This window comes from Perna viridis, chromosome 9 (assembly GCF_037379345.1).
Source record: "Perna viridis isolate PV_CMFRI_1.1 ecotype Kerala chromosome 9, ASM3737934v1, whole genome shotgun sequence".
NCBI classification, from domain to species: domain Eukaryota; kingdom Metazoa; phylum Mollusca; class Bivalvia; order Mytilida; family Mytilidae; genus Perna; species Perna viridis.
Window position 1 is genome coordinate 14,891,318 of NC_142453.1, and position 114,022 is coordinate 15,005,339.

The following is a 114,022-nucleotide window of genomic DNA, read 5'->3' on the forward strand; positions in this document are numbered from 1 at the left end:
CTACTAGGAGGTGAGTTTGAATAATACGTGAATCATAATGGGAAAAATGTTTTTTTATTAGATATTACTTCAAATTATTATGGATGAATATTGGTAACGTGGCATATCAGTCTAATTTTAATATAAATGTATATGTGTCATGTGTAGTCTTGTTTTGATTTCAACTAGAACGCATACGCGGTAAATGGGTATTATCTACTTATGGAATATTTAAGAGGTGCCTTGTATCTTTATTTGAAAAGCTAGTTACTTCAATGTCTCATATCTAGGTTTCTTCACGTTAAAATAACAATATATTTTCTTTATAAAACATAACAAAACCTAATGGTACATGTATGTAAGTGTTGCCATTGCAACTTTATTTAACCTGGAGAATGTGAACGTAATAAGAAAACTTAGACTTACTCACAGGAAGACGTTCACAAAAAAAAACAAACTTGCTTCTATCAAGGACTTAGTATCACCTGTGCAATTAAGTTGACAATTTCATCTACTATTTTGCATTCAAAGGAGTGGTGGATCCATAGTTTTTGTTCTTTGTTATAGGGAGTCCGATCCAAAAACTTGTAACAGAGGGTTCTAGGCCATAATATACCCATTTTACCCAAATTTTGATTGTCCATATAAAGGTGGTCCAACTTATGCCATAAATTCGGTTATTACTGGAATGTTTTACCAAATAGTTACAAACTTAGATTATTTTAAAATTTCATAATTAACAAACGAAATATTTAATTTTCATTTATTTTCAGGGAAAATGATGGAAGTTGGAGTAAATGAAACATCTGTTCATCCTGGTTTCCGTTCAGCATTACTCTCTGTAACCATAGGCGCAAGTTGGGATGGTGATGGGTCAACTGACGAAGTTTTCTCAAATTTTATGATTGCTAAAAACGCGCAGCTTCGACAGTTTGGAAATGGAAGCTATCCTAACGAATCCACAGGAAAAAGCTCCACCTGGAAGACTGATTTCTGGGGAGACAACTATGCCAAACTAGAGAAAATAAAACGAGAATTGGACCCAAATAATGTCTTTATGTGCAACCAATGTGTCGGCTGGGACCAATGGAAAAATTGAAAAGGTCTGGAATTGATATAAGCAGTAATTCTCATAATAAATATTGAATCGGGTTTCCGACTATTCTTTTTCTTATTAAAACCAACCGAATAATGTCAGGGCTTGTGTTGATTCTACCGACACAAATGGACACAGTAGACTCACGAAGGGTGAATTCAGGATGTTTATCGTTTTTTTTCCGTCAGATATTCGGAATCCCCTTGTTTTGTCCATTTCATAGCATTAATATGTTTGTCCCTGCAGTGTCCTCCAATTTTCTTTTAAAAATTTCATTAAACACACATTAAAATGTTATTTGGAAAGTTTATGTGAAATCCTTGTTATATCTTCAGTGTTTTAATAGATAAATCCTTTTCCCACAAAAAATTTTAAATTCCTATATCTACAAAAACGAGCACAATAACCCATTCATTTTTATACGCCCGTCTACGACGGAACGTATCATGGTATAAGGTTGTCCGTCCGTCCGTCCGTCGTCAACACTTCGGACAATAACTCAAAAACGCTTTCACCAATTTTTATGAAACTTTGGTGAATTGTTCATATCTACTGACGTAAGCTCCCATTGGATTTTTATAAATTTCAGATTTTTCATGTCCGTGTTATGAATTTTTATACTTAAGTTTTCGCACAATAACACTTTCACTTCATTTTTTTTTTTTTTTTTGAAACTTTGGTGAATTATCTATATTTATTGAAGTAAGCTCCATTCCGATTTGTATAAATGTCAAATTTTATAAAGTTTTACTCTTAAAAAAGGCGGAAACGGTCAATTAAATTTATTCGTTGAAAAACGTTGAAGAATGACCATTTGTTATGATGGCAAAATTTTTTGTGCATTTTTTATTTACTTTCTGGGGGTGGGGGTATTTGAGAGGGCTCACAGTAATTTTAGTTGATCTTATAAATTCATTAAAAGCGTAAGGACAAGTTAAAAGGGCAACGGGCGTATCAAGTGCTTAAAACGCAGCTCTTTATTTCTTCTTATTTTGTTCTAGCATTAAAGATTTTAAAAGATTTCACAACCTTTTGAAATCCTTGTTATTCTGTAATAGAGCAGCGAACATCCTAAAACAAACAAAGGCCTTGCACATCGTTGTTCATTGGGTGAAAGGAAAGCGACATCATGATTGTTGTAAAATATGTTTTATATGCAATACGGTAATTATTTAAACAACAACGATTTTTTTGGTAGAAAAGTTACGTGTAAAAAAGTGTAATTGAAAATATAACCACTCGTGAGACATTTTCCCTCACTTTACAATAGTGTAAGTGTGTCTGATTCCTGGTATAGCTTTATTTTAGCATATTCATGTGCGAATTCCGAATAAAATTATCTAAAATTTAACCATGAGTGTTTGATAAAAAAAAACATTCATCAATGTTGCAAAGTTCGGTTTCTGTTGGTAAGACTAGTATTAAATTTGTTGAGATATTGGCCACAATGTTTTTCTTACTAGTACAAGGGATTAGATCGAAACTTTGAGTGCCTGTAGCAATCCGCTTATCGAGCCACATGAAAAGTACGTCGTTTGTAGAGGGCATTTAGATCAACAAATGCATTATGGTTGGGAAAAAAATATTAGTTTCAGAGGAAGTGTTCTTGCATGCACGTTAATTGTCAACAAATGGTCCGTTATTCAGGAACGGGACTCGTCAAAATTGAAATAGTTAAGTCTAATATTTTTTTTCTCAAGGCCTAAGCCAGCACTCCACAGTTTAGTTTAGTTTCGCACTTTTGGCTAGGGATGAAAAATGACATGAATGGAAACCGGTAGTTGCTATAGTGATTAAAAATGAAGAATCTATTGTTGATAAAACATTTTCTGAAAAAAGGGGACTTTTAAAAGTATTTTGCAATGTTTTATATATATTCAATGTTGAAGGGGCTTTTTTTCAATGACAATTTGACTTCATTGTGAAAGTGAAAGTAAGTCAATTTTTTACCATGCTAAATTTAATAAGTGGATTACAAAGTGAAATAGCTCAAAATCTAACCGGCGATGCCCATATGAGGAAGGGGTTTTTGAAGGGAAAAGTTTGAACAGTTTCAGGGATTGAAATAAAAATTTCAGATATTTTTCGGGAAATTTGATATTTTTAAACCTGATTTTATGAACTTTTTTGCAAATTTTCGCATATTTTTGCATGGTTTCTATGGTAACCCTATATGCTGTGGGTAATTTTTTTCCAGAAAATTTTTACTGCATCCTGAAGGCCTTGGCTTGAGCTATTTCTAGATATATAGATTTACAGATGCTTGACAATTTTTTAAAGTGATAAATGTTACAAAGCATCAGATTACAAGACCAAAATCAGGCAGTTCTACAATACTGTGGAGTGCTGGCTTACCTTGCAACCTCTTGTTCGTTGTCATGAGACGTCACGGCACGTCACTGACGCATTTCCGTCAAATCGTTGCATCTTCGACCGAGTCCGTATCCTCCAGAAGAGTTGCTTACTCACCCGAGGTTTGGTGACTGTGACGAGAAGAAGGGGTATAAAGTACCATTCCGAAATGTTTCATCAAGATGAGAGTTGTTCAGTGAAAATGGAATTTCCATGTTAACAAAGGGTATTGGCTCAACAATTAATGGACTATCATGAATTGCTTTACACATACAAATTAACGATATTTCGAGAGAAATATGAAATGAAATGGATCAATTTCCAAAGTTGGGCTAATTTCAAGATTTTAATAGATGGGAATGTGCTGAAAAGCAACAGTACTCTTGAACCATTAAAGTGTATGTTTTTTTCACATTCTGTGATTTAAGAAGACTTATCTTCTAATAGCACAAATAAAAAGCATGAAATTGCTATATAACTTTGGTACACGAATTCAAAAGCATTAACACACCTTTTTAGCTATTAATTAAGCCGTGTATGTTAATTATCCTTAGTATTCTTTTTTTTTTCAGCTTGGCTTACATCAGATTAGCTTTAACAAGGCAAATTATTTTTTTGTTTTATATATGATTTTAGAATGTTTACTTACCTCAGATACTTGATTTGGTGATAGCTTCTTGCAATTTATGAAACAAATACATGTTTTATTAGGTACGTTTAAAACCTCGTAAATTCCATTCTTGATAATTATTCCATAAGCGCGAAATTCAGCAATTTCATATTCAAAGTCTGTTGTTTTTAAACGTAGATGCAAGTCCAAGCCCCTACTTCCCATCCTCCCCCCAAAAAAAATCTTTCCTGAAAAATTCCTGAAAATTTGGGGATATCAATATCATTTCACCTTAAAACGAAAAAAGAATAAAATTTTGTTTCCCCTCGAACATATATTAATCTTTTGGCATCGTTATGCTGAAGGTTTATTATAATAAAACACTTTTTGTAGAGATCTGACATCAAATATACTAAACAATTATCTTTGAATGACTCTTCATGAAAAATTTGTCATGTACAAAACATCGGACCATCCACTCTGGATCCGGGTCATTTCATGCTCATGAAAAAAATGGGTCGTCCCCACGAGTTCTGAACCACAGCTAGTGGGAAAAAACACAAGTAACTCGGTTGTGGGAACGACTTAATAACTCGTGGGACGACCTTTTTTTTTCAAGATCAAAAAAGGCCCGAATAAGCTTTCATAATCCACAAATGCCGTACCACATTAAACATTTATGCAGACGCATGGACGAACGCATCATACTATTTTATTTCAGTTGACCTAAGAGGCAGAAACATAAGCCAGGAACATGCCTATAATTCATTAATCAACATACAAATTCCAAAATTCAAAACATTGGCCACCATTTTGAATTTTCACAAAAACAAACATTCGCCCGATTAATTAACCCGGTTCCGAAAAATATGCCTCATGAATGTCAAACTAATGAGCGACAAACATTTTACATTATTTATCTTTCAAAAATCAGTAAACACCAGAGTAACAGCTGCAAAGCAGGGTACTGTTTTTGGTTGTTGTTTTGTATCACGCATCAATAGTTTGGTGTCGTTTGCCTAATGTTTACTTCAACTATATTTCGTCTCTTTTGTTCTGGATTATTTTATGAGAATTACATTTTAATACCATGTCGAAATCGCTTCTAACTATCAAAATGTATATAAAAGAAACCGAATATAAACGGGAAAATAGTTTCGATTATCGATGTAATACACCCGCCACAAGGGCTTGCTCCCAGTATCAAATTTATTGCCCCACTAGTATATAATCATACTAGTGGGCTAAATATTTGAGAGTTGGAGCAAGCTCAAATATGTAGCACCACCAGTATATAACACACACGTGTTAAAAACATTATGCATCGTTGCTTTTCAAAAAAAAAGATGGTACACCTAGATACAAATATATAGTTCTTGGTAGGGATTCCTCATACTTTGTAAGAAATAATTCCAAATCATCTCCCACATATACTACAGAAGATGTTACAAAATGCTGGAATTTTTAATCGGCAACATTTGACCGGTGTGGTGGATACGTTTTTCAACAAACGGTTGGCATTCCAGTGGGAACAAATTGTGCTCCTCTATTTGTTGACCTATTCCTCCACTCTTATGAGGTTGACTTTATAGCTGATCTGATCCGAAAGAAAGAATATCGTTTAGCTAGATCATTTAATCTCAGTTTCCGTTATATAGATGACATATTATCTTTAAACAATCCTAATTTCGGGGATTTGACACATCGCATCTACCCCCAAAGAACTTGAGATAAAGGATACTACAGACACTGTGAAGTTAGTATCATATCTTGACCTACACTTGGAAATCGATGGTAAGGAAAATTATTGACCAAACTTTACGACAAACGTGATGACTTTTCATTCGGAATTGTCAACATTCAAATCACAACTCATACGTTATGCCAGAGCTTGCCGAAACTACGCAGACTTCTAACAAGTAGGGTTCTGGAATAAAGTTATGTTGCTACAAGATTGAAGTCATCACTACAGAAGTTTTATGGTCGTCATCATGAACTCGTGCATCGTTACGGCGTATCCGTATGCACCATGAACTTATTTGTTCAACGTGTCATCCAACACCGTGGATGAGTAATGCGCATGCCTTGTGATTTTTTCACATCCCCTATAGCAGGGCCTATAAACTAGCGGAATGATATGTAGTAAATCAGGAAGCGGGTGCAGGTCTGCAGAGAAGATTTGTTATCAGCAAGGTGGAATTGTCGTCATCCTGGTGGGGAAATTGGCTATGGAAATTTTAGACCTAAAGTAAATTCATTAACAATCCTACGGTTTCAGACCTCATTACAATTTCTGAAAACGATGGGCGTCATCAACTCATAACCAAACTATGTTCAATATCAGTCAATAGATTACACTTTATTCTAGAGAATTGTAATAAAATTTTGTTCAGCAGTATAAAATATGAAATAGTTCAAACTATAATTGCGTACTGTTATTCCAAACTTTTCAACAAAATAATTGATCGTGCAGAAAATCACAAAAAAGCATTTACTAGAACTTAAATATAATAAAGGCTTTGATTTCAACATTGCTAGTATTTTAAATGATCATACAGTTAAGGAAACTATCCTTGTTTATTTTGATAATACTGAACTCCCTTCTATTTGCAATATTTACAAAGAGCCAACCGTAAACATGTCTTTAATTTTAGTGAATTATGCAAAGATGTGAACATTAAGGAAACACGCCAATATCTTGGGATTGAAGTAACTCAAAATATATGTTTTACAATATCAAAACAGTATTTCCCGAGTAATACACAAATTAAAAGAACTCAGCAAGGTATTTATTTTGTTTCTGCTGATAAAACTGCAAATAATATCATTGTTATTTGACGTAAATTTTATATTGAAATTCTATAAAAAGAAATTACGAATTCACCAACATTCAAACTGAGTGAATTTTTAGGAAGTGAAATTGTGAAGAAATACAAGCACGTCGCTTCCTCTTTACAAGCTGGGCCTGGTAGTTCCTACAATGTACTGGCTTTCCTAAATTTTACAAATCATCTTATATAGATTGATTTCCTATACAAGTCATTGCTCTTCAACTAGACTTTCTTAATTTTAATTACTTATGCTCTCAATACTATAGAAAATCTAATTCTAAATTTTTGTAGCAAAGCTTATGAAAATAGTGGAAATAACTATTTTTGGTGTGTTAAAAACTCGCTTGAAGTGCTTGAAAACATTATCTATCGAATCTGCTCAAAGTTTTGATTTTCAACTTTATACATTACACTTTAACATAATCTCATAAAACAAAAATTCGCATATCTAATCAAATGGTCATTAAATAAATCGGGGTGTGCATATATTAGTTTGAATTCTTTTAGATAATTTTCAGCAACGAAAAACATGAACTTCTTTTGAGATCTTTACAGCACTCGAATTCCTGTTAGACAATATTTCCGTATACGCTTTGGCGAAACTGTTTATTATCAAGTTATTGGAATTCGATGGGGACCAATTGCCCACCACTTATTGAGGACCTTTTTCTGTAATGTTTTGAATCACGATTTATGGCTTGAATAAATAAAGATATTTGGACGATATTTTGGCTCTAAACAACGATGGCTTTAATATTTATACTAAAGATATATATCATGTAGAACTGTCTTTAAATAAAGCAATTATTGATAATGAAGAATGTTTTTTTCTTGATCTTAGTATTCATATCGATAATGGTAAACTTAATACCAAAATTTACGATAAAAATGGTGATTTTTCATTCCCTGTTGACAACTATCCGTTTTTAGATGTTGACGTCCCTTGCCACCATCATGGATTTTTTAAAGAAAACAGGCAAATTTTATATAACCGAGAAATTACTATATCAAAGTTTTCGATGTTACAAGCTCGTAAAAACATTCACAATATTTTTTTCAGCCGAAACAAGAAACTCATTCTAAAATACAGATGTACTGTAAAGGATTAACTCGTGCAGGTATCTCTCACCATTTGTTTTATGGTAATATTATACACAAAGCTCGGAAAGCTACATATTCACCCAATAAGTTAACTAAACCGTTGAATAGGCTAATTCGTAAGGAATATTGTTATGATAATGTCGTCAAACCGTTAAGGGTAGATATTTTGGTATTGATTCGCTGTTAGGGTCTTTTTCAATTAGAATACTATATTTAAAAGCAGTTTTTGGCATGACACGATGTACTGTGATTCTCAACCACGCATGGAGAGAATTGGGATTGATTTTATATACGATGGGGACATACCATTTTGTAGTTTTTGAACTAGTCTGGAGCTGGCATGTCAGTTAAATGCTAGCAGTCCTTAGTCAATACATTTGTGTGATTTATTCAGTTTCTTTATTTTCGTTGTAACAAGGGACTCAGGTTTTTTTAAAAATGTTTTTCTGTGTTTTATTGAGTAGTATTTTTCAAAAGTTACCAGATTTTAAAGGAGGAAGGTTGTGATCACGCCTAAGTACTTTAACCCCGCCGCGCCCGGCAGGAATTTCTGGCCACTGTATGTCTTGTTTCGTGTTCACTTTTAGTTTATTTTTATGTTACTTGAGTATATAGTTTATATAGTTGCAACTCTTTAGCTGTACCTGTGTGTAATGATTTTAGGGACCAGCTGCAGTCTGCCCTGTGGTATGAGGGTTTCCTCGTCGTCCAAGACCAATGGGTGGCCCTGGGCTGACATTTTCATCCCGGTGGGTTATTGCCTCTACTACACTCCCTGTACAAAACAAGTCTTGACACTCCTGTTTCTGACCCCACGTCATCATTATACAGACTTGTTGCCATCATTTTGGATATTGGTTTCCACAGACTCTTTGAACCAGTTTGTGTGAAAAGTCAAGATGAAGAAAAACGATCATTTCTTCCACTACCGTTTGTCAACAAAGGTATAGATGCAATTAATTTGGCTAACATCCTCCATCACAAAAACGTTACCAACAAAATTCCCCCATATTTCAAAGACAAATCCATACCAATTATTTCATATTCCTATACTTCACCCATCGCATCCAAAATTTTCAATTATAAAAGGCTATTGCAGAACCTCGAGATTGAGGCTTTAAGGCTAAACCACCTGACTGTTCTTGCAAAACCTCTCCATTCAAATATGGTCCTTCTGGTCACGTCGTTACGGGAGATTTAACCATTATCGAAAACGAATCTCTACGTAATATCCTTTCTAAAGGTTCCAAGTACCGTGAACCACGCGCCATAAATTGGAATTATAACTTTAAAGTTCTTATGGATGCCGTCGAGGACTATGCAAGAAAATGGATAAAACGAGAACAAGAAGACATTGATTCTCTCTCAGAGTGGTTAAAGGCCGTGAGGTCTTTAATTTTGAAATGAATGAAGGTTTCAAGTAGGTCAATGAGTGCCAAGGCTACATCAGTTTTCAAAGATCCCGATGTAGCAAAAACATTGTCTACTATACATGACAAGTATGTTGTCGTACCAGCAGACAAAGCCCAAAACAACATTGTTTTGTCTGCAAAACGTTTTATATCCAATGTTTATTATCAGAGGTAGACGTAGAAAATAATAGCAGTGATAGGACCTACACTGCTACCACTCTTTCCAAAGAAGAGATTGTGGAAAACCATAAATCTGTGCTAACGTCCTTTGGTCTCTCTACCAAGGACGATGATTGTGATTTACCGTCTATGTACTGGATCCCTAAACTTCACAAGAATCCATACAAACAACGTTTCATAGCTGGATCTGCAAAATGTACCACCAAACCTCTTTCAAAACTTTTAACTTCTATACTCACAACTGTCAAAGAGGGTCTACAGTCCTACCACAACACTTGTTACTCCCGTAGTGGTATTAATTCAATGTGGATCCTGAAAAATTCGAAAGATCTTTTGGAGACAATCAGTTCAAGACTATTATCTGAATATAATAGCATTAAAACCTATGATTTTTCAACACTGTATACTTCTATTCCCCATACTCAGTTAAAATCCCGACTTAAAAACATTATACATCGTTGTTTTTCCAAAAAAGATGGTACACCTAGATATAAATATATAGTTCTTGGTAGAGATCCCTCATATCATACTTTGTAAGAAATAATTCCAAATCATCTTCCAAATATACAAAGGAAGATGTTTACAAAATGCTGGAATTTTTAATCGACAACATATTTGTCCAGTGTGGTGGACGTGTTTTTCAACAAACGGTCGGCATTCCAATGGGAACAAATTGTGCTCTTTTACTTGCTGACCTATTCCTCCACTCTTATGAGGCTGACTTTATAGCTGATCTGATCAGAAAGAAAGAATATCGTTTGGCTAGATCCTTCAATCTCAGTTTCCGCTATATAGATGACGTGTTATCTTTAAACAATCCTAATTTCGGGGATTTGATACATCGCATCTACCCAAAAGAACTTGAGATAAAGGATACTACAGACACTGTGAAGTCAGCCTCATATCTTGACCTACACTTAGAAATCGATGGTAAAGGAAAACTATTGACCAAACTTTACGACAAACGTGATGACTTTTCATTCAGAATTGTTGGCTCCTGCGTATAGAGTGTTCATATCACAACTCATACGTTATGCCAGAGCTTGCCGAAACTATGCAGACTTTTTGTATCGCGCTAGAACTCTAACAAATAGGCTTCTAGAACAGGGTTATGTTGCTACAAGATTGAAGTCATCACTACAGAAGTTTTATGGTCGTCATCATGAACTCGTGCATCGTTACGGCGTATCCGTATGCACCATGAACTTATTTGTTCAACGTGTCAGATTTTCTTTCCTCTTTCGACTACCCCGGACTTGATTTTTTATGAGCAATTCGGCGGGTGTTTCCAGAAAAGCAGAGGACGCCTACCCTACCGGTGCACCTGGTCCATGCTCCCAGTTTTTAGTGGAGTCCGGGTTGCTCATTTACTTTTGTTACTTTGTATGTATGATTTTAGTTACTTTATGTTCTTTGTTGTGAATGTCTGTTTTCCATGTCTGGTCTTTGTCCCTGGGTTACATTCTTTTGATTACCGCTATAACCTTGGTTCCCTTGATTACTCTGACATATTCACAATACACATTCTCGCTATACTATTTCTTGTCATTTAATTTCTATCACTTATATTCATTACCGACCGGGGTAAAAAAACAAACTGAAATAAAGTTGTTATGTAAAATGAGTACGGGTGTGATTTTGAACTATAGGCCGTTTCTCGCACTGTTTTCCTGTAATTGCAGGGTCACTATGTCGTGTAAACTGATGTGCATGTACTTGTCAATGATTTTGCTTCTGGTGTAGATGATGTAAGTAATCTTGTTTATTATCTAAAACAGCTGCGAAGCCAGAGCTTTGTTGAAAATTTGAAATCATAATTGCGTAAAATAAAGATTGATCAATCTGATGTAATCGGTATGACAATATAAAATCAGCTGTGGACGATATTTGTAAATATCTCCATGTTGCCGGTTTATTGAGTTTAAAAAAAATGAAGCCAGCTTTAGCGATATTTTGTGCGTGTGTTCTTATTTTTTGTGTCGTTGAAGTCAAAAGTGAGTATAATGATATTATTTGTAGCTATATATATTAGCAATACGAAAAGTTATATTTCGACAACTGCAAGTAGCACTGATTTTACACCTAATGATCAAGTCTAATTTAGACATATTAAATTCGCTTACACTTCTACTTTGAACAATACATTGTAATTTATAGGTAATTTTCCTAAAATTGAAATTAATTGCCGCACCTTCTGCTGATAGAATCTTTAGAACAGTTTCATTCCAGCAACAACTATTCATGTTCAAGAACAAACCGTTTTAATAGAAAAGAACACTTTGGCTCTAAATTACTGATTATCGAGCTAACAGCCTTGTTGGTAATGATGAACGAACGATATTGTTTTACATAGATTTAGCATACAAAAATTTTATTATACGCACGAATAATTTTGTAAAACATTCGACTCCCTGTACTCGGATATTCCTGGGCTTTTTGTCTGGAATTAAGAGTTAAAAGTGAGGACTATTCTAACTTACATTTGAAACCGTTAGTATGACAATTCTGGAATTGTCCTGCTGAGATCTTACATTCAGAACAAATTATGACAATATGTGTCGGGGCCTCAAAATGTTTCCAGTTTCAGGCTAACAACACGATTTATGACAATTTACTCCCCCCGCCCCCCCCCCAAAAAAAAAACCTTCCGATCAGTTCTTCACAATTCTAAGATGCAGCAATTTATGACAATCATATGCGAGAACTTTTTAGCTAGAACTATTTTTACCAAGACTTACAAGTGATAATATTCTGCAGAAGACGGCTCTAACAAAACAGTAGACAGGTAAGAGCCTAACTTTTAAATCGGGGTTTTCTGAAAAAAAAAAATCCCCAAAGGTCTCTATTCGTATGTTCTTTCGCGAGCATACATGTACATATTCATCTTACACGTGCGAAAAATAAGATATACTTCAGCCTTTATTTTAAGTTAGGTGAAAAGACGACATTTGTATACTGATAGAAAGAAATGGAGTGAAAGTGAAAAGACCACAGTGCTGCAAAACCTACCTTTCTATTATCCTTTAGTTTACATACCTATCTTTAACAATACCTATCTTTAACAAAAATTACAGCATTTTTGTGATTTTTTATCTTGATTACGTAAAACAAACTCCATTGAAGTTCGATTAACTTGAATTTGTATTCCTCAGATATTGGTGCAGCATCGGCTACACTACTTGGTTTTGTACTGTAATGTCTATGCAAGTTGCTCATTCGTATGAACGGAACTATGCAACCTATTTAAAAAAAAAACAAAAACAAAAAACAAAAACAAACAAACAAACAAACATTTTAAAAGGTTAGATGACAATGTACTTTGCGCATTATGTAACTTGCTGCTAAGTGATAATTAATTATGAAGGTGCATGTTTAACCCCTCCACATTGCGCCTCTGGATGTCTTGTTTCGTGTTCACCTTTAGTTTATTTTTATGTTACTTGAGTATATTATGGGCAGACTCTTTCGCTGTACCTGCGTATAATGTGTATACTCTTGTTTTGGGGCCAGTTGCAGTCTGCCCTGTGATTTGAGGGTTTTCTCGCCGTTCGATCCTCCTGTGGGGACTGCTGTCTCTTTGACATATACACCATACCTATTCTCCGGTTTAACACGAGGAAAGACATAACATGCAAGATACTCTCCAAAGAAACGAGGTTGATACTATTAATAACTTTATATCCATTCATCTGAAAGTTCAACTTTCTTTTAAAACCTTCAAAGAGGTGAATATATAATTAAATAAAAACGGCGCCGCTAAAAAATTCTGACAAATGTTATACATTAACTTGTTTTCCTAAAGGTTGCAGGTTGCAATGTCCGCAGTTTAGAGAAGGAATGCTCTCTACATGTGATGACAGATGCTTTAGCAATGAAAATTGTCCTAAGGGCCAATTCTGTTGTGAATTTGGATGTGGTCACCGGTGTTTGAAACCAGTTCGCGTAGGTAAGTCCTTTTGTTATGGTGTATATATAACTTGGTCGTTAATGATGAAAAATGTATAGACTTTTTCATTCCTTGTATTTTTTTATTTAATGAAATTCTTATAACTTAAAAGGCCACTATTTACAGAAAATTTGTGGCAAGGCAGTCAGATTTAGTAGTTGTAAAATACTCCACGGGCTTTTCTTACTATATGATTATTATAATAATACCAGTAGTAGTTATACCCCACTTTGCCACTTTGCATTATGGAGTTTATAGTGATGGGATGTCCGACGTATAACACTGATTGGATTTGAACGAAACTTTCACAGAATCTTTACTACATGTTCCCATTGTGCACCTCCTATTTAAGATATCGGTAAGAAATAAATAGGGAGTTTCCAATAGCAAAACATGGAATTAGTAATATAATTTAATATGGGCACATGGGGATACCCATCTCGTCATTACTCCTTCTATACCATTGAATAGAATTGAATGAAACTTTCACAGAATCTTTATTACATATATTCATTGTGCACCTTTTTTAGATTTAGATCAAAATCTTTTTGTGGTTTCACATATCATGGGGACATGGCGGGACCCATCTTTTATCCGTTACACCCTCTACTCTAGTGAATGGAATAAAATGGTGTATCCGTCCGACCTACACCACTGATTGGAACTGAATGAAACTTTCTCGGAATCTTTATTCACAGCAGCGCTAAGCTTGTCATAAAAGGCGACGAAATAGTGCTCAGACCCTAGCCGGGGAAAGGGCGCTCTGCTCACAAAGCAACTGGGTAGTGTGTCCCATGTGGAGGAATGGGTTACCCCTGGCTTTCTACACTCTGGGGTCGCCACAGAAGGCCAAATTGCCCGACCCTATACCCCTCTCCTTATTTCCAGTGGCAATCAAAATTCGTCTACGATATTATTCTTGTGTCTCCACCCATTTTTTCATTTCATCATCATTTCATGTACATTATTCTCATCCATTTCAAGTTCATCGCCTGGATATAGCTGAAATATTGGTGTTTGGGCGTTAAACACCAACAATCAATCATTTTGAGTTCCACTCCAGCTAAGAATCATGCAAAATGTGATACGTGTTTGGAAAGCTTACATATTTTGGCTTTTGATAGTTTGTTTAAATGCGTAAGTAAACAGAAAATTACATGTGGACTTCATAGAATCATTGTTCTAAAGACATAAAAATTATGAATGCATTGTAGAATCAGAAATAAGGGAAATAACTCTGTAAATGACTATAATACAATAGAAACTATTGGATTTTCAATGTGAGTTAAATCCTAAGAGTAGACAGATTGGAATGAATGTTTATTCATTCCATCATGTAGACATATGAAGCTATTTAATGACAAAAATAGAAATGTGTAGCCCTTTATAAGGATGCATCATATTTTACATTATTTGCATGATTCTTACAAGGACTGTTACTTAAATCATTTCATTCCAAATGTAACTGGAGAGCATGATTTGACTCACAAAATTATACTCCACCACCAAGGATCGAACCCTAGAGATTCTGCTTGAGCCACGTCAATTAATCTTACATCCTAATACAACGCAGGTACGCTGTCCTGCCATATTCAAAATATGTTGTTTTTTTAAGTTGTTAAATGCAAGGTTTATAATTTCAGGTTGCAGAAGAAACATAGAAGAGTGAATCCAGATTCCAAAGAGCATATATCTTTTCAAATACAAAACACAAATAATTGCAAGAAATATTTATCATTTCCTATCATACAATGGATTGGTCTGTAACAGTTATTTTTTATTTGTTTAAATTTCATCAGTCAATCAATTTAGATTCTGTTAATTATCACATCTGACTTCGGATCAACTTACCAAGTGAATTCAATGAATTACGTAATGACCGGGTTACTGAGGACGAAAAAGTTTAAAATAATAGACACATAAAAATGACAAAGCCTGTGGGGTTGATGGCCTGTGGGGTTGATGGTTTTCTCAATGAATATCTTAAACGTATTGTTTTTGAGCTAATGCCTGTATACCTGTAAATTAAAGATTTTTAATTTAGTATTTGATACAAGTATTATACTACTACTTTATATTATACCAATTTATAAGAACAAAGATTCTGTGTCATAAAATGTTAATGGTAGGTTGAAGGTGTACAAATGGAACATGCTTAACACATTAAATGTTCCTTTATACATCACTGCAAGAACTAATTTCCCTAAATGCAATTTTATTATTAAACATCTTTCAAGGCTAAAAAGGAGTCCCTCAAATCTTCAGTTAATTTGAAGACTAAATCTTTGTTGTTTATTTTTGGAGAAATGATAGAATATTATTGAGCTGACCAATTACTAGAAACATATTTACTGGTTATAAAAATGAGAATGAATAATATCAAATAAATTACATTTTGACTATATTTTCGTGTAGAGTTCATAAATAGAAGGGAAGTTCCAAACATGAACCCGTGGCATAAGGTATTTTGATCCTGAAGGACCAAAAACCCCAAAATGTAATATATCAATATAATAATATATCACGGGAATGGATATAGTTAATATGTTTAATAGACAACAAACCCATCGGGATGAAAAATGTCAGCTTAATGCCACACATTGATATATTCAATGAATGACGAAGAAACCACATGACAGGCTGTAGTTGGCCCAGAAACAATATAATACACAGGTACGGCGAAAAAAGTAATCCCCATATAGGCTAAAAACCACTAATTCCACTTCCCATAGGCTTCTATGCTAATTTCACAATATTCAATGGCTTCTCTGGACTTTACCTTAACTTTAACCTGCAGATGACTATATATCAGCATGATTCTACATATGTCAGCTCACAATCCTCAGAATGGCATGTGGGGTTAGCAGACTTGCAGTGCAGTACTGGTCACCGGAAGTGAAGGGTCTATAAATAGCATGGGAAATCCCAGTGTTTTCACAAGATAGGGGTATATTTAAAAATCATTATGGAGATTAGGCTTCACATCACAAGAAGCAAAATGCACCTATAAAATGTACAGAAATGTTTTTCCTTTCAGAAACTCTTTAAATTTTTAAAATAAGATGAGAACTTTTTTCACAGCACTATGAGGAACAGGGGTAATTTCTGCGTAGGACTATTTTTGCGTACGTTCCGAATGCTCATTGGTTGAATTGGTGGTCTGTAACCTATACTCCAGCAACATTAACGTAAACTGAAAATGACGACGAAACAATACATACAGAGGTCAGAAATTCCTGACTTGGGACAGGCACACAAAATGCGGTAGGGTTAAAGCACTTTTTGGCGTGATCAAAATCTTCCACTTTTTAAATCTGGCCATTGAACAAACACACCTAAAAATCAGTTTAAAAAGGTCTGAGTCCATAGTTAAAACAGAAATAAAGAAACTGATTATACGGTACAAAAATGCACAAAGGAGCACTAGAAGTAAACTGATATTCCAGCTCCAGGCCAGTGTAAACCTACAACTACAAAAAGTTATGCCCTAAAGTATGTAGTAGCGATCCCAATTCTTCCTTTGCAGGGTTGAGAACCACGGTACATTATAGCTCGCACAACAAGGATACAATCTGTGTCATGTCGAAAACGGCTTTTAATATAGTATTAGTTTCTATGTAAAGACCCTATGAGTGAATCAATGTTAATATCACACAACGCTGTCTGTAACAACTTGACAACCTATAAGAATTATACTTGGTCTACAAATGATAAATCCATATTTTCCATCATGAAACCCCCAAAGGCCATCTGTGAAATTTTCATCTAATTCCATTTATAGCGGTTCCAGAAGAGTTGCGGATTTGGGGCGGACACCACGATCGCTATATATCTCCCGCTTTCCATTAGACGACAGAAATAATTGTTTGCGGTCGTATAAAAATGACTGTTTTTCACTTCCGGTTTGTAAATTATAAAGTATTAACGAAATGTTGAGGAATTTGAGGCTAAAAACCACTAATTCCACTTTCCATAGGCTTCTATGCTAATTTCACAATATTCAATGGCTTCTCTGGACTTTACCTTAACTTTAACCTGCAGAGGACTATATACCAGCATGATTCTACATATGGCAGCTCACAATCCTCAGAATGGCATGTGGGGTTAGCAGACTTGCAGTGCAGTACTGGTCACCGGAAGTGAAGGGTCTATAAATAGCATGGGAAATCCCAGTGTTTTCACAAGATAGGGGTATATTTAAAAATCATTATGGAGATTAGGCTTCACATCATAAGAAGCAAAATGCACCTATAAAATGTACAGAAATGTTTTTCCTTTCAGAAACTGTTTAAATTTTTTAAATAAGATGAGAACTTTTTTCACAGCACTATGAGGAACAGGGGTAATTTCTGCGTAGGACTATTTTTGCGTACGTTCCGAATGCTCATTGGTTGAATTGGTGGTCTGTAACCTTGAGTAATAACTGCGATCATGGTACATGCTTAACACAGTTTATGTTTCTGAACACATTCTGCAAATTTAAAGCTAAATTTCCTAAATGCCAAGTTTTTACTTCAATTGAACATCTTTCAAGGCCAGAAAAAGAAGTCTCTCTATTCTCATTTGCGGCCCCAGAGGGGGTGCAGGAGGTTTGACACCCCCCTTTTTATTGGAAAATTTGTCATCTTTATATAAAATTGACAAAAATGGCAATTAATGTCCTAGTATCCCCTTTTTCTGATGAATCCTGGCTGGCATCCCTCCTTTTCAAAGTCTGAATACGTCGATGAATCTTTTTACATCAATATATTATTAAGCTGAATAATCGCCTGGAACATATTTATGAATTTTGAAAGAGACATATTAAAAAGAATTACATATGAATTATGTTTTGTGTAGTGCTTATAGTAAAATTCCCCTGATGAACCAGTGACATGTAAGGTGTTGTGATTGTTGAGGTCAAAACCCCCCAAAATGGCAAAACAACAAAACAAAAAAGAATTTAATAGTGCAAAATATGTGTTGAAATTGGAATGTTTAGTGGTTTGATTATAAACAGCTAAATATGTACAATGCTGTGGTGTTGTTCCATATCAGAGGCCAATTTGTATTTCATCCGCACGACTCATTTTGACCGACCTTTTGTTTCATTTAGTGTTTTCCACTTAAAATTGACCGGTTGAATACAGATGCAAAACTTTTAAAATGAATTACAAATATAAAAAGCTTTTAACTTGCAAAATCTGATAGGTACCACAAAACATTAAACTCATGCATGCAAAGAGGTTCAGTAACGAAAATTGGCCTTTGTGGTGCAAGTTCAAACCTATCCTTACATGTATGTCTTATGCCTGGCATTCATTCACTTTTACTCACATTATTCCAGACACAAATTGTCTACAGGAGACAGCGCCGACAACAAACGATGACGACAGAGCCATGTACAATATTTTGTGGCGGTATAAGAAGAAAGACCTAAATATTACAGTATCAGTCTTTGTTAGAATCATGCAAGTTCTGTAATATGTGCCCCCCCCCCCAAAGAAGGCCATACATTTTTATTTTTTAAGTTGCTTTATATGTCTATATGATAAAATGAATTACCAATCATTCCAATCTGTTTGCTCACATTGAAAATCTAATGGTTTTTGCTGTATTTCAGTGTCATTTACAGAGTTATCTCCTTTAATTTAGAATTCTACAAGTACATTCTATATAATTAATATCTCTTATAAACAAGGGTTGCATGAAAATCCACATGTTATTTTCTCTTTACTTAAGCATTTCAAACAAAATATCAAAAATAAAAATATGAAGGCTTTCCAACCATGTATCACATTTTGCATGATTCTTAACTGAAGTGCTACTGAACTCTAACTTTCTTACACAAATATAGTTCTTCCTGGTAAACAATCCACTATTTCCATTAGCAACAACATTAAGCCAAAGACACTAAGATAAAGTCTGTCTGGAAGCAACAATGTCATCAAAACTACTGACATTCTTAAAAACATCCAGTTTGTTCTCACATTCAACAGAAAAGACTCAGACATTTTAGTATTAAAAATAGCAATGTTTATTATCAATAACAAATACTTACATCAGATGATAAAATATTCTAATTGCACAATGATAAAGCACCATATGATATGGTCATGTTTACAGCAAAACAAAATATACATTAAGGACTGGAAAAACAATGTTACTAAAGTATTACTCAGTTGATCAGGTGGAGTTCTACTTTGTTAAATTTGTTCAAGGTACTATTAATTTCAAAATTTATTTTTAGAATTCAAAATATGACAGTTTTTTTAAAAGAACAATATTTTAAGTTTCATTAAAAATTAAATTATTTTGAGGTTTATTTTTTCCAATAGCAAACAAGCTGCAATTTTACAATAATGAAATTTCAATTTTTCCAATTTTCAATAAGTAATTAACAGATATCTACCAGTTTCCCAAAAGTCTAGGACTTGTCTTTCAATTTCAATTTCAACTTCTCTTCTTTTTTTTTAAACTTTGTTAAAACACCAGTCATAAAAAATCACAACTTGGATGAGCTAACAAAATCATAAAACTCATTAATGAACTTCTCAGTGTGAAGTCACCAGGAATACTCTTGGGGTAAACTTATTTGTGAATGAACTTGTGTCTTCCTTATATAAACAAATGATCTAAAATTCAAGCAATTATTACTCTGTACCATGACTTTAATAAAACAAAAAATGTGTCCAAAACTACCCAATTATATGAAAATAATTAAAGATACTTCACTTGATCAAATGAAAATATTTGAGTAATAACAACTTGTAACATATTGTGGAGGTATTTCACAAAACAACAATACATATACATGTTTTTGGTACAACATATTTAAACTTAAGTTTTCCAGCATTTGTTACGTATCAACATATTTTTACAGAAAAAATAAATCATGACATAATATTACCCAAACTGCTATCAAAATAGACAATAACAGTGATATGACTTGAAATAACTTGAAACAACACATGGATAAGGCTTAGAATTTAGTTAAAACCTGAGGCTTTGCCAGATATTCTTTTCTTGTTGTTTTTTTATTATTCATGCCGAATTACTAATACATGTAAATCATGTTTATTTCTAGTCAATATACTGTATTTTTCTTTATACTACAATCTTAATCATTTTTTTAATCAGTTTCATTTTCATACATGCTTATTACATTTCTTCCAAACTAGAGGCCCCCTACAGTGATACAATGATAAACCGATAATTCATGCAAGGGTAGGAAAGTAGGTGGAGCCAAAGAACAATTGCAGTATAAAGGATGTAGCATCAGGGAATATGCATGTGCAAGAAGTGACTGCCAAGAGAAATAGCTAAACCATTTTTACTGTTCTGGTGGTAACAGATATTTCCAAGCTGGAAAAAACAAAGGATTTTTTCTAAATATGTTTGAAGAAAAATAAACACACACTTTAATGAAATGTTCAAAGACTTTTAACAGCACTTTTTGAGCAGAACATTGTAACTAACACATAGCTGAACAAAACAAAACTATCACAAACTCCTGTGCTTTGATATGATGAAAATGTCTCTTTAAATAGTAAAAAGAAAACAAATTGTACTGTGTCGGCTATCTTTTTTATAGATAGTACTCAATTTTTAGCACCTAAGAATTAATTTTTTGTTTTCAACTTGTGGGCTAATTCATTAATTTCTATATTGACAAAGAACAAAAACATCAAGAATTAAATGCTGATCCAATAAAAAGCAAATCTGGATGAAAAATCACCTGGTTGTTTTGATAACAATCATGCTACTTTTATTGCACAAACAATTTTCAAGACAAAAGTCAAAATCTAAGAAATTACTTATCCAGTTATTTAATCATAATTTCAGTAACACATTTAATAAACCCTTGAAACTTGGCAAAAGGCTTCTGAATAGAGTGACCTACACATAACAATGTTACAATTTTTAGTAAAACATGTAATTACAAATATATTTTGCAAGCAACAAAGTGTAAACATAAAATTTTTGATTAAATCTACAGCTTTACAAGGACATGTTTTTGTTTGCACATATTTGCCTAAATATCAATTGCACCTGCTGATTTATAAAAAAAAATAATTTTTTAAGTTTTAAAAATTTCCTTTATTAATGACATCAGTATTTGGTTGAACCACATAATTTTATTATGAAAACTGACAATTCCTTCTAACCAGTCATTACCAATTTGCCTCACATAATAATTTAAGTACAGGCATACTGTATATGAATTTTAGACTTCAAATTTAATTTTGGACAGCTGTAGCTGTATATTATTACAAAATAAGTTAACACATTTGTTGTTCATGATATGGGAAATTATTAAATATTTGACGGAAACTTGACATATACATTTGTGTTGAAAGACATATAAGGACATGTTTTGCAAATTTTTCAGGGCTACAAAATCTATGAATGAAAACATTTTGATAAGAGATGTCTTGAATCTTGACTTTGATGGAACCTTTAGGCCAACTAAAACCAAATTTATTGGTTCCCATCTAATAAAACTGTAATATAAAGAAAACAATAATAAACAAATAAAATTACTGGTAATGAACATAGCCAGAAAGATTGCATCAGAACCAATTAATCAACTATATAAAGCCCAGTGAAAAATCCAAGCTGGAAAAAAAAACAAAGAAACTTCAGGTCAACAGTTACACTCAGATAACAAAAAAATATTATCACAGCTGTTTAAAGTATAGTTATTTATAGAAGTGATGTAATGTACATTTTTGAAACATGGTATTCAGTTTCCATCAAGAAAACATGTAGAATTCATTTAAGACAGGTTTCAGAGCTTTATATTTCACACCATGTCATAACCATAAAAATATTCAAAAGAAAAGAGAGATGACAGACAGAATATAATTATCAAGTATTTAACTGCATCACTTCTATAAATACATGTATAGCAATACATAAATCTCAACTTGGCAATGTTAAATGTACAGCTTTCAAAATGGAATGATTGCATCTATCAAAACGATTTGAAATCTTTAAAATACCCTCTGCTTTCTGCCAAATTTTGAAGCATGAAAAATCTTTACATGTACATTTGAAATCAAATATATTTCTGAGACACGATTTTTACATTGTATTATAGAATTGTCTTCGTAGTTCAAGTTTAGTCAAAGGATGGGATTTCCCTTGAAGCTTTCTGACTTTCCTGCCCTCAAGAGAGAATCCAGATTGATTTCCTTTACCACTGTCGACACTGAACCAATTAATGCCAGGTGAGGCTGAATTCCTACGATATACCACTTCTACTGATTTAGGACGATGTGTTAATTGACTTGTTTTCTTTAGCTGATTTCGTAACTGGCGCAAGCGAACACAATTTTCGTTTGTTGGGTCTTCACTGTCAGAATGTCCACTGGAATTGTCACTTTCAGAATTTTTTTTTATTTTTTCATTTTGATCTAAACTTTTTAGAGATTCGCTCGAGTTATCTTCCTTTATATCAGGGAGAGAGGGTGTGTTGCTATGACCACTTGAACTAGTACATTGTTGACACCCTTCATATTTCCCCACTAAATTTTTGACATCAGGTATGTTTTCCTCTAAGAGCGATTCTGAGACACTAGAACTCTTGTGTGCACCTTCTGAAGCACTGGTTTCCTTTGGTAGAATCTGACTAAATAACCCTCCTTTCTGAAGAGAACCAGAGGGAAATTTACTAGGACTACTGGATAACTCTACTGGCTGAGGAGGACTTCCAGAAGGTGATGATAAAGTCTTGTCACCCTTTGGTGAGAAATTTTTCATTGAAAGAACAGGGCTACTGAGTGATTGTGCAAGTGTTTTTTTGGCAGGTGACCCAGGAGAAGTCTCAGTCTGCTGGCTTGTTGGAGAACTCCATCTCCATGACTGTTTTCTCTCTTGAGAATCCTTGTCAATAATGATGATTTCTTTTTTCTTCTTTAAGTCTTTTGTTTTCTTTTCTATATTTCTAACAAAATGTCTTACCAGCCCTGATTCAGGCTGAGTTGATTCATCCCCTTTTTCTTCAAATTCTGATTTTTGAGGACTGTTTAAAATAGCCGACCCAATTTCTCTAATCAGTTCTAGAGTATCTGCATCAAAACGAGGCTCAAACCTCCGTATGACTTTAGTTGTGACTACTGAGGGCTCTTCTACTCTTGTCATTGCAATAGCTCTCTCAAAATTTTCTTTAGCTTTGCTAAATTCTGGAATATGCTCTTCAACATATGTATTTTTGGGAGAATTTGAGGATTCATCTGTATCAACTTTCGAAACGTTGTCTTCCACTGTAGTTTTTGAGTTTTGCGAAGTAGATTTTTTCTCTACACATATGGTCTGGTCAACATTTCTTTCTTTTTTAAATGATCTGGATTCTGTTGGTGTTACTGGATTTGACAAAACAGAATCACTTTCTGAAACTTTTTGAGGTCTGCCAACTGTTTCATGCTCTGATGATTGTCGTTCACGATTCATTAACTCAATACCTGAAAAAAAAAAAGAACAATGTACATGTTTCATTTTTCAAGGGAGAGTTTAATCATCTTTATAATGTTTTCTAATAGATGAAAGTAATAAGTCAAATCTTTTGAGTAAAATACAAATTGATAATACATGACCTGTGATAACATTTGATCTTTTTTCTTTCCTCTTTTGTCTACCCTGGACTTTACTTTTTATGAGCAACTCAGTGGTTTTTTCTAGAAAAGCAGAGGACCCTTACCCTACCCATGCACCTGGTCCATGCTCCCAGTTTTTGGTGGAGTACGAGTTGCTTGTTTGTTTTTGTTGCTTTGTGTGTAATATTTTAGTTATTTTAGGTTCTTTGTTGAATGTGTCTGTTTTCCGTGTTTAGTCTTCAAATAACTAATGTTGTGATGTGAAGTTTAAATCAAAGACTGAAGTCCCTAATAGTCAAGAATTGATCAAAATTTAAAAAATAAAATGCTTTGCAGGGAACAGCTTGATACCAGAGGTGAACCCTGAACAGTTGGGGCAAACATTGAAACACCAATCAACCTAATACAGCTTTGAATTTTGATTGAGATTAGACATTTAACACTGGATAAAAAATTGACCAGAATCAAAGTGGCCTTCTTTTTTAAAAGCCCCCAAATCCTAAATAGTTCAAGTTAATTCTCTGAAATCAAATAGGTCTTTCTTTTGAGGTATGGCTACTTGTTGTACAATTTCAAAGAAATACATTCCCTTTTACTCAAGTTGACAATAGGAAAACACTTGTTTCTGGCCCCTAATTCCAAATCGATTAAAGTCACCACAAAAATTTTTCATTTTCACTTGCAGATAATATTTTCTCTGTAAGTATTTGAACCAAGAAAGTAGTTGTTCTGCAATTAATCCACTGAATATTGTGGGGACAAGTATAACATTCACACCTACCCAAATTGAAATTTTTCAATGCCAATAGTAGGTAATCAATTAACAACTTCAAAAATATATATTATATAGAGATCTGTAGCAAGTCTGTACAACCTTGTTATGTCTATATGCAATAACTAAGGTATTGCGATAATTTCCAAATGAGAAGAAACAAAATAATTGTTATACCCATTTTCTGTCTCTTTACAATGCCTTTTTCAACTGAGACTTCCTCTCCTAAAAACTTATACACAGCTTTGTCAGAATCCTCAGTATTGTCTTGTATTAAATCTAAATCCCTCCATTTTGTCTCATTGGAATAATCCTTTCCCTCATCCTTACAAGCATAATTTTCCTTTTCCTCACCATGTGAAGGAGGGCACCTTTGAAAGACTTCATTACTGTACTCAATTTCTATATTAGAAATGTCTTTGGTTGGACTAGATGTATCAGAAGATAATGATGAACTTGGAGAGAGAATTGGTGTAATAGTCTTCCTTCGTTCAGAGTTACGACGTTTTTTACGAGGTGTATCACGATCAGTTTTCAGGCTAGAAGATCTGTGAAGTGAGGCATGAACTGAATCTGGATTACCTTCAGTTAATCTAAGAAAAGAAAACATTTAGGCATATATCCATATTCAAGATTACCAAGTACATGGAAAAAAGTTAGTACTACTCTACTGACTTAATTAGAAGTTCTTATGTACAAATGAGATTTTAATTAACTACCCAAAAAAAAAATAGTAAACATATGTACATGTACTTGAACAAATGTTAAAATCTGAATGCTGCAACATCTTATTTTATTTTAAAATGTAACGTTACATTTTAAAATAAAATAAGATATTGCACGCTTCCTCGTGCTAACCCCATTCAACCACTTCTGCCAAACTTGACAGGAGACGCTGTACAAGTCCTCATGTAAAAGCAATATACCACATATATAACAGAGCTGAGAATTCTATTAACTTGTTAACAGAGAAGTACAACAGACACACAGATGGACAGACTGGCAAGGTAATTGCAATATGGTCCCCTAAAAAAAGTACTGGGTAACTAGATGTGACGGTCAGATGATCTTCTAGGCATGCTAGATGTAACTGGTTGATGCAGTCGTTTCAATCAATGTAATGTAAAAAATTTACTTTTACAATGCTTATTATGAGTACTGCAACAGATAAAACAATACATATGCAATTTAATCATTGCATAAAACTGCAAGGGTAAAGCAGTATAAACCTATCCTTCAGAGGAGGAGTATATACAATACTAGAGGCTCTAGAGAGCCTGAATCACTCACCTGGTCCAAAACAGTCTTTATAGCTTTCTAGAGCTGGACTCTTGACCTTACCATACTATTGTCACAAGAACCATTTAATCAATACAAAGCATCTTAGTTATCCACCCGGTTTTCATATTATAAAATAAATCTTTCATTGTCATCTTTTTTCTCAAGGGCAATAACTCCAGTGGTGGCCATGTTTTTGACAGATAAAAAATTGTTAAGGATATCCATACAATCATTCATGCAATCCATCCTACAAGTTGTCAAAGGGGAGATTTTTTTAAAATCCATTTCAGGACCCATAACTCATTCATTTGTCTATGGATCTTTCTGAAAATTGTGGCATTGGTCCATCCCATCATGCTGAACAATTTTACCAAGCCAGATTTTAGCTAAGCCCAACTATTTTTGAGTTATTTACAAATTTCTACAATTTGACCCCTATGGTCTATTTTTAGTAATGGTGGCCATGTTTTTTGCAAGATCAAAAATCACCACACAAGGATTATAAAAAAACTCCCTAAGGAACATTCATGCAAAGTTTGATTATAATCTATTGAGTAGTTTCAGAGAAGATGTTTTAAAAACTTTACGGACGTCGATGACAGACGATGAGATGTAAAGGTCTAAAAATACAGCGTGCACTAAGTTACGGAAGAGGCAAAATGTGAGGCTTTACCATGCATGTGTCACATTCTGCACAAAAAACACATAATGTCTGAATTTTTCAACAATACCCTAAAATTGTTTAAATCCTGCAATGGAAAGTGATAAAATTGTTTTTAAACACAGGAAGAATTTGTTTAATTACACTTAACCCATCATCAGATTTCACAGAATGCTTTGAGTCAACGGAAACCCCAACTTTGTATTATCTAAGATAATTATGGGCATGGCCTAAAATATACAGGCAAAAATCTACATGCGCACAAATATTTGACACCTGGTATTTATTTGTATATTAAGGTGATGATCGCATAATAAATAATTATGAAAATATTTTGTATTTTATTGCAGAAAGCACAAAAGACACAAACCATTACTTATTCAATCATTTTTTTCAGTCAACAGAGTTGCAATTTATATCAATTTTTTTATTAAAAGAGACAATACTCATACATTTGAAAATAAATACAAACCTATTTTTCTCCTCAATTTCCTGTGTAGTCCTTCTCACAATACCAGGTGGAAGATGGATATCCTCTACATCATAAACTGAAGTAGGCCGCTGCTTTCGATTCTTTATTTCATTACTTGACTTTTCATTGTGAATTTTATCAACATTAGTTTCAGTTACAGTAGCACCGTCTATTGCCTGCATCCAGTTTTCAGACTTAGTCTCATCTGTCAAAACTTCTTCAATCTTACGATCAACATCTTCTTTTTGATTAGAAGTTGAATCTGTCCTTTGCCTACATTCTGATACACTTTCTGGTCTGGACCCTGAATCAGAGTCCACAGATTTAGCCTTACTTTCTATATCTTCTTTAGTCTTCTTGACAGTTCCAGCACTCCAAGGAATATTTTCCTTTAGATAATGTTGTTTTACTCCAAAATCACCAAAAATGCCTGTTTCTATATGTTTATCATGCTCAAGGGCACTGTCATCTTCAATGTTAGCAATGTCAAGGTCACTACCTGTCATTTTATTTGGTGATTTTTTATTGTCAAATTGAAATGAATTTGTCTTCTCATTTGGGCACTTCTGTGTTGGACATACATTTGTTTTTCCTGAGAGACTCTTTGGTGTATGAGATAAATCTGTCAAATCTACGTCTTCTTCTGAAGATGTTGAAGCTTCAGAATCTTCAATGTATGGAGCTCCACCAGTGGCTCCCTCTGGCTGTGGAGATGGTAGATCAGGATAAAACTCTTCATTAGAATCAGCACTTCTAGAACTACTGGCTATCTCATCAATGTCAATGGAGCAAGAATCTACAAAGATTATATATCTGAAGGATATAAAATACTGACATTTTCCAAAGAAGAACCATATACAAATACATGTAAATAATACAGGGTTTTGTTATCTTGTTCTTCACTGATAATATATGAAGTTTAGCCTCCGTAACTCCAACCTGTAAAATATACAGTCCGAGTTCATAATTTATCATATCATCCTAAAACCAAAAAGAAATGCTTTGGCATTTAAAACAAACTGATTACTGTGAAAGTACTATTGTTTGTGGGGTACTAATTTTCGTAGTTTTTTTTTTTTGGTTAGGCCAGACCAAGAAATTTGGTTCCCAACGAAAAGGACATTTCTATGATGTGTGTACTTCAAACCACTAATTCAAGAATCCACCAAAAAAATTGGTAACCACGAGGTCAAGTAGGTACTTTCACAGAAACTTACACAATGTATAATACAATGACTCATTATTAAGGTAGGCATCAAAATTGGCCTAATATCCTTTGAAGGAGCTTATGTACATTTCTGTAGTTTGTTGGTTTGTATTGTATCTATGGAAAATTCAATGAAATATTGGGGGTAGATAATGCCTTTAAAAAATAAATAAGCTTTTCTATTTGAACAACACATTTAAAAATGATATTTTTGAAAGTTGGCTTTGTCTGTATTCAACATTAAAGACAAAATGATGTTGAAATACTCAACAAATTAACTATGATGTATTGGTAAACAAAACAGTCAGCTGTTTAACATTATAAAATGTATATCCTTTGCTATCTCAATGTCTATGTACAGAAGCCAACAACCCATCCTTAAATTCTTTATTATTACCAGGAGCCAGACCTTAAGACCTACCTTGTGGATCCTTAAGAAAAACGTCAGAGTAACTTTCATCAAATTCCTTTGTCCAGTGTTCTAGAGGCATCCCTAAAAAATTCTCGCCAGAATCTACCTCATCTTTCTGGGAGTCCTTGGCCTTTTCAGCCATATTCAGTTCAGACCTTTGTTTGAAGATATGTCTTTGGTTGCTATAAATATAAATATTTTAACATCATAAATCAAAATGTACGATCCATTGGAGAAAAACCTTATTATCTCAGAAATGAATTCTGACCACTCACTATCTAAAACATGAACAGATACTGGCAACATGGACATTTTTCCTAGTCTTATTATTTTTGCTATTTTCAATGGCCAACAAAGTGCCTGTGAAAAACAGACGGTGCCAGATCAAAACCTTAGACCCTCCTATTAGTCAGGAGCAGAGAAATACCCAGCTTCAAAGTACATAATACAAACCTAGCACTAAGTATGCCTTCATATGTTTCCAGCTGGTGCCAGAATGATTTGTTAGGCATGATACAACTTCTCTTCTCCTTAACCATGTCATAAGCTTCTTGTCTGGTCATGTTATATTCCTTCATAAGATAGGCCAAAACCTTTAAGAAAAAAAATCGTAAAAGACATTGACATTAATATGAGTTAATCAGCTTAAAACAGGAAGCAGTCTGTCTTCTGAAAGATGCAGAACTTCTTTTAGGGTTGGGGATTACATTTTGTGATCAAGTTAAGCAAAATAAATATATTTTAAGTACGGTCGATCGCGAAAGAATTTTCCCGCTTTATTTGAATATGGTTGAATTATGAGTGATTAGTCTAACAAGGTATAAAAGCAGTGCGCATGATTTTAAACGTATAGAGTAGGCCAGTGACCAAGTTCTGTGTAGGTACACCTTGTACCAAGAAGCCATTACTGAAGTTAAGGTTGTATAATGTCCGACTCAGAAGTTGAACTCGACATTAGAGAAGAGCTTGAGGTAACTTGAGATAATACAGTAAACGCCTCTTTTTCTGCAAACCTTGAATCGGTGACCAATGCGGACTTGTTATCTTTAATTAAAACATATATGAACTCTGTTTCTGCAAACCTTGAATCAGTGACCAATGCCGACTTTTATCTTTAATGAAAACATATATGAACTCTAAATTCGCCGGTATAGAAAGTAACTTCCAAGAAACTACTAGCTCACTTGCTAAGAAAGTCAAGAAAGTTGACACCAACTTTAACTTTAAGGGACACCAAATTCACTTTGAATTTAATTCTGATCTGCTAGATAATATTGAGCGGGCCTTACGTTATATTGACAAGAAGCGCTTGCCGAAAGCAGAGTCAATTCTTGAAGAATCCCTCTCGCTGATAAAAAAGAGAAACAAGTTGATCCATATTGCGGACAAAAGTGAAGGAGGCTGGAAGACCGTCCAGGAATATCTTTTGGACGACCTCGCCAGTGATTCCGAGGATGAGAAGAAGATCCGTGCAGCAGATAATCGTGCGGTTAAGAAGTTGAAAGCTTCGAAAACTGATAAAAAGTCTGGAAATGTATGTAAAAGGCCAGCAGAAGCAGCGGGTCCTGCCTCACAAGTTCCTACGAATGCTGTTAATGTTCCTGCTAATAACCAGCCCTTTCGCGGGAGTGGGCAACACTTTGTTACCCCGTGAAACAGGGCAAAACCTACCGACCAGTGTCATGCCTGTGGTTTTTACAGGCACTGGGCTTGTAGCTGTAGAAAGGAGACCAGAAACATCAACCAGAACGAACGAGGGACCTCCAACTAAGGTACAAAGGCAGATGGACAAACTACAGGTACAAAACCTTGATCTATTTGAATCTTTTTATAAGTATGAATCTGGTGTAAAAGATATTTGTGTTAAAGGTAGACTTAGACAGTCTATAAACTTTTGGGAGAATATTGGTGCCTCCCCCTTTATTTTAGATGTTATTAGAGACAGATATAAAATTCTTCTATTAAGTCAACCGGAAATTATTTACCTTAGAAATAATTGTTCTGCTTTTGAACACTGTAAATTTGTTGACAATGCTATTTTCGATCTTGTTCAAGGCGGATTAGTTAAATGTGTAACTTTTAAACCTCATGTTATAAGTCCTTTGTCAGTTTCAGTGAATTCCAGAGGCAAACATAGATTAATTCTAAATTTAAGACATGTTAATAAATATATTCAGGTAAGCAGTATGAAATTTGAAGATTGGAGGACAATGCAACAGTATTTATCACTTAATTGTTAAGGGTTTAAATTTGACTTAAAATCAGGTTACCATCATGTAGATATTTTTGATACTTACCAGACTTATTTAGGATTTGCATGGGAACAAAATCAAGAGGTTAAATATTATATTTTTACTGGGACTTGGTGCAGTGTAAGTTGTATATACCAGAGAAGAAAATATCTGAGCTAATTTCCTTTTTATATGGTCTGTATGGTAGAATTCAAATAAGACACTTGGCAAAAATCACTGGAAAGATAATTTCTTTGACTCCCGCTCTAGGTAATGTAACTCAAATTATGACCAGATGTATGTTTTCGGTCATCAGTAAGAGAGAGTTTTGGGATCAATATGACAATATTAATTTACATCCCAATTGTTTGCAGGAAGTAGCATTTTGGAATTCAAACTTGAGGTGTTTGAATTCTAAAGATCTTTTAAATTCATGTTCAGAGTTTCATGTGTTTACAGATACTAGTGATACAGGTGCCGCAGGGTACGTTAAAGATTCTAGCTTGGTCATGCATAAAATGTGGCTTGATAATGAATCTGGGAAAAGCTCCACTTGGAGAGAAATTAAGGCCATTCAGTTGTGTATTTTAGCTTTTTCTAAATTTCTAGCAAACAGCGTGGTAACATTTTATACTGATAATCAGAACGCAGTCAGTATAGTACAGAAAGGCAGTAAAGAGCCAGCTTTGCAACAGATTGCTTTAGATATTTTCAATTGCTGTAATGTGAATAACATTTCCATTCATTTGAATTGGATTCCAAGAGATTTGAATGAAAGGGCGGATAATTTGTCGAGAATTATTGACTTTGATATGGATAATGCGAAGACATCTAAATTTAGCTCCCTATTTTGGAATCCCGGTGCATCAGTGGTTGACGCTTTTACTTGCCACTGGGATGGTGAAAATAATTGGCTTTTTCCTCCGGTTTCCTTAGTTAATAAATGCATTAATCACTTGATCAAATGCAAAGCAACAGGTACGCTTATAGTGCCAAAATGAATTTCAGCCCCATTTTGGCCTTTGATTTTTTCGCCGGAGATGAAAACCTTATGTACCGGATGTACTTGAATATAGCGAATTTGATGGCATTTTCGTCGCTGGATGTAACACAAGTTCAATTTTTGCTAACAGGACTTTCAAAGGATTAGTGTTAGCAATACGTTTAAATGCCTTATAATAACACGTTTTGACAGAAGCTGTTTATTTTTCAGTATTACCTGATAGAAATTAAAGGATCACTGGATTGCCTTTTGTGTCACTGGACGGATACTCACATGGGTGATAATTGTGTATTGATGGTGTTATTTGGTCACTGGACTGTTACCACAACCACTGGGTTTAATGAGGTCACTAAACCTTCCTTTAGTTTTGAACCAGTCACAGGATTGGTTTTTTAAATGATCAGGTAATTATCATATATTTTATATAATTTATATAAATATTTAGATTTTTGCAGATAATTTTTTCTACCAGGTTTTGGTCAGATTCAAGAGACTTAGTTCATCCAGAACTTCATAATTTGGTAGCTAAACTTCGACATACTGTGCACAACTCTAAAGCTGAAAACACAGTTGTGAAATATGCAAACAGTTTCAAACACTTTGTAACATGGACAGAAAAATACCCAGAGATTAAATCAGTTTTACCTGCAGAAGAACTATATGTCAGTCTTTACCTTCAACATTTAATGCAATGTAAATCACATTTTAGTTCTGTTGAATCGGCTTTCTATGGTATAAATTGGGTACATAACTTAGCGAGGTCAAGAACCCCCGTCCTTCGCCCATAGTTAATAGTGTTATAGAAACTTCAAAGCGGACACTTAATAGACCTATTCAGAAAAAGAAATCTGTAGATGAAGAGTCATTAATTAAGCTTTTTAATGTTTTGTACGGCCGTCACACCTTGAGAATTTGCTTTTTGTCGTTTTTTGGCTTCCTCAGATTTAATGAAGTTTCTAAATTGAAAAGATGTAATATTAGCTTTAAATCCGATCATGTAGATCTATTTTTAGAACGTGCTAAAACAGAGTGTTATAGACAAGGCAATCATGTATTTATTGCCAAGTTAGATAGTCCGAGGTGCCCAGTTACACTTTTGTCAGAATATTTAGAGCTGGTTAAGATAGAGCCTTTTTCAGATGTATTTGTTTATATGGCTCTTACTTTTTGTAAACATTCTGATTCGTTTATTCTAAGAAAGGAAAATCAACTTTTATCTTATACACGTACTAGAGAGTTGATTAAAGAAGCATTAGCAGTTATTGGATTAGATTCTAAAGACTTCCGTTCACACAGTTTTAGATCTTCGGGGCTAGTTTATCTGCTAAACATGGCACTTCGGACAGAATGTTCAAAATACATGGGAGATGGAAGTCTGAATCAGCCAAAGATGGTTATGTTTCAGAATCTTTAGAAAACCGATTATCAGTTACTAGAAATCTTATTTTATAATTTTTGGTTATCTTAACTTTCTTTGTTCAGTTGAAATGGGTCACTGTGCCTGATGGAACCTACATAGTATTTGTTTATTTATTAGTATTTAAGGCATATATGGATCACTTGCGGTGTGATTTGAAAAATTACTAGCATGGAATACTTAAATATTTTATTAACGTTTAAACAAAGTTTATTAGATAATAAATATATTTAAGTATGGTCAATCACGGAAGAATTTTCCCGCTTTATTTGAAAATGGTTGAATTATGAGTGATTAGTCTAACAAGGTATAAAAGCAGTGCGCATGATTTTAAACGTATCGAGTAGGCCGGTGACCAAATTCTGTGTAGGTACACGTTGCACCAAGAAGCCATTCCTGAAGTTATATTTCTTTTGATTGTATATTTGTATTATGATATGTATTTAGTGGTCCTTTTCTGTCCCCTAAGATTGTTTTTTCTTTTGTAGATTGAGTTGCCTGCAGTTTGGGCATAAACTGTTTATAAATCTTAATACATAATAAAATTTAATAAAATTGGTCACTGTGCCTGATGGAACCTACATAGTATTTGTTTATTTATTAGTATTTAAGGCATATATGGATCACTTGCGGTGTAATTTGGAAAATTACTAGCATGGAGTACTTAAATATTTTATTAACATTTAAACAAAGTTTATTAGATAATAACTATAAATATTGTAACTTCTCACCAATTTCTTTTCAAATTTGAGTTTCATTTTGGACTTTTGATTTGTGTGATATATGCATACTTGGACTGCAAAGGAACGTAAGCACACATTTCACTAAATATGATGTCATATCTTTTTTCACAAAGATTTTTGTTCAGTCAATTTTGATATAAACACCATTTTGGTGCAGTTAGTTAGCAATTTATAAACCATAACTACAAGTTGGTTGTTTACACACAAGACAAATTTTGCATTTTGCAACCAGCAGGTCTTCAGTGTTTTAAGATCCATTTACTCTTTTTTAAAAAAGAAAAAAAAACATAACTAACCCTATCAAACCTAAATTTACCCATATCAAACTTACAGTAGAAGCTGAACGACTAATTCCCATCTTACAGTGGACTAAAACCTTGGACTTCTTTTCCCTGAAATGAAATACAACACTTAAGTTTCAAAGAATCTTTTCATTTTAATGCTGTATAATCCATGTCAGTTTTGCGAAAGAAAAAGTATTTTTGCATAGTTATTCAACTTTTAACTGCAGATGCTTTTCGATAATGCATACAATTGACAAAACTCTTGTTCACAACTATTTCCAAAAATTTATCACAATCTTCTTACAAAATTCTCATTAGACTTAAGGTAACTTTAATTTTCTTTAGTAGGATGAATAGTCACCAACCTACCTTTACTTTTAGTAGGATGAATAGTCACCAACCTACCTTTACTTTTAGTAGGATGAATAGTCACCAACCTACCCTTAATGACAAGGTAAGCCTATCTAAATATATTAATGTGTGCTCATTTAAATATAACAGCATGTTTTTCTAGCCCTACATCTATCAGTGTGTGAAACACTTTTGTTTTCATTCATGATGAATCACCAAGATGAAATTTCACTATCCTGCTTTGTACAGCCTTTAACAAACTGAACATGAAGTGTCAGGTTTGCAGAAATGTTTTGGGATGTTCAAGACAAACAAAAACTGTATTTTACATGGTCAAAAAATACATCAGGAAATTATTCCTTGCCATTTTTGTGAGTACTAACCAAATGCAATTTTTACTCACCTTTGGGAAGTTGGCCAGTCAAGATTTCACACACTGATCTAAAAATATCTATATTATTTTAGGTAACACAGTTTGTTATGACTACATAGATTTTGTTTTTACTTAAATCAAGATATTCAAATTAAGGTGCCTCTACACCTACCTGACTTTTGATATGAATTTATGAGTATTCTCCCAATATTTCAATAAGTCTGTTTCTTCACTATCCCACTCTTTTATATTGTAGTAGTGTAAAATTCCTGGGAAAAAGTTATCAATCTCTCTACTGATATTCATAATGTAAGCAACTCTGTAAAAAATGTATAAGATGTTTGAAACTATTAAGATTAAAATAATAATAGGATAATTAATTGGCAATAGTGAATATAATGTATGATCACTATCACCAGAGCACATCTGGATTTTAATTTAAGAGTGCATGGAACTTATTACAAGCATGAGTTAAATCTTCAAGCATTCTTGGCACAAGTAATCATATTTTGGTTATTTATTGTAAAAAAATGTTTATCCTATTAATTATATAGATTTTTGAAATTGTGAGATTTGGGTATTGATATTCATGTTTTAAATTCTGGGGGAGTGAAATTACATATATGAGTTTATTTCATATATGATTTATCAAAATCTATTACACAGGAACATCCAGTAAATTATTGCTATCTATAAAATAATGAACTTTAAACAAAAATTAAAGGCAGGAGGGCACTTATCAATATTATGAGTAAGTTGGGGTAATCACATCTTTTTGTCTATTTTACTGGTCAATTAAAAAGGTTTTTTACGTAACTTTTTATCCATGAGAATTTAATTTTGTGCTTTTTGACATGGAACAATTGGTTAGTGAAATATTGAATTAATAGTTAGCCTTTAATTTTTTTGCCAGTAGTTTCTTAACTAAAAGGTATCTTAAATGAAGCAGAAGCTGTTCAATCTTCCAGAGTTCAGAGTTCATCCCCATTTTTTACTAGCGTTTATACTGTTCATTTTTCTGTGTTATTTTTATTTAAAACTTTTTTTGTATTGTAAGACTTGTTCTTTGTATGTTTATTGTTCCCAACATTGTCTTTGGCAATGGATTTCCAATCATAATTACCTCCGTTAATGCTAATTCAATTCAATGACCATTTTAAAATTAACAGATGTTAACTCTATTATCAATTCATTGTTCATAAGGATGGGGGTAGCAATATTATACCTTTTGTTTCTTTGTTGGTATGGGACATGCAGTGTTAAATTAACCTACCCATTCTGGGTAAGTTCTTCAATATTAGAAGCATTCCATTCTGAACCTAAGTAGAGGTAGTCCTTGACTTTGGTTGGTGAATCCATCTGACCAAGAATTGTTAACATCTCCTGATCAATGAAACTTTTCCATTTGTCCAACTTCATGTTCATTTGCTCTTCAAGCTTTGTCCTCAGCTACAACAATTTAGACAAGAAAGAATTGTAGTAGATGATTGGAAAAAATGAAACCTGTGAGCCACTGCCCACTAGCAATACCCAACACCCTGACTTTAGTATACTGTCAATATATATAAACCATGTCAAAAAGGTCTTGTCACTAAATCCTGAAAATCAAATCCCCTAATATTACATACATACATAAAGCTTGTGTCAAAATATCAAGTGCCTGTAAGAGTGAAGGACAGATGGATGTTAAGATGGAAGTATTGACAGACAAATGGACAAAAGTAAAATAGCATACCCCTGCTTAGGAGTGAAAGGTATGAAAACATTGATTTAACTTGACTATTCTTATTATCAAACATTCTATACAACTTTGTGGAAAATACTTGAAGCATGTATTTGAAATTGAGATAATAGGCTAAAGCACAATTAATACATGTAGGAACATTTGAATACTGGTTTTTAAGTCACTATCATATGTTTGGTAGTGTCTTAAAATTGGCTATGGTAAGTAATAAAAATGTAGGAAAAAAATTATCAAATTTCCCCACAATATAAGGTACACATCTTCAATATGTATATAATCAATATGGAAATATTGCTTTAATACTTTCTGAGTTACAGACTACATATAGTGGATACGTTCAAGAGTGATGGATGGCCGAATAAATGGACAGAACAGAGTAGCTCCTAGACCTGCCTTTACTGTTGGTGGCAGTGACACAGGTAAAAACAAACTGAACTGACATAACAATATTGGACATTTTGTCAGATTCCTAATGATTTCACAAAAAAACAATATTAAAAAAGAATAGGAAGTCTGGAAGGGAGTTGTGATTTTTTTGTAAGGCTAATAATTTCATATATAAATTCAAAGGAGTGGAATAAAACATAAACTCACATACTAAAGATTAATGGAATACCTACAAATATTAGGAAAAAATCCACATAACTGTTAGTTGATGAATGAATGAATAAAAATGAGGTGTGATATAAACATATCAAATATTACACATGAACAATAACTGAAACCTAAACCGGTACTAAGTATACCTACATATTTAGATGTAGCCTCATCAAGATCCTCTTTCATCATCACATTTTTCAGTTCAACCCTGATTCTTTTAAGGAATGCTTCATCATCACTGAAAAAAGATTAAAAATAATTATGATGATCAAAGATGATATCTAGATCTGATCTGTCTTGTACCAGCAATTGTGTTAGATTCATTATGGTTTTGTTGAGAATTTCAATTAACATAATAATGTTTATTACCTTGAAGAATCCTAAAGTCACAATGTTTACTCCTTTACACTGCATACATTTTTGTTAGATAAAATAAGTCATTAAAATGGTTAAAGGTACCAACATTAATTATTTTCACAAAATTTACCATGCTTTTAAATGTCACAAAGAATATCACATATTTTGTTGCACATGAGCTTCAGTATGTGCTGTGACTTACAATCAAACTACAATCAACTATAAAGGTCACCTTAAAAAATGTATTAATAACACCTACACAGAACAAAATGCTTCCATGGTGCTTAATATGACCACAGAGGCAGAATCCTGAACAGTTTGGGCAAGTATGAACACACACATTAAGCTTGATACAGCTCTGAATTTGAATTCCGATTAAATATTTGACACAGGATAAGAATTTGATCAAATTCAATGTGACATCATATTCATAAATGTTTCGTCTCACAACCCCAAAAATCCATGCTAGTCTTCCTTTGCAGCAATTTGTGGCATAATTTCATAAATATCCACACACCTACACTCACATCATTGTATGGAGACCAAACTGTCTTTAGATGCCAGACATTGACAGCATGATATCATTACTGCTATATGACTACAAATTTTTTGTAGTCATATAATATTATACTTACTCATCAGATGGTAGTAAAACAGGTTCTGCTTTGAAGAATAAAATGTCTTCTGTGAGGTTCCTGAAATGGAAACAATAATAAGATACATAGATATAAGTAAAAATGTTCATGAATCATCCAGAATTAGAACATTGAACATATGAACTTTATGAAATTTTCCTTAAAATGCTAATATTCCTTCTGTGTGCTTCAGGACTAAATCCAATCTATAAATCATATGGACAAGAACTTACTTCAAAAGATACAGTAAAATAAAGTCTCTGATCAGTTCAAGATGGGTTTACAACATGCATCTATAGTCCTGACAAGTTGAAAATTATTAAAAGATCATTTCAGAAATTACTACTTAATTGTGTAATGATATATATAATGCAGATTTTTGAGACATAGCAAATGAAATCTACCAACCATTCACTAATCCTTGGAATGTCAGAATTGATACTGGAAGTGTAGTAAGAAACCCATGTATGAGACAGACCACCACATATATACTTGTTATCTCTGGCTATCTTCACTAGTTTATTTAAACTCTGAAGGGTAAACCTGCAATAGATATTTATTTACAGATCTGTTTTTCTTTCTGTCCATAATATACATCAAGCTATTGGAAAATAATGCAACTATCAACTGTTAAGGTTTGCATCTGAAACTAATTGGCGCATTTTGGTTTAAATGTTTTAGTAAGGACTCCATTTTCAGAGTCTTGGTGTTATGAACATTTTCCTTCCTCATTATATTTTTATATAATTTAAGTTTACCCACAGACAGTTAAAAAAAAGTTTGTTTCTATATACAGTCAAAGCTCAGTAGCTTGAACTCCAAGGGACCGTTGAAATGTATTTGAGTTATTGGGAGCTCCAGAAACTGAAGTTCGTAGATTTCCGGGTATTTTTCGGTGCTGGTCCGACTTTATCGTTAGAAATTGCTTACTTCCTTTAAGTTTCGTTAGTTCTAGGATATTTGTCATTTGCTTTTGATTTGTTGACATTAAAAATGCTGTGTTGGCTTAAAAAAAAAATTTCAGAGTTTGAGTGTTTGGACAACCATTTGATGACATTAAATTTGCCTTAATGCTTTCATCATGCTGACTTCGGAACATTCTCGAACTTCAATCAGTATTATGCTAAATTATAACTATCTAATTAGTGATGACTTAAATATTACCTGTAATTAACTAAAATGACACTTCAATTAATGATAGGGTTTCTGATTTTCACACAACCTTTATAACCCAAGCTGACAAAATGGCTGACGAGTTTGAGTTTGTGAGGGTTATTCTCTATGATTTATTGCCGAATGGACTGACTAGTCAGTTCCAAGTGTTTGAGAAATCCAAGGTTATTAACATTGATTATATAGGAGAAAAAATTGAAACTTTGAATTGTGTTCGAGAAATCCTGGGTGTTCAAGCCATCCCAGTTCGAGAGAGTGAAGTTTGACTGTATACTTTTTAGTTTTTATGTGTAATATGACTTCTTAGTCGTTATAACTGTTTCATGTCATGTTTTCTCCATTTGACACTTACAGCCTCCATAATTCTATACCTACCACATAACCTGAACTGTTACTGGTTTAAACATATGAGTAGTTCCCCCTGTTTTAATACTAAACCCTCTACAACAGAAAAATACATGTTTTAAAACTTCCCTAAAATATCTATGATATAACAGCAAAACAATGATGATGTTCAAAGAATAGAGTTGGTCTTTTCTTGATTTTATAACAATCATATGATTGAACTTCATATTGAGCTGACGATTGAAATTTAAATATTTAAATATATTATCTGTAGATTGAATAATTATATAATTTACTTGTTATGTAAATTAGCTGACTAATACGACTATTCTTATATCTTACCCATCACCATCTAGAGCTATATGGGTATCTCCCCAGATTGGCAGGACCAGTCCAATGGTTGCTTTATTATCATAAAAATCTATCCCTAGAATGACAGACTCCTCTGTGTCCTGTTTCCCCATACATGATACCACAGCCATATATTTGTGTCGTTCAGGGGCATTAACTTCTAGTTTTACCGCCTAAAATATAGTAATGCACAAAAGATTGAACAAAAAAAAACACACTAAGTTGAGGTAGATTTATGACATAAACCGCCAGAATAAAGAGAACAATTAACTCACAGGCCACTGAAACAAAGCAGCATTGATCAAATGCCTCTGTGCTGAAAGTCACCAAATAATCCAACCACAAGTCAATTGATCAGACAAATATTAACCCTCTTTGTACTGTTTTGTTTTAACAGCATGAAATTATGAATAACTGCGAAGATATAAAATATAAACTTCACTATTCTAATACACGAAGTCCACATATTTCAATAGAAAAACATGTAAATGTAAATCTGCTTTCCTGATTTTCAACAAATAAAGCTCTTCATAGTATTTTCAAAAGATGTTACATTCAGCAAATGAGATCTAGAGCAATTGCAATTTGAACACTTCACATTTTTCTTTCTCTAAAACAATGTAATACTATAAGATATTAACTATTACTAAAGACCATGTTATTTCATACTAATTAATAAGTAATAGTAGTTTTTGACTTTTGAGACAATTTTTAGCTTCGTGAGATTTCCAGATCTCAACTACAGATGAGAAAAAAACACAGATGGTTTGTAATGTCTCAATGAAAATTTCTACAATGGCTTGCAAATATCAAGGAATAGCCACAACCACTGCATTTGGAATTGGTATACTTAGCATAAATGAAAAAAAGAACCACACAAAACCAGACGATACAGCCTACAAAATCTCAGACACCTTAAGGTAGGAATTTCATGTTCTCTAACTTTTTAACCTTCCCCATGTGTGCCTGACATTTCTCTGTCTTGCATTCTCAGCATTGTTTTGATTCTTAATGTACCAAAACATTGAACTTACAACAGCTATAGTATCCTGTCTACGTAGAAGTGCTATCATAGATTCCAAATGGCTTTGTATATCTCCTGAAAAATCAAAGTAATTTGGTAATGAGTAGCAAGTTAGTATCTATTTTCCCCCTTTCATTTACAAGATAATTTACTGGTAGTCAAACAAATACCTAGATTTAATCACATAATATGCCCATCCATCCCAGTTTGTGTTTCAAGTCCTTTAGTTCCACAATGAAAAATCAGTAAACAATGAAAGTGGAAAGGGACTTCCTTCTACTATGACAAAAATATTGTTCCAAAATCTTATTAAAATCCCTTCAATCTTTCTTCGTTTAAGATACAAAATGGTACTTTAGCATAGGTATATATCCTATGGTTAGTTTTACCCTACAAAAATGAAATAAAAAGATTACCATAACTGCTTTTACAGATCTTTTTGGTGTAAGTTGACTCCACTTCATTTTGAGGTAGTATCAAGGCAGCTCCTTTCACTGTGAAGTAGCTCTCACTGAAACTAATTAGTATCAAAAATAATATTTTCATATATAATTCAAATTAAATCATTGATCTAATACCAAAAAAAATCAAGACTTCTTGACAAACAGAAGAAACCAGCAAATAGGACATTCATGGTAGCAACTATAAAAAAGGTAAATCTATATTTTGCAAATACATTTTTTTTTTACAAATGCTGCATAATTTTTTTTTATAAATTATATATTGAATAAATTCTTTCGTGGATAGAAAGTCTCAAAATTTAAGTATTTACAGCTATGTACAACAAGAGCATGATTAAAATAACCAATTCATCAGTTCTGACTTCCCTGAAAGATATTGAAGACACATGCTGTAGTTCAAGATACAAACCTTCACCAAATAGCACATAAATACATTGTAGCTTTTGAATGAATACAAAAGACATGGACAAATTTAGGTAACATGTGAAGATCTACATTGATACATATTTTATATCGATAACTGAGAAATATCTTTATGTGAGGACTATAATGTTCATACTATGGCAATAGTTCACTTGTCTCATTAGATCAAAGTTGGTCATCAAAGTTTTCCCATGAAAACTTACATTACATATGGAATTGTAAAAAGTCAAGGTACACTGGTATTGGTACCTCATGAAACTGAACTTTAAAGTGCAGTTAGGACAATGATGGTCCCTCATTTCAAGAAAATAAGGTCAGATCCATAAGGAAGAACTCAAGTATAGTCCTATACCCCAACAGAACCTACATGTGTATAGACAAACAGGCCAACCATTCAAGTACCATTCTGTGTAAGAATGAGGCAATGGGCGGCACATCATTTTCCCAAATTTAGTCATTTTTGCCTAAAATATGTTTAGTACTTCTAGAAAACAACCAAAAAGCTATTTAAGTTTATCCTAAAGCATCTGTGACATGGATATATTTTGACTAATTATTTAGGGAAAGAGTGTGGGAAAATTTTCCCACCATTTTTCCATTGTGCATTTAAACTAAATTTGACCTATCAATATCTTAAAAAGGCAAATTTTACAAACACTTTGATGGTTATTTCTGGTGGTTATCTGGTATAATTAATTGGCTAATGCAATAAAATATCTGCATTTTTTTCCTTCATGTGCCACACATTATATACATTTTGTCCAATTCTTAGACGGAAGAGTACTTAATATCATGATCTAAATTTGGAATACTGCACCAAGACCTAACAGCAAATACAGCTTTTATAGTTAATAAAATTCAATTGCATTTTTATCATTTAAATGATCCAGGATTTTTTTCTTATTTTTCTTAAGCTCGTTTTATTTTGTTCCCAAACATGAAAAAAAAAACAAATATCTAATTCACATGTGAATCATTAAACAAACAACTGAACAAATTTAACCCTGGCTTTAACAATTTGCTACATAATATAAATGCATGACTTAAAAGCGGAAATAAAAGTGAAGTAGCATCAATCATATATCAAGGATTTATGAAATAAATACCAAACTTTTACATTCCTTATTAATGGTAGTCATTAAAATATCTTATAGGAGAAAATATGGACAAGGTCAACTGTTTTGTAAAGGAAGATCACAACCATCGACTGAAAAAAAAAAGATAATGCCTATAATTATCAATGGGTACCATCGTTTCTTGGTCAAGTGCAATTTAAATTTTCACAGCATCAGAAGAAGCAACTTCTTTGAACCAATGAAAGTAAAAGTTACAATGTATAAGGCAGGCATACAATGATTAAAACCTTAGTGCATTATTTGTTGAGACAATATCTGTTTTACAATAGCGTTACACAGAAAGGAGAACAGGCATAACAGTAAACAACTCTGTTTACAAAGGGATTATATTCTAAGTTGCTGTTTCATCCTAGATATACACGAACAGACCTAAAACCCTAAAAAAACCTGTAAGGCAAACAAATGGCACCAGCACCTTATGATAATTGTAAAAAAGCACAAATCCCTCTGACAGAAGATAACTTTCAAAAATATTGGAATCTATGCTATTCTATTTGTATTAAACACTGATAGCTGTGAGTACAGAAGGTTATCAGGGTTCTTTAACCATGGATGAAAATTTTACAGCACAATTTTTGCAGACAAGACACATTCAAGATATAACAATTGTTCATTTATTGTTTCGGAGTTTTGTTAGAATTATAATACATTCATTCATTAAGTGCATTCTTCCCTAACTTTTCAAGTTTTCTAGTTGTTCCGTTCATATTCAAACAATAATTTATACTGATATAATTACATGCACACTACACTTCTCAATCTTAAAAATCTCTTAATCTAGTAAAATCATTCAAAAAATATATCAGTCATAACCTAAAACCCATGCTTGAAGAAATGGATATATCAACAGTGATATCAAATTGACATTAATCAACATCTCTGACATCTACAGGGAAATCTAAGGAAATATTTCAGATTTATGCAGTTTCTAAACTCTTCTCCAAATATCTATCTACTTTCTGGATGTTCTTTATAAAGCTAGGCAATCCTTGGTTGGTAGAGAAGGAAATCAAACAACATGTAGAAACAATATCTCTCTTTAGAAGGTTCAATTTATTTATCAGACATGAGGTATGGATCAATAGAAGACATTTATATCAATATCAAGTATCAAAAATAAACAGATCATCAGAAAATCTTGACAGTTTGGATTTATTGTCTGCATTGGTTATGTAACCTAATCAATTCATCTGCCATGAAGTAAGAGTTCCACATGTGTTCACATCAAAGAACCTGCCTACTTTTGAGAATATAAACATTTTTGGTAGAAAAAGTCAAAGACATAGTTGAATCATATTCATTTTATCTACCGCCATATATTTTTTAACCTAAAATTATTTAAAAAAAAATTATTTCCCACATATGCACCAGATTTCACTCATAATTTAGTTTCTCTGGGGTTCCTTACGATGTAGTTATTATACAAAGTTTCATTCTAATCATCCATCAAAGCTGTAATTCCTTTGATATCCTGAGCTTTATGATATCTCAGATTGGCAGACATAAACCTGCAATGGTTGTTCAATGTGAATTTTTATTTTGCATTGAAACAAGATTGAATGGTTGTTTCCTAAAGAGCATTTAAAATGTATCTTACTTGCTATAAACATTTAAATTAAAGAAAATCTACCAGTAAAATGGAAAACCATGTTTTTTCCTATACAAAGAAGATTCATGCTAAATTGGTATGACACCAATAGCAATAATGTTCTCTTGAAGTTATGTACATATTTCAATGTGCTGAAAAAGTGAAAACTTTCATCCTTACATAATGTGTACTGTACAGAAAACAAACAAGATTTGTGCATTTGTGTATAAAATTAATAGTTCAAAATCAAATGAATTCAAATCATGAAGATGGCACAAGGCTTGAGGCAATAGATTAGTATAACAACGCTTTTTATGGTGCATGCAAATAAAAACAATTCATTGTCTAAGGTAGGTTTTTGGATAAAATTAATTGTTTGTCTTTCAATGGAATTCTATGATCTAAAGATGTCAATAAATATTTCATTTCCTACCAATTTATCAAAACATACTTCCCTATGATTGTCAGTTACATGTAGGTAGGATAAGGTGGTTATTCAGCTCTAAATTAATACATATGCTGACAAAAGCTCAATGCAAATCTTTTGTTGGCAAAATAAGTAATTTAAAACTATTAGTTGATGCAGGTAAATTCATGGTGGATCTACTCAATTTAAAATCCAAGTAGTGCAAAAAATGAAATAATTTGTATGCATTTATTGACATGCTATCTTTTGACTTACAGACACCATGTAATTGTCCTTAGCAATTATATCTTTTCAAGGCAACTTTCCAGGAGTCTGGAGATCAATACTTTAACACCAGAATACAACATACGTAAAAGCTGTTTAGAATCTCATTTGACTTTTTTTTCTTTAGATAATTTTACCAGTATCTTAACAATTGGTCTAAAATTTTGTGCCAGAATTTACAAATCAAGCATGTAACTCAAAGCCTGTTCTCAAAAGTGTGTGTGATTTGCCCCCTTTTTGGGAAAAAATTATGAATTTTCTCTGGGTTTTCAGAAAAAAAAAAAGAATTTCAACCGAATAATTTAAACAACTGCTTTCTTCAGTAGAGTTGAAGGTACATATCTAGACTCCTAATTTCTGTCATTAACAAATTTTCATCAGTATTCACAATATTTTAGGCCTTTACATATGTGCATGAGGCTTAACCTTATACAACAAGACCAGTGTTGCCTTTACCAACTACAAGTAGATCATGTGATAGACATGTGACATATATCATCATACACAAATGTACATAGAAGTTAGGAATGTTAGCACTAAAGGCATCTAAATACATAAATATATCATAGCAAGCATTGGACAGCACAGAAGACCATGCTTCGCCTCACCAGGGTCGCAATTTGGAGATAAATCGTACAGTATGGAACAGCTTTTTCAATCTTTTCAGAGCTGATCTGGACCTCCTGAAAGTAGTATGCTCATTGGTTAAATGAACAGTATATGTCCTGCAAACCTGTGGTACTAGAAAGTGTATAAACATTGAAGCTTGTAACATGTTAATCATGGCCTCTCCTCAAAGTACTGTTATTATCTCTATTGCTTAAATGAACAGTACATTATGTTCTGCAAACCTGACCTGGTACTAGCAAGTGCATAAACATTGAAAGCTTGTAACATGCAAATCTTGGGCTCTCCTGAATGTAGTATCTCCATTGCTTTTAAAAAATGAACAATACATTAGGTACTGCAAATCTGATCTTGAACTTGATAATTTACAAACATTAAAAGCTTGTTAAACCTTGGTCTATGCCAATACCTATAACCTGGAGCTAATATATGATATATGGTACTCAACAATGATTAGTTAAGCCTGATTCCAAGAAAACATCTTCTCTTAAATAATTAGAATAACCACAATTAGTCTTCTATCAAAAGTATTGATATATAATTATTATTTTCCCGTTTTCTTCAATGATACCTTGTACTGTTTGTAGGTAATTTGATAAGATTTCAGCAATTTTGAGACAAAAGGGTTTACGAAATAAACCAGCATTTCTTATTTTGTGTGAAGCTGAATATGACTGGAAGCAAAGGGTAAATGTTGAACAGTTTATTTTGTCGCTTTCAAATAGACCATAAGTAAAATATATGCAAATAATAGCACCACACACAAAAATTACCAGCTATATTGTTTATCACTACATGTATAATATTAAAATACACCAAAATCTCAAGATAGACAAAAGAGATGTTTTTTAATAAGTTGACAAAAAAAACTTTTTATTCGAGTAGGAAAGGCAAGCAGCCTGTTAATATTAATTTGATCATTTCAACAAAACAAAAAAAAATAATTATCAGATTTCCTATAACAAAAGGAAACTCCTCATTAACATGATGGATCAGGGTATTGATTTGTCTACTTCTGGATGAGTTCCATTATGTGGCTAATACATAAACATGCAACCACTATAACACAAAATCTGTCCACTAGAATTAAACAAAAATTGAGACAAACTGACTCCATTATCACACTAGTACAACACCATCATCATTTTAATGGTAATCTATAATTTCTGTGTCAAGTTTTGAATTTTATGACTTAGTGTTTCCACTTTAATAGCTCTCAATGAAAGCCCTCATTTCATTGTTTATTTAAATACACTGGGAGGGTAAAGAGAAACCATTGATAACAATATAATAAAAACCAAGGTCAATTGAACCTTCCAATTTACTCTATCTTGTAGTGATTTCCTGTAGATCTAAGAAAATTTGTCTTATGAAAACTAAAATCTTATCCGATTATATATACATTTGTGCAACCATAAGCCAAAGCTTCATCCCACACATAATTCTTCTTATTTCCATCAACTACATAAAGTGCAGATTTAAAAAAAAAATAGGTTGAGTGAGACTACACTAACAACTATGAATTTTGGTTGTGGTGAAATTATTTGCACAGCAAACATTTCTGATATATGTTTACATTTGAAATAACACACCTACAAATGTACCCTTTATGGGCTAAAATCTCAGTACACAGTTACACTTCTTGAGACGTTCAAATTTCCCATTTTAGCATTCGTGCATCGTTTATTGTGCGTTTACAAATTGTTTTGCGTTCGTTTTAAACGCTCACTGGGAGCTTTGGTTTAAATGCACGCTGGGAGCATTCGCTTAAACGCATGATAGGAGTGTTCATTTATTTTTGTACTTTAATTATTTCCTTGATTTAACTGTTATTTATACATTCTTTGCTATTATAAATTTATATAATTTCATTAATTTTATTTTCTATTGTTTTCTGTCTTCATTATATGTCAATATTACTTTTCGACGTTCGTCTAATGCACGATATGAGCTCCTAGAAACGCATGAAAGGAGCGTTTGTTTATTGTGCGTTTGGGTATTGTGCATGCGGGAAACCTAAACGTCTCAAGAAGTGTAGAATAGGTACGTACTTTGTATTGCACGAACTTAATTTTTGTTGAAATGGACTCCAAATAGGATTAACCTGAAAACCAGGTCCAAAAATGAGAGAGAGCGAGAGAAAGAAATCCAAAATATTCTCACACAGAACTTAAGAAATGAAGACAACTTTAAATTAAACCCTCTTGAAATTTGTCAAGAAGTATATCAGCAACGCATTCTAAGATTAATTAAATCCTTAAATAAAATCCTATTCAGTTAGGGTAACAACACTAAAATCACTCTAATTGCATAAAAACCCAGTGCCAACGGACAACAATGGTAAGAGTATTCCCACCCAACCTAATACTATTGGTATTTGACTGCATCATATGAAATTTATTATGCATGAATATTTTAGATTGTAATAATAATTTCAAAAGCAACTTCTATAATTTTTTTATCACATTGCATAAAAACCAAGTGTCCATGGACAACAATGGTGTGGTCAATAACAACTTCATACTAATATAAGGAATTAATTAAGCATGAATAATTTACGTTTTAAAACTGATTTCTCATACAAAAATAATTTCAAAAGTAACTTCCACACATTTTTTATCATACAAAGTCATATTTTGATTTATAAAAGAAGTAAATATTTATTATTAATATTTTGCCTGTTTTATCATATTTGAACATCAATGTGATCTGAGTTAATGCATTAACAGGGTATTCATATTGATTCCTTTTCAAATTTGTATTCATTACAACTCACTAACAGTAAATAAATTACAATTTCAAGCCAAGCACATAGTGCAATGGACTGTAATATTGAATTGGGAGGCATAATTAGATTTCAGGTCTAGTGCTCTGTTGATGATAATTTAACAGCTTTTTGAAAGGATCCTTGTGGCTGATACAGTGCATTATATAATACATAAAAATAAAATGTGTTTTCTTGCCCTATAAGGATGTAACAGTACTGATTAGAACTATAGCTAGTTTAGACAGACAAGCAATAAAATCATCATTTCTCATACATGTACACAGTCTGTAACATAAACTTATTCATTTCCCATTCCTACCCTGTGGCAAAGTATGCTAATTTGACAGAATTTGTGAAAAAAATGTCTATAGGACTGGCCTTAATACTCTCAAAGGTCAAATGCAGCAAATTCATGTAATTCCATAATAGGAATATGATACCACTACAACTTTGGTGAAAATTATATATGCTTTTGGTCTCTCTGATGACTATACATGCATATCAATGTACAGATGAAAAGCTGACAAATAAATTTTATCTTAATGTTCCCATTACTAACAAGTAACAACAATAAAACAATTGCAACAGAAGTTCACAAGGCCTTTGATATCAAGATCACTGATTGGGTCAACAATTACAGGTCATTAAATGTATAATTACAGGTAAAGACAGGTGTAATATCTGATTAATAACCTATAAGTATTAAGAAAATCCTTGTACATCAATAACATGATTTCATAATTTTCTGAAGTCTTGACTTGTGGCTGACAACAGTTTCTATGACTAGTTTTGATGTAGCAGTACCCTAAAACAAAATGTACTTTTGATAGAAAGTATACACCCTGAAAATTCAATTTACAATCAGAATGAAAAGGGTGTTACTGGGATGTGAAGAGTGTATATAGGTTGAAAAAAAATGAACTTTGCACTTCTCTGTCTAAGAATCAGTAAAAATGTGTAAAAGATGTGGCACATGAGAAAAAAAAAACGCAGCAATTTTATTGCATTATCCAGATATTTGTACCTCATAATCTCAAGAAATTACTGTCCAAGTATTTGTTAAATTTGCCTTTTTAAGATATTGATAGGTCAAATTTAGTTGAAATCTACAATGGAAAAATTGCAGGAATATTTTCCAGCACATTTTTCCTATATAAGCAGTAAAAAAATATCTACAAAATGTAAGTAACAGGTGTTTCAGGACAAATTTAAATTGCTTTTCAATTGTTTTCCAGATGTACTGAATTACATTTGAGGTAAAAAAGACTTAATTGAGAAAAATGATGTGCCACTCATTGCCTGATTCTTACACAGAATGGTACTTAAATATCAAATTGAACCAGACACTACCTAAGCTAAGCACATGCACTACTACAAAAAGCCCATGTATATAAGTTCTCTTTTTAGAAATATACATGTACAGGAGCGTGCTGTGAACTTAAGTGTGATACATAGTGAAATCATCTAGACTACCAGTCATCATAATTTAAAGTAATAGTTCAAAATTGTTTAAATTTAAAAATGGTGGTGGACCTATAAATGTAAGCTTCTACAAGCCTTTAGTTACTAAAAACTTGCTGAAGAATATATTGTGTGCCTGTGAATTGAAAAGTTAACCATGAAAAAGGAGTTAGCTACACAATGCAAAATGCACCATTTGCATAGCCCTGAGATTTGTTACAAGAATGAAGCAAGCAACATGACAGTTTACTTGCCTGCTATTCACATATTAAGTCAAAGAATCTGCAGAAAGTTCAATTAGATTTTTCACAAAAAAATTGTTAAAAAATTCTAGAAAAGTAAGAAATGGAGAAACTGGAAATTTTATAACTGTGTCTGGTGCATATTCAAGTATTTGCCATAAATGGAAAGAAACATATTAGAATGCAACTGTATGACATACCCATCAGTGTTTTCCGTATGTATAAAATAAAAGGTCCTAGCATGTTGAGGACTTCCATAACTCATCATTACCATTCTCCAAAAATATTTTTTTCAATATGTTTCCATAGTGACTGCGATTGAATCCCTATACAGCATCAATATTCAAAACTGTTCATACATTTATGACTATATACTTGTCCAGAAGAAAACTGATTATCTTTTATGCAAGAAGATCACAATAATTCTGGAAATTAGACATTTGTCACTGTCAACATATTGAGTTCGACTTCACAGTTACACCATCTCTGATTTACAACTGAATGTTGCATTGTTTAATATTGCATAGATAGACAATGAATTCCAGTCTATAAATCTTGCAATTTAATCATGTAAAACTGGAAATCCAAAAGTTACTAAAAAATTCCTATCCCAACAAATAACAAATATTTAGTTATTAAAGCACAAATTTAACCATTGTAAAATAGAATTTTCTTCCAAGGTCATCCATTTGTATATTTTTAAATGAAATTTTGGCGAGGATAATCACCACTAAACTTGTAAGGATCAATAACAATTTCCTTCATATCCTATAGAATACACGAAACCCTAAACTTCAGTCTTATTGTTACCAAAAAAACAAGATATACTTTTGTATATTCACATAAATATTTCAAAGTTTTTTTTTAATTGTCTTTTTCCTGTCATGTAATATTATAATTTCTTCACATTATTTTTGACATTTATGCAGTTTTAAACTAGACATATCATAAAACAACTATTTGTGTTCCTTGGTAGCTGACATAAAAAATCCTTTCTCTAGAATATATTATATCTGAGTTCACTAAATACATGCATGTTTGTCATTAATTATTTTCTTCTACATCTTTTGTTTATTTGATTTTTCATTTTTTTGCACTTTTTTGTATTTTAAACTGAACTAAAAAAGCACTTTTAGTCCACCAGTAAAAGTACATATATCACCAAACTATAGTTCCATTATCTATGAAAATTAATTTCCATTTTAAATGTCTGCACAATTCTCTTTCCTCATATTTCGTAAAGTTTTGCTACTGCACTAAAATCTTGAATTTAACACACTTAACATTCAATATACATGTACATTTAAAATTAAAATCCGCTAAATTTAACCCTAACTGTAAATGAATGTTCTAACAGGATTTTGTCAGCTATTGACAATATTTGATAATACATGTATAAAAGTCGTTAACAAAACAGTCAACAAAAAGAAGAATATTACGCCATACTTTGTTCAACAGGTGTACTTGCAACTTAAACTACATTACTTATGGGGAATAATCATTTATAATATCATTTAAATTGAACTGATCCAAATTTGTCTAACATGATGACCTATTATGCCCTGGAATTTTGTACCTAGTCACACTTTGGAGAAAGAAACTCTTAGCTATTTGGATTGATAAATTAAATTCAATGAGTAAGTCAGCTGGATACAAATTTCTTCAGGCATTATCAAATTAATTGAAAAAGCTATATTCAATTCATATATATCACAAATTGTAAATCATTACTTAGGCCCTATGTTGTATTGTTGTAGTCACACATATATAGAGCTGAAAGAGTAATCAAGTGAACCAAGGTTATAGCGGTAATCAAAAGAATGTAATCCAGGGACAAAGACCAGACATGGAAAACAGACATACACAACAAAGAACATAAAGTAACTAAAATCATACATACAAAGTAACAAACGCAAATGAGCAACTCAGACTTCACCAAAAATTGGGAGCATGGACCAGGTGCACTGGTAGGGTAAGCATCCTCTGCTTTTCTAGAAACATCCGCTGATAGCTATGATACAAATGCAGTACTAAAAAGTTCTGGGACAATAATGCCATTAACATTAATCAATATTAATCGAATGTTTGGCAAGGCACAGCTTAATATTAACTACAGAGGTGGAACGCTGAACAGTAGGGGCCAAGTATGGACTCACAATTCATGCTTGATACAACTCTGAATCTAATTACAATTTAATATGAAAATATTCTGACCTGAATTGCAGTGGCCCAATCCTACATGGAAGTATGGCACAATTGGTACAATTTCGAAGAGAACCATTCCCTTTAATCAAGTTATCACCTGAACATCAGGAAAATTCTTGTATAGAGCCCTTTTTGACTCATCATTCCTTATCAGTTCAAGTTACAACTCCAAAAATCAATTCCACCTTTCCTTCTTGTGGTATGGCACCTTGTACTAAAATTTCAAAGAGATCAATTCATTTTTAGTCAGTTTGTCATCTGTACATCAGGAAAATGATTGTTTCTGATCCGTAATTAATAAACAGTTCAAGTAATAGTCCCCAACATCAATCCCAGTCTGACACCCTGTGGTACGATTTCAATAGAGATGCATTCACTTATAGTAAAGTTATTGTCCAGACATCTTTATGAAAGAGTAATCAAGGGAACCAAGGTTATAGCGGTAATCATTAGAATGTAATCCAGGGACAAAGACCAGACATGGAAAACAGACATACACAACAAAGAACATAAAGTAACTAAAATCATACATACAAAGTAACAAAAGTGAATGAGCAACTCGGACTCCACTAAAAACTGGGAGCATGGACCAGGTGCACCGGTAGGGTAAGCGTCCTCTGTTTTTCTAGAAACACCCGCTGAGTTGCTCATAAAAAGTCAAGTCCAGGGTAGACAAACGAGGGAAGGAAAACTATGGCCCGTTGAATAAATCAGTTTTCATGGTGCTGATGGATACACCATAACTATCCACGAGTTCATGATAACGACCATAAAACTTCTGTAGTGATGACTTCAATCTTGTAGCAACATAACCCTGTTCCAGAAGCTTATTTGTTAGAGTTCTAGAGCGATATAAAAAGTCTGCGTAGTTTCGGCAAGCTCTGGCATAACGTATGAGTTGTGATATGAACATTCCATACGCAGGAGCCGAAAAAGCTTGTTTCTGGCCCCTAATTCTAACAATCTGAGTCACAATCCAAAAAAATCAAACCAGCCTTCCTTTTGTGGTATTACACCTGGTGGTACAATTTCAAAAAGATCCATTCACAATTAAGTTATTGTCCATCATTATGAAAATGCTCATTTCTGACTCCTAATTTCTGAACAGTTCAAGTAACAACCCCTAAATCAATCCCCGAGTTCCTTTTTTTTTCAAGAAATGAATTGCCTAGACATTGAGGACATCAAGGGAAACAGCATGCTACCAATATTGTGGACGTTTAAACAACAACATCATTTAATCTGTTACATTAGTGCACATTCACATATCCAAAATTTTGTTCCTTTTTAACAAACCTCTACTTTGGATACTTAAAACTGAGCTTAAGTTAAAGAATTAAGGAAAATGATCCATTTGCTTGAATTTCTTGGCACAAGATTTAATCAAATTTAAGCTGCATCTCCTTAAACAACACAAAAAATAACTATAACTCTCAAATTATTCATACTGCATGCACTTGTATTTTGATTGGAAAATGAACGACCACCTCTTCTATACTACGTTATATTAAATAGAAAGAACTAAACAAGTTCAGTTTAATTTCCACCAAATTACATGGGAAAACTTCAGAACAATTGAGCAGCAATAACATTACAGTAACTGTTACATAGACTGATGTAAACCTGAAATCTTTTAATAATAGTAGGATTAAAGGATGACGAAAGCAGACATTTTACTTACAGAAGCCAATCATGTACGAAAGTCAACACCCAAATGTTTATTGAATATTAATTGGTGAACATTTGCTTGGATAACTGTCACCAAATGTACCTAAATGCATTTTCATAAACAAGAACTTGGTACAATGTCAAGGGTATTTTTATATTTCCTAATAACAATTTAAAACTGTAAAATGTTTAACACTTTCATCATAAAATAAAATTTGTCCAAGAGTATTTTTTTACAATAAATCAATATCAACTTTGATTTAAATGTTCAAAAGCATACTTCATGAAGATTTTGGTTTTTCCTGTTTTATTAATTAAAAACAGTCCATACAGTTTATATTTCATCATGTGCAGTTATGTACATGTACAAAAATGTAACTGGAGTTTCAAGGAAAAGAAACACAAATGAATAAGTATACTTGTACCTACATATATATCATACACTGCAGACATTATTAAAATCAAATGTGCCTATACCCTCCATTTTATGGTACATACAGCTTTAATACATGTACATGTATATTATGTATGGGAAGATGTCCTTGTCATAATAAGTTAGTATGCTGAAGTCACATAACTCTATAAAATTTGAAATTTTCAGTAAGATCAATATCAAGTAAGCTGTATAAGCATTCAACTAGTGGAATCCAAAGAAGATAAACAACAGTGCCATCAACAGGACAAAATGACTACAAAGAGTAATGTAGGTGTTTGAAAGTCTAGCAAGTTACATGTACATGTAATAGGATACTGATGCTTCTTTTTAATTCATAATTAGGTAAAAAAAAAAACAATGCCTTAGATTCTTATAAAATGTCATCAATATTATTCAATTGTGCAGTTCAGGAGTTTTGCTTACAAGACATGTTTGACAGACAAATGAATGAACAAATTTAAAAAAAAAAATAAGAGACATTTTGCCATTCATATATATCCTATATAAAAATACATGTGATGCATACATGTATATGTCTCTCTATTACATGTAATACCCACTGACTTTTAATAAATAACAGTTAAAGTTATAATGATAAGCTGTTGTATAAATTTAATGAAGCACTGTTCGATTAGAAAGGATTACATCTAAAACTGTTTGTGAGAGAAAATGTAAAGACTTTAAAACAATGTTTGACAGGAAATACATGTATGTAAATAACAAGATAAAATTTACAAGTGTTCCGTTTGTCCATGAAATAGGCCAATATTTCCTTATTATACATTTTTTGTACAAGTACATTATCATCACTTCAACATTGGTTAACTTTAAAATCCAGAAACTAACCCACTATATATGTACATGCTATTCAGAAATTTAAAAAAAAAATATTAACAGGTTTTTTTATTTTGATTATAAATACTAGGCAGAATTGTACAATTACATATATTGGTCTGATAAATTTAAGTGCAAAGTATCAAGGAAAATGGGGGATACAAATATCCTTATAGAAACTCTTATTCAGACTATGCATCAAAATTTTAAATGGAATAATAGTAACACTGGATATCAATTACCATTAAATACATTAATGCAAAAACAAAGTATCCATCTAATTAAATTGTACCACATTACATTTTATTTGAAGACATTTCAAGCCTCTATGATGAGTAATTGCTGAGAAAACTGTGACAGTAAAAAATGTTACAGACATATACAGTATACTCCCTAACCTTCTGAGCAGGGGTATAAAAAAATCAAGTTCAAGGGCCATAACTCAGCCAAACTTAAAAGATAAAAAAAATTCACTTATCTGTCACTAATTTACAAAAAGTTATATTCATTGTACCACAATAACCATTCGATGTCTCAAAAAAAAGTCTGGACAATCAACATATTGACAGGCAGATGGAGCCTAAAATTGTAGTCTCCTTTGGCTTTTGTTGGCTGGGTACTAAACAAAAAAATTGTGAAAATTCTATCTACTGGTACAGCAGTAGTCACAAGTTGAAAAAATGCTGAAGTTTAATTATAGTGTAAATATTTGGCAGTTCCGTCATTTTGCCAGTTAAACTTACAAAAAAAAATACAAAGCACCTTAGTCTACATAACATTGGTTTCCACAGGAAGTTAAAACAACACAAAACAAAAATTTGACCTTGTTTAAACCAAGAAAAAAATATTTACATACTTTCCACATGGCTTAGTATGACAGATAAATAATCAGATTTTTCCAAGTGATTGGCAGTTACATGAGACAGGTAAACAGGTAACAATAATAAGATGATGAAACCAAACACCTGAAATAATGTTACATGGGTGGTGACACCATCTATAATGTGTTAAATCAATTACAGGACAGTATTTTTAAGCAAGTAGAAAATCTTTGGATATATCAAATAAATAAATGGTTATCTCAACACAAACTTTTGATAGTTCATTTATGCAGTGAGAAGATATTATTGTCAATAATAAATCATATAAGCAGTAACATTTTTGTAATTTTTATAACAGTCACAGATGTCCACCTGTATCATTTCAACTTCCGAGTTGTATGACTTGGTAACATTCCTGTTTAAAAGTTGCTATACTACCCCAGCTTCTATGATTTACATGTATATGAAAATGGTGTTTTTTGAGACCCAGTAACCCTACAAATGTACTAATGTCACAAACAACATCTTGTTACAAAATGTTGATACATTAGGATTAAACCAATTTCTATCTTAAATTATCATTGCGCTCTTCTAAGATTTTGAAAATTTACTTAGGGAAGGTGAAAAGTAAAATCAAGCTTTCTTCAGCTAATTTTACATTTAATATTACAATCTTTTATCTTCTTGTGATAATACACTTTTCATGGAAACTCACTCTCTATTTTCCATGAACAATTTTTACTTGCTTAATTGATGGGAAAAGGGAATTCAAAAATAAATTTGAAAATGAACATATACATGTATATATACATGTACATATATTGTTATATACATGTACACCATACTGGATAATGCTTCTAAAAAGTTAAATGCTAAATCTAAATTATCATACTACCAAATCAACTGGTTACACTGTGTAATAAATTTTGATAATTCACACCATTGGAAATAATTTCTGTTCTTTCACTCCCAGAATGTATCAAACCAAACTTTCACAACAGACATGTACTGGTATATCTCTTGTGACACTCATTTTATTTGATGTCACTAGTGATTTGGAATATCAATCAGTCAACCACAAAAATGAAAATTTACTGCAATATAACAATAGATTGAGAAAATCTCATCTATTCACCAGTTTAATCTTAGTGTTCATTGGCACTTATTGATCATATCTTGGTTATTCACTCTTTCTAAAAACATGTATTTACTTGTATCCTGAAACTGTTGTACTGTTTTTGTATTGTTATAAACAATCACAATTACATGTACAATGTAAAGCATATTTCACCAAGAGCTCTTAGCACATATTTGCAACTACATGTACTATTTGCTCCAACATACCTAGCAAGCTTAAAATGCAAAGAATCTACCATGTTTACCAGATGCCACCTAATACATTGTAAAAAGTTACCTTCTGGATCTATTTGGTGACTTTAAGTTAGATCCTTCTTCAGTATCCACATCCTCCTAAAATTAAAATACATTGTATAAATGTATATCTACTTATTTTATCTTAATAAACAGTTCTTAAGTTTTTCATGTCAAATAACTCTACAACAAAAAAACAGGAATACAACAGCACAAAATGAATCTTCTTTCTATGAAGACAAGCATTACCCAAATTGTTGGCCACATGACCCTTATAACTGTAAGTTATCTGAAATCTGATTGAAGAATGCAGGCAAGAATTTTCATACATGTAAGTAATCCAATAAAATTGTTTTTTTTTATTTGGACAAAAATAAGAAAGTGGCCCCTTTAACCCCTTTATAACTCTAAAAATGGTCCAAAACACATCAAATCTGCTAATACATTTGTTTACCAGATTACATAAGGAACACAATAAGAAATTTGGTCACTTATTCTGAAATGGTAAGAGTCACTAACTTTAAATTAAATAGGAACCTTCCTTTAGTGGTTATTGAAAATCATATAAAAACTCCATTATAATTAGTTACTGCATGGAAACAAAGTGTCTATGGTCAACGACAGCCCCATACATTGTACATGAACCAACATATGACCACAATTTGTTTGTGGCCGTATAAAAAATGATCAGTCAGCACTGTGTTTCTAACTTGTCTGAGCTATTTGAGGTAAAGGTATATAATACAGAATACAAGGTATAGAATACATTAGATAGAAATGGAGGGGCAACCATCCCACCCCCTAAGACCTGCACCATTAAGCAGATTAACTACAAATGGCAACATTATTCCTAATGTGTTTGTTTTAAAAAATTTGATGAACAACCAACAACCACTGCGTCTATGTCAATTCAAAGAAAAAGGGTTACGCCACTTACAAGCATTTTAAATTGAACAACATACAAATAATATATCTTAAAAGCTTAGAGAGATAGAGAAAAAAAATGGGGCACATTGTATAAGACCTATAGAAAAGTCTCCATTAGGTTGAGGTTAAAGGTTTACTAAAAATAGTCTGTAAGATGGGAATGGTTTCAGCTTTTGAATTTATAATACTTGACCAAATTATGATACTACTGTCCAAGCCAATTGTAAAACTTTTCTTTTGTTCAGGACCATTTCAAGAAGCCTCTGTGTCAAATCAATAAAAGAAAAGTTGTTAGAAACTACAATATACAAAGACTATGTCTGTGTTTTGGGACTTTGTCTGAAAAAAAGCATCTCACTCTGACATAACACAACCAAAAAGATTTGTATTTATTTTCACTTCATTTGTTTATTCAATAAACTCATCTACAATGTTTTAAGTCATTAAGAGGAACAAGCTCTTCGTTGTGATTAATTCTCACTCCAAACTATACTCGTATAAGTAATTTTGATCTGATGATAATTCTAGCAAATTATTATGTAAGTCAAAGTTCCTTAAACAAGAACTGTCAATTCAACTATTTGTCTAAGACGTAGACTTCTGCTGCAGAAGCAGACATATTTTGACGTATCGGACTACGGACTTACTGATTCAGCAGTGTTGCTTGGACTAGGAGATCTTTGGACGGTAACTAACGCCATTTTCCAGCACCTATGTAATCAGGCCCTTAACAATAGACCTACATGTCGCTGAAAAAAACAATAACAATCAACAAAAACAATCACATTCTTCCTTCTTTGAAGTGGGTTCGATTTCCGTCACATGCGTGTTTATACCGGAAGTTCAAATATGGAAATAAAACGCTCAAACGACAAAGACAAGCACTTCCTCTTAGCAACGTTGATGGTGGAAACAGTTTCAATGTTCTTGCTTTGAATTAATGAGGAAACTTTTACTGGTACGGCAATATAGAACAAACTAAATAGCATTCATTCAATGCACATAAATAACAATATGTAACAACACCTTTCATCCACATCTACTTACTATATGCATTTATTTTAGCAACGTGTAAACGGTGTTTTCTATCTAAAAAAATCCTTTACAAAGAAACATACATATCCCTTGGTCTAGGGAAGGGTTCCTCTAAACCATGGTCACACTCTGATGCAAGATATGTTCAGGTGCTTGTGAGTACTATGTGCATGTGAAGTGTTTGTGAGTTGCATTGGGTCAGTTTAAATAATTAAGATGCCATCTACTTGGTTGCTGTTCTTCTGGTCAAAATCATTATGCCATCTTCGTAGGTTACAATTATTGTGCTTGCTTGACTTCCTAAAGGTCAGTAGAAGGGAAAACATTTACTCAGAATATGCAATAATTATTTGGACAAAATTGATGTAAGTCTTGCCTTGAAGATATATTCGCTTAAGGGTAATTTCCCATATATTTACATGTATGCACACCCCACTCTTATAAAGTTAACCTACAAAAAATTTTACATAATGAAGCAATTTTGTGATATTACTGATAAATTTGCAACAGTGATAGTCTTTATGAACTACTTTGTGTCACCACTAAGGACTGTTTTTTGCTTTTTCTTCTCTGTTCCTTTTTATTTTCAGTTAATCAATGTTCTGCTTTTCATTTAAAGATTTACATACCTGCCAACTTTTTAAAATCTCCATGGACATTTTTTGGAAGTATTTTGCATGGGTTTTACTGTAGTAATGTATGAATGAGACAACCACTTAGTATTAATGGGATTTTTTTTAATTGAACAACATGTGCATGTTGCACTGTAATAGATTGATGTTTGTAAGCCCATTTTTTTGGGTGGATTCCTCCTAACCTAATTGAAATTCTGCTTTAATTCAAAAATATAAATGAGAAAACATTTATTTTCATTCAAATATATTTCTACTTTTTTAAATGACATTTTACACATTTTCTATTTAGTCCTTTTCTATCAATTGAATTGGAGTCAGTGTCCAGTTTTGAACTTACAGGGGTTTAATTAGAAGGAGATTACATACCTATACCCCAAGTCTTGGACTATGTGACAGTAAAATGCTAATGATATTATGGACATTTAAGCATCTCTTTTTTTCATTAAATGAATGCCATGAGGTTCAGCATATGAGGAAATGTAACAAATATTCAAGAATGATGCTACAAAATTTCCAAAATCATCACTATTTAAAAGGAATAGTATTTCTTTGAACTATTGCAAACAAAACTTTTATACTGCACTGTCGAAATTATAGGAAATGTTAAAAAAAAAAAAATTGAAGACTGCAAGGGACATAACTCGATCATTTTGTACAAACAATTGTAATTTTGTAATTTGTTTACATACATGGTTCAAAAAAATATAGACCAATTAAATTGACATTATTTGTTCAATTATTTGTGGAGTAGAAATGATAATCTTTAAAAAGTTATTGACTGTTCATAAAATAGTGGTAGATCCAATCATCACTGAAAACCATGATCAGCTGGTTGCTCATTGTAGATTATTTACCTGTCGTTAAATGTACCCTTACCTGTTTAGACAGCAATTAATACCTTTTTGTCAGATTTATGACTCTTCTAACGAAGGAAATGTGATTGAAGCATGAATGGAGGGGCTTGAATCCAGAGTTTTATAGGTTATTATAACAAAATGTGGTTTTTGGGACAAATATGACCTGAAAAATTGTGTTAGCAGGTCAAATGGTCAAAATTGTGAAAACACAATTAAATCCTGTAAGTTGGCAGGTATGGATTTATGATAAATAAGAACTATCCTGAAGAAACTAAAATCATACCCCCAATAAGTATCTGAACTACTTAGTCCAATCAAATCTTGGTCAGACTTTTTAGATGTTTCATTTAATGGAATGATATTGCAAGAATTGAAGAAAATTCTCATGCCAGGAACCCCTTTTTTCCTTTTGCAAAATATTTTAGAGCCTATATTATGTATATTAGATCCTTAATTTACATTTTACCATTTGCAGACTTCTCTTCAGTTTAGCTCCCTTTGGGCAGTAATATGAAATAACAAAAAATAATTTCAGTTTATTTTGAAGAAGTGTCATCATTGTGTTATTGATAATTTTCTTGTATAAATGTTTATTTGAGTGATGAATTCTCAAAAGCCTTCTCTGGTGGTGATAAGTCTTAATTATTCAATGCTTATTTTCTAGAAATACGTGTAGATATGGCTGATGTACTGGCTACAAAGCCAGGCTCAGGACGAGCTGGCAGTCCTACGAAGAGAGTATCAGTCACAACACCACAGAGCGCAGGCAGTGGTCGACAGTCTATGACTCCGGCTGGGTCAGACTACATGAAACCAGTTGTTAGAAGTGCTGTCAGAAGATGGAAAAGGTTACATGAACAGAGTATGATGGAAAAACTAGTAGGCATGAGAAATGAGAAGAAAAATAATACTAGAAGTTCTCGAGAAGATGCCAAAAAAATTGCTAGGAGAATTCCTACAGAAATATTGGCTAAGCAGTGGCTAAATGACAATGAAGCCACATTAGAAGTTAGAGCATATCTTGTTGACAAAGTGCTTCCAACATTGATATTAGGAGTAGAAAAGTTGCTTCAAGAAGCAGATAAGAAAGGCTTAACAGAAGAAAATGAAGAGGATCCAAATTTTAACCCCATTAACTTTTTGGCTCAATATCTCCTCAGAAACAACCCTAAATACAGTAACTTCTCAGAAGCTTCACCATATGTTAGAGGTCTGAGAGAAGTGGCAGAGGAATTGAGGAGACAGTTGTTTAATATTGAAGACAATAGGTATGGTAATACATGTACATTTTGTTTCTTTGTAAGAAAGTTATTTGAATAGGTAACTTAATTAACACATTTTAGTATTAAAGTACATGTAAGTGAGTTAATGAACTTTTCACATGTGTTTTTATTGGTATTTTCTCCCAAGAACTTTTATTGGTTAGTATCATTTTTTGTGTTTTATCAAAAGTTTGGTACAAAGGCTCCAACAGGATATTAATATTTTGTCTTGGGTTTGAATATGCATGGTTAGACAATCCCACAAAAACAAATTACCTCTGAAATAATGCTGAATCTCAAATAATTAAAGTTTTCCACTTTGTCAAAAAAATGGCTCCAAAATTATCCAAAATAAGATCAATTAATTTGCAACTGGTAGTCAAAGTGCAGGATATGGTGTTTCTATTCAATATTATACTAATTATTTGATATATTAAATATGTTGGTAATGTCTTGTCCTTTTCTTGTTTTCCTCTGTAAGATTATTGTAACCACAAATTCAAGGGTTTTGTAACATGATTCCAAATTTCCTATTCTAATAAAAATACTCAAAATCTCTATATTAAAAATGAGGTGAGGTAGTTTTGAAAATGACCAACAATATCACTAACACTGTTTCTGGACATTTATCCAGCAACTAATGTAGGTGACCTACAAATGTAACTGTTTTATCTCCAGTTTTCTATAATTTAAGACTAGCTAGAATTAAAGCAGAGGCCAAAAGAAGAAGAGAAGAAAGAGAGAAACTTGAACAAATCAAACAGAAGGAGAGAGAGAGAAGGGAAGCAGCATTCATTGAACAGTTTAAGGAATGGGATTCTTATCCAGATGCTAAAGTGGAACTTTCACTGGTATATTATATATACATTTTTTTGGTACATGTATACATGTATGTAACATGTATTTGATATTTTTGATGTCATTAGCTTTTTCCCAAATATGAAAATGAATACATATACATTGTACAATGTACATGTGTATAACCAAGAAAAATTGTCATCATTTGCTCATTTGCTCATCCTGTTGTCTTCTTTATGTAAATTCTAAATTTTAAAATCAAATTAATTTGTATTTGTATTAAAGATTTCGATGAAACTTACTACCTACATTGTGTGCCCTTGGTTTCAAATTCCTTGTCTATCAAATAGACATATTACTTTGTCTTATATTGATAAGCCTTTTTTTTGCAATAATTTTGTTAGGGGATTTTAATGAGGAGTAAATGATGTTTTACAGTCTATGAAGAAATAACTTCAGTCATGTGATGTGGGTCCACGAAAACATGCATTTTAAGATTCCCTTTATTATATCAAAAGTGAAAGAATCAATCCTTATTATATACCAGTAATTTGAGTATCTAAATACAATGAATATATCATAAAAATTATTGATAACCTTGTGTTATATATTGATTTGTTGTGACATGCATCATTAATTTGATCCTCTGTCCTACATAATAACATCTAATTGAGCTGCCCAGTACTACCATACATGGTGTACTAAGTTACAGCCTTAGATTAATCCTATGAGGAGGAATGACCTGGCCTGTGAAAGCTATATTTTTATATAGCCTGGCTGGCTGAGTGGTCAATTTCAGATGTTGAAAGCAAGCCAAAGTCAGTGGCATAGAATATTTGACAATTAGCGACTTTGAAGACTTCAGTCTTTGATATATCAAAGTTATTTTTGTATTGGTAAACAATTATTTTTAAAACCTTTTTTGAAACAATTTCTTTTTATAGGTTCAGAATGCATTAAGATCATTTGCTGAAATAGCAGAGACAACATTCCCAGATGAAATGAGAGATGCAGCTAAACTTAGCAGGACTTTAGAGGCCACAGATGAAAGTGGCAAGTGCCTTACAGTTAAAGACTTTGCCAAAGTATGTCTAATTCTTAATGTTTTGAATGTATTTTGAAATATCTGCCAGACTGTTTTTAGTTTTAGACATAGTTTTCCTTTCCTCGTTTGTCTACCCCGGACTTGACTTTTTATGAGCAACTCAGCGGGTGTTTCTAGAAAAGCAGAGGACGCTTTATCCTACCGGTGCACCTGGTCCATGCTCCCAGTTTTTAGTGGAGTCTGAGGTGCTCAATTGCTTTTGTATGTATGATTTTAGTTACTTTATGCTCTTTGTTGTGTATGTTGCTGATTTGCTTTTGTATGTATGATTTTAGTTACTTTTTGTTCTTTGTCGTGTATGTCTGTTTTCGATGTCTGGTCTTTGTCCCTGGATTACATTCTTTTGATTACCGCTATAACCTTGGTTCCCTTGATTACTCTTAGCTCACCTTGCCATAGGCCATGTGAGCTATTGCCATCACTTGGCGTCTGTTGTCGTCTGTCATCGTTAACAATTTCTGCAAACATCTTCTCTGAAACTATGAATTAAATTTCCATGAAACTTACAATGACTGTTCCTTAGAGTATCCTGCACAAAATGAATGGTTGGATTTTTGATCAGGTAAAAAACATGGCCACCATTACTAAAAATAGAACATATGGGTCAGACAGCAGATTTTTGCATATATCTCCAAAACTGTTAGGTTTAGCCAAATTCTAACAGAATAAAAGTATTCAGCATAATGAGATTAATCTGTGGTCAAATTTTGGTGAAAATCTGTCGACACATGTTGGAGTTATTGCCCTTTTTGGACGTTTTTTGCTGTTTTTCGATGTTATTACTTTCAAAAATCTTCTCCTCAGAGACTACTATACAGAATTAAATGAAAGTTGGTTTTTTCGTTTTTTAGGGTATCCTTAACAAAATGAATTTTTGGATTTATGATCAGTTTAAAAACATGGCCGCCTTTACTAAAAATAGAACATAGGGGTCTTACAGTAGTTTTTTGCATATACAATGTATCTCCAAAACTGTTAGGTTTGGCCATTATCTTTCAATTGCTGAAATATCCTTATTATAACGCCTACAAAAATTTTCAGGGATCAAAGTTGTCAGAAGACTCCATGTAAGGGTTATTGCCCTTGAGAGGTGAAAAATGACTTTTTTTACAGTTTTCAGCCTATATCTTGAAAACTATGATAGATAGAATGAAACTTTCAATTGCTGAAATGATTCTTATTATAAAGCCTACAAAAGTCTCCAGGGATCAAAGTTGTCTGACGATTCCATATAAGAGTTATTGCCCTTGAAAGGCAAAAAATTACGTTTTTTTGCAGTTTTCAGTCAGTATCTTGAAAATTATAATAGATAGAATGAAACTTTCTATTGATGACATGATTCTCATGATAAGTCCTACCAAAGTCTTCATGGAGTCAAAATTGTCGGACAATTTCTTGCTAGAGTTATTGTCCTTGAAAGGCAAAAATATAACCAGGTGAGCGATTCAGGCTCCCGGGAGCCTCTTGTTTTTATTCTCTTCATTGAGATTGCACATAATTTATTACATAAGTTATTTAAAATTTCTTTTGAATAAATCATTTTCAACAAAAAATTCATTGAACTTAGTATCCAGTTAAATATTTTTTGGAAGACTGTTTAATGAATCAGACGGACATTAAAATGGAAAAAAATCAGGTTTATGGCTTGTTTTGTTTTTGTCAAGAACAGGATAAATGATAAACTCTAATAAACAAAAATCTCCAAACCAGCAAAAGTATTAGCATGTCATTTTTTAATGTCGACTGGAGTTAAAAAGTGAGAAATCATAACCTTCAAACATTCAAAAATTGTATATTGTTTGTTTGTTTGTTGGGGTTTAACGTCTGAGCAGCAATATTTCAGCTATATTCTGACGAAAAAATTGTATAAAATTGAGGTGTATTTTGTAACAGTGAATCAACATTCTCAACAATACCTCTTTTTACCTGAAAATTACAAGACAAGCTACAAAATGAAATTTTTAATATGGCAACAAAAATATGTTTCAGTAGTTTACTAGTAATTTCTGTCATCGCATGCATGCAAACATAAGGCGTACATTCAGCACTTCAGATAATGCTTTAAGGGGGTAGACCTAGGGTAAGGGATACAGCTCTTACAAATCATTAAAATGTTTGTATTCAGCATTTTACATCAATCTAATCATGTAAGCATCAAAGTAACATGGACTGATTTTATTCTGTTTCAAATGAAAGTTTGATTGGTTTTGGTGAAATTGAATATGATACAAACAAATCACTGATTTCATGAGTTAGGTACCTTACCATAGGCCTTCCTTCTTAAGAGATACAAATTTATAGGAGCACAGTACAAGATGTATCCAGTAAATCTACATCCTGCAAGTACAAATTTGAATGCCAACATGTCTTAGTTGAAGTTTGGATTGTAATTTTTCTGGTTACAATCCAGTATGAAATGGAAGAAATAACTGTAATTTCATAATTCATGGAAAAAATTACTTTTGAAAAAACAATCTAGTAGTTTCCATGATGTTAAATTGTTTTAATGTGTCATTGTGTTCTAGATTTATCTCCCTTAATTCATATTGCTAATTAAGGCTGTATGATCATAGAAAGACTCAGACTATCATGATAAATGAAACCTGTTTGAACAGAACTTTATACACCTGTCTAAACTAACCAAATTATTTAATTCAGAGAATGTAGACAGGATTTGTCTGTACTACTGGATCAATGTACTATTATTTTATTTAACTCTATGTTTTCTTTCCTTTCTAGTATCTCAGCATGTTTGTAGATGAGCTGACCAGAGATTTGTTTGATGAGTTCATGAAACATTTGTCCAGATGTGCTGTTTCCTACAGAGCCTCTGCTGAACAGGAGAGTAGAAGGATAGCACTGACTAACTTGTTCCTGTCATGTGACCATAGTGGTGTAAGTTTATTTTCCCCATTATTAGCAAATAAATATTTAAGAAATATGATATGAACTTTTAACCACCATTTCACAATAGAAATTTTTGTCATTTTATATTTTCTTAAGATATTTTTGTCTGATGTGTACTGGTTTCAATTAGTCTACCATTGCACCAGAAATAAAAAATGCTTTGAGGGATTTTTTAATGCCATTTTCCTTCTTTGTTTTTCAATTTAAAAATCTTTTTTTATAGCATGTTTCTTAATGAAAGGAAGCTCCTTTATGTTTTTTATTGCTTTATGATTTCTCATTGCAGAATTTGAAGTGGTTATATAGACACTGTAAAAAGGAGTTTGGGGCATGTCATGTGCTTTAAGCTATTTAATATTTTTTATCCTTGACTTAATTCTAAATGTAACATTGTGGATGGTTTAGTGGAGGTAGACTGAATGTATTGTGTCTATTGTTTCCTTTAGATTGGACTGTTAGACAGACACAGAATTCTGAGTTTGTTTGAGAACTTTTGGGATACAGTTAGAGATGATATAAAGACCCACATTAGAAATCCAAGGAGATGTAAGTTTATTGTATCATTTGATTTTATAATAAGACATTTGAACTATAGGTACACATTTTAATTCACATAAAATTTTAGACAAACTCATAAAAATACGACATGGAAGAACAAACTTCTTTCTCTAGATCATTTGACATTTGATGATATACATGTGCAAATAAAATGCATTATCAAGAAGATTTTTAGAATTAGTATTTATGAGCAAGATAAAGTTTTGATCCTATTATTAAATCTATTACAAAATTTAAGGAGGTAGACCTAGTGTAAGGGACACAACTCTTAAAAATCATTGGAATGCTTGTATTCAGCATTTTGCATCAATCTTATGTAAACATTCAGTTTCAGATGAAAGCATATCACTGATTTCAAGAGTTGTTTCCCATACCTTAGGACTACCTCCTTAAATGTTTCTGCAGTTCAAGAATTGCTTCACTATGTTTTCAGGGCCTGTTGTTGAAGTTGATGAGGCTGAGGACAATTACAGTGATGAGGAAGATTTAGCTCCAAAACAAGTTCAAACTGAACAAACTATTACAGCTACACCACCTAAACCTGAATCAGAAGGTAAGACGTGTTGTCTTTACAAAGTATTGTTTTCTTACAATGACTTGCTGCAAAGAGTATATACCTTTTACAAGGAATACTACCATATGAATTTCAGTATTTGAAATATTGGTTTGTTTTAAAGCAATGATATCATATCTGTATGAACATTTATCGTATGTTCACAATTGTTTATTATTTTTTATATTTTCATGCAGCAAAATTAATTAAATTGTGTGTTTCCACATCTGTTTTTTTTTTTTTTTTTTTTTTTAATTTTAACTTATGTGTATGCTCAATTTAATTTTGCATGATTGTTTTTATAGTTTAGCATGCGATTTGTTCATTTGATTTGTTTGTGTTTATTTTTTGCTCTGTTATATTAAAAAAACAACAGTAAAACAAGAAGTTCAAAAACCTGCATCCCCTCCTCCAAAAGATGATAAAAAACCACCAACACCTCCTCCCCAAGAAGATAAAAAAGAGGACAAGCCTCAAAGTGAAAGTAAACCTGAAGGTGATGAGGCTAAAGAGGAAGCCAAACAAGAGGAGGTTAAATCAAAAACAGAAGATGATCAATCCAAAACTGAAGAAAGCAAACCTGAGGCTTCAAAAGAGGAGGAGAAAGTGCCAACTAATGATGGAAAAGGTGGGGACACTGAACAAAAAACTGAAAGCAAACAAGAAGAAGATACAAAAGAGGAGCAGAAGACTGAAGAGACAAAATTTGAGGTGAAAGAATTGGAACAGAAACCAGCTGAGACAGAAAAGAAAGAGGAACAGAATAAACCAGAGGAGACTACAATTGAAGCAAAGACAGAAGAACAGACAGAGAAACCAGAGGAAAAAGTTGACAAGGTTGAAGAAGTGAAGACTGAACAGAAAACTGATGAACCTGCATCAAAACCAGAGCAGAAGTCTGAGACTCAGGCTGATACTAAGACTGAAACTATAGACCAGACTGAGACTAAACCAGAATCTGAACAAAAAGCTGAAGATGTTAAACTTCAGTCAAGAGGTATACTGTAAACATTCTAAATTTTTGGGTCTACTAATTTTCGCTATTTCACAGTTTACAGAAAAGTATGAAAAATTGATTTTTAACACTATGTAACACTTATCATTTTTCAAACTGCGAAAATTGATACTAGCAAATATGTTTCTTTGACTGAAAATTAGCAATATTGAAAATTAATATGTTTACAGTATTCATTTGTGTAAAGTATTAATTAAAAAAAAAGTAAGAAAACTCCTTGATTAAAACATCAGTTTAGCCTGTCAAGGTGGATAGTCATAAGACTTTTATGTTCGTCATAGCATGTAACCAGGATATACTAAGTAAGTGAATTTAGAAACTGTTGAGATGTTTTATAAGGGGGAAAATGTGACTTGGTTAGACAAATACTAAAACTTGCATAAATAAACTTTTTTTTTAATATATAGCAAGATAAAATTTTATTTTAATCTCAGAAAACAAACTCTTAATAAGAAAAAGACAATAATTTCTGAATTTACTGAGTTTTTGCAAATGCTAATGATTTTCTTCTAAGAAATATATATCTATCCAGATGCATAATTTTAGGTGGTTAAAGATCAAGGTCATTGATACTAAATAAGACTTTTTAGGAATCTTGAAAAATGCTTGTGTTCATTTTTTACTTTAAAAAACAAACTCATCTCTCCTTCATATTTAGCTTTAAATATGCTATAAATTAGGTAATTGTATATAATCATGATTTCAAAACAATGATTTTTTTTTTATCATGTTTCAGAAACAAACAGAGAAAAATCTGATGCCACGGATACAACACAACAGTTGGGAAGTGTCAAGTTTGCTGAAGGGACTACATTTGACAGAGAAAGAACAAGAACAGGTCAGTCTGTGGGATAATTGTAGATTGGTTAGAATGAACAAGAGCAGGTTAGTCTGTGTGATAATTGTAGATTGGATAGAATGAACAAGAACAGGTTAGTCTGTGTGATAATTGTAGATTGGATAGAATGAACAAGAACAGGTTAGTCTGTGCAAGAATTGTAGATTGGATAGAATGAACAAGAACAGATTAGTCTGTGTGACAATTGTAGATTGGATAGAATGAACAAGAACAGGTTAGTCTGTGCAAGAATTGTAGATTGGATAGAATGAACAAGAACAGGTTAGTCTGTGGGATAATTGTAGATTGGTTAGAACAAACAAGAACAGATTAGTCTGTGTGATAATTGTAGATGGATAGAATGAACAAGAACAGGTCAGTCTGTGTGATAATTGTAGATTGGATAGAATGAACAAGAACAGGTCAGTCTGTGGGATAATTGTAGATGGTTAGAATGAACAAGAACAGATTAGTCTGTGGGATAATTGTAGATTGGATAGAATGAACAAGAACAGGTCAGTCTGTGGGATAATTGTAGATGGTTAGAATGAACAAGAACAGGTTAGTCTATGTGATAATTGTAGATTTGATAGAATGAACAAGAACAGGTTAGTCTGTGTGGTAATTGTAGATGGATAGAATGAACAAGAACAGGTCAGTCTGTGTGATAATTGTAGATGGATAGAAAGACCAAGAACAGGTTAGTCTGTGTGATAATTGTAGACTGGATAGAATGAACAAGAACAGATCAGTCTGTGTGATAATTGTAGATTGGATAGAATGAACAAGAACAGGTCAGTCTGTATGATAATTGTAGATTGGATAGAATGAACAAGAACAGGTCAGTCTGTATGATAATTGTAGATGGATAGAATGAACAAGAACAGGTCAGTCTGTGTGATAATTGTAGATGGATAGAATGAACAAGAACAGGTTAGTCTGTGTGATAATTGTAGATGGATAGAAAGACCAAGAACAGGTTAGTCTGTGGGATAATTGTAGATTTGTTAGAATGAACAAGAACAGGTTAGTCTGTGTGATAATTGTAGATTGGATAGAATGAACAAGAACAGATTAGTCTGTGTGACAATTGTAGATTGGATAGAATGAACAAGAACAGATCAGTCTGTGTGATAATTGTAGATTGGATAGAATGAACAAGAACAGGTTAGTCTGTGGGATACTTGTAGATTGGATAGAATGAACAAGAACAGATTAGTCTGTGTGATAATTGTAGATTGGATAGAATGAACAAGAACAGGTTAGTCTGTGTGATAATTGTAGATGGATAGAATGAACAAGAACAGGTTAGTCTGTGGGATACTTGTAGATTGGATAGAATGAACAAGAACATGTCAGTCTGTGCAATAATTGTAGATTGGATAGAAATGATAATTTTCACTATTAAGTGTACATGAGAATTCTATGGCAGAAGTAGAAAATTTGGATGATAGAGTGAAGATATGGCAAAGGATAATTACAAAATTATTCGTAGAAATGCATCCTAAATATTTGAGACTAATTTTCATATATTTTGGACATTATGTCATTATTTAGAAGCAAAAACTGACATCTACAAATAAGAAAAATGTATCCTTTTCAACTTTTTTGAGCAAAAACAATTATCTTCAATGGTTTATTTTATGTAAGAATAGAATTTTAGGCAGACTCATTTTCTATTTAAAATTTCAGCCATGACAGCTCGTAGTCAGCAGTCTGGTACCTCTGCCTTTGATGAGAATGTATTGAATGTCTCCCAGTTTGTTCAGCTAACAGAAACATTCCTCTGTAAGGAAGAAAAGCCAACTGAGGAGGCCTTTAAATTGTTAGGAAGATTTATCAGAGAGGGGTATGAGGAAACAGAAGAAGAAAAGATGGAGAGACTTGTTAAGGTATAATATTAAATTGATGACCTAACTGTTCTTAAATATATACATGACATTTGGTTGTTAGCCCTATTTTGACAGAATTAAAATCTACATAACAATGCTTGTTTTTGAAACTCTTTACATCTATTTGAAAAAAAGATAAAACTAATCCAACAGTTTCATATTTTTTTCTCTTTGCCACTTTTGTCTGTGAATTTATTTTATATTACAAATGACTATTTTTTAAGTATGGTCTTGAAAAATTGAGATTTTTTTCTCTCTTCAAGCAAAATGTCTAATCACATGCAGAATTATTTTAATTTAGGGAACAAAAATTAAATATTATGTTGAATGGATTTTTTGTTGTAAAATCTTAATGCTTCTTCTTTATTCTTCAAATGATATATTGTTCATGAATTCAATACTTTTTAGAGCTACAAATTGCAACATTTGGTCATAGTTGAAAAATTGAAATGCTAACAACGATCAATGATACTTATTTTAGGCCCGCAAAGAAGCACTGTCTTCACAACGTAAACAAATGATGGATCAGTTATTTGAGAAATGGGATAATGATGGATCTGGATACCTTGACCTGGAGGATGTGGAGAATATTATGATGAAATACAAAGATGGACAGGAGAATGAAGCCATAAATAAAGGTTTGAACACCTCCCCCCCCAAAAAAAAAAAAATGATAAAAAAGATAAAATTTATATAGGTAACTGGTATCTACTCTATAACTAAAAACACCATCAAGATAACATATAACAATAATGAATAATTCTTTTCTATGAGTCAATGGTAATTTTTTCTACATTTCCAAATAAACAATCAACAATTTTCTTTTTTACCATAACTAAAAAGAATTGTAAAAGTATATACAGATTATTCTTTTGAAATATCTTTTTATTGGTAACAATCTTTTTTCTTCATTTGTAAAATATGCATGTGTCAATGGTATTGAAAGATCATTTGAATTTTTTTGCCTGATATTTGTAAGGTGAAATCAGTGCCTTTGCTTATCAAACCATAGATGTTTAATGAAAAACTTACACTCATATTATCTTTAATTATATAGTTATATTTTGTTATAGCTAAAGCCAGACTGAAGAAGTCAGCTAAGTATGCCCAAGACAACCGACTAAGTAAGAGAGAATTCAGGACATTTGTCCAAGCTGTTATTGATGAAATCTCTGGAGCTGATACGTTTGACTACTACATAGAGTTTCTTACCAACAGTGTTGAGGTATGTTATACCAACTTATTTTCTACGATACTTTTTGTGTTTTGGGGTATTAAATGAATTTGGCTTTTATTTATTTGCGTGATTTCCACTTAGTCTATTCCATTGAAAGGGACTTAATCCCAGCTATCTATTTTTGCTTGCTCACAAAGTTAGTAAAGATAAATTGCTCATGAAAATTACCCAAGGTAGTTTGTTTACAGTCATGACTGAAAAATCAGAAAATCAGAAAATAGTATTTCTTGATGGAAGGAAAGATTAATTTATCACAACCTGACAAAGGCAAAGAGACTTTATTCAGTGTTATGAAATATGCATGTAAAATGATTTTATTAGCTTGAAGTTAGATTTTTTTAGAGAAAATATTAAGCTTTCATGATTGCTTTTTTCAATGGTTTAGTCTTTTTTATTCTATCTTTTGTTTTGTTTTTTTTTTTAATTTTGATTCCAGCTTGAAATTGATACAGAAGTCTTAAGGCTCAACATATCATTTTTATACTGTGATTCTTTTCATTATATTGAACAATCAAATGTAATTAAGACTTCATATACTGTAAGTTTTGCAATTTAATTTCATGATTATTTTACCAATTTAATTCACACTTTTTATCATACCTCTACTTTAAACATGAGATCACTTACAGATGTTATAGGTCTATTTTTACATGTGTTTCAAAGCTAAACATTTTGGGATTTTCTGTCATGAAAACAAACTTTAAGTTATTATGTTAATTCAGAGAAATTGATTGTTTAATGAAATATACTACATTTAAGAACCTTATGAATATCTGAATTCTAGCAACCATATATTTTTACAAGTTTTTAATTATTGTGTTTAATTTCCACAGAGGACATATGCTGAAAGAATTAGAGGAGAAGCAAGAAAGAAATGGTTACATCAAATTGTCAGTGCTGCAGAGACAAGTGGGGCCAGTATGGAACCAGTCTACAAAAGTATCTTCCATGCCTTGTACAAGGTAAAGCTGTCATGTGAATTTTACACATCCATAGCCATAATAGTGTCAAAAGGAGTAATTTTCACTGGGGAAGCAATCTGATAGGTAGTGCATAATGTATTATCATTGAACTGTGAATTTTTATTGAGAGAATTTACTTCTGACTCAGAAATCTGAGTCAGAACCAAGGAATCAGTTGTTTAATTTCAGTATAAAAGTGGAAAAAGTGTACAGAGAATATGCTATGTACATGTCTGTGCAAGAATTAAACAGGTGGTGATACAACACAACTTGCAAAACAAATTATTACGGAAATGCATTCAAAACAAAACAAAAAATGGTTAGCAGTTAAATCTTTCATTTCCATTCCAAATCTACACTTTATAGTGTATAGAGAATAGAGATAATGTTAAAGATGAACACTGAATGTAATTGTGTAATAGAGTTTTTTACAATTTTATGGGATGAATCATAGTTTATAGTACATGTATATACCGGTACTTCAGTAGCTCTTGGTTGTAAATAATTTCAAGTAAATATCAGTATTGTATAAGGACATTCTTTTATCTTTATATATCTTAAGAAACAGACTTGACTTCCTACTCATTTACCTACCTGAAGTTATATTAAGTCACACATACAATGTTAAACCATGATTATAAATTTGAAGATTTTTGGTAGGATGCTGAGGCCCATGGAAGTGGTAAGAAAATCAGTTCTAACATTGCCATGTTGGAAAGGAATCGGTTTAGTCCAGACCGTGGAGATGTCTGTCTTAGATATGTTGCTGCTACTATTGATGATGCTGATTTTCTGCTCGGCAAAATTCTCTACAAGGATATGAAGGGTATCAGGTAGGTTTCAGAGATGGTTTATGAAATAGTTGAATATACAGTTATTTTCCAAGATAAGTGACTTTTTGCTCCAAAGCAATGACCAAGAGTAAAATATTGGAAAAAAGTAATTATCCATTGTAACCCATGTACATAATAAACCATTCAATGATTTTTTGAAAACTTTATATAACATCTATTTAAACATAACCAATGTTTCGTTAAACTTGGCAGACTTGTTGAGTTTTAACATTAAAAAAAAAAATTCATGACCTAGGGTCCGTAAATTTTGACAGCCTATGCCAGTCATTTGATCAATCTGCAGCAGACAATTGTGTCAGTCTTGCTCAGAATCAGATCGAAAAACTTTTTATAAAAAACTTGTTCATGTACATGTAATTATTTTAAGATAAATATTGGAATTTTTGTTAAAATATCTGAAAGAGTGAACGAGTCTGGTTTCAACCACACATGGACATTCCAACATGTAAACAAAACATTGTATCTCTCAGACTTTTTCATCGCATCAAAAACTGCCAAAAACTTCTGATTGATGACAAAAGAAGTTGATTGTTTATGATAGAAAATCTCAAATACGTTCTGTTTATTGATTTAAATGGGCTTTTGACTTCTGCGTTAAAAAGATTCAATTGGCAAATTAATAATTACAAACTACGACTGATTTGTAGTTATAAGTGCTTTCGTTACCTCTGAAAGATTGGCGGGAAAATGATTGATAGACATCTCAATCTTTTTCTTAAAGCAAAGAGTTCGACATTACTATTGCATTGAACATTTTATTGCCAAGAAAAATAATGTTTTGCATAAATTTGAGAAGATATGGGCCCCTATTAGAAATATTTCAGATATTTGATAACTAAAAATGTGCTTATTAGACTTTAAAATACAAGACAGTATATTTCGTCTTTTCTTATTTCAAATTGTAAATTGAAATGTATGTATTATAGAATGATTGTCTTTTGAGCATGACAGAGTGTGAGAGTGAGAGTTAGTAAGTATGATAAGTGCAGTCTTTCAAATTAATATAATATAGTGAGGATTATCTACATGTTTATAAAACCCCATTACACTCTAATCAGGTAGTGATGTAGGGGAATGTTGTAAAACCCTGACTATATTAAAAAAAAAATAAAAAATTTAAAAAAATCTTTTCCTTAATAAAGCAAGTAATAAATGTATGAAAATTGTCCGAGTCACTTCAAGTAATTCACTTATGCAAAGGGGATTCATGTGTACCATTAATTCAATTATGCAATCAACTAATCAGTTACAGGTAAATCACAGTCGCAGGTGGCTGCACATTGGCTAAAATTGACATGCACCTGTCAATCAATTTCCAATAAACAATTAGGAGACTGGTAGACAGTATGTTTATACACTAATAAAACCACGCAGGCTGAAATTTATAAGGATTAACAATTTTTTATGTCTGATATTGCAAAATTTGTCGGTCAATCACCAGCATTTTTTACCGTTTTTGGACCCATGTTCATGACATCACAATTCAGACCATCCTTCGTTTATGACTACATTGTTCTTCTACATGTATGAACATGTGGCATTTGTAGCACTTCACTATATAGGAGTTAGCATTTAAGTACTTTTGAATTCTCTGTCTAAGAATGAAGCAATATTAATTAAATATGTATAAGGTGTGGCACACAAAGAAAAAAATGCAGATATTTTATTGCATTATCTAAGTATTTATAACTACACCACAAATGTAAATAGCTTCTCAGTTTCTAGATTTATTGAATATATGAGGTAAAATGAGCAAATCATGAAAATGATGTGCCACCCATTGCCTGATTCTTACACAGAATGGTAATTAAAATCTTTGCTCTAAACAGTTGAAGATGAAACTAAACTTGAAGACTAGCTACTAAAATTATTCTTCTTGTTGGAAGATGTGATGAAATATTAAATATATATGAATGAATTTGAATTGGTATGAGCAAATGCATAATTTTTATTGATTTTTAAATGTTACATCTAATATTATTTGAGAATGCATTGCAAAACTTAACACCAACAACATATCTAATGCTGTTATGTTTTTGACAGCTTCGCAGCAGTAGAAAGGGGCCAACCTATCCATGTGCCTAGAGTTGCAAACCATGGCAATATACAGTTTTGGAACCCATACAGACTTCCAGAGGTTTGTTTTCGTGAATTAAAATTAAAAAAAAATTAGTTGATTATTCAGCTTCATAAGCATCTTGTATCTAGAGTGAAACAAAGCAGGAAAACTTTGTCTGTACAAAATAAAAGCATATTTATTGGAACATCTGACATGCTTATTTTTGTACGTGAGCTATATACTGCAATTAATTTGTGGGTCTACAAGATTGCTCTAGTATTCAATACCAAATGACAAAATGAGATCAACAACATTATTGACAAGTATTTAGACCAGTATGACTGAATGCCACAATTTGACTTCCCTTTTTAATTGCCAGACGAAATAAAATTTTGTTGGGCATTGTCATTTATCATTCTCACTCATTCACGTTTTTCCATTTATTCATTTTACATAGTATTTTGAAAATTCTTCGTAAATGAAAAGTCAAACTGAAATATTTCCATTGTATTTGATCATGTTTACACATATTATTTCCAGGACAGAGAGGGTTCATTCATTACTGTACCACTGAAAGACAAGAGGAAGAGAGTATTTGGTTTGATTGGTATAGATACACTGAATGACAGACATACAAAGACAATTTTCATTACCCATGAAATTCAGTATTTCCAGGTTAGTATTCATTTACTATAACCATCTTATTATAAGTTTTCTATTAAGGCTTAAGGAGGCTTGTGGGTCTTAATATTCGCTAGTATGTTTCCATTGAGATAAGGATTTTAAATTTTTTGGAATTGTTGGTAGGTATAGATTATCGCTATGTTGTTTAAATCCTTTTGATCTTGCTATACGATAATTTTCAATCTCATGCCAGTCGAGTGAGAATGAAAATTATTGTTAGTTTCTATGTCCTCGCATGACATACAAGCAACAGCATAGGAATATATGACGACCCAAATAACCATCTGTTTGTGTACTGCATATGAAATAATGGCTAATTTGTGGCAATATTTTCTAGTCTACAATGGAAAATGATAAAATACAGTAACTTACCTGATTAAAATGAATAAATCCCAAAATTATTTAACAAATTTTAAACGCGATTGTCATAGTTAACTGATTTTTTTCAAAAAATGTGTATACAGCTGCACAACATACGTGACGTCACATAGCACGTCGCTGAAAATTTTGCAGTGCTTATAAAACTTACAAATTTAGGTCAAGCAAACTGAAATAATACCTTACAATTCAGCAAAAAAGCGATAAACAGATTATTAAATATTTGTTCAACTTGCAGGAGTTTCTCATGCTCATCTCGTCTCCCGCTCGATGAGATCAGCATGAGAAACTCCCTCTCATTGAGAAAATATTAAATGATCTAATATCTTCTTACTCTTTAAAATCAGTATGGATTTTAAGTTCAAGAACTACAAATAGAATATATACTTTCTTGTACATTCAGATATTGAGACTTAATTTATTCATGATCACACAAAGCCCTTTTCATCTCTGAGTTTCTCCAAAATTTTAACTTTCCATTTTAGGGTATTGCCAAGTCATTCAGCATTGCCTACCACCACATTGACATGAGAAAGAAACTGCTAAGAATAACTGAGAGTGCAGTGTCCTGGATCCATCGTCGAAATCCTCATGTCCATGAAATCTCAACATACATGGTAGAACCAGATAGTAAAGAGAAATTAGATTATGTTTTGAGGAAGATGATGTACACAGATCTCAAGGGCAATGTCCAAAATATGATAAACCCACCCAGATTAGAAAGAAAAGATAATCTTTTCAGGTAAATTGTTGATGTGAATATATATTTTATATCCATTTTCAAAATATCAATGAAAACTCAAATTATAGGAAACAACCAAATAAATTTCATGTTTTTTTTCTACCTTTTCCTTTTTTTCCTCTACCTTTTCTATAATTTATGTTTCAACAATTGACTATCGCTGGGTAAATGTAAAAATGATACTAAATCATAAAATTTCATAAGCATTTGCATTATCAATCATTTACAGTGTGTTACAGATTTTTGCTGGAATGTAACCATGTAGGCAGAAAACTCAGAATTAATTACATAGAAATGATGTATTAAATATCTACATGTATATTATTTCAACTATAAACAGGGATTATTTGTTCAAGACAGTAGACACTTCAGAGAGTATATCTGCTGATGCTTATGGTGAGAGACACTTGGCATTCCCTCTCCGTGATGATGCTGGAAAAGCCATTGCTGTTGTTGATATCAGTATAGGAGAGACCAAAATACTACCAGCCCATGAAAACAAGGAGGTACAAAGAATGCTTAGACTGTTACAGCAGGCTCACAAAGAAATTACCAGAGAGTTTGCTGGAGATGATAAGAATATTGTGCTAGGTATGTTAAAGTTATAAATGTGTAAACATAAGTTTTGAAGTAGAAACAGGAAACATCCCAGTGAGCCTGATAGGACCAGATATGATGTTCTGTTATGATGTTAAAAATGATGTTATTCTGTGTATTGGAGTGTCACAGTTGATTTGGCAAAACATTGTCATTCATAATCACTTAATATCTGTTAATATCACACCAGTAACCTGAGACTGAAAATGATTGAACTTCAGTACACTTGTTACTAAAAAAAAATTGCTAAAATTATTAAATTTAAACATCTTGTACAATTATATATAGTGTCTAGATTTTTGTCTGCCAGAAGCTTTTTATTACATTCCTTGAAACGTTCATGTTTCCCATTTTAGCATTTGTGCATTGTTTATTGAGCATTTACACATTGTATTGTGTTTGTTTAGACGCATGATAAATGCATGATAGGAGTGTATGTGTAGACACACACTCAGAGTGTTCGTTTAAATGCACATAAATGCAGAGCATTCTTTTAAACGCACACTTGGAGCATATGTTTAAACCCAAAATAGAAGCATTCGTTTATTTTTGTGCTTTCATTATTTCCTTTATTCAAGCGTTATTTTTGTATTTTTTAGCTATTATTTTTTTATTTTCATTAATTCTATTTTCGATTTTTACTTTCTTCATCAATATTTGTTAATATTATTTTCCATCATTTAAACACACACTAAGAGCGTTTATTTATCGTGTGTTTATCATGCGTGTGGTGAAGCTCTCCTTAATTAGACTGACTATTTTGATAAATACTTTTACTTGATTTGATAAAAATATTTTGTTTGCCAACAGAGGCTGAGAGAGATGATGAGAACAGGATGGATATAATGTTTGACAGACTCATGTTAATGGAACTCCGTGAAAATGTTTCTAAGATTGATGCCAAAGCCTTCGCTGAACTGAAGAGTTACAATGACCCACCAAAGATAGTTGCCAAAATTGTCAAAGCAGTGTGTGCAATATTCAACCTAGATAAAGTACAGAGTGGTGAATTAGATGATTGGGGTGTCCTTAGAACAGTAAGTCAACAGTTGATATTAGTTTATTGAGAAAGTTATTGTAATTATGTTTTTGGCTAGTTCATCATAGTAATACCAACTGACAATCAAAAACCAGGCAGTCAATCTGGACAAAAACTGTAGGTGCCTGTGATATTCTTTGAAGACAAAAGAAAAGTGAAAAGTCACAAGATAACATTGTTGCTCTGTATTTTATTTATTTATCTTTTATTGCATTATGTGTATATATGTTTACAAATAAATTCAATAATAGTACAGTAATGAATAAGAGTCTCAGGTCAGAAAATGATTTTAAAAAATTGGTGCACTATAGGGAGTTGTGGGGCAGAATGTACATGAATATTATTATTTCCACTTAAACATCCTTGAAACCTTTGTTCGGTTGATTTGCACGTGCATGTACTTAATTTCTGCTATTAAAAAATAGGAAACACTCAGTTTGTCATGACAATGCACTACCATTGGAGTCATTTTTGTACACATGGTACTTTTCTGAAAATGGTTATGTATCTTCTGTGCAAATACAGTCCTTGAACTGATCCGTGCAACGATTTGATGGATCGATGACCATTGACTGATTGATTGCTGATGGATTGATGGCCGTTGACTGATTGATCGCTGACGGATTGATAACTAATGACCGATGACCAATCTGATCACAATTTTGTTATGTAAAATGATGTAAGATCTGTTTTAGATAAAAGAAATGTAAAATTAAAGTATAAATCAATGTTTAAATCTATTACATTTTTAAATATTCGTGTTAAATTGACAAAGAAAACAACAAAAACCGTAAAATACATTGACCGCTCTGTGGTCACGTGATGCGATCACTAGTTAAATGGATCGGTTTGATGGATCGATGACTGACCGGAAACTGATTGGTGATTGATGACCGATCGCAATTTTTGTTGCACGGATCGGTTCAGGTACTGTACATACTGAATATTACAAGACAAAATCTATATCACATGTTGTTTCACCCTGAGACTCCTATATCACCTCGCAGGCCAGTGGCCCTTGGGCTGATATAGGAGTCTCTGGTTGTTAAAGCATGTGATACAGATTTTGACATGTAATATTCAGTATATATCGCACCAACAGTGTTGTCAAGAATACATTATAAGTAAATATCTATATAGTGATAATTTTTTTCAGTACATTAATGCAGATTTGTTACAAAAGATAACCCAGTATGATCCTACAGCTGCTGAGGACCATGAACTTATACCTCCTGAAAAAATTGAAGTTTATCTCAAAGGTATGTGTGTATAAGTAATCACATAGGTTATATACATTAAAATCCTACTATTTCTTGATTTTACTTATTTAATGAAGAAATAACCTCATCTTCAATAGTCAGCAAAAACAAATAGTTAGATAAGCAGGAAGTTATTATGGAGTAAAAAAATAAAATGCTGAAAAAGTAAAAAATCATGTTTTTGCACACACCAATGCACCTCTTTTACAACCAAAATTGTATAGAATCAGTACTTAAGTGCTGTTGTGTTTTCTTTGTAGATAGAGAGTTGAAATGTAACTTAATATCTAACACATGTAGTTTTTTTCTTATGTCAGATTAAGAGGTTTTTTTTTTTCATTATAAACATGACAACTAATTTCCCCGAATATACAATGACCCACATTCACGGGTTTGACTATGCCTTGGGACTGTGTAAACGCTTTGATGCTTTACACTGTCCATGAGAGACCCCAAACGATAGCCAAGGATGTTAAGAAACCCCTCAGTCCGTCATGTTTTACACATATGAGTGCAAACCGGGCCTAACATTATTGAGTATATACGTTAGCACAAAAAGGAAAATTAAACCAAGTATAGGAACAGTCAGCGTCACTCATATCGTGCAAATGATTGGCTAACACGGTGTTACGAAAGATTTTTTGCGATTTTAGTGGTTTATATCCACAAAAACAGTCAAATTATCTCCCAGAAGCAACGATGTTCTAGCTTTATAATGCATGAAATGAAGGATGTAACGGATATACAGAAAGTGAATCTTTTTCAACTTTATTTTATAGTGTTATTTAATCAGAAGCACCGAAATTGTCAATTTATTGAAGCTTTTATTTTATTTTTTTAAAATGTATATTATAGTAGTTTCTGCATATTTCCATAAATTGTTTAAGGAAGTTAAAGTTATTTTACAGAGAGAGATAATAATAATTTTTGTTATAAATACTCTTTAGCTTTTATTAGTACAGTCAAGAAAACCACAGAAATTACTACCCCATGAACAATAAATAGTTCAGTCACAATATTTCTAAAATACTGAACTTTTATTTGTGCTACATACTACTAGCTAGATAGGTTGAATATCTTTTCTTCATAGAACTTTGATATTCAATTATAATAAGTAATATTTTTACACTGAATTAACTCTAATATTCAAACTGATTTATTTTCAGATGTACCACATGGAGAAGTGTCTAAGTTTGGATCAGTTCCTGCACAACACATGTATAACTGGGTGTTTGTTTGTATTTCACTAATTGAACATACTCTCAAGATGAGGGAAAATGACAATAGCAGGGTGCTGAAATAGATAAATGATAAGACTGATATTTTGAAGTGCATTTCTACTCTTAATGTGTTTAGGCCATGGGAAATTTTTTTGCCTCTTTTTCTTCAAAGTTACAGCAGCAAGTTAACTAATAATTCTGGGTTATGAAATCTAATCCATTCATTAGTCAATAATGACTACTAAGGAGCAGCCAGTTGCCCTTCAATTAAAGCAAGTGTTTTCCATGGTCTAATCTCTTAAGGAATACCACTGAATAAGAAAATGTGTAGAAGTTCTATGCAACTTTATTATATGACCATAAAAAGATGTTGATCTTGTAATGTTATGGTAGTGTCATCAGTGTAAGACAACAACATGAACATAGGTTTATAGATAATTTTTAAATTAAACCACAAGGTTCCACACCATAAAAGAATAGCTGGGATTTATTTATGGGGTTATGACCCTATCCATTTATGAAGAGTCCAAAACAAGACTGGACAGGGTTAACCTCTGAAGCATACAGTTCCTGAACCAATCTGTGCAACTATTTGACAGATTAATGACCGATGATTGAATGATTGCTGACCAAAAACCAGTGACAGTTGACCAACCTGTTTTCACTGTTGTTATGTAAAATGACATATGATTGAAACAAATCAAAGTGCCATATTAAAATTTACTTTGAGCTTAAAATAATAAATCAACTTTTTGTATTTCATTAAGAATAGTAAATAGTAAATTCAATAGACAAGTAAATGAATTAATGTCTGAATGTATATAATTTAGTATATGTGTGTAAAAATGGAAATCCAAAACATACCGATCCTTAAAATATATAAACCGTTTATCGGAAGTGATCACCCATCACATGGATTGGTTTGACGGATCTATGACTGATCTGAAACTGATCCATGAACGATGAATAATCGCACAGATTGTTTTAGGGACTGTAAAAAGCTGTGCCTTACAAGAGCATTATATTTTAACTTTATTTTGAATGTAATATGTTTTTTGTCCATTTTCGAGATAGCCTTCTTTTCTTTAACCTTGCAGTAGTTTTTTTACAAGTCTTTTTATGAATTTGTTTAAAAATATGTGCTATTTGAATTGAAGAATTGTCTCCGTCCATGTAAATATCTTTAAAATGTTTTTAGCAGTTGATTTTGTTACACAACTGCCTTGTATTTATAAGTGTCCTTATTTATTCTAATATCTGTGATATCAGAGGTCAAAAGGTCAAGCAAAGTTTGAGTCTACTTGATTTCTTTGTGGTTTCATATTTCATATTGACAAGTTCACTTTGAAACTCTCAACTTGCAAATTTATTTTTAGTAGTCATGTTCAAATATCAAATTAAGTTTGAAGAATTAATACTAGTAAGCTATGTTGAAGAAGTACCTGAAAAGCTCAGACTCAGAGAATTTTCTTAGACAATAACTAAATTTTTATAGCATCATTATAACTAAAAAGAGGTGAGAAGCTCATTTTGTTTGTTCTTTTTAATTACTTATAATTGTAGTTTTAAAAAGTGTCAAAATTAATATGACATGATATTGTATTATTTTCTACAAAAGATTTATGTGATATTTTTGTGGCGATAGTAGACTATATGATCCACTTTGTCATACACAGAAAGAACTTCACAAAAAGTTGTCATTTATCAATACAGTCTATTTATTTCAACAGTTGTTAAGTTTATAGGTAAACATTTTGGAGTTGTTTCAAATGTTTGACTTTGAGTAATATGCTTGTCCATTATTTCAGTGGTGGAATGATTTATGGAAAAAAAGGGAACTCGGAGGTGTTAGAGTGAAACCAAGAATGTATTTAAATAGAAGGTTGTTCTGCAAAAAATAAACGAACACAAGTTACAAATGCCAATGAAATTAACCAAAGAATTAATTAATAGTCTGGCCAAACAAAACCCTTTGTTATATAAATGATTTCATTCCATCGCCAAAACAAAATATCCAGTAACATATTTTTAAGCAATATAATTGAAAAAATGAAATGACTAAAGCTATAACACAATTATTGTTGGTAAGTTCTGCATACATGTACTAATACAATATTTGAAAATAATTGGTTTTATACCAGAGAATGCAAAATATGTTATTTGTTGAATGTTGGAAGATCTGATTTATTAAATATTTAAAAACTTAATGCATGTTTAATGGTCACAATTTCTTAAAAAAAAAAAAACATTTGAGTTAAGTGTAAACAGTACTATCTCTAAAAAAAGATAGCCGACGGAGTAAAATTTTGTTCCTTTTTACTTCTAAGTTTCTACATTTCTTTCAAGAAAATAACACATGGCACGCAATTTTGAAGGTTCCGATAAAGTTATTTTCGAACACAATTCCAAGTTATCGATATTGATTTTTCGAATGCGACTAAGTTATCAGTATTTGGCCAATCGGGAAAAAGAACTGTGACCAGGTGACTTGTGTTTCCATAGGAAGAGCATCCTTAAGGTCAAAGGGTAAAAAGCGAAGCTATACTGACTGTGTCAGAAAAACTCCATATACGCCGAAGCAGCAAGAATGTAACTACATATGAAAGGATAGTTGACACTTGAAAAGTCAGTCGTTGCGTTTTTCATATTAGCTTCATTGAAAGCTTTCTACTTTTGCTCATTTTGAACTTCTCAGTGGTGGATACAAGTGGCCGGGTACAGGGGTTTGCACTACTCCTTTTTATAGGAAAATTGGTTATTTCCTTGTGTAATATTGACAAAAAATGGCAAATAATGTTCCAGCACCCCCATTTTATAGGAACCCCAGCTGGCACTGCTCCTTTTCAAAGTGTCAGGATCCACCCCTGCTTCTGTGTCTGCTCTGTCTTATATTTCGCAAAGTGATATTTCAAGGATTTTTTAGGAAAGATAAGATGAAGATGATTGCCCACTTTTGCACTATTTTTTGATGAAACATCTTTTATTATATAAATGTGAAAATATGGAGACACTGCTTAGGTCAGGAAACACGATATCCATAAACTAGACCAAGAAACCAGATAAACAAAATAATACACATTAAGTAAAATATACAAAGAAACTAAAGAAAAATGAACAACCCGACTCTCTTGAAGTTTGGGAGTATTAGTACGTGGGCTGAGATAACCCCCGTGCACCGCCACTCATCAACCAAACTATGATTTTCTGCTACCCTTATACCTCCCATTTACGAATCTTTTTGTTGCCAAAAAATAAACAGAAGTATTTTTGTATTTTTTGTCTATTTTTTTATACCTCGTTGAGGCAAAAATCCATTTTTTACCCTTTTTTTTTTGTTCTTCGAAAATCTGTCCACAAAAGGAAGTCAATAGGCATATATAGGTATCAACATGTAGCCTAATGTCTCGGCTTTACATTGGTATCAAGAAAATGGCGGTAACACTAAGGGTTTTTAAGGAGTAAAATGAAAAAAAATGTACCCCTACCCAACCGAAAAATCACTTCAATTGATATACTTTTCAATGTCAAACTCCCTAAGTATTTATACTTCAGTAAAAAATTGCTTATTTGGTATTTTCTGTTTAGTATTTTCACAAATAATACTTCTGGAGTTCTTTTGATGGCTTGTGGTGATTTTCGTCGTCCGAATTATAAAAAAAAAAAAAGCAAAAAAATCGGTTTTTCGATTTTCCCGTAAAAAGTCGCATAAATTCGACTCTACAAATTATTTCTCCTCTAAAACATCTCAAATTTGGTATCATTCGATAGATAGATAGATTCACTGATAATTAAAAACAAAAAAAAAAATTAATGAAGATAATAAAGAATGCACATTGTGGGAAATATTTATGTTCTTTCATACATGTCTGATAAAGTCTCAAAGCAATATGCGTCGAGTCCACCTAGCACTATCCCATTCTTTTTTTTCAGCTAGCTAAAGCTTTGGGAACTTTGAACAGTTCTAACTGAATGAATGGCTTGATGTCAAACCTGGTATGGGCCACAATGACAAAGCCGTTCATTCATTATTCCAAGTTCCTTGATCAGAAAGTTGATAAATCATTAAAAATTCATCTTAAATATACTAAATCTAGAACCGATCCGGCATTCAGAAGGAGTTGAGAATGTGCGACCAAAAGTTAAATGGGCGGATTTAGAATATGGAATTTTAGCACTCACGCACTTCATCAAACAGGGGATGAGAACTGATGATATCGACCATCTAAATTATGAAGTAGTAGGAAAAAAGTACAGCACACGAACATTAAATCAAAGATATAAATATCATACGGGGAAATGTACTGTCTGTAATTATCAAAACCAGATTCATTTATGCAAAAAGCAAAAAATACATATAAATATATATAAATAAATGAAAACAACAACAAATACAATTAAAAAAAAACAGTAACAAAAAACCGAAATAGGGATGAGGCTAGGAACCACGGAGAGTGGGTAGAGTGGGCCATATCTATGCCTCACATATGTATATATTAATTGTTAACACGGGGCCTAAATATAAGAGATTTGTAAAGTAAAGCAGCATTAAATGAAATTTCGACCATACTGTTTATTTCTGTGGCTATAAACTATGTCCATTAGAACTCAGTTAAAGAATTTAAAAGATAATAAGAGATCATCCAGATTTTTTGGTTTTTACTATCATCTTTTTCGTGTTCGGTGTAAATGCTGTTTCTGCTATCATCTTTTTTTTGCATTGCTTTTGTCAACGAATCGAAACTTTGAACCCATAATTAAATGATATCTTGGAAGATGTTTGTTTGGTCTAAGTGGTGCATAACTTTCACTCAAATATCCTATACTATTTAAGGCTTTATATAAAAAATTATGGTCCATTCCGCTAAAAAAAATAAATAAAATCATGTGATATTTTCGAATAAATAAACTTATCAAAAGTTTGTGTCATTGGATGGTAATTAAACTGTTGAAATAGCTACCTAGTTTCATTAGCATGATTCAGCATTCTCTATGAAAATAACATATCACCAACAATAAATATTTTATATTTATTGTTGACATAGCAGAAATCCATCCTTGAACTCTTTTAAATGACTAGATATATCTTGAAAATACGGGTCCATAACAGAAGAAGTCGTATACTTTAGTGATGGTCTGACCTAAAATTTATATGGGCAATCCGAAATGTTTGTTGAATTATAATTCTTTTAGAGAAATTCTTATGTGGAGTTTTTTTTCTTATACAGATGCATCATGCTACTTTAATATGTAGCTTTAATTTCTGATCGCTTTTTTTTAGATTCGTACTGCAAGTATCGAAATCCAATTAAATGTTTGCAGTTTTAAATAAAAAGTAGACAAGATATGGCTCTGTTATTCTATATTATTCTACTATTCACTAAATCTAAGTATAAATGCGGCTACACAATATACGGTATTCAATTAACATGTAGCATCAGTTCTGATATTATAAAATTTCACTACTAAATATAACTTGTGAAATCCTTATAATTATATCTAAAAACCCCACCCAAAAATTAACATCAATCCTCTTTTAATATCCACCAGACTGCACGTGCTTTCTACAATTCAACATAATGAATATGCATGAGCGGTTGGGTGTGGCATAACTACAATGCTTATCATGAAATGATTAGCCAATCTTATATATATCTTTATTTCTCAATAAACCTCTTTACAGTGGTATAGAGAATGTAAATTATACATAATATATAACATTGACAATAATTAATTCACAGTTTTCATACATTATTTTTAGGTTACGAAACAGTAATCAAGTATAATAGTAATTTTAACTACATTGTATAAACAAATAAATTCTTAATTTACTCCGGAGAATTTAGTCGTTTAATTATAATATTAATAAACTTACATAATTTGCTAAGCTCTGAAATGTTTTGAGTTTGTAAAATGTTGTCTAATTCTCAATATATTGAGTCGTGTTCTATATTTCACTTTAAGAAAATTTGTCCTGTCATTCTGGAATGCAGGGCAAACAAATAAATAATGAAACTCGTCACCAATTTCGTGAGAGTTACACAAATTGCAATTTCACTCATTTCTCTCAATGTTTCTCCATCTACCAGATTCAATAGGTAGATTATGATTGGTAGTCCTAAATCTACAAAAAACTAATAGCTTGTTCGGTGTCCAAAAGTTTAAAATAGTTTTCGAATTCAAGATTTTCTTTAAAAATTCTGTAGTTGAGAGTTTTCGGTGAATTTTGCACTAGAGAGACCCAAGACTGAGTAAATTGATCTACATCACAATATTCATATAAAGTATCTAATTGCTTTTGCAAGTCATCCTTAGATTCTGCCATTAGAACAGTATCATCAGCATATAATACTGTATAAAGTTTCAAGTAATGATTAAGTTCTACTTCAATGTCGTCGGAAATATGCCATAAACCAGCTACATTATTGTTTTCAAAGAAATTGTCTAGATCATTCAAATACAATGCGAAAAGTAGGGTGAAAGATTTTCACCTTTTCTAACTCCAATATTACAGGGAAAGAAATCTGAAAATTCTGCACCATTTTGTATTCGTGATTTAATATTACTATACATATTAACAATACAGTTATACATGTTTCCGTTGAGTTTGACAAAAGCTTTCGCCACAACCCTGGACGCCAGACCGTGTCGAAAGCCTTTGCAAAGTCAATAAAAGCACAATACAGTTTTTTCTTCTTTAATTTCAAGAGATCAAATAATAAATGTAATATGAAAATGCTATCTGTTGTCGAATAACCCTTTCTAAAACCAAACCGATTTTCATTTAACACAAGATAATTTTCGACACAATTGGTAAGACGAGTGTTCAAAATAGAAGTAAAAAGTTTTCCCAAACAACTTAGAATAGTAATGGGCCTATAGTTCTTGGGATCCTTTTTGTCCCCCTTATTTTTATAAAAAGGTAAAATGTTACCTTTTAGCCAAATTTCAGGAACATTTCCAGTACTAAATATGATGTTGAAAAGTTTAACGTAAATAGGCATAAATATATGAGACGTACTCTTTAAATATTCATTCACAATGTGATCATCACCAGAACCTTTTTTGTTCTTCAGTGCTTTAATACACTTATCTCATTTGCATTTATATCGCAATTAATGATCTCATTTAAATCTTCAACTTGATCATTTGGTGTGAAATCATTTTCTGTAGTATCTTCAGTTGCAGAATTCAAATCTCTAAAGAAATTGTGTAATGTGTCAATAGAAATGTCATTACTGTTACGCTTTTGTTTTTTTGTTCAATAAGTTCCAAAACTCCTTTGAATTACTCTTTCGTAGATTATCTATCTTCTTTCTCATATTTCGTCTATGCACATTTATTGCTCTATTCATCTCACGTCTATAATTACGTGCTGCACTAATCTTATTTTCCTTGTTAATATGGTTTCTATTCTTTCTATAGCGCCTTTTAGCTATTCTAAATGCCCTACGTTTTTCCCAACATTCTTGATTAAAAATGGTTTATTTTTTGTTTTATGTTGACATTTTTTACCTTCATTTACAATATATGTGCCAAATACACTCTCAGCAGATTCAGTAACAATAGAGTTAAAAGACTTAAGTAAACTGTCTACATTTTCAGGAGATATAAATTCATTTTCATTCATTTCACCAATTTGTTCTTGTAAATTGTTCACTTTAACCAAATCTATATTTTCTACAAAATTATTTTTCTTATTTGTGTCCCACTTTTTGAACTTTTTTCTATTTCCATTTCCATTTTTGTCATGATAATCGTTAGATGTTTCCCTTAATGTCTGTTCTAAATATATTTCTAAAATCACAGGACAGTGAACATCTGAATACAACTCTGAAAATTCTAAAACATTTAAACTAGTAACAAATTGTAACAGATCATAAGAGCATAATATATACGTTACCAATAATGATATCTTCGTCTGTTTGAAAAAGTTTATTTGAAATTTTGATCCAGTATACTAATTTACTGGTGGTCTCGCTGGTGTTCACAAATTTTTCAAAATCAGACTTAAAGCCAAAAGCAATACCACCTGACTTAATTTTTGAATGTTGTTTTCTATTCTTCATTTTAAAGATATAGACTGGTATTTCAACTGTATCAAAATCGTCTATTTTTGTTTCTGTTAAACATATGAAATTCTGATTTTGGACCAACTCTACAAATTCTGGATAATTCATTCTAATCAAAATACCACAACAATTTAGTGTTAAATTGTTAAAATGTTTATTCTCCGAAAGACTTATTGTTCAATTTTTTCTCTTCGTTGATTTGTGCGTCACATTTCTTTCTCCTCGGGGTCCCTATCGCGGCGTAAAAGATAAACGCTTCCGTTTGCCTGTCGTATTGGGGCGACCGTTTGGTGTTACCCGTCTAGATGCTCCATTTCTTGTAACGGTCCTGCCCACCTCTTCGTCATCTGTGTCTAAATCTTACTCCTGATATACAAGTCCATCTACATTTTGGTATGTACAGTCTTTTTTTTTTCTCAGCAGAATCTGATTTTTTGATAAATGTCATTAATTAAAATGTGTAATGATCGTTTAGTCAGCTGGAATGTCATTTATTTAATAATAAACAGGGATAGTCCAGGTCCAATAAAAAGCCTTGTGGTAACAGTCCCATCCTCCCAAGTCAGGGTTTTGAGTCCACCCTCGCTCCCTCTCAAACCCCTGACATCACACATTCATATTTTGCGGGTATCGTCTAGCGCCATCTAGTGAGTTACTTGAATTTAACCAAGATCCAAAATCCAATTAAATCACTCGTAATAGAAACTCTTCGATATAACTTACAACGTGGCTACACATAACGTCATTTTTTTTCAGTAAAGACTCTCAGATTCTACAGTTATCAGTTTTGCTCATATTGCATTATTTATGACATCATACAACTTGTTAACTTTCCTTTCATCTGTGGCAACATTCCTTCGGCTCCTGCGTATGGAGTGTTCAGATCACAACTCATACGTTATGCCAGAGCTTGCCGAAACTACGCAGACTTTTTGTATCGCGCTAGAACTCTAATAAATAGGCTATTGGAACAGGGTTATGTTGCTACAAGATTGAAGTCATCACTACAGAAGTTTTATGGTCGTCATCATGAACTCGTGGATTGTTATGGTATATCCATCAGCACCACGATAACTGATGTATTCAACGGGTCATAGTTTTCCTTTCCTTGTTTGTCTACCCCGGACTTGACTTTTTATGAGCAACTCGGCGGGTGTTTCTAGAAAAGCAGAGGACGCTTACCCTACCGGTGCACCTGGTCCATGCTCCCAGTTTTTAGTGGAGTCCGAGTTGCTCATTTGCTTTTGTTACTTTGTATGTATGATTTTGGTTGCTTTATGTTCTTTGTTGTGAGTGTCTGTTTTCCATGTCTGGTCTTTGTCCCTGGATTGCATTCTTTTGATTACCGCTATAGCCTTGGTTCCCTTGATTACTCTTTCAGTTTCTATATCGAATCGTCCATTACCTCGTATTATTGTTTACATTTCCACAGAATTTTATGTTAAATCGATTTTCATTGGTGCTTCTCACCCGGAGAAGCAACCAATCGGAATTGGCTGGACGATACCCGCTAAATATGAATGAGTGGTGTCAAGGGTATGAGGGAGCGAGGGTGGACTCAAAACCCTGACTTGGGAGGATGTAACAGTCCCAATATAGACGTTGTCAGGCCTTGTCATAACAGTCCCTACATAGATGTAGACAGACCTTGTGGTAACAGTCCCTACATAGACGTAGACGGACCTTGTGGTAACAGTCCCTACATAGACGTAGTAAGACCTTGTGGTAATAGTACCTAAATAGATGTAGTCAGAAAATGTTGTTATTCCTATCTCGCATTTAGTGGATTTTGTTTTTGTTTTTCTGTTTTGTTTTGTATTGTTTTGTATGGCAAACCAAAGTGGACAAAAATAAGTATTTCTAATATTAAAAAATGATTTTTTAATATTTCAAATTCATTTTCTGATATTACAAATTCATTTTCTAATATTACAAATTAGATTTCTAATATCACAAAACTCTTTTTTTAATATTAAAGAATCGATTGAATTTCTAATGTTAAAAAAATGATTTTTTAATATTAGAAGTTTATTTTCTAATATTAGAAAATGGACTTCTTGTATTCAATTACGATTTTTTAATATTAGAAAATCATTTTGTAATATTAAAAAATGTGACTGATTTTGCAATATTGCAAAGTGATTTTCTAATATTACAAAATGTGTGATGTTTTATAATATTACTAAATCGGGAATTTGTAATATTAGAAAATGAATTTTTAATATTACAAAATCTTTTCTAATATTAAAAATGATTTTTTATATTACAAATTCATTTTTTAATATTACAAATTTTGATTTCTTATATCACATAACTCTTTTTTAATAATAAAAAAATTGACTGAATTTCTAATACTAAAAAGCGACTTTTTAATATTAGGAAATGGATTTGTCTTATTCAATTACAATTTTTTAATATTAGAAAATCATTTTGTAATATTAAAAAATGTGACTGATTTTGCAATATTGCATAGTGATTTTCTAATATTACAAATTCATTTTCTAATATTACAAATTCATTCTAATTACATATTCAATTTGTAATATTACAAAATGTGTGATGTTTTATAATATTACTAAATCAGGAATTTGTATTCCAACATTTTGAAATTTAAGTTAAAAAAACAAAAATTTCATGTTGGAATAGGTGGAATTATTGTGTAAACATTGGACAAACAATCGGATTAGCTTGTAAAAACATTATTTAATTGGTGATGTTAATTACAGGTAAAAAGGTGATTTTTTGTAAGAATGTTGGAATTAATATGTTTTGTAAATGTATATAATTTTTATTTTATTTTAATAAAACATATTCCTCATTTTCTTATATTATTAGAATTTAATTCATTTTCACTCAAAATTTATTTTGTAGGAAAATTTATAAACAGTAATTTTTCATATTTAATTCTCAGGTAAATTTTACCTGTAAAACTAATTAATTACTAATTGTTGTAACAACATATTAGGCTATAACAACATCTATTGTTCTCTGGATGTTGGAATAGGTAGAATATGTAAGTTCAAAATGTTGGAATAGCTAGAAGACACCATTGATTTTTGTCCACTTTGGCTTGCCATAGTTTTGTTTTGTGTTGGTTTGGTTTTTTTTGTGGGGGGTGGGGGATTATTTCTGAGTATTTTGTCTCATTTTGCATATAAGGACCTACTTTTGAATGCTGACTGAAAAATCGGAGCTGATTTGAATAAATAATCTACGAAGTGCAGTTGCATTTTGATAGGGGTATTTCACATACATATTTTTCACTTGCATGTTTGGGATGCATGTGGAGGAACAGAATTCAAACCTCTTACGTCGTAGGAGTATTACTTACCGTAACCTAGCTATATTTTAGCGATCATATTCTTTTTCGGCGAAGTCGGGGAGTATTATCCTGATAACCACTTGTTATATTCTGTTTGCTCTTCCTTAATTATTCTGTGTTTCTGATATCTGTGGTCTCTGCTCATATTTTTTTCTTTAACAAAAAATACATTCGTTTTCACATTTGATTTTTATGGGTGGAGATAGGATCAAATTTGAAATGAAAAGGCCGGATTAAAATTTTCAAGAAATAAAATGCCACATCAGGCCATAAGGAAAAATAATAAGGCTTGATCTATTATTGCCATAATATTTTTGTTTATATTACAAAAAGGCGTCAAAGAAAAAAGACAGGAACACATTTTTCTCTAAATAAAAAGGCAGGATAGAAAATTAAAAATCAAATCAATTGGTAGGCTTCTTGCAGTTTTTTCCTTCTCTTGTCGATTTCGTTAATTCTCGTTGTATTTCTTTTTTTCTTCTTTGTAGATTACAGATTTAGTTTGTTTTTTTCTTTGTAGATTACAGATTTAGTTTGTTTTTTTCTTTGTAGATTACAGATTTAGTTTGTTTTCGTTGGATTTCGTTTGTTTATTTCGAATTTATTAGTTCAGAGTTCGTTTGTATTGTCGTTTCTCTGTAAAACCAGTTCCCACTACATCTTGACCCGTGTTGTTGACTGTAATCACCTTATATAAAACGTTCTATGTAAAACTGCGAAAATTGAGCCCAACAGGAATGGCGCGGTATCACGGTAAAAAATAAACATTTAAGCATATGTTTAACTTGATTGGTGCATATGCTAAAATCGACTTCTGCATATGCTTAATTCGAATTTTGCCTATTCTAAATTATATTTAACATTTACTAAAATATAAAGACATTTCCTTAATTCGAATAATGCATATGCATTAATAATTTAGCATATACAGGTTTCGATTTTAGCATGTGCATAAATACGTATTTTTGACTGATACTGCGCCATAAACATGGCCAATATAAATGAAAGCAACTGTAAAAAATCATCAAAATTTGTATTTTTGTTGTGAGTTGATCTGATATGTACATTAATTTGACCAATTTGTACGTCTTCCACGACTTTGATGTTTTAAAAGTGGTTCTGGCACTTAGATTACGAGTTTCCTGGGAGTGGGAATAGCTTTAGTTACATGTAACTATATCAGTGGTGCAGAACTGATTTATTTTATTTTATTTATATATATATATTTCATACATCATATATAGGAGAATGATAATATCGGTATTAGTACGTATGTGCACGTATGTGTGAGACAAACCGTGATGACCAGCGATAGTTTGCCTCGTTTTCACGGTATATCTTTCAAAGGGAAAACCCTACACTATTTATATTATTCATCTGACAGACGAAGTTCATAAGCTTCTCAGGATGTCAAAACTTAAGGTACAGTATTGGAACTCGTACTAATGTACACCGATTTTTACTTTGAAATTTTCGTAAACACAAACGTAAACTGTGCACTGTTAAATGTACTGCAAGTGATTTTTTGTAGTGTCCAGATACTATATACAATTATTCTGAATTAAAAAAAAAGGGGGAATAAAATAAATGAATAATAATGATAATAATGGAAGGATTGGTGTAATGCTGTTTTGTCTGATATGATCGGAGTGCAATCTAATTTAAAACAGCTCTTATAATTTGGCCACTATTGAATGTGGGAACGTAGTGGACAATTTTAATTAGATTGGATGAAAGTGCAAATCAAATTCCATAACAGATTTATTTATCTTCAATATACGTGTGTTACCGAGCTTTTTTTATTGCTTTATTGTTGTTTTGCATTTTTCTGCATTTCTATTTTTTTATTAATTGTTTTTGTTGTTTTGGGGAGGTTTATGATATTTTGTTCAGATTGTTATGAATAGATAGATCACTCATTTCAAATAAACATACAATGCACTTCATTCATTCGTGTCTTTATTTCTCCGTAAAAGATTTTTAATACTTATAGGAGGATCTCGCCCCCTTACCTGTTTGATAATATATACATATACATGCAGAAACAAACTTTTTTCTCTGTGTTTCTCTGTTTATGCCAGTTACCTCTACCTTTTTCGGAATTTCTAGAACCGGGTCGCTGATACTATAGATTATCAGAAATACAAATATTCAAAATAACTGAATAGTAAACAGACTATGGTCCACAAATACATGTACATTACAACTTATAAACAAGAGAAAGTATTTTTTATTTGGACTTTCCGAAATGTACTCAAGTACAACTTTGCCTTAACACCAGGCAGAAGCTTGTACATGTATAGTGTGATTCATGCATTTCTTAATACCAAATATTTTTATTGCAAATCCTTGTGTAGGCTCTCTAGAAACTGTTTTAGGAAATATAAGTGCTAATAAAAGTAGTCCACTGGAGATACTAAAAAATGGATTTCCTCGAGCTCGTAAGGCTTAGTGAATGGACCAATGGGACATTTTTTTTATTACATGTTTTGTAGCGTTAACTTGATTTACAATAACTACATGTGTGAATATAAACGTCTGAAAGCAGTCGGTTCCAGGGTATGCACGAACCCGATGTGCTGTTGTGAGATTCAGTTAGGGGTTCAGTCTCAAAGTTAAAGTTTTAAAGTGTTCTGGCTATAATTTCCATCAATATTACACTGAAAATTAATCTCTTTGTTACAATCCCATTTTTTTCAATTTTCACCATTTTTACATTTTGTACTACATCACTATTATTATTTTTATTATTAAACAGATGTGTATAGACTGGTGATAGTTATAGGATTATGTGCAATTCTGAAAACATTTTAGACGAGTCCACTTATTCAGGTAAACAAAACTACTAAAAAACTCAGCATTGCTGATATATTAATCTACAAGACTTACATTTTTGCATGTCACTTACTAACCATGTCACCATTAGGGAGTCCGTTCAAAATATACATATTATTAATTTAAAAAGTCAAATAGTTGTGTTTCATATCTGTTTTTTTTTTTTTTTTTTTTTTTTTTGTCTTTTTACTGTTACTCCGTTCCCTAGGTATTCCGAGGGAATCTAAAATATTTTAAGTATATTCTCTATGAAATCTGATAACAGATAATTTGGATCATTGACTTCAAATAAGTAAAAGTCCCTCTCATGTAATGTCTTAGTATTACAATCCCCAAGAAGGCCACCAGGAGCACATCAAGATATTTTAAAAGGGGGTTTCAGGCTGTTACATGTATTGGCTTATTTGTACCCGAATTCTACGCGAAATCAACATAAAATTCGAACAAAAGGGTTATTGATCTGCCACTGGATACTGTTTGTATATTTTATCAATTGCCACGCTTTATTATCCACCTTTCTGGGCCTACTCTTTACTATTTGGTACTCAATGAATAGTGTTTTGGTCTGTGCATGAACGTTTTACCGAGTGATTTAAACGATATATAAGATTAGAACGTATGCACAGGTCCAAAAAGTTTGAGAGTTCTGTACTTCCGATATCGGGTGTAAACGGGTACCGTGGTCAAGAGATCTTCGCGTTGAAATCGCCTTGAAAAATAATATTTCTATTTCATTAACCTGTAACTGTCAAAAGGGTGTGGTAATTCAAATTACCAACTGCCATTTATATTTGTGAAAAGAATCTCTAAATGTAATTTCAAAACTGATATACTACCTCACATATTTTTTTCGTGTACGAACAATTATATTGATTACGAACTTCTAGTCAAAAGGGCAATAAAACAATATTCCAAGAGAACTTGTAGCAAACCCGTAATTCTGTTATTGAAGGGATCTCCTTGTTTTGGCAAGGAATGTGTCGTTTTACAAGCAGGAATGATTGATACATTAGGACCTCTGCAATGCGTTTGTGCTGGAAATATTTTTCTAGGCGATTTCATTGCGAAGATCTCTCACTGCTGGCTAAAATAATGACTGTAGTGACCATGCATGCACAGTCATAATTTAACTGAGGAAAAAATATATGTCTGCTATAACGCTCATTTTGTTTTAGCAAGTCGTATTTTGACCATATCAACACTAAAAATATTTTAACTTAAAAACAAAAATACGTTGTCCTAAAACATCAATGCAAATGTAATGTAGATTAGGACAAAAAATGTCTAACATGTATATCACACCGTACAACCACTTTGTATCATTTCGATCAACAGCAGAATGATACGTTCAACATTGTTTGTTTACCTGTGAAATTCGCATTATCGTTGGTAAGTAAATCTTTATTATTTGCTTTTAATATGAAAGTTATGAATTGGGTTTTGAGTTAGAATGATGATTTTATGTTGTTTTAGTAATGTATCGTTTAATTTTATTCATCATTGACCTTATCGTTGTTTTTTGGTCTGTCTTCTTCCGAAAAATCCGTACAAAATTCTACTTGGTGACATCAATCGACCTATTACAAAACGTGGTAGTTTTTTTACTAGTCAATCAAGATTAATTTTAAAGCGTTATATATAAGCTTTATTTTGATGTATGAAACATCGCTGCACATCCAACTGTATTTGTGCAATTCACTCTTATTCTACCGCTCGTGTGAAATACATGATACCATCAAAAGCAGATATTTGTTTAGTTATGATACAATCAACTGCCGTTGAGGAAAGATAATAAATACAAATTTTGATAGTGAACAGGAAACTATAATTATATTAGACAAATGTTCAGATGTCAAACAGTTGTTAATATTCACTCTCATCGCATGCAGAACAATGTTTACACCCGGTGATCTGAAATAACTAAAATATAACGATATTAGCAATTATAAATTAGTATTATAATCTTTCAAGAGAATTTATTACTCAAATGTATCGAACAAGTTCGGCGTGGCTTAATATTCTCTGCCTTATTTGTAAGTTTACGACGAATGATCCCGATATAATTGCCCCTGACCAACTTGGTTAATAAATTTGAGTAGATGTAATAAATTAAACTTTTGCAAATACTTATTACGAATTGTCTTATTCGTTCCTTTCAGATCAAGGATGAGTTATGGAAAACTACATATGCTACTATTGTGAAAATGGTTATGATGAGTTTTCCTACCTAATTGAACATTTAAGTGTCAAACATAATGAAAAAGAAATTAAGTATAGGGAAAAGGAAAAATGAATAGTTTGAAATGAATCTTGTGACCCGGAACAGAATTGTCACTAATCGAGCTGTCTCAAAATTTACTTCCTTTTATAACAACTTGAAATTTATGTAAAATTATATTAAAAAATTATATGTTGCTAACCCGTGAGTTTAAATAAAGTTTAACTGGATTTTGAATTTATGACTGCGGAATAAATTGTTGAAATCTCCAGGGCGTCTTAGGTACATAGAACAAAATAAAGAAAATGCAGATGGGGGGATATGCAATCACATCCTAAGCCAATGATATTAAGAGTCGGTGTCCGACAGAAATTAGTTACGTGTTGCAAACAAGAGATGACAGTAAATTCACACAATGACCAGACCACCCACAAAACTCCCCAAAAACACAAACACACAGTGAAAACAACAAACAGATATATATATATATATATATATATATATATATATATATATATATATATATATATATATATTTAGGAACTCGGCATAGCCAAACTTGGTACCGGCACTAGAAAAAGCCAGTGGTATGGTTGAACCGGTTTATGCAGCCTTCTTTAGAAGTGTCAGTCCGAAGGTTTTTGCTGACAAAAATCATGCCTGACTGACACCATTTTCCACCATGTCAGTCCGAAGTCCAACACAAAATTTGAGATTTTGTTGTATAAGTTATAGAAGGAACTGACAAAAAGTTCGAATGACACATAAAATTATTCCTTTCCCAAACTCTGTTTATGGGTACCGAAACCTCACATTTTCTCTGGCTATCCCGTTTCCCTATGATGTAGAATCAAACGAATAAAACCGAAACAATTAGACATCTAAATTGTTGGCCAATTTTTCAACATACAAAGAAAAATTTGGAAAGAAAGATCAAAAAGTGCTCGTTGCTGATCACCACTATTACTGATTATGGGGAATTGATGATTAACACCCTTCTCATTTATCATTATTGACCTTCAAAGTTCATCGCATTATCTGCTGATGTATTGCACTTTATTTTTGGAAGATTGGACCCATCAACATTTATAATAAGCAATCCATTCAATGCCTCATAGTGCAGTGGAAATTAGAAAAAAAGTTTGAAATGATGGTTGGACAGATATACTCTATCCAAAGAAATTCTACTATCGAGCCACATACGGTACAGAAAACAGTCATTACTAAACACAAACTTAAGACTCGTGTCAATCAAAACATTCAATATCTTCACAATTTTATAGAAAACGACAGGTTTGCCATTTTACAATACATCTTTTGATTGTATCATAACACTGCTGTTGAATGTATCACGAAGGAAAATATATCGGACGATGATCGTATCAGTTTTTTCGCACAAGTCGTTATATAAGATCGAATTACACTAAAACGGTTGAAGATAGGATAATGTTTCATACCTCAAAATGAAGGTTATACATAATACTTTCATATATATGATCATTGATAATTTGGAAACTACGTAGTTTTATAATATAATTAGTGGAAGTTCATTACGTTAAGGTTTGGTGTGATCTTTAGAACAAAAAGTGGTTCAAAGTCTACGAAAATGCCGATGATAAGAGAAAAGAAATAGTAGTCTCATAAAATAGCATATAATCATCATTCTCACTCCAAACCCAATTCATAACTTTCATATTAAAAGTAAATAATAAAGATTTACTTACCAACGATAATGCACATGTCGCAGGTAAACAAACAATGTTGAACGTATCAGGCTGCTGTTGATCGAAATGATACAAAGTGGTTGTACGGTGTGTGTATATAGCGTTTTTAGTGCGTTGAGGTATAGGCATTTTGTCTCCCTCAACGTAAAAAGTGTTGACATAGACATTTTGTCTAACTCAACCCCCTTAAGCTTTAACACCGATTTAACATCGACATGTTTTGTTTAACTCAAACAAAAAGTGTTGACATAGCCAAAAAATGTCCATAAATTATAAACATTTTATTTTGTTTGGACTTACAATAATATGGCTGATTCAACACTTCTTATCGTTGTTGTAGACACAATGTATTTTTCGTAGACATATAAAGCGTAGAATGAAACATTTGTGTTTGTATTAGTCAAATAATGACTGTGGATGGTTATATCAGTCATCGAGTTGTCTAGTAGTGTCTGGACCACGCTACTCGTTTACATCTGATATCCGTAGAACAATTTTGAGCTGCATTCTGTTCACCTGAAAGCCTTCGCATATGGACCTATCTATACACCCCAATCTTATCTTCAAGGGCCACTGTCTGTTATCGATCATATGAATTCAGACTTAATGAGAAGTTATACGTTACCAAATCGTATGTATTCTGCGACCATAATTTTATTCAATGTGTCGAACCACGTCCCAGTAATATGAACTCTATATGTACCCGGTTATAGTCAAATTATAAAACTACTGGTAACAATGGGCAAATTAAACAAAAGGTTTCCTGGGAAAAGCTAGGAAGACTAACGCATTTCAGAACAACTTCACATTTTTTCTTTCACAATTCCTATGGACACTTGAGACTCCAAAGAAAATTGACAACCATGCTGAATTAGATATCTACTATGATTCACTGGTTAGTGCTATTATGCGATCTGATGACGAAACTCCCCCCATAAATCTATAATGCCTTGTCGGGCAAAAATTTTCGAAAAAAGCTCTCTTCCTACGGCTTCCTATAGAAGTTCAAACAAAAGACACACAATTTTACATATATGTAAGTAACCAAAGCATAAACTCACACCGATTTAAACACAACAAATATAACAACAAAACTTGCCCATGAACATATTCCACTTTTTATAGATCAGTGATATCCAGATGAAACTTCTCGTCATTCCATTTTGATGTGTTATTGTATTTGTTATGACCAAAATAAGTGAAACATTTTAAAATACACAAAAATAAGGAACTCTAGCCACTTTGACCATATGCCTCATGTATCTCTGGTATTAACACCCCTTGAAATGGCAAAAGCCTTGAATTAATTACTTCTTTATTCATACATCTCCATACTTAGGAAATAGCATACACAAATACAATTAAAAAAAGTGTTTGTCCCATACTCATTTCATCTAAAAAAAAAATACTCGTCCTATAGTTTTCCATGAAAAAATGTGTCTCATGCCCATTTGTACCGGCCCCATCCTGGTGATCAATATTGCCTGGTCCCTAAATGTGTCAGCATAATTTATGTAAAATTAAAAGCATATACATTTTGTGTATATTGAGCATATTTATTATGACGTGGATTTGCACTTGTTATTGTGATGGATTGATTTCTTGGTCTTATGTGAACTGCACTTTTATTGATTGACGGGATGGGGAAGTGCTCACACGTCACAATGTGGACTGGTACCTGTTAATCCTAGGCATCTAAAATAGCAATAGGTCAGTATTTAATAATATAATATTATAAAATAAATACAAATATTTAAATAAATTGTTTTTTCTGACCTTGTTAAAAAACCTTTTTGTAAAGTACAGTAATGCTAAATTTTGTATCATAACACATTTGATCGAGAACAAGGTATATATACTTTCTGTATTCATTCTCTAAAATACGAGTTTGTTTGTTTTGTTTGTTGGGGTTTAACGTCCGAGCAGCAATATTTCAGCTATATTCAGACGATGGACATGAAATTGATGATTAAATGAACATGAAATGACGATGAAAAAGGGATGGGACACAAGGACAATGGGGTCGACAAATTTTGATCGCCACTGGAAATAGGGAGAGGTGGGTAGGGTCGGGCAATTTAGTCTCCTGTGGCGGAGCCCCATGGTTCCTACTCCGGGAGAATACCACAGTAGTGTTCTTTAACGTGTGAGGAATGTGGCATCTTTCCCAACACGGTGCACTACTATGGTTTGCGGTCAGGTTTTCTGTATTATAGCCCGACAACCCCAGCATGTAACACGCCAGGGGTACCCCATTCCACCACCTGGGGCACACATCCCAGTAGCTCCGTAGGCAGAGCGCCCTAGCCCCCGGCTAGGGTTCTGAGCACTATTTAGTCGCCTTTTACGACAAGCTTAGCGCTGCTGCAGGCCTATTCTTTTAACACCCGGACCTGCACGGGGCCTAAAATTTGAGAATTATAACCCTCATTTATTAAATGTACATGTAGGTGTATTTATTGCTTCAGTGGCGGATCCATTGGGGGGTGGGGGCGGGGCGGTGGCCCGGGCCCTCCCTTAGAAAAGAAGATGTTGAAAAATTGTGTGTGTTAAATCATGAAAAAACACTCACTTCGTGATCCTCACCGGTGATCATGTCAATATTTTTTGGGGGGTCCCTTACCCAAAAGTCTGGGTCTGCCACTGTTCTTTGTTTTATTTTTGCTAATACCAATCAGATGATATCAAAGAGTAATCAAGGGAACCAAGGTTATAGCGGTAATCAAAAGAATGTAATCCAGGGACAAAGACCAGACATAGAAAACAGACATTCACAACAAAGAACATAAAGTAACTAAAATCATATATACAAAGTAACAAAAGTAAATGAGCAACTTGGAATAAATGATTTATTGATATTAATAAATAGGTAATAAATTCCACAACGGCTTGCTATAGATCGATGCACATTACGAATGTCGTTGATCATATTGTATCATTTAAACGGGATTATTGCATGTTATTATTGATAGAATGGATAACTAAGTGTTTATTTTCAACCATTTTACATTCAGGGGATTGTTTTTAGTAAAAACAGGTAATCTTCTATTATTGATTACATAGAAACCAAAAATAATTGACTGTACATACGGAAACCGAAAAAAGGGAATATACTATGTTTAAAATAAATACGGGATTTTAATTGTGGATTTTTTACGCATTCTTTATATATACATGAAAGAAAAAAATCTGTTATAAAGCAGTTAGATTCGTCATTATAATAGATAAAAGGTATGCTAAGACCAGGACTCATATTGTACTAGGAAACACAAAGAGTAAGAGAACTACACTAAATTTACTTTTTTTCTCAATAACTTTAAAATAGTCATAGATGCTAATGTCATAAACCTGTAATTATTTTTAATTAGGTCTACGCTAATATATACACAAATTATCGAACGGTCCTGACAATTTTGATTGACAATAGTCAGTCGAAAGAATAATGGTTTACATTGCATCTCAAATATATAGCATTCTTGGCATTGGTAGATTCATAATTATGATATTTGACAAAAGTTCTTAAAAAAACTGAAACAATTAACTATATTGTTAAATTGCATATTTAAAATTGTAATTCAAAGTTAACTTTTATTGAAAACAAGTATGTTTTTGATTTTACCCAATTTTCTGAGGGGTACTTGCTTTCGCTCTCTCATTTACTGGTTTTAAGTCGAATTGATTGGAATGAATATTATTCGCTTTATGTGGAGAGAATGGTTCTTCTCTTCACTATCATTACTTCTTAACCTATCAATATGTATTTCTCTGTTAATAATTCTATGTTGGTAATGCATAGTGATTGATTAAAAAAAAAACAAACATAACAATACTTTGGTATCAAATAAAAAAAAAGTATTACGAAACAGAACCGCGAATTTTCACGTGGGAATTTTTCATGTACGAACCAAGTTAACCCAAAGTCTCGTTTTGAGTAGGAAGTTCCCTAAGCTAAAAATAGACCACTAGTAGACTGTTTTGAAAAAAAAAGTTTCCACGTCTCCTTATAAAAAGAAGTGCGAAGGTAAATCAACATATTTAGTATTTATTGAACGACATTATGTCATTAGCATTCGGTGTTACCTTTTATCGATGTTTCATCAGTCATGACAGTCATGCGTACACACCTTTCAATGCAGATAATTTCATAAGCTGACCGATATAGTTTTTCACGTCATACTGCGTTGGAAAAAAATAACTCGTTTCCTTAATTTCCAGAGAATTCTGACTAACATTTTAAACATATAAATAAAAGAAAATCGCCACAATATTACCAATTAACTATTTATTTCTCAACATCGTACTTCTCAAAAGTTGTATCCCAGACTGACTTCTGACATTTATAAAATAATGATTTATATATAAATGTGGTACATTTAGTATATATACGAAATACTAGAGTAGAGCCGCATAGGCGGGTCTAAAGGACCCCATATGCGCGAAAAGCTTGATTATATAAGAATAAACTGGAAACCAGTGAAATTCCGCCTTACGTTTTAATTTAAGTATAGAATTAGACCGAATTATTCTTGAAGCTAGAAAGCTTCATTACTCTCTTGTATTTATCCTTTACTATTTGAACGGTTAAAGGTGAATATTAAATGGATAATTTGGCTTCGTTATGGAAAATAGATAGGTAATTTTTTTTATGTTAACCAGTTTTAAATTTAAACCTTCATTCAATTTATTTTAGAAATCACTAATGCAACTCTACACGTACACAGAGAATGGATCATTATGCATATTCTCTAGATTGGAGAACAGGAAAAACTGTAGTACAATGTAACAGACACATGCTTGAAAACGAACTCCATTGTGATGTTACATTCATAGTAGGAGAAGGAAGAAGGAGAATCCCTGCTCATAAGTACATTTTGATAAGTAGGAGCGAAGTCTTTGAAGCCATGTTAGTTGGACTTTTACATGAACATTCTAGAGAAATAGAAATACCGGATGTTTCACCATCAGCTTTCTGGAAACTTCTCGAGTAAGTACTAAATCAAGTGAAGTGGTTAACCAATAGGAAGTTTTATGTAAAGAGGGAGGTTTAAAACTTGTAAAAAATACCGAAACTGATTATATTTAATAGTGATTGACCAAAATGTGATAGGACAGTGGTTAGACATTCTTGATTAAATAGTCTTTGAGAAAGGGAGGAGAGTGTATGGACATTTTGCCACTTTATAACTGATATTTTGTCATGTGAACTTTTGATTAAATTAATATGTATAAGGGGTAAAACAACTATACAAAACATGAGAACAGGTACAAAATAACTCCCAATACATAATGAAATTGCAATGTGGACAACAGATAATAAAACAAATTATAACCACATACTTGTACAAATCAAAAAGGTGTTACATGTACACATGACATACCCATATAGATAAACAACCATTAAGATGACAAAGGTGCATGAGGAAAATGGTAGTTGTACAGGTTTGTTTACAATTAAGAGGGTAATATCAATAAATAAATGACAAATTAAAAGGGAGGAAATGAACATAATGAATCAATGATAACATAGACATGAACAGGGGGTTTGACTAATACATAGTTGTTTTACATAATCGTTAGTATATATAGGGAGATAGGGCACTTAGAAAAGAAGGACTAAGAAGACACTTATTAAAGAGAGAACTTAAGAGATTCAAGTTCAAGAGAGTTCGCCCTCGAGAAGGGAGTCTTCTGACTCTTTCTCTCTTCTTATTGTTTGTACGTTGCTGTTGTATTGTGATTGCTGAATAATAAAAGAATCAGTCGTACGTTTGTTTATTGATCACGGCCATGGAAGGTAACAGGAACATACATTATAAAAATAACACAGAAATGTTGGTGTCTGTCTTATTTCTACTTGCATGACATAGCTCTAACTGATGATACTTGAAATAAAGAAAATAGTTCCTTTCATTTTGACCAATTACATTGTATAGTATTACATAAAAAACTATGTTACATTGTAAGTTCCAAAAAGTAACAATTTAATGCCTTTGTGTTGCTTGGATAGCTTTAACAATGTCATTTAAAGGCCATTAATATTTAAATTGTACTTTTCTTTATTTTAAGATTGGAAGCTTTGTTCATATCTACATACTAACCTGATTCATTATACACTTGTATATTGTGTATTATGAATTAGACCTATAATACAGGTACCTGAAAGGAAATTTTAGCTATTGTTATTTTTCAGATTCATGTACTGTGGCAATACAAGGATAGAAGAACAAGAAATATATGAATTGTTGTATGTTGCACGGAAGTATCTAGTGACAGACTTAGTTCACCGGTGTCTTCAGCGTCTTAAAACGAGGATGTCGGTTGATAATGTCTGTATTATCCTCAGTTATGCTGACGATGAAGACACTGTTACACTCTGTCTAACGTATATATTCAGATATCCAGATGAAGTTCTTAAGTCTGAAGGATTTAAACAACTTCCTGTTGAAAATTTGAAACAGATTATTAGTAGTAATAAATTAAGCGTGAAGGAGGAGGACATTTTTGATGCTGTTATTACTTGGTCAGAGCAGGAATGTATCAGAAAAGGAATTGATGTACTGCCTGAAAATCAAGGCAAATTGTTAGGAGATGTTCTAAATTTTATTCGTTATGGGAGAATGGATAGGGGTTATGTTATGGAAGTTTGTAAACGTTTTTTGCCTATTGAACTTTATTTAGAGATAGTTGAAAATATTGCATTACAAAGTGAGACAGAAAATAACACATTACTAAGTGAGGGGCAAAAAACTCCAGAACATGTCGCGACCGGAACGGCCACGAAAACTCTTCATTCAAGTGGTGCATGTGGTCGTGACGTTATACCGCGGAATTTTCCTTCAGATTATTTACCAATGGAAGTGCTCGATAGCTCTGTAACGACAGACTCTGCACCGGTCGACTCGGACAATTCGTGCAGTCCGGTACCGTCTGTATTCTCCCGCTCAAGTGATGAGTTTACTATTTCTAGATTTCCTTCACATGCTTATGCATCAGGAAAATTGTACGATAACCAATTACAAGATTCGATTTCATTTATAACATCAGATAACGTACAACTTGTCGGAATATTTGTATTTGGTAGTTGTGGTAGCCCTGGGGTTTATCAAATTCATTTAGAAATCCTCCAAGATCTCAATGGATTATTGTCTCTCGTACATTCCTCAGAGCATGAGTTGGAAACTGATGGGTCAAAAAAAATTTATGAGTTAAACATTCCACCACTAAACATTGCAAAGGAAAACGTATTCACAGTTCGGTCACTTATCCGGGGTCCTCCAAGCTATTTTGGAACTAATGGAACAGCAGAAGTTCGACGCAATGGCGTTTCTGTTTTTTTTATTACCAATGATGATGGTTTTGGGCTGAATTCGACTACTGCAGAAGGGGGGCAATTTCCGGGCCTTATTATCAAGAAACAAGTATAGTCGAAAACGCGTATGTGATAGGTTTCCCAAGGTTCCCATACCCGCGAAAATCTGATATTAAGGTAGTTTGTCCGCGCTCTTCCGTCATTGCTTTTGGAAAAAGAAGTACATCTGATAGTAAAAGTTAAGGCCATAACTTCTTGATTCAGATGGTCAAGCGTAGTCATTTGAATGCGAGATTACCATATATGGTCCAGACCAAGACACATAAACGTAATGAAAAATACTTTTGTAAATGATGTGGGCATTATCTGTCTTTCACCTATACATGCTGTCTTTGCTAGCTTACATTGATATATGTGAGATGCATACTCTGATCGTTACGATTTTTCATGGTAAACCAGAAATATTTATTTTCCATGATATAACACAAGGATGACTTTATTTACCAAATATGGTAAAGCTCGTGATTTGAATGATTCACCTTTTCATCTGAATGAACGTATTTATGGTCTTGATCGGATAACATTCTCTCGCTCGCGCGGGAAAGGGATATATGAGTCAAATCATAACTGCAGTTGGAAAGAGGAATGCGGAGGACAAAGATTGAAGTTGCAGAGTCTCGCGCCCGTTTGGGTTACATATAAAGAGCAGTGCGTGGCGGTTCAAAAAATGGAGTTCCACCAGAACAATCAAAAGATTGCAAAATGACATATATTGGATTAACAGATAAAAACCTTTAATTTTTTTAACGACAAAAACAATGTGCCATCTAGAAAGAGCATATTTCAAAACGGAATCATGTGCCAAATACGACTTTTCATCCCGACATATTTTAAACAAAATTTTATATGCATATTAACATCTGCATGTAGATGACAACAAACGTTGTTAAATTAAGAATTTAAAAATTAAAAGTAAGAATAGTTGTCTTATGATTATTATATTTTAGCAGTATTTATTTGGGTTCGTGTTGTTCTTTTCTTTATGTATTATTTTAAGTACCTTTGTGTAATTTCTTATATAGTTTTGATGTTTCGGCTTTGTTTATATTTTGTACGAATTTCCCTTCATTTTAGGTGCTATTCCCCAAGAATCCGGTAATAGGCACATCATGATGAAAACAATCAAAGAACCCATGTACTGAATCAATTTATACCGCTTGTTTAAATTTTACGCCTTAAATAATCGTCAAATTGCAAAAATATCGAAAAGATAAATTAAAAGAACCGAGGCTGATTTCATACGCATATAAACACAAACTTCTTGTAAATGGCTATAATTAACATCTTTGATTTAAATTCACCATTCGGATTATGAATGACATCTTTGATTTAAATTCATCATTCGGATTATGAATGAAAATCGGTTTAACTCGCATGGCATCGTAGCACTGCGCTAGTTTGCGTAATATTCGGGTTCGTTTTCGGTTTCCACGAGTCACAACAATCTCTGATATTCTGTATAATTGAACTACAAACTACTAGTTTGCCTTTTCAGGATTCTAAATTTTCAAGTCAAAATTCAATTTAGCGAACACCATGTCTGTCAAGTCATTCAAAGAGTAATCAAGGGAACCAAGGTAATAGCGGTAATCAAAAGAATGTAATCCAGGGACAAAGACCAGACATGGAAAACAGACATATACAACAAAGAACATAAAGTAACTAAAATCATACATACAAAGTAACAAAAGTAAATGAGCAACTCGGACTCCACTAAAACTGGGAGCATGGACCAGGTGCACCGGTAGGATAAGCGTCCTCTGCTTTTCTAGAAACACCCGCCGAGTTGCTCATAAAAAGTCAAGTCCGGGGTAGACAAATGAGGAAAGGAAAACTATGACCCGTTGAATAAATCAGTTTTCATGGTGTTGATGGATACACCATAACAATCCACGAGTTCATGATGACGACCATAAAACTTCTGTAGTGATGACTTCAATCTTGTAGCAACATAACCCTGTTCCAGAAGCCTATTTGTTAGAGTTCTAGCGCGATACAAAAAGTCTGCGTAGTTTCGGCAAGCTCTGGCATAACGTATGAGTTGTGATATGAACACTCCATACGCAGGAGCCGAAGGGATGTTGCCACAGATGAAAGGAAAGTTGACAATTCTGAATGAAAAGTCATCACGTTTGTCGTAAAGTTTGGTCAATAGTTTTCCTTTACCATCGATTTCTAAGTGTAGGTCAAGATATGAGGCTGACTTCACAGTGTCTGTAGTATCCTTTATCTCAAGTTCTTTTGGGTAGATGCGATGTATCAAATCCCCGAAATTAGGATTGTTTAAAGATAACATGTCATCTATATAGCGGAAACTGAGATTGAAGGATCTAGCTAAACAATATTCTTTCTTTCTGATCAGATCAGCTATAAAGTCAGCCTCATAAGAATGAAGGAATAGGTCAGCTAGTAAAGGGGCACAATTTGTTCCCATTGGAATGCCGACTGCTTGTTGAAAAACACGTCCACCACACTGGACAAATATGTTGTCGATTAAAAATTTCAGCATTTTGTAAACATCTTCCTCTGTATATTTGGAAGATGATTTGGAATTATTTCTTACAAAGTATGAGGAATCTCTACCAAGAACTATATATTTGTACCTAGGTGTACCATCTTTTTTTTGGAAAAACAACGATGTATAATGTTTTTAAGTCGGGATTTTAACTGAGTATGGGGAGTAGAAGTATACAGTGTTGAAAAGTCATAGGTTTTAATGCTATTATATTCAGATAATAGTCTTGAACTGATTGTCTCCAAAAGATCTTTCGAATTTTTCAGGATCCACATTGAATTAATACCACTACGGGAGTAACAAGTGTTGTGGTAGGACTGTAGACCCTCTTTGACAGTTGTGAGTATAGAAGTTAAAAGTTTTGAAAGAGGTTTAGTGGTACATTTTGCAGATCCAGCTATGAAACGTTGTTTGTATGGATTCTTGTGAAGTTCAGGAATCCAGTACATAGATGGTAAATCACAATCATCGTCCTTGGTAGAGAGACCAAAAGAGGATAGTACAGATTTATGGTTTTCCACAATCTCTTCTTTGGAAAGAGTGGTAGCAGTGTAAGTCTTATCACTGCTATTATTTTCTACGTCTACCTCTAATAATAAACATTGGATATAAAACGTTTAGCAGACAAAAACAATGTTGTGTTGGGCTTTGTCTGCTGGTACGACAACATACTTGTCATGTATAGTAGACAATGTTTTTGCTACATCGGGGTCTTTGAAAACTGATGTAGCCTTGGTACTCATTGACCTACTTAAAACTTTCATTCGTTTCAAAATTAAAGACCTCACGGCCTTCAACCACACTGACAGAGAATCAATGTCTTCTTGTTCTCGTTTTATTCATTTTCTTGCATAGTCCTCGACGGCATCCATAAGAACTTTAAAGTTATAATTCCAATTTATGGACCGTGGTTCACGGTACTTGGGACCTTTAGAAAGGATATTACGCAGAGATTCGTTTTCGATAATGGTTAAATCTTCCGTAACGACGTGACCAGAAGGACCATATTTGAATGGAGAGGTTTTGCAAGAACAGTCAGGTGGTTTAGCCTTGAAGTCCTCAATCTCGAGGTTCTGCAATAGTCTTTTATAATTGAAAATTTTGAATGCGATGGGTGAAGTATAGGAATATGAAATAATTGGTATGGATTTGTCTTTGAAATATGGGGGAATTTTGTTGGTAACGTTTTTGTGATGGAGGATGTTAGCCAAATTAATTGCATCTATACCTTTGTTGACAAACGGTAGTGGAAGAAATGATCGTTTTTCTTCATCTTGACTTTTCACATAAACTGGTTTAAAGAGTCTGTGGAAACCAATATCCAAAATAATAGAAACAAGTCTGTATAATGATGAGGTGGGGTCAGAAACAGGAGTGTCAAGACTTGTTTTGTAAAGGGAGTGTAGTAGAGTGAGAGGTATAGAATAAAGTTTGGTTCTAATTTGATGAAGTCACAATTAAACGTTTAGTTAAGTCCTGCCTTTGTCAACTGTATTCTAGATATTGTTAATTCTCAGGTGGTAAGCTATAGCTCAAGTGCTACAATCTGTCGCAAAGATACCTATATAGATTATTACAAATATTAATTATGATGGACAGCAGACTTACACCAACACCATTCCTGAAAATCAAAGTACTCGTGTACTGAATTAATTTACATCGATTGTTAGAATTTTTACGCCTAAAATAATCGTCAAATGACAAACAATGGGATAAATGGATAGAACGGAGATCGAACTCAAACGTGACACAAGCTTATTGTTATAAATGGTTAATATTGAACTCTTTGTTTTAATTTTAATTTCACCATTCTGATTACGAAGGACATTTAAAGGCCACACACACATATACACACTAAAATTCATGATGCACTGTAGAAGTGCGCCTGTTTGCGTGATATTCAAGTTCGATATCGGTTTCCATTGAACACCTAGATGAATGAGTACAAAACTCTCCGACATAGTGCATATTTTAACTACAAACTACTAGTTGTCCATTCCCAGTTTTTAAATTTTCAGGTCGATATTCAATTTATCTGCCCCTTGCCTTTGATTTTCAGCTCGGATATTATTCATGGGTTAGTTATGTACTTTCAGTATTTTCACAGTTCAGGTTATTCTAGACTTATTGTAAACGCTGTATATATAGTTGTATTTTGCTGCTGCCCTTTTGATTCTTAGTTTTCGTCATATTATAATAAATGGCCTTTTTCAATTCGTATATTGTGTTGTGTTTTTTTATGAAAATCAAACAAAGCAGAAGTTATTAAAGGAGGAAAGGTGACAAAAATTCAATTTATCGACCTC

The 114,022-nt window shown here is 32.5% G+C and overlaps 5 protein-coding genes across 21 annotated transcripts in view; 4 read left to right on the forward strand and 1 right to left on the reverse strand.

Annotated features, from left to right (window-relative positions):
* The window catches only part of LOC148606910 (uncharacterized), an 8,031-nt gene extending 6,900 nt beyond the window's left edge, over positions 1 to 1,131 (forward strand). Inside the window, exons 5-6 of the mRNA XM_088546762.1 lie at positions 1 to 10; positions 753 to 1,131. The exon at positions 1 to 10 is cut by the window's left edge and continues 118 nt beyond it. Coding sequence (XP_088402888.1) covers positions 1 to 10; positions 753 to 1,078 — 336 coding nt within the window. The 3' untranslated portion in view covers positions 1,079 to 1,131. The remainder of the gene's footprint in view (positions 11 to 752) is intronic.
* Positions 1,132 to 19,499: 18,368 nt separating this feature from the next.
* Positions 19,500 to 60,011, reverse strand: LOC148606911 (uncharacterized). Of its 9 annotated transcripts, none has more exons than XM_088545687.1 (19): positions 59,826 to 60,011; positions 58,295 to 58,350; positions 53,131 to 53,335; positions 46,428 to 46,502; positions 41,937 to 42,037; positions 41,531 to 41,595; positions 40,488 to 40,669; positions 40,176 to 40,241; positions 39,036 to 39,170; positions 38,628 to 38,687; positions 37,786 to 37,873; positions 36,565 to 36,740; positions 35,464 to 35,610; positions 34,615 to 34,675; positions 29,343 to 29,482; positions 28,899 to 29,071; positions 27,271 to 28,066; positions 25,034 to 25,449; positions 19,500 to 23,952 (listed from the first exon to the last, which is right to left on the reverse strand). In XM_088545687.1, the coding sequence occupies exons 6-19, from the start codon at positions 41,567 to 41,569 to the stop codon at positions 22,574 to 22,576; spliced, it is 3,858 nt and encodes a 1,285-aa protein (XP_088401813.1). In that variant the 5' UTR covers positions 41,570 to 41,595; positions 41,937 to 42,037; positions 46,428 to 46,502; positions 53,131 to 53,335; positions 58,295 to 58,350; positions 59,826 to 60,011; the 3' UTR covers positions 19,500 to 22,573. The 9 variants fall into 9 exon arrangements, with proteins under 9 accessions (XP_088401813.1, XP_088401809.1, XP_088401805.1 ...); XM_088545683.1 differs by having other exon boundaries at positions 53,219 to 53,335; positions 59,826 to 60,001; XM_088545679.1 differs by lacking the exon at positions 53,131 to 53,335 and having other exon boundaries at positions 41,937 to 42,031.
* LOC148606912 (uncharacterized) lies at positions 29,687 to 30,543 on the forward strand. The gene is made up of 2 exons (XM_088546018.1): positions 29,687 to 29,697; positions 29,982 to 30,543. The coding sequence occupies exons 1-2, from the start codon at positions 29,687 to 29,689 to the stop codon at positions 30,541 to 30,543; spliced, it is 573 nt and encodes a 190-aa protein (XP_088402144.1).
* Positions 60,012 to 60,028: 17 nt separating the features above from the next.
* LOC148606913 (EF-hand calcium-binding domain-containing protein 5-like) lies at positions 60,029 to 85,871 on the forward strand. 2 transcript variants are annotated; one of them, XM_088545688.1, is made up of 21 exons: positions 60,029 to 60,136; positions 62,370 to 62,973; positions 63,662 to 63,818; positions 64,710 to 64,850; positions 67,610 to 67,765; positions 68,224 to 68,323; positions 68,769 to 68,888; positions 69,265 to 69,885; positions 70,640 to 70,741; positions 72,434 to 72,633; positions 73,115 to 73,271; positions 73,707 to 73,858; positions 74,704 to 74,832; positions 75,493 to 75,665; positions 77,730 to 77,823; positions 78,286 to 78,420; positions 79,293 to 79,549; positions 79,890 to 80,140; positions 80,957 to 81,183; positions 82,342 to 82,444; positions 83,611 to 85,871. In XM_088545688.1, the coding sequence occupies exons 2-21, from the start codon at positions 62,384 to 62,386 to the stop codon at positions 83,745 to 83,747; spliced, it is 4,002 nt and encodes a 1,333-aa protein (XP_088401814.1). In that variant the 5' UTR covers positions 60,029 to 60,136; positions 62,370 to 62,383; the 3' UTR covers positions 83,748 to 85,871. The 2 variants fall into 2 exon arrangements, with proteins under 2 accessions (XP_088401814.1, XP_088401815.1); XM_088545689.1 differs by lacking the exon at positions 69,265 to 69,885.
* A 10,544-nt stretch (positions 85,872 to 96,415) lies between these two features.
* Positions 96,416 to 110,124, forward strand: LOC148606914 (BTB/POZ domain-containing protein 2-like). 8 transcript variants are annotated; one of them, XM_088544198.1, is made up of 4 exons: positions 96,416 to 96,477; positions 97,814 to 97,887; positions 106,523 to 106,816; positions 108,023 to 110,124. In XM_088544198.1, exons 3-4 carry the CDS (start codon positions 106,557 to 106,559, stop codon positions 109,254 to 109,256), a joined length of 1,494 nt encoding a protein of 497 aa, XP_088400324.1. In that variant the 5' UTR covers positions 96,416 to 96,477; positions 97,814 to 97,887; positions 106,523 to 106,556; the 3' UTR covers positions 109,257 to 110,124. The 8 variants fall into 8 exon arrangements, with proteins under 8 accessions (XP_088400324.1, XP_088400325.1, XP_088400326.1 ...); XM_088544199.1 differs by lacking the exons at positions 96,416 to 96,477; positions 97,814 to 97,887 and adding an exon at positions 104,724 to 104,869; XM_088544200.1 differs by lacking the exons at positions 96,416 to 96,477; positions 97,814 to 97,887 and adding an exon at positions 104,932 to 105,063.
* Positions 110,125 to 114,022: the final 3,898 nt, after the last annotated feature.

Excerpts from the sequence above, each read along its gene's own strand:
- LOC148606911 (XM_088545678.1), bottom strand. The coding sequence starts at position 59,879 with ATGGCGTTAGTTACCGTCCAAAGATCTCCTAGTCCAAGCAACACTGCT. Across the intron at positions 46,503-58,294 it reads TCACCAAATAGATCCAGAAG|GAGGTCCAGATCAGCTCTGA; the intron begins GTAACTTTTTAC and ends TACTACTTTCAG. Across the intron at positions 28,067-28,898 it reads TTTTCTTAAGGATCCACAAG|ATTCTTGCTCCATTGACATT; the intron begins GTAGGTCTTAAG and ends TAATCTTTGTAG.
- LOC148606913 (XM_088545688.1), top strand. The coding sequence starts at position 62,384 with ATGGCTGATGTACTGGCTACAAAGCCAGGCTCAGGACGAGCTGGCAGT. Across the intron at positions 68,324-68,768 it reads CATTAGAAATCCAAGGAGAT|GGCCTGTTGTTGAAGTTGAT; the intron begins GTAAGTTTATTG and ends CTATGTTTTCAG. Across the intron at positions 77,824-78,285 it reads ACCCATACAGACTTCCAGAG|GACAGAGAGGGTTCATTCAT; the intron begins GTTTGTTTTCGT and ends TATTATTTCCAG.
- LOC148606914 (XM_088544198.1), top strand. The coding sequence starts at position 106,557 with ATGGATCATTATGCATATTCTCTAGATTGGAGAACAGGAAAAACTGTA. Across the intron at positions 106,817-108,022 it reads GCTTTCTGGAAACTTCTCGA|ATTCATGTACTGTGGCAATA; the intron begins GTAAGTACTAAA and ends GTTATTTTTCAG.